Below are 144,179 nucleotides of genomic sequence, written 5' to 3' on the forward strand. Positions count from 1 at the left end.
GCCAACGTATGGTGCCACTGGAAGGGCTGGTCCTTCACCTCCTGTACCTTTGTGATTTGGTTCCAGATGAAGCCTGAAAGTCCTTTTATTGGTGATTGATGGCTTCAGCGTGTAATGAGACAGTGGGACATACCCAGGGTACCTGCAGAGCAGTGATCACATTTCCATTGGTATTCACTGAGAGAGAAAGTGAGGAGTGAAAGCATCAGGACAGATCTCACCTCTAATACTGCTCAAGCTGAAATCCCCAGACAGGGGCATGGGATGGTCCCAAATTAGCTCAGATCAGCCTTGGAGACCAACTGCCCTGGAGCAGTGATCCAGCATCTCTCAGCTCCAAACCCCTTAACCCACCTCAGTGTTCAACCACAAAACAAAGAGCCAGTTCTGGATCAGAGACACGCTGGGCATCCATGGGAAGGAGGCAGCTCAGGGGTTAAGGCTCTTGGCAGCATTTCACTTGTACAATGCAATAAAATATTTTATGACATTTTTACAATATTGTGCAATGGGATCTTGAGACCTCAAAAGAAAACACTATGTAAAAGTAAGATGCAGCAGAGCGGAGCAAGCCCAGCAGGTACGAGTTTATCTCTGTTCCTCCATTCTCTTGCTGCCCACACTGCAGACAGGAGCGCTTGCTCCCCACACCATGGTTCAGCTCAGTTTCCCTGGTGCTTCCCAGCACATCTGGGCCGGTTTTATGTGCGTGCCACATACTTCCATAGTGAGCACACATTACATGTTGCTACAAACAGCCCCAATAAATGTGGGAGCCAAGTGTGCCTAAATATTACAACATATTAAACACCTCTTGGCCTGATCCATAACCTTGTAATTGGTTTAAAAATAACAAGACTCATCTTTAAATGGGATTCCACGGTTGCCATTGTCCATCAGGTTGTTTCTGAGACAGAGATCATTGAGGCTGTGAGAGCATCCTGGTGAAGTGCCATTGTCCCAGGGACAGGACACTGGACTAGCTCAGTTGGTCAGGACCAGAAGGGTCCTTTTGATGAACTTCTGTTATCACTCCAGAACTGAGAGTCCTCTTTGAATGCATCAGATAGGTAGAAAATCTCTGCAAATCTGTCTGCAAGCCCAAGGTAAATTTGATCAGGACTGCTCCTAACACTTGGAGACCAGAAATCACTACTTAAAACATCCAGGAGCTTCAACACTAACCCCCAAAGTTGCACGGTGGAAGAGGAATCTTTAGCTCCCTCGTATATGATCTTTCTTCCCCATTTCAACCCTTCTGGTAACAATGTGGGACAGGAATGTAGTTTTATAACAGAGGCAGTGATGAGGTTCTTCTCTAATCACTTTATTCCAGGAACTGACACTAAGAAAAATCCCAAATATCACAAGACTTGGCATAAAATTGTACAAATTGGCAACACTACATTCGGAGTGAGGCAAGCTAAGAAAAGCCTAATCCAATCTTATGCTTTCCAGTACCAGCATAGCAGCAGCAGATTGCCTAGGGTGGTTGGGATAGAAACGCTTGTTCCTGCATGGGACATGCTCAGGCTCTCAGCAGAGCAGAGAGGGGGTTTCAGAAGAAGCCCCAGCATTTGAACTTCTGCAGGCAGAGACATCCAACGTCACGGCTTATTTAGCTGATCAAACAGAGCAAATCCCTCTCTCTGATCCTGCTGATGGCTCTAAATTGCTTTAACCGTTGTGAAATGAACCACACGATATATTTTCCATGTAAGCAATCTTTTCCCCCTTTCCTTTTTAACAGCTCTTTGGCCTGAACTTCAGTTCAGCTCCCTTGGGAGCTACTGCTGAGAAACCGGTGTAGGTGAAGACGCACCTGAACCGGTTTTGCTCTTTTGTTTCCTCCTGTTGACTGTTAACGTGCTTTTTATTACCTGGCTCAAAGCTTCCTTGCTGTTCACACTCACATGAAGGCACCTCTGTTTGGAAGTGTGTAATGACAGCAAAAGGGACCTTCCTGGGGTCAACCACCAAGCTGAGGATGAACATGAGCTGTCTTGCTCCCTACAGGTGGGAAGCCCCTGGCTCTTCCCAAGACAGGGTCCCCCTTGGCTGCCCTATAGGAAGTGCACTGGAAAAGCTGTCACCCGTCCTGTAAATCCTGATTGTGTCAGCTCCTGCATCTCTGCAGCACCACTTCTTGGTGCCCAAGAAACTCCATGGGTAGAAATAACAAGTTGTACGTTGAATTGCACTAAAACGCCATCACATTTGCTGCTCTATTACTCAAAGAGTTTTCCTCGCTCCTTCCAGCTTTGAGGGTCTCCTCTCCCCTCAGACTTCATATTTTTTCGCAGTACTTCTGGAACTGGGTCAAACCTGGTAAAAGATTTTGATACAAAAACCTTGAGCAAAACTCACCTGTGACACTGCTCGTCAATCACAGCAAAGCTTTTGCTACTGGGAAAGCTGTTATTTGAAAGCCCCAAATTTCCTCACAGTGTGACTTTTCCAGCCAGATGGTTCCAAATCAATTCTAATTTGTCACCAAATCTCAAGCCCCAAAACCGACAGGGGAAAAAAAGAAAGAAATCCTAGCCATACCTTAGCCATATCTAGCTACGTCTCCCTCAAAACGCTACATTACTCTGCTTTTCGTGTCAAGGTTGTAGCAAGTATCTCTATTTATGAGTTTGCCTTAGAGATGTTTTTGGCATTACAAGACTTGCTCCTGGAGTCTGTGTGCAAAATCCCGGCGGGATTTTCTGCTGGAAAACACCGTCCTCCCTGGCAGAGGTACTTCCTGAAGGCATACCTTAAGCTGTGACTCCTCACATGCCAAAGAAGCACTTCTCTGGGGAGCTGCTGTTGGACTGATGTTGTTTTACTGGGGAACTTGGGCATTATCCTGCTCACACATGTATATCCTGGCTATCTGTGGGAATGGGTGACCTACTGAGTAGCGTATCTTAGTGTTCATCCATCCTTGGCACAATCTGCCTATGACCTTGGTATCAGCCGTCTTGCAGCAGGAAAGGCTCTTGGAGTCATTAAGAGGTTTGGGTGGAGAGTGAAGCCCTGCACAGCCAAAGTCCAGCTGCATCAGAGTGTGGGACGCTGTTGGGTGATGACGGTGACAAATGTTCTTACTATGAAGGGAGCTCTTCATTGGGCTGCTTCTCCCCTGCCTTCAAATCTCTGTCAAATCACAAACCTCAACACCTTAAAAACCTTAAAGGAAACAAGGAAAAGCTTTGGTTTGGAGAAAACAAAGGGGTTTTACCTATGTATTTATCCAAGTCCCCCTCCAGCATCTCACAGGGTGCTCACCGTCACTTCTTGGTAGCTTTTCCCACTCCAGGCTTTGGAGATGCATGAGGCTCTTGGTGCCTTGGGTTGGGCTCCCAAAGCACCTGCAGATCATCCAGAGCAATTCTTCTTCCAGGGATCCTTGCAAAGCATCTGGTGGTGGCAGCGGCTCTCCCAGGGGAGCTCAGAGCGTGCCTGGACACCTCCCTTGGGGTACCCTGGCTCCTGGGCCAGCTGCTGTTGATGGCATCAGAACTTGGATTACATCGATCCCTCTGACATTGCCCAACTGAAACCCTGCTCCCCAAGGGAGGCTCAGCTTAATTGACTGTGGTTATTAATATTGTATTATCAGCAGCCAGATGGTCCAGAGACAGGCGGGTTTCATACATTTTACTGATGTCCTTCAGTGGAAAATTATTTCCACTTATCTTTCATCCTCGTATACTTCAGGTAGGACAAAGTTTAAACAGCACCCTCCACTGTGAGCAAAGTCACCACAAGGCTGAGAGAGCAGAGGTGAAAAGGTGCCTGTGCAATAGGGGTAGGTTCTTCCTGCCAAGCCTGGAAAATGCCCAGAGTGACTTTACTGGAAAGGTTCTCTTTTTATTTCACTTTTCCTGACTTTATGACTGATACCCAAAGAGATTGCAGTGTTGGGTGTGAAAACACAAAAGTCCCCAGAGGCATCACCAAAGGCTTCCCAGGTAAAGCCTCCACATGCAGACAGACAAGATCTGCACAAGTCCCTGCACCCATAAAAGCCTAAAACTTATAACAGATAAATAGAGCTCAAGTGAGAGGAAGAACATTTTTAACAGCATCGTGCTGAGTGACCGTGGAGAGAGATGCTTCTGGTAGGTCTTTAACCGAGAGGTTTCCTGGCTCTTGGAGTAGATTCAATCCAAGGGATAGCCAGATGTGTACCACTTCATAGGTCATTTCACTTGATCCTGGTTCCAGCATCGTCCATTTGCTCCTTCTACACTTAAGATGCAATTTTTGGTTGAGATAAACAGAAATAACACCCTGGACTTTATATTCCCAGCGGAATTGCCCTGCATCACTCCACATGCCCCACCTGAAGTCTCCAGCATTGAGCTCTGACACCAGCTCACCCCATGGCCCATGGCATGTCCCTGCAGCACCTTGGTGCCCATATTGGTACCCCAGCACCACCCCTACCTCATGCAGCATCACAGGGTCTGCTAGGGTTTGTCCCACAGCAAAGCATCTCTCCAAGGCATGATGGTGACAGAGTGAGGTGTCACCAGCATGTCAGGTTGGGAACGCAGACCCCTGTGTTAACTCCCTTCCTAATGAGAATTGAGGCTGACAGCTCCAGTGTGATCCCAGGGAAGGTTTGAGGGTGGGCTGGAGGCTTGAGGAATTTGGATGGGGTCTCAGCAGAAAGTGCCAGTGATATCAAGAGCTCTGGGGAAATGAGTTGCACCCAGACTCCTGATGGGATATAAATACAAACACCCTCCTGTTCCTGTGCAAATCACAGCTTCAGCCCAGCCCCTGTTTTATCCCTGCAGTAGGAAGGGTATAATCTGGGGGGGTTGCTGTACTTTCACCCAACCATGTGCCCAGGCAGGGTGTTGGGCAGGCAGGACCATGGAGCAAACCTGACTGCACAGCTCTGGCCCATGCTGCCAGTCATCTCGTGATGGAAAGGCCACCAAAGAATAGGTAGGATACCTCTGTATATCTAACAACATTGATAAACTACATGACAAGCTGTTGATCCTACTAAGTATTGCAGGGTTTTATTGTACCCTGGGGAAGTTGCGGGGGTCACAGCTCCCCCAAAAGGAAACAGGCATTGCTAGAGTGTTGGTCTTATCTCAGGCATGGATTTAGGGGCAAACTAGGCATGGATATTGGATTCTAGAGGAAGGCTGTATCAATAAATAGCTATTTAGGGGTCTCAGTGAAGTGCTTGAACTGAGGTAAGCTGAATCCTCTCTCAGTGACAGTGCTCAATCAAGCACAATGACATTTTGGGGGCACTGGATGGTTCAGGGCATTTTGTGATTTGCTACAGAGACTTCTGCTCTGTGATTTGGAATTGCTACAAGGTGATTGGGATGAGCTCCGTGGAGGTGCAGCATCTCCACAGTTGCTCCTTGCTCAGCCCATGCTGTACCAGCCCCAGTGATGGGTCCAGTTTCTGTGGGCACACGTGGACCAACCACCCCTTTCCCCATGCCTGGACCACTGTCCATGGGAACACGGGACACAGACTTGTGCTGGTAGTGTACCTCTCATTCCCAACCCAAAAGCTTTGGTAGCCTGAAGTAGCTCATCCTTCAAGTATTTGCTTCTTAAAGGTTCCCTTCCTCCTATGACCATGATGGAGCAGCTAAGCCCTGGTTTAGTTCTTCCCACTGATCCATCAGCAAGGGCTCATCAATGCCCGTGCTGCCAGGACTGGTGTGTGCTCCCCAGCCCAGCCTTTCGCTGGGAACATCACCAGCAGAGCAGCAAGCAGATGTCATCCAAGATCATTCATACATATTTCATAGCACCCCATGAGCTGCCCGGTGAGAGACAGAGACCTCAGTGCTGGCTCAGAGTGTATTACTGAGCACCGACAAATGCTTCTAATTGGGTTGGTGGCAAGGACAATAGTATTGACAGCAACAAAGAGAATAACCCACTGCAGTTTATTTGCTTTGCTGTGGGTACCCATGCTAATAAAATGTAAATTGAGGGTGATGGATGGGACTTTGCGGAGAGCTTCTTCGCCGTCTTATTAGGTTAACATAGAAACCTAAGCAAAGAGGGAGACGTTAGGGAATGAGCTGAAGTCGGCAGCGATGAGCACTGCTCTGAGGTGCACGCAGCAGTGCAGAGGGATGAACTTGCCATTAAGGCATTTGGTGCTTTCAGCCAGCTGCACCCAACCAGGAGTCATGGAGTGGGGAGGGCAGAGGGGTGTTTTCCAGGAATCCAACCCATCTGCTCTTGGATTGCACAACAGTCACCTTGCTTATCATGGACACTGAGAACCGGGTGCTATCCTAAAGGGGTTCTGCTGCAATAAGAGCAAAAATCCCATTTTTCTCCACCGTCACCCACTGACAGAGATCCCAGAAAATGGGAGAAATGAAATGAACTGGGAGATGGTGCAGGACTCAGGAAGACTTCTGGCTTCTGTTCCCAGTCCTGCTGTGTATTCACCCCACAGATCTCCCAGGGGCTGCAGTGGTGTCCCCGTGTCACCAGGGATGATGTGACCCTTGATTTGTTGCTGTTTGCAGAGCATTTTGAGGCCTTTGCTTGAAAGGAGCTTTTATTAAAGTTCCTGCATGCTAAGAACTGCCTAGGACTAATAAACATGGTTTAAGAGAAGTAATTTGGGGACATGACAGCAGCTTGGTTCTGTGTGCTTTTGGGCGTGTAATCACATGTGTGTGCGCGTACGAGTGCATGTAGTTCACAAATTCTCCTTCCATTTAGGGACAGAAGACTCCCATATGAGCGCAAGTGTTGGTATGGCAATATTTTATATGCAAGGATTAATCCTCTTTTCAAGCAGCCCGTTTATTAAAACCCGTTGAGTTTCAATTTTTGAAGCTGGTTCCTTGTGCTGTCATTATCCTCCTGCTGCAGCAGATTAGCGGATTGCTAGGAGGATGCAATTTGAGCTCAATTAATTCTGCTTCAAGTCCCAATTCAGTGTTGCTAAATAGCTCTCAAAACCTCTCATCAGGCTACACAGCACTCGGCTGCCTGGGGACTGCATGGTGTGGTCCTGCCTGGCTCTGCCCATCGCTGTCCCTGGCAGGCACAGGTCACGTTTGCACCATTACTCCTGCTTTGCTAAAGGGCTTCTACATGATTTTGTACTCGGTTACTCTAAGCTATCTCGTGTCCAGGGAGCAAACACTGAGCTGGTCTTGCAAGATACCAACCCCAGCATCCAATTTTTCTTCCCTTCTGTATCACTGCTGTTAAAGCAGTGGAGCAATCATACTCATGTCTGCTCGAATACAGCAACGAGAGGGAATGGCAGAGCAAAGCAGATGAAATATAAAGCAGTGGAATAAAAATAGTCTGTTCACAAGCCAGGGTTGGGCTTTTTTAGGGTTTTTCCTTGGGTAAGACTTGCCTTGACTGTCATAAGAAGGATTAAACCAGAGCCTTGACTTAACCTGCCGAGCCCAGAGCCTGCAGATCCTTACTCATGTGGTTTGGTTTACATGGGTGGAAATGGGGCTCCCGGCGTGTGTAAAGTGCACACTGTGTAACTCCCCACCGGAGCAGAGCCATCGGCTGCTCCTTCCTCCAGGCAGGAGTTGTCTGTTCTTCATCAGCCTCTGCAAAACCTGCAGTATGGGGCCCGGAGCCAGGACTATCCAAACCATTATTAATCTTGACCTAGTTTACAAACAGGTACCAAGTCCATTTCCTTCATTCCTGTCCTTCCTTTCTCTTCCTTCCTTGCTCTCCCTCTTGTGCTCACAAGTATATACTGCACGTTCTCTTCCAGCCAGCATCACTCACAATGAACCTCCCTTATTTTGTTAGCAGAAATACAGACCTTATCACACTATCCAGCAACCTCACAGTCTGCTGCGTCCACTCTCACTGGATGCTCAAGAGAGGGGGGTTTAGGTACCAGGAGGCCATCTAAGGCACCACCATCAGCATGAATATGGAGTAGATGACTCTTGCAGCTGCTTCTACTACTTTCATTTTAAGACAGGGAGGACTTCCAAAATGCAGACCTTCTGAAAGAGAAAGGACTAGGGCAGGTGGGAGCATGGAGCTGTTTTCTTCGCAACGGAGATGCAACACACAGTGTTTCCAGCACCTGTGCAGAGGGAGATAAAGATGTGTGAGAGACTCATCACCCACAGCCCCCTCTCTCCAAATGCCCAAGCTTCACCATTGCAAAACCCACTCTGAATGGCCAGGTAGGACCATAGAGCCCTAAGCTCTAAGACACTAGTGGAAACGCCCATGCTGCTGTCTTCTTGTTCATGCTCTTCTACATGTCTCAGGGGCTCATTTCTGTGTTGCCATGCACCTCCCCATACCCTTTTCAGCATCACCCCAGGGCAGCTACACTGAGAAAGTTAAGTCCTATAACATCACTGCAAGAGGCAAAATGGACCAGACACTGACTCTCCTATTCCCTGAGCTTTATGCTGTCATTTATGCCCAAGTAAGTGTGCACACAATCCTTTGGAGCTGGCGATGTTTTGCACATGAGCCGAGGACTGTCCAAGGCACTGGCAGTGCAGATGAGCCTTTATGAACACCTCTCTCTAATGAAAGGCAGAAAACACAGCTCGCTGAGAAATGTCAGCTTCAAAGGGATTCCCTGTGTGCATTCCAGACTCTTGGCCCATCAGGCAGTAGCCTGAAATAATACTTGGTCCCTAAAGGTCAGCATCCATCACCGCGGTGGCCCAGCTGGGAGTGAAGGGCACAGCTGAAGGATGTGCAGGGAAGGTCCTGCCACTGGACACAGGTGCCACACACCAGCAATTCCCTCCCAAAACACATCTGCTGCCTCGGCGTGCTCTGTTTTCATGCCCCTTTGCATTCAAGCTGGGACAGAAAGCCCTGCCCGTGCTGCGAATCCCCATCTGACAGGGGTACCCAGCCTGCGGAGCAGAGCGGGCTTCAAGTGCTGATGGCACTGAGACCTTCCTCCTGTGATGGGTGGGGAAACCTTGGGAGAGATGCCACCACCTCCATGGTTGGTGTTTGAGGGCTCTGGACAGGCTTACCTGAACCCTATGGGGGGGACCATGGCAGCATGGGGACAGCCAGTACCTTCTGCATTCAGTGAGCCCTGGCTGTGACCTGCATCCCTGCACTGTCCCCTCTCACTTACACAGCCAGCAACTTATGCTCTCTTCCAAAATTCTCTCCATCCCTGCTATAAAGCTTGTGGTGTCAATGCTAATGGAGCTCTTGCGTGTCACACAACTTGCACTTGAACATGTGGGTGTCCTGCTTGGCTTTCCTGATGCTGTCCTTCATACATGGTGATATTAAAGTGTAGGACATCCTCAGGGATTTGCTCTTTGCCCTACAGAGACGACATCCAAGCAGGGAAACCTGCACCCTCTCCATGTCCTGCAGCACAAGCCTTGGCTCTGGTGGGGCTGCACTGGGACAGGCAGCTCTGCATGGTGGCAGAGAAGCCAGGGCTGAAGCAGGGCTGAGGCTGACCCAGGGGCTTGTGGCACCTTATAGCTCGCGGGGCTTTGCTACCGCTCTAATGCAGCTGCACCACAATGCAGCCCACCCTCAGCGATGTTCATCAGCCCCTTCTGCTTGCAAGGACCTTGCCACAGCTGTGGGTGGTTTGCAGCTATTGACTGCAGGAAGCTGGATCGATACACAATCTGTATTGCCTTTGTGGCTGGGAAACCTCCAAAGCACAGTTAAATGATTGGACAGGCCCAAAGAAGGATGTTGCAGCTGGGGATCATGACCCCAACAGATGTCTGCTCCCAAGCGGCCACCCTGCCCTTCCCTAATATCCCCATGGGGTGATTCCCAGCTCATGGGAACGACTGTGAACTGCACACACGGGGTTCGGATGCCAACACATGGATATCAGCTTACCATCCTGAGGCAGGACAGCCGCCTGCCTAGTCCCAGTGGGCTGTACCCAACAACTGCCACCTGGAATAATCTTCACTTGAGCATGAATCCAACCTGGAAGCCTTTCAGATGCACGAGGATCCCAGCCGAGCTGAAAGCACCAAGACATCCAACATCGCCAGTGCAAAGTCTGAGCTGCCCTTGCTGGGGCTGTACAGAGCTGCTTGGAAGCCAGAACCACAGCCTTTAACCCAAAGGGCTCTGCGGACCCCAATGCCTTAAAAACTTCTCTTTACACATTGATTTTCCTGGGAGAACCCCAGGGCTTGGGGAGTTAATAAGAGCTGAACGTGGAGGGAGATGGATGGTGTGGAGGAGCTTCAGTGCTAGAATTTCCAAGGCGTTTTTGCCAGCTTACGTCAACAGCTTAAGTCTTTCATCCGCTGCTGCGTCAGTCAAGCAGCAGCTCATAATGCCCAGCCCGTCTGGAAAGAGAACAGACAGCTCCCAAAAATCACAGCCCCGAGTCTGCACACCAGCTCTAGCGCTGGAGGGAGCTGAGCAGGCCTGGAGAAGAGGCAGGGGATGCAGGGGAAGAGCTGGCAGGGAGGAAGATAACTTTGGGCAAACAGAGAAAAGAGCAGATTAGTGGAGATTTCGGTATCGTTCTAAATGGGAGCTCCCTGTGAAGCACTTTTCAAGGACCTTTCCCAGTGGTGCCATATCACTAGAGATGATCTACCATTAAAATTGCCATTACTGGTGCATGAAACCCCCCTTCAGCCTGGCTGAGGCAACACCTTCCCTTGGTGACGGTGCTGGAAAACTAGGATGCTGACACCAGACCCTTTAAACAGGAGGCTCACAAGGGTTGACCCAAGGGTGAGGATCATCTCCACAGCACCATCCAGAAAGAAAAACCCCGATGTATCTCTAGAGCAATTAGATCCCAAAGAGGGTGATTTGTTAAGGCCATGGGTCCGTCCCTTTTGTGCGGAGCCCAGACATCTGGCAGAAGCATGAGGGGCCAGTGGTGGCCGTCTCCATCCCCATTGCTGCGCTCATTGAAACACTGACCGTGATTCTCATGCAAATGGCTGGACGGTGAGAACAGATGTGAAACATTTGGTTCTGTTCTTGCTGGCTTGTAAAGAAATAATGCGACTGGAAGGGGGGAAAAGAGGGGCCAAGCAGGGTGCGGGGGGAAAAAGTTTATAACAATGGCTCTCCCTTGGTGGCCCGAAGCGATGGAGTTTATGTCAGGCTGTGCCAAATCCATATCTCTGAGTGAATGGGACTAGCCCTGTCAAGCTTTGAGGTAGGGGCAATACAGAGATATTATAAATAGAGGGAAGTGTAGGAGCTGTGTCATGTCCAGTGTGGAGCCATCAATCATCTCCTTCCCGTCCTGAGTTTATAGAGTGGTTTCTGACGGTACTTACTTTACGCCGGCTGCGTGGACCGGCTGGAAAAGCTGACTGCATGCTCCAAGTATGTGGCATTAGCTCCCGGGGAGCTCTGGTGATGAGGTGCCCTGGCAGGTCCTGTTGATGTTAGCAGACAGAATGAACAAAATCCACCAAATCCACCGGCACAAAGAAACAGGGAAGTTGAAAACACAGCCTGGAAGGAGCATGGGATGTCCCTCACCTCCCTTCGCATGCACTTGTTCAGCACATGGGATGGGGAAACAGGGCTGGTAGGAGAAGAAATCTGACAGTGATACAGATGTATGATGATGCTCTGTCCTCTCTGCTGGTTTGGCTCTGTAACCAGAGTTAGTGCTGTCTGTCAGCATGGGACACCCATCTACACATAGATGTGTCTTCAATAACACATATGAAGCCCTTCTGTGAACATCCACGCAGAGAAACCTGTGAAGAAACATATCCTGAGTGACAGTTATGCGTGACATGCAGATGCATAGAGTTTGTACATTGCACATATGCAGATGCCCCCCACAACCACACGCATGCTCACACCTCCACTATCCTGTGCATGCATTCAAGGCAAATGCTTGTAGACAGACAAGAGCACCCCTTTGCATGCACACACACTGGGTCCTGAGCTTGATTTTTCCTTCTTCATCTCTCTGGATACCTTAATCCAGGAAAAAAGAAGGGGAATCCCAAGGCTGAGCTTTTCCCACCTTCAGCAGTGACTGAGCCCTCCCAGCATCTTGCTGCAGATGACAGGTCCCAGGAGAGAAGGCAGGGCTCATGGGTGAACATGGAGGTCAAAAAGGGAGTAGAGAAAGTGGGAAGGAGGATCCTGAGGTCTGGGAGGCTGAGAAATGACCTCTCTGGTTAGTGCATGCCAGATATGGAAGCCAAGAAGAGCCTTTGCTGGCGATCAGCATGTGCAGACTAACCTGACCTTGTCTCAGCCTTCTTCCCTATGTAGAAGAGGTGACCATGTTTCCTTGGGTACTTCCAGCTGGAGCTGGTTGGGAGGACCTGCCTCCATCCAAGCCCTCCACTTCTCTTAGCCGAACCTCACATGCAGCTGCACTAGGGAAAGGTCTGTGCTTATGTTTTCTGAAGCACTAGAGACCATGTTTTGAAACAGCCGAGCTGACGACTGCCTGCGCAGCTCAGTAATTACACACTCGGCGCCGTGCTCTACATGCAAATTAGGCCTAAAATGACACTGGGATGCTGTGCTCCCAACTTGTCAAAAGCTCAGTCCTGGGATTGCTTCCAAAGCTCTCCAGTGCCTGGGATGCACTTGCTGGCTGGGGGAAAGCTATCAGGTCATGAGTCGCATCCCGCTCCGGTTGTATCCAGTGGGGCAATGGGCTTATCCATGAGCGGGTGTGAATCCCAGTAAACACCGCAGCAGGTGGGTGCAGATAGGCTGCCAAACACGTAACAAGGCAGATTTCCCCCATCCCAGGATTTTCCTGGTGGGTTTAGCGCAGCCGCTGCCGCTGCTCAGCCATCATCCAGCCCCATCCCGAAGCCCCAGCGAGTTATCCAGGCGTGACTTCATCCACTGCTGAAGCACAACTGCCTCGGAGCTGGCAGTGGGTCTTAGCATCGCCTAGCAGGAGCGCGGGCTGTCTGAGGATGGGATGCTAAGAATACAGTATTCAGCCCAAACTCCTGGGGTGATGCAAGCAGGCCAGATTTCCCATACAAGGCAGGAATGCGCATCTCCCGATCCCTGTTCCAGCAGGAACTAATGATGTGTTACTGCTTTGCTTCCTTTTAAAGTGCTCCCTTCAGCCCAGCAAAGCCAGTACGCGGAGCTGTCAGCAGCTTGGCTCAGCCAGGATGGAGAGGGAGCAGCAGTGCAGGGTATCCCGGGAAGGGGGGCAGAGCCTGTACCCTTCCCCTTGGCAGCCCCCCAGGATCTGCTGGCTTGCAGGGGTGCACCATCGCCCTTCTCTGCCTGTTGGTTACACCACAGGGCTCAGTGTTTTGCACCATGGGGCTCTGGGCTCAGGTCCTGTCACTGGACCAGCTGTTTCCAGCTGTGGTTTCAGCCCTCCTGGGTGGAGGTGGGATGTTCCAAAGGGATCTTACGGAAAGAGCAAGCCATGAGGCTCAGATTGGTGCCTACACTTTCAACACCCACTTGTGCTGTTGCTGTACAAAGGAGAAGTTATCCCTTGCTGTGAAGGGAGGAGCTCATGAACTTTACACCCAGCCCTTTGTCAGTGGGTCTGGCTCTTCTGTCCAGCACTTTGACCTGTCCCAGCCCTTTGGGAACCCAATTCAGTCCACGATGCTCTCCAGGCATTGCTTGATATCCAGTGAAGTCAGTTAAAAGACTGGCCTTAACTTCAGAGCTGCTTGGTTGAGCCTTTGCAGAGAGCAGAGGCTTTGTACACTATCATCTCATGAGGAGCAAAGTGAACCAGGATGTGAGCATGGGCAGCTCCCATCTCCACTTAGGGTGCACCTTGTCCCCCAGTCTGGTCCTTGGGGTTGTTTGATATGACCATCCTGGACTGAGAAAACCTCACCCAGAATAGATACACTATAGATGTATAGATGTAGATAGATAGACAGATAGATAGAAGCGAAACCTTTCTCCACAAAACACACCTATTTCCCCAAAAGCACATTTTTAACAGAAAGAAGTTCTACACAGTTCAAACCAGCCCTTCCCTGGGTATTTAATACAGAACCATAAATGCAGATTTAGGGTTTAATTTTCCCTGTATTGTTTTCATTGTCTGGCTTGGCACTTCTTTAAAAGTGAAGAATAATATTAACAAGCAGAAAAGGCCCACAAGGTATTTACTGTTGTTCCACCCCGTAGCCAGTCACAACTGTATCAAACCCAGCACAATGAAGCACACAGCACACAAATAAAACGAGACACAAACAGAGGTAATAAAAGAGACAAGTATCTGTTTCAAAAGCACTGGGAGAGCAGCAGGAGTGTAACTACTTCATGTTCCAGCTAATATAGCTGTCTGGAGTGATCCTCAGAAAGCTATAGCAGGGAGCAGTTTATGGCTTTCCCTTGGAGAGCTCTTGTAAATATTTGCCTGCAGTGGCTGAGGACCATTGGGAATGCTGGGGAGGTGTTCATCATCCCTGTTTGCCAGCCCAGCTAATGAACCTGCTGTTTGGGATGTCCGCACAGCACACCCAGCACTGTGGGCATGGATGTAGACAGGGCATCACATTATTCTCAGGATGTGCCTGATGCTGGGTTACTCCGAGAGTGATTTTTCCATGGGTAACAATGCATAAGCACTCTTTGGGAGGAACAGCTTGCTTCAGGTGTGCCTCTTTCCTGTGTATGGATTTGGGTTGAGCGTGGTGCATCCCCCTCTCTACTGCTTGTCCTCTCCAGATGGAAACCCATTGCTTTCCACAGCCTCTTGCCACCTGGGAAGGGGGGGATGCCATTCCAGCCAATGCAGAATGACCTGATTCCTTTCTCCATCTGATAAAAGCCAAGATGAGAGCTGGCCTCGTCATTCAGTTCCCTCAGTGTGCCACCCCACAAGGTAGCTCCATGCATTTGCTCTTCAGACTCACAGCCTTTTGCAGCCAAGTGACTCTCACTCTGCCACCCTGGTACCAGCCTGCCTGATGTAAAGGGGTTCTTTGCCTGCTCTTGGGGTGCACCTGGGGGGCTGCAGCCATTATCATGGTGCAAGCAGCTTCCTTCCTGCAGACAGGATGGGTGGCTGCTTGCCCCTGGGGTACATTGCTCATGACTGCAACATATCCCATGCGCCTTGTGTGGTTTAGATGACTGAGGAGTCCATCAGATGTGGTGCCAGTGCAGACACCAAGCTGACCATCCCAGTGAAGCACCAACGCTGCTGTATTCGCCCTGCATGGCTCCACTGCCTCCCAGCCTGTCCCACCAGCACAGCACCCTGAAGCAGTGGTAGGTCACCAGAACCACAACTGGGAGCTGTGTCTGCCCTGAACGGTGTCCCGCTGGCCCTGGAGGGTCCTTAGCCCATTCCAGTCTTAGGGATACACTGATGCAGCTGCTTTTATGGGAGGCTGAGCACTAACAAGCTGCAGGGCCCTCCAGATAAATCATCAGCCCATATATCTTGGGGCAGGACAAACAGGGATCATTGAAAATCAGCCCTTTTGCCCCCAGATGATATTGTGCATGACAAAGCGCTGTGCTCCAGGCTGTGCTCTCCCCTCCTTTATGGCAGAGGCATCACCCTGCATGTGCTGGCCACGCTGGGAAGGGCAGCTCCAGAAATCAGGCCCCTGCCTGCATCAGCCACGGCTGGCGGCTCCGTCGGGGCTTTGGATCCCATTCAGTCTCCTCCTCTTACCGCTTCTTATTAATTCATGCTCCCGATCCGAGGCTTCCCAGATGTCCTCACATCTTGTGCCAGCTCTCTAATCAAGTTGGCCCATTCTCCATCCCCGCTGGGCAGGAGGTATCAGGTACAAGGTGGTCAGAGTGCCATGGCCTGACATCAGGCACAGGGATACATTGCCTCCTGCCTCAGCCAAAGCAGGACTAAGATTTCATCCTCTTCCTGCTCACAGGTCTGTTTGCATCTGGGGAGCAGGCATTGTGTATTCTGCTGCAGGCCAAGTCATTTTGTCAGGTTGAGTGAGTGCAGGCCGAATATACTGCCTCAAAACTTCTTCTATAGGCTCTACATGACATTTCCTGTGGATATTCTCATTCTCCAAATATCTTTCTATATATTAAAACCAAAAGAAAAATCCAGTCCCTACATTTCTAATGTCTATGGCTCAGTGTTTTCAGGAGGGCTTTTAACAAAACTCCCAGCACTGGAGATGCTGCTCAGCTCTCCAGCACACCTCCAGCACTCACCTCTACCTGCTCAGCCCTCTCCATGGGGATGCAGCTCCCATTCCCAGTGCTCATATGGCTCCACTACTGCCCTGTGCACCCTCAGCGCATGCTGCATCTGATGAGGGCTCTGCAGATCCCGTCAGGGAAAGATCACAATCTCTTTATTAATAATATGGGAGTATCTGGCTGGGACCTCGCTGTGCCAGGCTCTGTGCATCCATGTGCTCTGCCCCATAAGTGGATCCAGAACCCACCTGGGAGCCAGAGAGCACCAGGACAAGGCCACCATCCACCCCAGGGCTGCCCAGGTGACAGCAGGGGCTCATCCCTGGCTCCGCACTGGAGCACTCCCCTTCATCCTGCCCCACACCACACCTCACTGGCTGCCCATCCCAATGGCTCTTCAGGACAATGCATGTCCCTACAGTCTGAAGGCATAAAGTCCTTGAACTTCCTGTGTGATTTCAAGGGGGGGAAAGCCCAGGAGATTACCGAGATCAATAGAGGATTTGGGTAAAACAGGACCCGCCATTGACTCCTCCCTCTACTCCGGGCTCTCAGATCCTGGTTGCTGCTGGCCTGTCCCCATTAGCTATTGTTCCTATTCATTTTAGATGAAGGGGCTTTTGTTGTAGGAACCCAAGCAGGGTCACATCGCCCCTCGGTTATCAATCTGTTTCTCTCTCCCCTGTCCCATACTCCATCTCCCCGGTACAATGGGATGTTTTCTTTGGCAGCAGCTTCCTGACAGGCAGCGGTTCCCTTTGCCTTATAATCACTTGTTAAGCTGTGCTAGCCTCGGGCTCCCCAGTCCCTTTTCCACCATACTCCCAGTTTAACCCCTGATCCCATCTGTGCTACGGGTCACTGGGAAAAGGGAAAAACTGCAGCGGTCCCAGTGGGACTGGCGCAGGCTGAGCATGCAGGAGGCATCCAAACTGGAAGCCTTCCCTTTTCCTAATTGTACAGGAGCACCTGGAAATATCAGATGGTGGAAGCAAAGTCTTCAGCTCTTGTTTGCGAAAGGGACAGCATCTGGGTTGCTGATTTTAAGCTTTTGCAGGCTCAATTGCCAAAGGGCTCTCCTGCTGTGCAGATCTGTCTCCTTGGTGTCCCATGCAGGGATCCCAAAAGAAGGGAATCCCACAGTAGCCCATTTGAAATACAAAACCTTGCTTGGCTTCAAACTTAAACAGAGGAGATTTAAGCTAGGTATAAGGAAGGAGTTCTTCACTAGGAGGGTGCTGGCACAGGGTGCCCAGAGAAGCTGTGGCTGCCCCATCCCTGGCAGTGTTCAAGGCCAGGTTGGACACGGGCTTGGAGCAAGCTGCTCTAGTGGAAGGTGTCCCTGCCTGTGGCAGGGATGACCTTCAGGTCCTTTCCACCCCAAACCATTCTATGATTCTATTCTATGATTCTAATAGGCTGCTGGTGGTGGTGGAGGTGAATTTTGGCACTACTGTGCTGGGAGAAGAGCCCCACTTGCTATTGGAAGTAGCCCCAGGAATGACTTGTGCAGCAGAACATTCCTCGGGGGGAGGCAGGAGGGGAGCAAGCACTGAAACAATAAATAGATAAAAGGAGAAAAGAACAGCCAAGGAAGGTAAGGAACAAGAGCAAACAGGACCACGGAGGAGAGCCTGCCAGGACCATCCCCGTGAGCCCATGCCAGCAGTGGGGCTGGTGCCAGGGAGCTGAGAGTCACGGGCACAATGCACAGCCCTGCAAGCTGGGATGGATGCACACACCATTGCCCGTCAGCCCACAGGGAGGGTCATTGCAGGCCCACAGTGGAGCATCTCTGGGTCCTCAGGATCCCACCACCCCACTGCTGCCAGGGGATGCTGATGTCTGTGATGGGGTATAGGAAATGCTTTGGGAGAGGTAGATCGATCAACACAGTGGGGAAAGGAGGCTGCACTCAAAACGTTAAGTCAGAGGTGTAAGAGGCTGAGTGAAATGGAAAGCAACTTTTGCTCCAAGCCTTTAAGTCATTATAAACCCCCTCCACGTTACCCCTAAAACAGGTAAGAGGTGTAAATCCCCAGAACTGGATGTCATGACATCAGCCACCCAATTTTTCTGGCTTTATAGTACAGCGCTCACCAAACACTCTTTGTACAGAAACTCACCTAAAACCAAGGACAAAACCAGTCTGCTCATGGAATCTCATGTTTGGAGCTGTACTGGCAGAGCCCACAGCAACACAGGGCACGTAGGGTTGAAACTATTCACTATTTTATTGCCCTTTCTCCCAGGTAAGACACCTTCCTTCCGGAGAGCTGCTCCTGGCTGCTGGAGCCACCGGTGCCTTCAGCCCCAGCAGGCAGAAACAATGAGTCAGGTTCTGAAACAAATCACAGCATTGCCTTAAATATCATGGGGTTGTTTTAAATACAGCTATATTTAGCTTTACTGCTTTCTAGACACCAAAACTTTTTAAATAGACTCTGGTCATATTTTCCCTAGGCAACTAGTGACTTTTTAAAGGAAAACTGAGATTCTCACCAGGATTTCCAGGAAAAGAAGGCAGCGAACGTGAGTGCTGCGATGCAATCGCAGCAGTTCCACACACATCATTCCCCTGCAGCCTTTCACACTGATTTCACTTCTCTTTTCTTGTTTTCTCTGCTTGAAACGACCATTTATTCAAACAGAAAATGCAGCATTGTTCTAAGTGTCTAGGAAAAAAAGTATCATAATAAGCAGCATAAAGAAGTCAAAGCACTTTGCATTGATCGTGCTCCTTCTACAGGGCCCACTCCAAAGCCCATTGATGTCAGCAAAGTCTTTTCATTGCCTTCAATGAGCTGCGGATCAGAGCACAGATTTATAAAGGCATTTAGGCTCCTAATGATGTAAGTAGTTGCCTAGAGGTGTTAGGGGCCTAACCTGCTTATAGCCTTTTGTAAACCACACCAGGCATCTACTTACATGTTGAAGCATTGAAATACCTGCAATGCTACAGTATCTTGAAGTCACCAAACACACCGAGCTGGAATTACACTCATCAATGTGAGATAAAGTGATCTGGCAGCGTTGCAGCTGGGGTGGGTATGGATTTGGAAATCCATCCATTCCAGATAAGTTGCTATGCTTAGAGAAGAAAAATGTCATAAAGTTGGGAGAAGATCTAATAGAATAATTCACTGCACATAACATTTGTTATTAATTTTGGCCTGTTTACTATTTGGAAACACATTTTTATTAGCCAGCCAGCTCTGCAGATGGCTGATTATTATTCACTGCAATCCCCCCCCCCCCCCCTTGCATTGAATAATTTGTGGCTACATCAGCTTTATTCCCAAGTAGTGGAAGTTTAATTCCTCAGCTTGGTCCACACCAAACAGCAGGGAGAAAAAAGAGACCGAAGTCAAGTGTTTCATGTGGAAGTTTGCTTAAAGATTCTATGTTCTATGACAAACATTTCAAATTAAAAGGACATTCCCACAGGCAATGAAATAATGAAGCCCTGAGAACGGGGCAGCAGAGGCATGAATCTGATAGTGATTTCCACGTTTTATGTACTCTCAAAGGAGGAGAGCAAATTGTGAGAGCAATATCCTGTTGTGTTTGTAGATATTTCCTACCAACTGTGGGCCGGATTCTGCAGCCAGCCATGGGGTAATGTGTTCAAGTCAGTGGGGAAAAGTCCTGTTTCGGGGCTTTCTGTGCTGTATTAAGTACTGTGCTTGGTGCAACTGTTGGCTGTAACACTGCAAGTGCATTTAACACCCGTGTCAGTGGTTGTGCTGGTTTTTAGGGGGACTGCTCTGTGTGAAGGTGTGGATTTACCATCAGGTAAATCAGGAACTGGTGTTCAGGTACCAGAGGGATGGGGGATGGTGGTGGTTCACAAATGTGTGGATGGACAGAAAGGTGGGCAGAGGGTGCTCAGATGGACACTGAGGTCTCATCACCCTGCACGGGCTTCACAGCAAAGTCCGGTGAGCCTGGAAAGTCAGGCATCATCTAGAGAGAAGCTGTAGAGAGCTGAGATCTCCCCTCTGCCCCAGGGGACAGCCCCGCACCGCTCTAACCCCCTGGAACAGCCTCCGGACATCCCCGCATCCTTCTACCCCCCAGGACAGCCTCAGGGTACCCCTGTGCCCTGCACACCGGCTCCGGGACATCCCCTCGGACAGCTCCACATCCCTCTATCCCCCGGAACAGCCTCCGGGGCACCGCCGGACACCCCAGGACAGCTCAGCGCCCCTCTATGCCCCCAAAACAACCCCGGGGCATCTCTCGATCCCCTCGGACAGCCTATGGGTACCCCTTAATCTCGGCGGCACACCTCCATCCCTCCATCCCCTTCAATTCCCCGGTACAGCCCCCGGATCCCCCTTAACCCCCCGGTACAGCCTCCAGGACATCCCCGCACCCCGCTCCGACCGCAGCGCCCGGGCAGCGGCTCCCAGAGGGGCCGCCCCCCCCCACCCCCTCCCCTCCGCCCCCGGCTCTGCCCCCGCCCCGGTCCCGCCCCGCTCCCGGCGATGTCTCCGCCGAAGTTTGCCGCGGCGGCCGGCACGTGGGAGCCCCGCACCGAGGGCAGCGGCTCCCCCCCGGTCCCTTCTCTCCCCCCCACACACACACGGGGGATGCCCCCCTGAAGCAGCGCCGCCGCGTGTCCCCCGCGCTGGGGATGCGGCAGCGCGCAGCCCCCCGCCACCGCGGAGCGCTGCGCGGAGGGGCCGCGCCGGGGGGCGGCCGCGGAGCATGGCCAGGGCGCCCGGCCGCCGCCTCGGGGTAGCATGGCCGTGAGCGCGGCGGCTGCCCCCGCCGCCGAGCCGCTGCCCCGCAGCATCTTCAAGAAGTTCCTGGTGATGCTCTGCTCCCTCCTCATGTCCCTCTACGTGTTCTACTGCTTGGCCGACCGCTGCCAGACCCTGCCCGGACCCATCATCGCCGCCGGTGCCGCCTCGGAGGAAGAGGAAGGCGGCGGCGGAGGGTACCTGGGGGGCTCGGCCGAGCTGCCCCCCTGGCAGGCGGCGGCGGCGCGGCGGAAGCGGCTTCTGCAGCGGCTCAAGCAGCAGCAGCGGCGGCGGCGGCAGGAGGCGGCGCCGGGCGAGGAGGTGCCGGCCGGGGGCGGCGGGAGCCGGGCGGGCGGCTCGGGCGGCGGCGGGGGCAGCAGCGCGGTGGGCACGGGCGGCTCCTTGACGCTGCTGCTGGGCGAGGGCTCCAAGCGGCTGCCGCAGGCCATCATCATCGGCGTGAAGAAGGGGGGCACGCGGGCGCTGCTGGAGTTCCTGCGGGTGCACCCCGACGTCCGCGCCGTCGGCGCCGAGCCCCACTTCTTCGACCGCAACTACGAGCGGGGACTCGCCTGGTACAGGTACGGGACGGGACGGGCTGGGCCGGGCGGCGGCGGCTCCGCGGCGGGGCCGGGCTGGGGCTATGGCCGAGCCGGCAGTGCCCCCCGCTGGCCGCGGGGACCCTCCGCTACCGGTCCGCGGCTCCCTGACCCACAGCCCCGCTACCCCAAATCCTCCTCTCCCCCGTCCCATCGCTGCGCCCCGAAGCCTCGTCCCTGCTCCCCAACACGCCCCCCCCCCCCCCCGACGGTCCTACCTCACTCCCCAGCCTCGCTTATCCCAGTCCCCGTCTCTGCTTCCCAGATCCTCGTTCCCCAGGCGCTCTTCCCCCAGCCCCTCTCTCCACCGCTTCTCCCGTCCCTGATCCCATATTCTCCAGCCCCCCTTTCCACCCCACGCACCCTGCTCCCCGCCACCCCATCCTCTAATCCCAGCCCCGTTCCCCCAGAGCCCTCCTGCTTTGGGGGTGCCCCCCTGCAGCCCTAGGTGCTCCCTGCATGGGGGGAGGGAACCGGGCAAGGGGAAGAGCAGTGGGTGCCCCATCACCCTGGGGACTGCATGGAGATGCTGAGGCAGAGCTAAATCCCCCCGCCCCCCCCCAGCGTCTTGCTGCTCCATAGCTTTTCTCAGGGATGGGGCTTTGCAAAGCCTGTGGCTCATCCTGACTCCCCTTGCAAAGCATCTTCTCATTGCCTCCTGCAGCCCCCAGCCCGGTTGCAGCACCTTTCCCATATTCAGTGTGAAGAAAACCCCTATTCCCCATGCAAATGTTCCAGCAGCCCCAGTAATGAGTAACCAAAAGCAGTTCCAGGAGGCCAACCTTGCCTAAGCAATGAGCAAAGAGGTAGATAGGGTGGTTCTTTCAATGAATTAGTGTTTCATTAAACCAAATGAAAGGTATCCCCTTTAATACAAGATGGTAAACGTTAAAGCCAAGGGGCAGGATTCTCATTCGTATTGTTTAGACGTTTTCCTTGTGTGTGTTAAAGTTAATAGAGGAGCAGATTCCGATGGAAAGGATTGGTTAGGGTGGGGGCAGAGCTGCCTTTTTCTGTGTTTGTGGCTTTCTTGAATGAACAGGCAAAAAAGGAGAGGATTTGGGTACTCCCGGAGCTTGTTTTACTCTTGCGTTAAGCCCAGCTATTAGGGCTGATTTTGGCTCAGTATTAGAATGCGGAGTAGGATAGTACTGATGGTCCGAGTGTTTATGTAAAAGGCTTAACACGTGGAAGCAAATGAGCTTCCTTGTGTACCCGGCAGTGTCAGGAACACGCCGGGATTTTGCAGGCAGCAGTGTGGGCTCTTTGAGAGGGAAAGCTTTCCTTTCGTGTGGGCTGAAGCTGTCTACAGAGCGGTATTTTTAGTGCGCGCCTCTCCCGTTTACCACGCGCTGACCCTGTATAGGGGAGGAAACGTCTCAAACCGGAGCTGAGAAACCTCAGGGACTTTAATCAAGCCTCGGCTTTGAAAAATAAATGCGCGGCTTTGGGGTGGCATCGGCTGAAATGGGTGGTGGGGATGAGGAAAAGCTCATTTATCAAAGATGCTCTGCAAGCCTTGAGGAGCAGATGGCAGTGGGATAGACCCGCTTCTGGGAGCTGCCTGAGCGGGGAGCGCAGACACAGACAGAGGAGGAGCCACAGGCGTTTAGGGCATAGTAATGGGGTAGGGGATTCAAGTTTTCCAGGGGTTTGGTCTGGATCTTGCTGTTCTTACTCATTCAATGTGCTGCGCTGCGCGCTGTTTGGGTAATCGTTATGCCTTAGCGTGCGGTGCATGAGCTCTCCCATTAATTGCCGCAGTTTGTTTGCTCTGGTATTTGATGTACTGAATTTCATCACTTTATTTGAGTTTTATTAGCCCTGTGGAGCCTGAGGTACAGTGAATTCTTTGTATGGGCTTATTCCTTTGAGACCTAATCTTGCTGGCTTTGCTTGTATGAGTAATCTTTACTAACACAGAGAGTCCCAGCGCGATGGCAGTGCTGTGGTGTCAGCCCACTGGTAACCAGTTACCAGCCTGTTAGAAATACTCATTTCTGTGTCTCTCCATGGGTTTACTGCAATCTTTGAGGGTTCAGTGGCGGGGAAATGGCCAGATGTTTGCCAGGGGTCCTGACTTCTTATCTTTGACATCATCAGAGGCTTAGGTTTCACGTGCAGTTCTGTTTCCCAGCAGTCAGACTAAACAGCATCATTACAAGGTATAAACACTTGGGTTTGCTTTCAGCGCCCGCAGGAAGCCGGCGCAGGCAGTGAGCACCCTGTCCCAGGGAACAAAAAGCTCCTGGCTGTTTGCAGTGATGTGGGATGCAGATGGAGAAGAGCCAGCCAGCCTTCACAGGCAACGCTCAATGCCGTTGTCACCATGGGCTGTCACAGGGATGCTGCATCAGGACTATAGCAGGGTGGGCATGAGGGGGACCCCGGCTCCTCCTGGAAACAAAGAGCAGCTCCAGTAACAACTACTTGTCCTATGGTGTGAGGGTGGAATGGGGCTGAGCTGTGGCCGCAGCAGCAGGATGATGCTCCTGGAGCGGCTGGTTTGATGTGGTACCTATAGGGCAGTGGCTCAAAGGCACTCACGTGGAGGTCCTGTCACCTACTGGTGTGCCACAAGGCACAAAACCACTCTGTTGAATCAAGTAGTGTAATTGCTCGGCTCTTACAGCCTGAGCTATGCCTGGGTGAGGAGGCAGTTGTCCTGCAGAGCCTGAGTTTATGAAACCCCAAGCTGAGTGATTGAATATGGTACGCGCGACACCTCCGGGCATGGGTTTGGGTATCAAGGGAAGTTGTGTGCCAAAAGCTGCTTTCCCACTTTCAGGCTTGCAAGTCCTCTCTTCATACAGGGACAAAAAGAGGGAGGGAGCAGCCCACAATGCTCGCATTGACTTCCCAGCACAGAAACCTCTGCTCCAGCCCTGAACAAGGCTATTGAGCTAACAGGGTTCAATAGCAGGTGAGCATGGCTTTTAATAGAGTTCAACTGCCATCCCCCACCCCAATACGGCTATATACGGCCTGAGGAAAACTCCCAAGAACAGGGGCTAAGCCAATCAAGTAGAAGAAATGTCTGGATTAAAACCAGAATCTGTATTTGCAAGCGATATTGCGAGCCTGGCTGGTTCCCTCTGATCCTTTGTTAGTCTCGCACTGATTGAGCTGCCTGTTGGAATGTCATTATCCTGTCAGTCACCCCAGGAACATTTATTTCATATGGTTTAATCTCCCTGGCTCTGTAGCACCGATGCCAATTTCACTAGAGCGAAGCCAAGCTAATGTCATTAGATTACACCCCATCCAGGGGAAGATGAAAGATGATTCAAAGTTACTCCGTCAGGTTGGGAGTTTAAGTCTCGCTCCTCCCTGATGCTTCCAGAGCTGGGGAGTTCTGTCTCCTAATTACTGTCCTCCTGGGAGTTCGCTCCAAGGCTTTTTCTTTCTAATCCAGGCAGCCACTGATGTTTCTGAGTCAAAGGGAACAGAGAACATCTCGGTTGCTGAAGAGATAGGATGGGAGAGAAGGGGGTTTGTTTAGGGATGTGCTTACAGCAGCTGTTAGCAGCTGTATCCCATCCTCTGTGCCTCAAATCAGGGTGAAATCAGAGCCTTGGGGATGGAGGAGTCGGGCTGCTCCGGTCCCGGGGTTTTGTGGTCACTAATTCAGCAGCACAGTCTGTGAGTGCTTTGTGAGCATAGAAGTGAGGCTGGGAGCATAGGTGTAGGGATGATGCCAGGAGAGACTTCAATGGAGCGAGCACCATTCCTGAAAGGTGGAGCAGGACTGGATGGCCATCAGGAGGAAAGACCTTGTTGCAAACCCCTCTGTGTGAGGGAGATGCTGTAGCAGTAGTTACCTTGATTTGATCTTCTCCCTGGCCTTTCTTCAGCCATCCTTGCAGCCACTGCAAGAAACAGCAGGGCTTTGGCTACGTGTGCCCAACCCAGAACATGGATTGTGCCTTTGGACATGGAGTTGAGCTGGTCTGGGTTTTCTGCTCCCTGCTGTGTGCACGTCTGCTTGTAGGAAGGTCTGGTTTAGCAGCGCCTGCCTGCTCCTCATCTCCTAAACACATCTGAATTACAAACAGCATCAAGCACAGCCTGCAACAGTTTCTTGGGAAATTGCAGCCTTGGACAGCCACATGCTGAAGAGGATCAAGGTCCTTGTTTATTTATTAGCTGTGTAATCAGATACCTCCCATACTGAGCTCATGGTGCCAGGTGCTGTATAAAAAGGGAACAAAAGATGGTCTTGGCCCCAAAGCACAGGTAATTCACTGTAAACAAGAGGTGGAGATGGGCACAAAGACAGGGGAGTGTGTGTCAATTGGTTGGGGAGCATGGGTCTTCTGGCCAAGGAGTTACTGGGGATGGAGGATGAGGTGGGTTTATGGGTGGTTGAATGGACCTTTCCTTCCTGGGGAAGAGCAAGGATGAGGAGGAGGTCATTGAAAATGCTGTTGCAATCAGGGCTGGGGTCATCAAGTCTGTTATAAAGACAGTGACTGATTCTGGTGCTCATGTGCCCTGCTGCTGCCTTTGTGCATGATCTGGACTCTGCTACTCCAAGGTGTTATGACAAAGATGCCTTAGTGTGCCTGTTCACCCATCAGTGAAGTGGGAGAGGAGTCACTGCCCCGTGCTGCAGGGATGTAACAGCAGGGATGTGACTCTGGCACCTCTCTCCAGCCCAGACATGAGGAGATGTATGGAGTCTGAGCTTGCCAGGCTATGCTGTGGGGTAAATAACACCCATAGCAGGTGAACCCCATCAGAGCTGCTGGCAGAGGTCCTGCAGCCTTGGCACAGCCTTGGCTTGCTGTCCTCTTGTGGAGTGCTGTCCGGTGTGCACACCTAATGGATGGCACTGCCCAGGCATGTCCAGCAATATCTAACTGCAAAGAGCTTCGTCTGGGCTCCTTCCCCTCCTTAAATAAACCCCAAAGGGTTATTACTTTTGGTGATTCCTTTAAGCACTTTCCATCTATATGTATCACTTCTGTTTTCTGTTAATGCAGGAGTTCATATCCTTATGATGGGGTAAGCTCCTGAGTTGGTGTATAAGCAGATGTCTACCCTGCTTCTAATAGAAAGCATCAAAACTTAGATGTATATTGGACACTTCTCTTAACAGATCCTCTGGTCTGCACAGGGATATACCGGGGTGGTTCAGAAGTCAATAGACCACATCCTCCTCTTCAGTACTGCTTCATGCCCCGGTCCTTGGGGCCCAGGAGGCTGGAGAGGATCAGCACCTTCCTCATCCACCCCATGGCTCTGCCTGGCTCTGGGGTGCTGGGAAACGGGGCTCTGCCTGCTGGTGCTGAGCAATGTTGAAAATATGGCCTCGACTGTCCAAGATTTTATCAGTTGAATTGAGAGCCAGGTCCCATGAAAAGCAGCACAAAGCTCCAGCTGCTGAGAGCCCATTTATGGCAAAGATTATGATACTCTTCAGAGCAGCAGCAGATTCACCCCGCTTAAACCACTGGTCCCACTTTAAGGTTGGACCATACAGATCCCCACCTATGCATGCAGCCTGTCCTGCCATCGGCCCTGCTGCCTTCAGGGAGCAATTCCATCGGGCCTGGGGGCTGAGGCCATGCTCTGCCCACACCATCACCACCACCGTGTCTGTTCACTGCAGCTGAGCTAGGGTTTCACCCGACCTTTTGAAGTCTATAATAAGAGCAGTTAGGTCTGGGGAGGGGGAAGGGAGTTGGTGCCTTTCCAATGTGTTCAGAACAAGCAACAAGTGATCAGACAACCTGAGAATAGCCCCCTGCGAGCCCCCTCCCTGGAGCAGGCATTAAAGCTCCTGAGCTGCTAATGATGCTTTTCCCCTGGAGAATATGGAGGTAACCCAAACTGCTTTCACAGGCAAACAGCAGAGACTGGTGAGGGGGAGCAGGGGAGGTTGTTGTGGCCATAAATCCTGGCAAATTCTCATTACTTGGGGGTATTATGGAAGGGAAGTGGATTAGGTTGCAGGTAAAGTTGTGTTGCTGGAGCTGGGTACCGGGGTCTTACCCCATTACAAAGCCCTGTGTGGTCAGTGGGGCTGTGCATGCAAAGTCTGTAGGATTGGGACCATCCTGGGAACAGTGACAGTGTCCCAGTGTCTCTGCCTGTCTCCTGTGTAACCAACCTCCTAGGAAATCCAGTTTTCCATGGTTTGGAATTCAACATGTTTACCTCCAGCCTGTGTCCTTATGACTCCCTGGGGGGGGGCTATGTGAATAGAACAGTGCCTTCAGTGGGAATATGAGTAGAGTTGCTCAAGGAAGTGAATTATTCCTGGTGTTTCTTTCATCGAATGAAGTGACTCTGCAGAAGGGGATCTCTGAGCAGAAGAAATCACTAGTTCCCTTCGTGCATGGCAAGAGCATCATCCCTCTTGCTTCCTGGAAGTGAGGAGACTCGTAACATGCTCTTTCTGCTGCAGCACCATCTGTTGCAGATACGGGAAGAACCCTGCTCAAACCCCCCAAGCTCCAGCCTGCTGCTGGGTGCATCTCCATTGGGAGACAGAGACGCTTCCCATCGCTGCCCTGGGGGAGCATTGGAAACCTCATGGGGTTGTTTTCCCCACAGTTGAACAGCCATGTCCAACCACTACACATGAAAATCCTGCTCCAAGCTTCCAGACACCTTTCTTGCACGAACCCATGCAGATTGCGGATGCCAACACAGCAGCTTCAGCTGGATCCTGCTGTGTTCTTCAGGCTTTAAGCACAGCATCCCGATGGGAAGCTGGCTATTTATTTATTTATATCTCTCTGGAGGTTTTCTTTTGTGCTGGAAGTTTCAAGGAGCCAGGCTGATCCGTTCTGACATCGCCCCTTGGAAAAGGGCTCCCTCCTGCAGCCCATGCTCTCTGGGGAAGCCTTTTATGGGGAAAACATCAAATCCAATTGTTTTGACTTGTGTGTTTGTGTGATGGTTTGTGTGTGTGTGTGCTCACGTGTGCATCTCTGGGCTCTTGTGTTGCGCTTTGTTGTTAGCATTGCAATTCTGCTTTCGTGGTGTTGTATTGCAAGGTTGAGTACCACATCCCAGCATCTTTTGACGTTATTTAAGCGCTTTGCACTGTCTGAAGTGGTCTGTTTGGGAAGCCTCTTTTGGGGAGAAATTCCCAAGTGTTGGCATGTTCCAGCTCAAAGTAAAACAAGTGAGGATACTTGGATTTCCCACCTGGGGAAAGCTCTGTGTCTTGATCCCATTGGCACAGGGTTAGTAAGTGGAAGGCCAGGAGATGTGATGGTGTGCAGAGAGCCTGAGGAGGTGGCCTGGCTCAGCTGAGAGCCCCCAAAAGCACACTCCAGGATCAGTGATCCCCCAGTGCTGGTGTGCTCTGAGTCCCTGTAATGTGCCAGCTGGAGATGGTGCTTTCCCCATTTTGCATCTGGACTTTGTTGGCTCTGGAGTCCTTCTTCCATCTGGAAATTTGCTTCTTAAATCCCTTTGGTCTCAAACACTGCTGGACCCCAGGTTGTGCCTTGCCAAATTTTGCTTTAAGCCTCAATATAAAGGTGCTTGGGAGGGCCCTGGGTCTCCCGGTGCAGCTAGGTATGGCGTTTCCCTGCTCCTGCTTGGCCTGTGCCCATGGCAGGGATCCCAGCCCTGGATGGGAGGAGCACAGGGTTACTCTGGTTGCAATTAGTATTGTGCCATTGACTTTCTGTGTTTTGTGTAGGTAAAAGTGGTGATGGCAGGAGGAGGCTGTATGATGTGCCAAAGCCAAAAGTGGGGGAGATCCCTCTCCTCTGGGACACAAACACTGTGTCAGTGGCCTCAGCTGTGGTGTTTCTCACTTTCCAAAATGGTGCTGTTAGGAGGTGTTCCAACCATGGCAGGGGGTGGGAACTGGATGATCTTAAGGTCCTTTCCAACCCAAACCATTCTATGTATTTATAGCTGTCTGTTTGGGTCTGACAGATGGTCCCTGAGTTAGTGCAGGGCTATGGTAGCACTGGTAGAATGGAGGATGCTCCACCAGCAGAAAAGCACCTAGACCAAGGCTTAGCACATGGGACCTCTTGGCATCTAGTTCCACACTGTTGCTGATCCTCTCTAACAGTGGTAGGAAGGAGGTTGTCTGGTGCAAGCATCAGCAGTGGGTGTTTGGTGTGTGCTGAGCTTCCCTTGCCGTCAGCCACATCCCACCTGGTGCTGCTCTGCTCCTCTGAAGGTCACAGAAAGTTCCCCTGACTGCTCTCACAAGGATGGAGGTGCTAATCCCAGTGCCTGGGCTGGCTTCCAGCTCAGGTAATTCTAGTCTCTGCCCCTAAAAATTAACTGCAGTTTCAGCTGGCTCCAGTTGCCTTTGTTCCCCATCCATGGACCTGCTGGGCACCGTGCTGCTGGCAGAGACCCACCATGTGGCTTGGGGCAGTTGGTTTTTAATGCCTGGGAAGTGGTGTTTCTTCTGGTCTGTACAATGGCTTGGGCTTTTCTGTATGCAAAAGTTGCATGTCACAGCCAGGGGTGAAGCTCATGTGCAGTCATTCTGCCCTCTTGCACTGCTGAGCTGTACTCTGTCTGCAAGTCCACTTGGTTGCATCTCTTATCTCTCCTTGGGTCCTCACTGTCTGTGTTATGTTTCCTCCTCTGTACTCGTGCTGTATTATCCAGTGGCCACGCACTATAAAAGGAGCTCATGGGCTCTGCTAAAGATTTCATGGGGTGGTTGAGAAGGCACAGCCATCCCTCTCGTGTCTCCATCCATACTTTCAGCAACAGGTTGGAAAGCAGCAGAAATAGGGACTTTTTCAGACAGTGGGAGATTCAGTTGTGAAACTGGCTGCCATGGGAGGCTTTTGTCTAAAGGGCTCTAGAAGTGCTTAGCAAAGAAGGATGCACCCAGAGCTGTTAAGCATGAGGGACCTGCTGATAGAGTCCCCAAGCCTTGGCTGGGGGGGGACCATGGGTTTGTGCCTGCTGCTGGCCCAGGAATGAGCTCATGGGTCAGGGGGCTGATGGGTTATCTTCCATAACTGTTACTGGGATAATATCATTGGTGTTATTTGATTGGAAATGTAATTCCTGGAAGGGAAGTTGCCAGTTGGCACTGAATGGCCAGTGGTGGGTGGTGAAGAAGGGAGCACTGCAGTTTGCACTCATGGTCTGGGTAGTGTCAGTGCAAGTGACCATCAAACACTTCCACCCCATCAGCTCTTGTGCTGCAGAGCCTGGATGTGTGTGTGTAACTGTTAGTCCATACCAGACACAAAGGACAAAAGACACCTCTTACACTTCCAGCCTACTGAGAGCTGGGTAAGCACAGCTGGACTTCCTAGAGCATCCCTTCAGGTTTATGTGCTCCTGTGGTACCTGAGGCTGCTCCTCGTGTGCAGCAACAGGAGGCAGGAGCTGGCAGTGACCCAGCCCCATGGGCTGAGCTGCTGCAGCCCTGCAGGGACCGATGTGTGCTTTGCAAACATGTGGAGTGGTTTAAGGTCAGGCTTCTCATTTCTGCTCATCTGCTGGAGGGTTTTGCTGCCCGAATGGAGAGTGTGAGTCCTGCTGCTCTGCCCTGTGTGAACCTGCCCGAGTTTAAAGGGCTGCTGGAGGTTTCTGAGCAAGCACATACAATTACAGCCCATCCATGGGTGTGAGTGCCTGGAGGGTGGTATGTGCCCCAGGAGAGATGCAGGGAGGATGGCTGCACTGCCTGGTCCTGCGTTCTGGGGCAGGAGGTCATTGCAAACTGGGAAGTGTCTTGGGGAGCTGGAGTGGGGCAGGCTGGAGATTGGAGCACAGAGCTGGTTGGAGAACTTGCTGCCAACACTTGCCTTTCCAAGGAGACAGCAATGCCAGATTGCCAGGAGCAATCTCTCCATTTCAAAGAGGTGAAGGTACAGATGTGTGGACATTCAATGCCTTGCACCAAACACCAAGTTGTTTCTTGTTCAGATGCTCCTCGTTTGACGTGGCCAGTTCTCACCTCACTGTTCCCAAGTGTAGCACGGTCTGGTGCGGGCTGGACCCTCCTTAGGGCAGGAGATGGGATTTTGTTGTGCTCCTGGGGTGAGAGCTGAGCTCCTGGGGACTCAGCCTGGCTGAGTGGTGGTGAGCAAGGGCCTGTTCTGTCCTGTGCCTCAGTTTCCCCATCTGTGAAATGGGGTCATGCTGATGAGCTCACTTGCAAAATACTAAGGTCATTGCTGAAGGTGCATCTGGGGGTGCTGGGACTTGGCTTTCCTGCAGTTGGTGATGACCAGGATCCCTCCAGCATCGCCCTCCCGGGGTTGCGTTTGCCCTGACCACAGGCAGATGCAGAGGGTCGGGCACAGAATCACATCAGTGTTTCCCTATGCACGGGGTGTGATCCCTGCTCAGCCCCAGGGCTGCCTTCATAGCGAGTCGTGATGCTGCTCCTCCTGCTCCTGCCTCTGCCGCCCTCCCTCCCAGCAGCAGTAAATCCTTTGGAAGAGCCTCAGAAAGGAAGACTTCAGCAGGACACGCAAGCAGTTATGCCGGGAGCCTCCGAAGGGGCCGGGGCAGGGGAAGGACCGCACGGCCTGACCCAGATGCTGTGCACAGCCTTTAATTGAGTTTGACCGGCTCCAGTGCCTCGGGTCAGGGTCAGCCCCAGCAGCGAAGCCCGATGAGGTGCTGGAGCTGCTTCTTTTGGCACTTGGGCAGGTTGAGCTCTGCCCTGCCTGCGTGGGGGTTTGGGTCCTCTGTCACATCATGGGGACCTGCTGCCTCCCTGGCACGATGCAGCGGGGTCAGTGAGCTGTGGGATTCAGGGGGGCTGCACACTGGAGGTTTACAGCTTTATCTGCTCCTTGCTTCCTAATTGCAGTTGAGTTGTTTGGCCGAGTGACAGCAAACTGCTGGCTCGCAGCTGATGCCTGGATGTGTCCCTGATTCTGTTGCGCCCCTCCCTGCAGCCGCTGTTCAGGGGGGTTAGGACAGTGGAACCCAGCGTTCATTGCCCTCCCTTCCAGCCTGCCCCAAAACAGAGGTGGGAGGAAGAAATCAGTGCTTCTCTGTCACTGCCTGCCTCTGCCAGGCCGTGCTCTCTCAGCTCTCACCCCAGAGCAATGCCCCACCGGTCAATTTGGTCGTTATGGAGCAAGCCCTGCTCTCACTTGGAAGCTGCCTGGGCTCTGTCTCATGATAGCCCTGGGGAGGTGGATGGGAAAGGCATCAGGGTGGTGACTGCAGAGGTGAGGAAGGAATTTGGGTGTGTTCCCTCTGGAGTAAATCCGGCTTAAAATTATGAGCGACTCTGGGTTTTATTGAAGCCCTGAAAGCAGTGCTTGGGTTTATTGGCCAAATCAAGCAGCACTGTAAAAGCTGGTTTAAACCCACACCTAGGTGAAGGAGCTGAAGCCTGGGTGACCTGCACAACCAAACTCAACCCTGGCTGCTCCCAGGGACTCTCTTGGCCATCACCCCCATAGGGACATCCAGAGGTGAGCGGGATAGAAGAGACCAGACCCAGATTGGAGCCTGTTGGGTGTTTCAGGATGGAGAGTGCATCCTCCTCTTCTCTATTCCTGGGAGCTTCTGCTGAATAGCCCATCGTCAGCCCAGTGTGGGTACCCTGCTGTGGTCTGGCCTCTGCTCATGGTCATCTTGGTTGCTGGGAGCCAGCTCTTCCTGGAGCCTCCCCTTTTCCTTGTACATCCCCAGTATAAAGCCATATCTATCAGACCAGTGAGGTTTTTACCAGCAGCTGGTCATGCTCGTGTGGGAGTTTGTCTGACTGGGCTCTACTCTTGGCTGCTGGGGTTGTCCAGCATCCCTGGATCCACAGGTGGCTCTGCCCAGTGTGAGGAATGCATTTAGGAGTTGGTGGCTTCCCAAAGATGCATCTGCAAAGGGGTCCAGAGGAGCTGTGTCTTGGCTGCTCTCTAAAGCCAGGCATTAAATGCATGGCATACCCTAGGAAAGGGCTTGGAATGAAAGTCCATCGCACTGAAAGCCACCCTATCCCTGCACTGTCTTTAGGGAGGGGCCCTTACCATACCTGCTTTCTTAGTGGTGGAGCCCTGAGATGCTCCTGCCCTCACCAACCTTTCCCAGCCCACTCCACACCCTCGGGTCCCCTGATCCATAAATGAATTCCAACAGGATCCTGGGGGTGAGGAGAAGGGAGAGACCCAGGTGCTCTCCTTCCCTCCTGTCCTATAGGCACCCCTGGCAGACCATCAGCAGGCAGAGCTGCAGCCAGGAGGCACATCCCTTCCTGGGGGCTGTGGGCCATGGGGCTCCGGGAGGAAAGAGTCAGGAGGGAGCTTTAAGGAATGATTAACGGCCTCAGCCACAGCAGGGCCATGGGTCAAAGAGGTCCAGTTATTCCCTGTGATATTCCTACCGGAGGGGGAGATAATCCAACAGGGCCAATACAGATCCATCTGGACCTCTGGCTTTGGAGCAAAGCGAGGACAGGGGCAATCGGGACAACTCTTGAGCCCTGTTCATGCTCTCTCTCTGCAGAAGGACTTTCAGACACAAGCCTGTGGGTCACCCTGACATTGCTGACTCAGGCATGGTCTCCCCACTCAGCACAGATTTCCAGCAATGCCGTCCTTAATGTCTCCCGCTAGGCAAATCACAGCCATCATATGTTTAGGGGAAAAATTGGATTTGCCTTGTAATCTAATCAATGTTAAATAACAGTAATTCTAACTCCGAGGCTCTGTGTTTAAAGTGCTGTTGGTCTCCGGGGATCATCGGAGTTATTTAATCTAATGAAATCACCATTACTGTCTCACGAGGGTGCACCACGGGGATGGCTTTGCAGGGAAGGAAAGCAATGGTTAAATAATTGGCAGTCAGGGCCAAATAGTGGTGGTAAATGAGTGCAGTTGAAGGTTTTGCTTAGTGAGAACCCAGAGCTCTCTGGCTGCATCTTTCTGATGGTGACTGTTACTGCTTGATGGTGATGTGCATGTACCCAGGTTCCTTCTGTCACCTCCCTGCGCTGGCTGGACCACACCAGTGCCACCTTTTCCCAGCCCACGCAGGAGCTGTGCTGTTAAAGCCACCACATTACTCCACCCTGCATCACAACTTGCTGTGCTACTCCCAGTGTTGCTCCTTGCGAGGGTGCAGGCTGTGTTGTCTGCTGGTTTTAAGCTGTTTTCCCCCAGACCTGCTGTACTTTCTTCATTTTTATTAAGCATTTTTTTCCCTTATCCCCTTTTTAGAGGGAGACAGGACCGGCTCCAGTGCACATTTCCCTTGCTGGCTTCACATTAATCTCTTAACCACAGTCAATTCGCTCATTACAGAGCAAGCTGAGCCCTATTGAGCCGGTTGCTTTCCTATGCGCTGAACTGATTGTATTCAAACACATCGGAGCTCTGTGAGCAGCAGGCAGGGAGGGACTGTGCTGCTGTCAAACACCAGCACAGCTGTATCCTGTGTAACGGGGGAGTGTTCCTTCCCTGGAGCGTGTGCTCTAGTTTCCCATTATTATTTCTTTAATAAGACTGATACTTACTGTACATCGCTCATTTGCTGCTAAAATTGGAGCCATTAGAGCAATAAGTGGCAATTACCTTCTGAGCGGTGTGGTGTGTGGAGGCAGTGAGGAGGAGGCTGGAGCCTGCCTTTCGGGAGCAAACACCCTGGAGCAGCAGCAAAATGCTGGAGTGGCTTTGTAGGGACAGTTGGGATGGTGCCCAGCATCCTCCGGAGGCAGGATTGCACCCATGGGTGCTGAGAGAGGATGCATCTGGTTTGATGTCAGTGCATGATGGGGATGAGGAGGGGTTGTGGCTCTGTTATCTTGGGACGTGTTATCCATGCTTTGAGCAGCCTGTCCCCAAGGAGCGGCTTCTCCCCTGAAAAACAATCCCCATGTTGAAAACAGATGAAAAAGGAACATGTCTGGTAATTTAATCATATTGAGTGATTCTAAAACCACCTTTGGGCTGCACAGCAGCGTGCCAGAGGCCTCTGGAGGAGCACATGCAGCAGGACCAGGGAGGATTAGGGTTAGATCTCTGGAGGAGGGAGGGTAAGATGTGCCAGCAGGTCTGAGAGCCCCATCCTCAGTGACCACAGCCTGGGCAGCAATGCAGGGACCCTTGTCCCCATAGTGACAGCGCTGTGCCCTTAACACCAGTGTGGATGAGGCATGGCACGGGTCCCAGGCCAGGTGTGGGAGCACAGGCAATGCCCTGTGTGCTAACGAGGGGGTCTGGGAGCTGCTGTTGGCGAGGCCGGTCCCTGTGGGCAGCTCCTCAGCGACAGCCGGGATGTCTGTGTTCATTATGCACATCCCTTTCATGCTGCCTTCATTATTCGCGTGCTATCTACTGTCATTAAGATATCAAGTTCATTTAGGTACATCCACATTGGCAGTTTAATTATGTCTGGGTACCACTCTGTATTTTATTCATGGGCTATCTGGGGGCGGTTGTCAGACACAAGACCAGGAGATAAAGGTTTGGTGGCTGCAGAATGCTAATGTCCTGCTGGTTCCCTTTTGACAAATACACATGCCAGTTATTACCAAACTGATTATTTCATTCATTAACACCACATACATCAACTCCCTTCACCCAGTATTATTGTATACATTCATCTCTTCATAAACAATTACCTGACAAGGTTGGGAAAGGCAAGTCCTGGGGAATTAATGCTCTGATGGGAAGTTCCTGGCGTGGCTTAGTGGCAAGGTGCTGGGGTGGGGGTTTGGTGTGTGGAATGCCCCGTTAGCGTGATGGCTTCATTAATCAAATTAGGGACAATAGCACGTCACATGTGTTTCCCAACAATACCAAACCCGTTTGCATTGTGCCGGGGGCTCAGCGGATGGGGCTCCCTGTTCGGTTTGTGGTGGTGGAGGGGACGAAATGAAAGCCAGGCAGCCCTGCAGGAAGGCTTGGGAAGCATTCACTGCGGCCAGACCGTGGTGTGCATTTCTCATCTGCCCTTCTTCTTTAACTATTATTATTATCCTTATTGTCGTGAGGAACATTTGCATGAGAACAGGTTCTTTGTTTATTGCTTGTGCCTTTTTTCCGGCTTCCTCATGTTGCTTTGCTGGAGCTGTAAACCCTCCACGATAGCATTAGCAGCGGTGGTGGGAATGATTAAGACACTACGAGCATGCAACCATCTGGGGAACAAACCCCCCTGGGTCTTCTTTTCTAACTGAAAAAGGCTGGTGATGGAGGAAATAAAACATACAGGGAGACACAACAGTGAGGAATAACCAAACTCGTAAGTGATTCCTGCAGCTCTCTTGGAGATGGTGGTGAACCCCATTGGAGAGGATTCATGATGCTGCTCGCCCAGCTGGAGGTCACTCTCACAGTCTGGACCTGCCATAAGGAGCATCTTCCAGCACATTATGACCAGCATTAACCCCTGTGGAAGCAATCAGAGCTGGAGCTGCTCTCAGCGATTCCCCTTGAACCCATGTGGTTTCCGTGTGTTGGTGGTGCCTTATTTATTTCTTTAAGTACATTGTACCCTCAACTGTTTCCACCACGGCGCAGGAGCAGCTGCAGGAGGCCACCAACACAGCCAGAATCAATTCAGGTTTTCCCTCAAGCAGACACGCTCGGAAAGTACTGCTTCAGGGGTCACACTTCTGCACTACTCCAGCGCAGGATTTGCAAGCTGAATAAAGGATCCAAGTGAGGTTTGAGTGCCTAACTCCCTTAGGCCCCTTTGCAAAAAGCCCCACTGGAATAACTAAGAAGCATTCGCTGTGCATTTGCAGCAGCATTAATTCCTGCTATCTCTCTGAGTCTCTTTGATCACACTTCAAAATCTTCATCTCCAGGGGTCCTTTCTGGGCTTTCCAATGTGGTTTAAGAGCAGATGTCCCCGTGCTTTTTGGGGAGACCTGGTCTCCCAGGACACAGAACCACTTTTCAAAGCCTTGCCATGGTCTCTGTATTGGAATGGAAAGATCACCCCATGCTGAAGGCCCTGCAAGGTCGGACCCCATGTCCCAACCATGGGGTGATGCCCGACTGTTGCGGTGGGCCTTGGTGCCAGTGTGGATTTGAAATCCCTGCTGCTGTTGGAGTATCAGTGTGGGCTTAGCTAGATTTTGCTGCGTTTTCTTCAGTGAAAGAGGGAGCACACTCGGGGTTTTCTTCTCTTCCTGGATGCTGAGAAATGAAGAGGGGAGGAGAGTGGGTTTTGCCAAGCAGAGCATCCCTGGATAATGAGAGGCTGGGGGTCGTAGAATCATAGAACAGTTTGGGTTGGAAAGGACTTTAAGATCATCCAGTTCCAACCCTCTTGCCATGGGCAGGGACACCTCACACTAAACCACATCACCCAAGGCTTTGTCCAACCTGGCCTCTTTAGGAGATGATCTGAAACCCCCATCCCATGCGAGTTTGGTGCTGAGTGAGAAAGATGAGGGTTTATTGGCCTGGACCCAAATGTCTCAGGTTGACTTAGGAAGCTGAGGTCACTAATTGTTTAGGTTTTTTCCATCCATTCATATTCTGGAGAGCACTTTTCTCTCTTTTCTTTCTTCCATTAATGATCTGGGTTCACTCTTAGAGACCTTGATGTTATTCTAATGCCCAAGGAACAGCCTCTGCAGTGCAGTGATGTGAAGCTGAGCATGGTACAAAGCAATGGAGGAGCCGGACCTGAGCTAGATGTGCTCAATTTACTCATGAAATTTAGATCTGCTATCAACTGAAACGTCCTGAAATACATCAGATGACTCTGACACCAGGTTAGACAATGATTCATTCCCTGGGAGGAGGTGGAATAGCTGAGCACAGAAAAGAGCTCTTGATGTGCCAACACTGTGAGCTGTGGCTAAAAGCCCTTCATAGCCTGCAGGGCTGGAGGAGGCCGGGGTGGGATTGCTCAGTGAGGTTCCTTCTGCATTGGCCCCTGCCTTGCCCAGAGCTTGCAAATTAGGTTAGGAAGGATCTTTTGAAGCTTTCCATTTTCTGGAGGCTTTTGCCCTCTTTTGCACTTGGCTGCTTTGCTCCAGGAATGGAAGCAGGGAGCCCTTCCCTGCCATTAAAGTTTCGTTTAGCAAAAGGACAAAGAATTGGCACAGGAAGGATGAAGAACGACTGCAAGGGTAAACTTGTGTGATTCCATATATTTCAGATCATAGCCAGAGGTCAGGCTCTCTTTTTTGTAATACAGATAGAGGCTTTTTTGGCCTGGCAGCAGGAGGAAATGAGTAGTGATATATAAAGAAGTCACTTCTCAGCATAATTTAAGAAACAACCTCTGTTCTCAAAAGCAGGGTCCTTTGAGGTGGCTGGCTCTTTCATAAAGCTCTCACGCACACATACACACACAGATACACACGCAGCATCTCCAGCAGTGTAGGGCATGTCACAGTATTTCCCAGAACTTAATAATCCCTGTTGAATTGTTGAGGACTCCACAACAATATCTTGGATCCCTTTATCTCTGCAGAGAAGGGAGAAAGCCCATCTCCTCACTCCCAACAAACCCTGTAGGCAGACGGTCCCTCAACCTGCAGGGATACAGGAGCATCTTTGTGCCCTGAGTGCCTCTCATTCTGCTGCACCCACTGCCCATTTCCAATATCTTTCCCCTTCAGCTGCTTTAATTTAGCTCCTTTACTTCCTGCACTGACTGCATCCTGATTTTTGGTCTCTGAGATGTAGTGGGATTTCTCCCCAGGAGGGATGGAGGAACACCTTTTTTTTTCCCTGAATCACCTTTATTCAGCGGTTTTCTGTGTCCTTCCCATTTCCAGACAACATTTTCTTCCCCTTCTCTCCAGCTTCATTTCTCATCCTTGCTCCTCTCCCATCCTTTTCCTCTTCTTCCATGGGAAGAACGCGTGCATTGCGGTGCGTTTGCGTGGCTGACGGTGCACCTGTGCTTGTGCCTAAGAAAAATGAGGCAGACATGGAAAACAAGCAAATCACATTATATATTGCAGGCAATAATGTAGCTCCCAGGGGACAGAGATAATATAGTGAGAGACAAAGGAACAATAGACTTAGCTGGCACTTGATTGCGGCTCTTCTGGAATTATTCTTGACTTTCTCTGCATGAGTAGAGCATTCGGCCTTGGAGCTGATAAGAGATCAGGGTGTGATCCAGGGACTGTGGCTGGGATGAGCATCATTTTGAGCAGGAGCCCTTGCTGTACATGGTGTTCTTAGAGGGAGCCTCTTGCTCTTCACAGGAGCCGCACAGCACAAGGGATGGGGAATGTTTTAAAGCTGGCTCTGATTTGTGTGGTTTGGGAAAGCACACTCTTGTCTGAGGGACTTTGTGTGGAGAACTGTGGTGATTTGTGTTCCCATTCGGTGGTGGATGCTGTGGGGCAGGTGTGCCATTAGCAGTAGGGGAGGGAGCAGTGGAGATTCCCTGAGTTTTGGATGCAGAAAGAGGCAGCAGGATAAAGCCTCTGGCATCAGCCACGGAGAGAAGCTCTCCCATGTCACATCTGGGGCTTGGGGTGCTTGGAGGACATAACGGGGCTGGTCATCCTCAGCCTTCAAGGTGGCTGAGTGTGGGGCACAAGGCTCGGTTAAGGTAGAGGCTGTTGGGGTGCATGAGAGGGATGGCTTTGCTCACCAGCCTGGGTGGTGAGGAGCCTTCCAGACCAAAGCACTGCTGGCTATTGGGAAAATCCTGGCTGGGATGCTCTCCTGGGGCTTCCCAAAGTTCCCTCTACAGAGGCAGACGATGCTTTGAGATGTGCTTCAGACTTTCCTTCTTCTTTCCTGCTCATTTCCTTCTTTTCTTCCTTTTTCCCTTCTTTTTCCTTTTTTCCTTCTCCTTCCTTCTCTCTTTTCTTTCTCTTCTCTTTTTTCACCCTTTTTTTTTTTGTGTTCATCTCTTCTTTCTTTTCCTTTCTGTCTTCTCTTTATTTCTCTCTTCTGCTTTTTCCCTCCGTCTGTCTTTCCACCTTTCTTAGACCTCAGCAAATTCCAGGAAGGCATCAGTTGTCTTTAACACCCAAAGGAAAAATCGAAGGGAAGGGTTCAATTACTTGCATGAAAAATGAGTCTCCTAACCAAGGTCTATCCATTTGCTAGTTGTGCTTGTTTTAAAACTGAATTATAGAGACGGCACATTTTTCTGGAGACAAATGCATTAATTTCTCTCAAAACAGACAAGAGGGAAGCAGAGGGAAAATAAGATAATAAGAGTTTCCACAGTGATTTATATGCCTTTGTGAAAAATAATGGGGGCAGACGGCAGCACGCACCAGCAGCCCATGGGGGAAGGGGCAGGGGGTGGCAGGGATGACTGCAAGGAAAACTGCCAGAAGTCCAACTATGATTGTTGGTTTTAGATGATATAGGATCACTTTATGTCTCTGACTGGCTTGAAGAATCTCTGTCTCTCTCTCTCTCTGTACACACATAAAATATATACCATATGATGCACTTAAAGTCAGCGCGGGCTATACTGTTTATACAGGAAAGGATTGTGTTTCTCTCCGACCTCTCCCCAGCCCTCCTTCTTCTGCCGAAGGATAAACTGGGACCTTTAGAAAACAAAGTGGTGGCTACAGTTTTTAACAGATTTGCTCTTGCATATATTTATATAGGGCAGGAGAGCCCTTCCCTAGGGCTCGCCTGTGCTCTTGGGCAAAAACCGAAGGGGGGTGGTGAGTTTATTTTTCTTTATCTCTTCACTTTGGCTTGATTTATATGCTAAAAGAGATATTTTTATTATGGTGCATAGTAAATTGGGTTTCTTTATGGCTCATGAGAGCTGTTTTCCAAAATTGGACTATTTCTATAGTACACTGATTGCGATGTATTTCCGATCTTAATGTCTAAATCAAATCAAATACACCCAATCGTATTTGGTTTTAAGCTCTTTGGAAACAGGATGAAATGGGCTGCTTTTTCTCGAGGAGATGTTGTGTCACTCAGGAAATCATCTCAGTTTAGCAAATAAAGGCTTTTGGTGGGAACTGGAGATTCTGGGAAGTTTTGAAGCCTTTTTGTGGTGGTGCCATCCATGGGAAGCACGTCCAGGAGGCCAGAGGCCACCGGGGCTTTAGTACCTACGTTGAGGTTTCTCTCCAGTTACTTATAGGAATGAGTCAGTGAACTTATCCCCTGTTGGTTTCCGAGTAGAAAATCCTGCGGCGTTCAGATGGATCCGGGAGCAGAGGGAGGCTGGAAGTGATGCTGTAAAGCAAAACCTAAATCTGTTCCAGGGCAGATGGTTAATTGCGTGGTTCCATTTATTTGCCTAATGCAAATCACGTCCAGTTTGCCCATGGCGCTGGGGGAGCTGGATTCCTGTTTGTTTTGCTAGAAACTGGGCTGAGATCTCATTGCATCTTCTGCAGCTCCCCCCCCGCAGCTTTGTGATCCTCAGTGGAGGACCTTTGTATCTCGAGGGCTGGGGGAGAGGAGAAGCATCAGCTCCCACAGAGAATGGGATGGGGATAAACTGCCAGCCCTGTTCGTTGCAGCATTCAACTTCCCATCTTCATAGCTCCAGGGCAGTGAAGATGCTTTAGTGGATGGCAACAGCCCCTTCTCCCATCCCAAAGCCACACACTGGCCAGTATCTGTGGGTTTGGACACCCTCGATCCTCTCCAGCCTTAGATCAGGAGGGTGTTTCGGAGGGTTCCCAACTTCCCAAATGGGCCTAATTGAAGCCTTAAAGAGATTTTTCACAGATTCATGGCTTTTCAAAGGAGAAATTTGCATATTAATAAGAAGCTGTTCAGACTGATTGGCTTAATGTGTTTGGGGTAAGTATAATTAAATGTCAAGGGAAATATATCATGAAGTAATGAAGCTGAAGCTGATTTATCAAAAAATGAATCCTAAAGAGGGAGACATTTCCAATAACAAACAGTTCTTTAACCTTCCTCTTTAAGATGATTTGCTTAGTCAGGGCTGAAATGTGCAGTCTTGAAGATCCTCACGTGAGAGAGACATGAGATGGTTATTGGTCAGAATTAACCCCTCTGTCCTGGGACCCCAAGGCTGAGCCCATCAAGAGGGTTGGGGAAGGCCCAGGTTGGAGAAGTGTGGCTCTGGTTCCTCCGAGGCAGCATTTGGGATGCTGTTTTGGGGGATGTACATGTGTAACACTTCAGGGGTGCCCTTAGGGAAGAAGAACTGGGTTGAGGTGTAATTGTATCAGATGCTGGGTCCCTTATGCCCTTTTTATCCCCATCCCTCCCTCAGTCTTTTCTCTTTGTAAGCTTTTCAGAGCATGTGCCATGTCTCGTTCTGTCACATACAAGCTGGGGATAAAGATCAGCCCATACAGGCTGTTTAATAAGAACAAAAAATGCACTGCACATTCAGAACTGTGATGCAGGTCCCCAAGCTGGGTATTTTAACATAGGACTGAGGAGGATGAGGTCCAGGTTGAAGTCTATGCCAGTTGCTATGAGGGCTGTGGCTCCTCCTTGTCCTTCTGTGTGATGGAAGGGGGTTGTGAGCTCCCTGTGCAGAGGGCAAACAGGGCATGCATTTCTCAGCAAACCCTTGCTTTGGGTTCATGGGATTCATTCCCAGCCATGCACTGACTGTACCCTGCCAGCATTCCATCAGTGACTTGCTCCCATGCATGGTGGGAGTGGGATTGGGAGCTCTTGATCTGTGCTTTGTGCACTTGCAAAGGAGAAAAGGAGGGTGCAGAGCTGTGAAAGGATCCTGCCCATTGTCTCAGCTGGAAATCCTTGTGGCATAATACGGAATAGAGGGGAATCAGCAGGTTGCAGAATAATAGAGGCATCTGTAGGAGAGAGCAGAAGTAGTGTCTATTTTCATTAAGAGGCATCACAGTTACAATAAAAACCAGCGCCAAAGAGCCAACAGAACCATCCAGCAGAAGTCTGAATTTACCCAAGCAAATCCATCCGGGAAATGAGGAATCACTTTTCATTTGGGAGTTGCATTGGAAATATGATGAACTCGCTGTGGGCCTGATTTGTTCCCTCACAAGAATTAGCTGGTGCTGCAGGGATCTGGCAAACAGCTCATGCCTTATGCTTGGAGGCCCGACCAAGCTGGGGTTAAGTTCTTGCTGGGGAAGGTGCCTGGTGCTGGAGAAGCCACTGAGATGTAAAAACAGGGGGGTCAAAAATGCATGTGGCCACTGCTGGGGGTGCTGAGCACTGGGTCCAGGTCTGATGGGGAAGTAAAGGGGTTTTGGTCCCCAGTGCATGGCACACCCCAGAAGTGCACTCACTAAAGCTGCTGGGGTGCCTTTATGGGAGCTCTAGGGCTGGGATAAAGAGCAGGCTCATGGCCAGGCTGGGGGAGGAAGCACTGCAAGACTCCTCAGCAGCAGAGGCGGCTGATGAACCCACCTCAACCCCAGCAGAGAAAGTAGATGGTGCCTGGTGGTGTCTCAAAGGATGGAGATGTGGTAAAAGGGGTCTGTGGCCAAGCGCTCTGGAGCAGTTCATCTGCTTCTAATAGTCAGACAGCAGGGATTTACCAGCAATGCAGGACCCAGCATCCTCCCAGACGGATGCAGAAATGCTCCAGGATGACTTGGCATTTTAGCCACTGGAAAGGAAACAAACAGCTACAAACCTCCCCATCCCAAAGGGCCAGCTGGTCAGCCTGGAGGAAGCAGCGGTGCCACCCGCGATTGCCGCAGCCCCAGTGAGTTTCTTGTTCCAGCAAAGAAAATCAATGGCTTGCATGGCTAATGGCATCAGAGAGTTTCTGCCTGTCAACAGCACTTAGGCACTGGCCGTCTCCAGGAGATGCCCAGGTGTGCTTCCCAGAAGAGCTCCTTTTTGGGAGCCTGCCAGCAGGGTTCCTTCTCCCAGACCAGTTGCGTGATGCTGGGGCAGCAGCATCACCTCTCATCATTAGCATCACCTTCCATAGGAACCAGGAGACTCAGGGCTCCCCACTTACCTGCTGCCCTCAGAGCAGCAGCTCTGCTTGGTGACAGTTAATCAGAGCAATTAGGGTGAGGGCTGTAATTAGCTCTCCTAGGGCAGCTGGTTAGCAAAGACCCCTTTGCAGCCCCTCTGCCCCTTCAGATCACCCCCAACCCCATCACTCCAATGTGAAGTTACACATGTGCCTACTCATAGGGGTGTCTCTCAGGGGCAGAACAAGCCCCTTATCTTGGGGACACTGCCTCTTCCTGCTGGGTCTCATCAGCATGTGGTTGGTGGGGCTCAGCTGCACTGCCCTTGGCCAGGATTGTTCCTGTGCTTCCGGAACAGGTCACGTTCCCGAGATGCAGGAAGAAAGCATCCACCTGCAGTTATCAGCAACAACCCACTTTCTCTGCAGCATTCCTTTGATGGGTTTTCCAGCCCTTGGGAAGGGGGAGGCTTCCTGGCTGCAGCCTCAGGGTGGGGTGACAGCGGTCATTGCCCCCATGAACTGGAGTTTAGTGTCCAAATGCCTCTTTTGGAAGCAGGGAGGTTAAACCCACAAAGGAGCAGAGCTGCAGCCAGGGTGCAGTTGGAGGGGGTTCTGCTGGGGACCCCCCATGAGCCTGGCATAGCCTTTGGGTGGACTCACAGATGTCTGTGACAGGATGGGCACAGCATGGATGCCCAGATGTGCACAGCTGCCGGCCTCATCCTTCTGTCTCACCCTGCTGGACAGACCCTGCTTTGGGGCTTTGGTTGCTGCAGGGGTTTGGATGGGGACAGGGCAACCTGGGGGTGTCTGCGGGCTGCAGTTTAGGTGGAGGTTTGCACCACGGGTGCTGGTGTCAGGCTGTCAGCCGTCTCCTAAACTTGAGAGGGAGCTGAACTGGAAGGAGAGGAGGGAAGGATGGGAAGGCAGCTCCACTGATAAGATGCTGCTTGACAGATACAGCGTGGAAACAGATGCTACCGGCTGCAGATGTAATGAGATACATAAATACCAGACTTGCTCAAATAAACGCCAGCATCCGCTGTAAGGACGAGCTCGGGAGCTCCCGGTGCTGCTGACTGGGTGCCAGCAGCGAGCACAGCGCGGTTGGATTTGGAGGGAGGAGGAGAGGAGAGATGCTCTGTGACAGGAGAAGGTGGGAAGATGTGGAGGGGTGCCACGTTAACACTGTGCCACGTTTATCCCCTGAGTGATGCCTGTGGCCAGGGCTGTGCTGCAGCACCCAGCAGGGACCGTCCCTGCAGCCCATGCTTTAGGCTGTGCCCGCTGCCAGGGCTGGGTTTTGGGGTGTTTTCTGTGTGCCTAAAAGTAACGACGCACCCCATGTGCTTTGAGAGCTGCCCGTTCATGCCAGCACTGTTCTCATGTATGCTTTGATTTCTTAACCCCTCCTGGAGTGCTGGGATAGGAAAAACCCTGTGTCCTGAGGGGGGGATCCTGCTGAGCTGGGGACACAGGGAGCACACCAAAGTGACAGGAGGCTCCTCAGCACATCTGGGAGCAAATAACCCAGGGACCACTGCGGCACAATGGTAGGAATGGGAGAGGCCCATGGGTTGTCCTCTCCCAGGGCTATTCCTGCCTCTTACTTCACTCCAACCTCAGCCCAATCCATCCTCTATAAACCCAATGGCAACACTGTCCTTTAGCATCAGCTGGATTTGATTTTACAGCCAGCAAAACAATGAGCGATTTTCCTTTCTCCTTCCAGACCCCTCTGATCTTTTGCCACTCTCCCTGCAGCTCCCTCAGTCCCACAGCTTTGCTTGGAGGTTTTTTTCTGTGCACTTTTCCCCCGTTTCCTGACGTGCATCTTTCCATTTAATGCTTTCACCCGACATCTAAAGCAAGGCAAAGCAGGAGGTTCAACTAACTCCAGCATGCCCTCACAGCTCATCAAAGCAAAGGCAGAGCTGCCAGGGCAGCACACCCTCTGGGCTCTGAGACACTGGTGTCACAGGACAGACGCACTCGTCTCTTTAGGCAGCATATTCTAATCCATACATGCAAACACACCACTGGTTGCATCAAGTTATCACTTTTGCCAGAGCATCTTTCGTTCCAAGTATCTCCTGCGCACAGTGTAATGGCAGTTCTGGGAGTGTGGGCTCAAGAGTGGGGGACAGGCGAGTGCTGTGATTGCAGGTTTTGATCTTTACTACCTATTTCTGTTGCAGAATCACTGCTTTAAGTGATTTGGAAGAAAAAGAGAAACACGGGGGGAGGAGAAGCCAACTTGCCGGTGGCTGCAGGGAGCAATGCACATTGCTCTGAGGGCATGAGGCTGCATCATCACAGTGCTTGCTGTGCCTCAGTTTCCCCATAGCTTTTTGTTTCCCCCCAGGACTGCTGCATTCTATGCCTGTCACCGTCTGGCTCTTTCCTGGAGATGGAAACTCTGTCAGCATTGCTATAGAGAAGTGAGAGGTGAAATAAGCCCCCTCAGTTCATTTTCCCTCTGTGCTCTGCTCACCCAGCCCTGCCATAGCATCCAGCATCGTGCCAGTCACTTAGTACTTGACACACAGAAGGCAGAACACGAATGAGGGGCAGAACATGCTGACAAGTGGTTGTGAAGGGTAGTGCCACTTGGTTTGTCGGGTGGTTGATGGAGGGGGTTTCACTCCAGCCTTGGATACTGCTGGCTCCCAGAGATGTATTTCCTCTCTTCTTCTCCCTCCCATACACAAAGCCCAGATAACTTGTTAACCTTTAACCACGCCATCATGTCATGGTGCAACGGCAGGATGAGGGATGGGTGTTTGCTGGTGGGAGAGGGTCCGATCCTCCCCTGATCCATGTTACAGGCTCTTCCATGGGACCCAGGGTCCCGCAGCTGATCGCAGAGCTCAGTTGTGGGGCTCTCTCAGAAGGAGCAGCGTTGTTGTTGATAGAGTTTTTCCTGTGATGACGGCACTTCCTTCAAAACAGCACTTGCCACCACAAGAGACTTCCTTTCCCACCGCTGCTGCTCCAGATCCCAGCCATTGGATGAGGGGCAAAACCAAACTGCGGTTAGGTTAAGCTGAGCAGGGCAAAAAGTAACGGAGGGCAGGGTTTTGGTCTCTGAAGCTTGCTCTAAGGTGTTTGTTACCAGTCATTAATGTGATGTTAATGGATATCACACTAATTAAAGGAGCCTCTGTGTTCCCATCTTGAGCCATGGCTCCTTGGATGCTCCCAATATCTGCCTGGGGGTTTTCCTTCTCCACCATTGCTTTGTGTATATCCCATTGCTTGACACTGCTCAGGTTAGTGGCAAAGATGGAAGCAGGAGCTGGAGGCTGCAACAAGGGCCCCACAGCCCCGGCTGTGCAGGGAATGTGTTTGGGATGCATGGAGGGAAGCAATGTCCTTCTGCTCCTGCCGTGTGCCATCACCCCACTGCAACTTGCAGGCTGTGTAATGGAACAACCCTGATAGCTGAAGTCAGCAGCACCTTCGGGAAAGCCCAGCTCTGTGTAAACAGGCTGTGCGAAACCCCGGCTTCGCGTTCCTGCTTCATTCCCATCCTTTATCCAGCAGATAGCTCCCAGCCTGCCTGCCCCTTCGGGGCTGTGGCCAGGTCAGTGGGAACATGGCCAAAGACAAGGGTAAACATCAGTGTGCTGGGGAAGGGAGCAGCGGCAGCTCCTCCTTCACCGCCTCTGCTGCTGCTGCAGATGGGTGGGAGAGCACCAAGATGAACCAGCAGCGTGTGGAAGGGGTCCAGGGACACAAACAGCATCCCCAGGTTGCCACTGCCACGCACATGGCCCATGTGTGTGTTTTCCTCCATCTCAGCACTTGGTTGATGGTGTTTTGCACTTTCAGGCTGTTTGCTGGGATCTTTCTTTGTCCTTCACTGTTCATTCACCCTGGGTTGTGTTGCTGCACGCTGCAAACCCCAGTGCTGGTCGAAACCCATTCTCTGCATCCTCCTCCTCCTCAGTTGTATGGCAATTGCCACTTCAGGCAGTGCACAAACTTGCTGCTGCAGGTGAGCTCAAGGTAGACCTGGGCATGTACTCAAGCAGAGAAGGGTGAGCAAGACCCCACAGCTGAGATTCTTCTTCAACACAGCACAGTGCTCACCCTGGGCTGACACTTCTCCATGGCATCAACCTTGGCAGCCCTTGTTCTGGATGATCATTTCAATCCATCCAGCCTGGATACCTGGGCTCTGGTGGGGAAGTCATAGTAGGACTGGTGGAAAGAAGGAACTCACATCCTGGGGCTAAGAGGAGACAAATGCTGCCCTTAGCACACAATAGGGGAAGGTTTAACCAGAGGCCAGAGAGCACGTGGGGCTGATCACTGTAATCACAGCAGCTTTATTTATCGCTCTGGGTTGCGATGGCACGAGGGCTGCTAAAGGGCTGCCCTTATCTGCCGACGTCAGGCTCCCTTCCAGAGAGATCTGGACTAGATTTATGTGGGAAAGGTTTGCAGCAAGTCCATCCACAGCTGCTTTTAATGCCTCACATTCTGCCAAGGAGCCCAGGAGGTCGTGGGCAGGACATGGTTTGGTCCAGCTGGGAGCAAAGCAGCAGATGGACTTCAAACAGCAAACTTACCTCCAATGTTCTGGATCCAATGACCTCTATGGGAAACAGCAGCACGGGGCTGCTCCTCCTGCATGAAGCAGGCTGTCCCCTCCCCAAAATCTAATTCATGGAACAACCAGTGCTTGTTTTCTTGTCAAGCACCAGCCTTCCTTTCTGCTTTGAGTTGGTGGGACAGCAGCACAGGTCAGCTGAGGCCAACCAGCTGGTTTAACCCATTTCCTGGCCCCGATGAAGCTGAGGTGGGTATGCTATGGGTCACACAGCATTGCATCTGTTCCTCCAAGCTGTATTTCCAGAAGCACAGGGTGCTCAGGCTTGTAAGGGAGGAAACCCGCTTTGTTACTCTGGTTCTGTGACAGAAAGTGATGCTTCTTCCCCAGCATTGTTAACAAGAGGGACTCGAGATCAGGTGCTGTCTCTTGGACTCTGGTCTCCAGGGCAGGGCTCAAACTCACACCCTGCTTGTTCTGGGAAACTTAAAGTCAAGCTTTTTAAAGGCATCATTACAGTCCATAAAGAGATCCAAAAGCCATAATAAAGGTCAGTTCCCACACCAGGAGTGTCTGAGCGTTGGGAGCGTCTTACTGGGATGTCCTGAGGTGCTGATGTCAAGGACGGGCATCAGCGCAGCTCCATGTGCATCACTGCTCCTGTATCCCAGTGCCCAGCCCTAGCACAGCATCACCCCAGCCCATCCCTCCAGCGCCGCAGCTGCACCTCTCCCACCGGTGCTGGAGGATTTGTGCAGCCGCTCCAAGGGAACACAAATCCAACTGTTCCATTACCAGAGTGAAGGCCTGTGAAGCCCAATGGGGTGGGGAAGGGGCCACAACCCCTCAGTGAGCAGCAGCCCCATGAACTACCTCCAGGGGCTTTGGCCAGACACGGGAATGACCATTTCAGACACCGCTGCTGGGAAGTATGGACGTGGAAAAGGCCAACTATGAATATGCACACACAGCCGAAACGCTCCCTTTGAGGAAAGTCTTCCTCCCCTATTAAGTAATTAAATAAAGCTCCGAGCTCTACTAAAATTAAAATAACAGAATGCATTTATTCTGGCAGGGCTCGCTGGTGGCTGCTCTTGCCAAAAACATTTTTGTGGTTCTTGTCTTTTCAAGTGGCTTTTTTGCAATAAAACCCAGATGCCATCAGTCCGAGGAGGCCTCCAGGCAACTGTTTGTGTCCATGAAAGATGCCCTTTGTAATTAATTAATCTCCCAAAAGCTGTGGTAGCACATTCCCTGTGGCTCCTGGCATGTCCCTGCCCGCCAGCCCTGGCAGAGGAGCTGCGTGCTCATTCCTGGGCGCTGAAGAAAGCTTTTGTGTTGCAGCTCTGCCACGAAAGGGGTTAATCTCCTCCATGGGAAGACACAGTGGAGATTTCAACACTTATCACAGCACAAACAGCAGTCAGCTGGAGGGGCTCGGGGACTCTCACATTTCATTGCCTCCAATTTATTTCATCCACCACGGAGCTGCCCAGTCTGTTTCTGAACCATTTCTACATTTGGAAGCATCAGGTGATGGCAAATTCCACCATAGAGTAGTGTGTCTGCTCAGCAAAGGCTGCCCTTAGTGTCAGCAGTGATTGCCTTTATGTCTTCACATCCTCCAGGATGCACGAGCGCTATCTTATACCCCTGAGTTCACTCCTTCTCCAGCCTGAATGTCCCAAATCCATGGAGTTTCCCCCAGAAAGCCTCATCAAAGATCCATGTCTTTGCTCTGCCTCTCCCTAATGCGGTTGCAAATAGAATTGCTTTAGGACGGGTCAGTCCTCGCTGCCTCATTTGTAACGTAACGACTCAGCCTGGGGTTTGGTTGTTATTGGTGTTTTTTAGCCCTTGTTGGCTTTTCATTGTTGCTTTGTTTGATAGATGAGTTTAATTTTGCTGGCATATTGCACAGGTTTGCAAACCAGATGTTGCTGCTGCAGGACGGCAACAATGAGGCAGGCAAGGAGCCGTTCATCACGCACACGGTGCTGCAACCACAGCGGGGTCAAAGACACGGGGTCAGGGCATGGGGGGGATGCAGGTCCCTGCTCCCTAGGACTCAGTTGCCATGAGAACTGCTGGTGGCACCGTGGTGAACCTGCAGCCACCTCCCATCCATCTCCCATTCCCCCCCATTGGAAGGAGGCTGAGCTGCAGAGAGGGAAACCGCTGAGAGCATGGAAGGAGGGATGAAGGGTTTGTGTATAACCAAATGATGATGGTGTGGATCAGTGTAGGTGCTGGCTCCTGTCTGGGAGCGATACATGGGGTAGTGGGAACGTGAGGGGATGGGATATGGAGTGGCAGGCAAGGACTGGAGCTGGGAGCACCCAGGAGGAGCAGCAAACAGCTGCTCCTGTGGGTCCTATACCTTCCTGGCTTGCCTTGTTTAACATGGAGGAGCTCAGGTTATCCTGTGTCCAAATCCTACGGTCCTTTAGCAAACCATACCCAACGCCTGGCCCAGCAGGGCTCTGAACTATCAAGGAGACCAGGGAGCAGGATGGAACCTGACCTGAGCCCCAAACCCCTTCCCAGCTCGAGAGCTTCCCAAAGTGTAGGATTACTTTGGGTGGAAGAAGGAAATCGCTGAGGTCAGGGGGCTGATCCTGCACATTTTTATGTGACATCAGCTTGCTGCCACCTTGAAAATACCAAAAGATAGAGTCTCTCGTCCTGGCCCATGAAAATCCCTCGTGCCCTGCAGGAAGGGAGTGTTGTTACTCCAGAAATTCACTGTTATTCCAGGGAATTTAAGCCAATGTGCAGGAAACCCCAATGTGCGCAGGGAGGAATTTAAAGGGATAGGGCATTAGGATTGCAGACATGTACTGTGTTCTTACAGTGCCACTGCAAGAAGGGAGATGGGATCACCCTCAGAAAGCCCCTTAGAGGACTTGAATAGGCAAAAGGGATTTAGGTCTAATTCACAGGCAGTTAAAGGACGTGGGGAGTCAGGAGTGTGTTTAGATGCTTTCCTGAATGAGAGCAGTATGGGTCTCCGGACAATGCACATAAAGAGGAAGGAAAGCTGGGCTCTGGGCTGGAGGTGTCAGGCTTGGGAGCATCCTGCCCTTGGTACCCAGGGCATCGTGGAGCACTGCATGCAGCAGCACCCCCCAGGGGCATTTAGCACTAACGTGTCCTTCTCTGTCCCTCTCTCAGGGACCTCATGCCCAGGACCCTGGAGGGGCAGATCACCATGGAGAAGACCCCCAGCTACTTCGTCACCAAGGAGGCCCCGGCGCGCATCTCCTCCATGTCCAAGGGCACGAAGCTCATCGTGGTGGTGCGGGACCCCGTGACCAGAGCCATCTCGGACTACACGCAGACGCTCTCCAAGAAGCCCGACATCCCCACCTTTGAGAGCCTGACCTTCAAAAACAGGACTACGGGCCTGATCGACACCTCGTGGAGCGCCATCCAGATCGGCATCTACGCCAAGCACCTGGAGAACTGGCTCCTCTACTTCCCCATCGGGCAGATCCTCTTTGTGAGCGGGGAGAGGCTCATCAGCGACCCGCGGGGGAGCTGGGCCGGGTCCAGGACTTTCTGGGCCTCAAGAGGATCATCACCGACAAACACTTCTACTTCAACAAAACCAAGGGCTTCCCGTGCCTGAAGAAGGCGGAAGGCAGCAGCAAACCCCACTGCCTGGGCAAGACGAAAGGCAGGACCCACCCCGACATAGACCAGGAGGTGGTGCAGAGATTGCGGGACTTCTACCGGCCCTTCAACATGAAGTTCTACCAGATGACGGGGCAGGACTTCGGCTGGGACTGAGGCTGAAACAAATAATTTAAGAAAAGGAAAATATAATATATATTTTTTTTACATATCAGTAGAGGGAGGGAAAAATACAAAAAAAAACCAACTAGTTGTGCTGAAACATGATTTGTTCTATTTTTTTCTTTTGGCATTGCTTTGTTTTCTTTCTTCTCTCAGCACTGGGGTGATGTGTCCATCCGCAAAGGGAGGCTGTGAGCAGCAGCCTGGTCCTGTCGACGTCTCCTGCTCCCTTCAATGGGCCCCAGGTTCAGCCCTGTTTCTGCAAGGCAAAAAGCAGGTGTAAAGCTTTCAGATGTCCTCAGGAAGTGACAGGGGGGCTTGGGGAGCTCAGAGCCTTACTGGAAGGGCAGCCACATTTTGGCTTGCAAATCCCATTCGAGACCAGACCTCATCACTTTTGACAGTGAAACAAAGGAGGCTTAATACCTAATTTGGCTTTCAAAACCTTACCTTAGGGGTTTTTTTTTATTGCATGAAACCTTTGGTGAATTTCTGTTTCATTTATCCCAATTTTTTGTTTGACTTTTGCCCCCCACTAAATCAAGCTCTTTTCATCAACCAAACTTATTTTTCACCTTTACAGAAGCCAAAACCAATAATCCTTTGTTTTGTTTTGAGACAAAACAATTTTGGTAGCCAAAAGTGAAAGAAAACAAATGATTCTTTTGACTCTATGATGAAAATTGCCAGGTAGTCAAAAGCCTCATTCATAGGCACTGGCTCTAAACCAGTTTTCCCCATTGCCAGCAACGTGCACCCCTTTTACACTGATGGCAGAGCACAGGGGGCCCATCTGAAGGGATCTGGGTGCTGGGCAAGGAAGGTACATACTGAGCTGATGCTTGTGGTACCCTTGTTTCGAAGGCGATGGGGAATCCACCACTCTCTGACTCGTAGGCAGGAAACAAGCTCACAGTGTGTGGCAGATGCTATTTAAGCCATAATGAGGAATGTTTTAAGTTGGGGCAGTCCTAAAAGAAAAACACTGGGAAAAGGGTTGTTCGGGAAAGAATGAACAAAAATCACGTCCGGGAAGGGGAGAGAATGAGGGGAAGATGATCAAGTTTCCTTGCCCTTTCCTAAAGGAGAACCAAGGGGGAAGCAGGACAAGAGCATTGGCTGTGCAGGGCTTTAAAAATGGTCAGGCAAATCAAACCACTTTATCCCCTTTTTGGCTGGTAGAAATGTCTCAGCATCAGAAATCTGTTAGTGAAGCACAATCTTGTATTACCATGGGCTCATTTAGGTGCTGCCTCCTTAACTCCAGCATTTTCTGGACTGTGGGAGCACCTACTTATCGCTTGGTGCTGTATAAACACAAGATGATGCTCCCTCTCCTGAGTCTAACGTCAAAAATCCCCTGATGGAATAAAACAAATCTGGGGATCACCTGGCTATCTGGTTAGGAAGGAGCCTGGGGACCAAGCTCACTGCACAAGGGCTGACTAAGTCACAGCAGAGCACAGATTTCAGGAGTCCAAAGAGAATTGTATCTGAACTTACAATTTAACCTAAGAGAGTCATTTCCACCTTGGGTTGTCCTGTTTGACAGCTAGGAAGACAGCTTGGGTCCTGCTAAACTTTATGGCACCAAGTTCCACTGCTGGTGTGGAGCCACATCCCCTCCAGTGTGACCCTACTGTCTTCTTCCTACCTGTCCCTACACACTCCCTCCATTCTCGAGGATGCTGTTCCCTGAAGACACAAACCCACATGGATTTGCATGCAAGGACCATTTCCCAAGGTAATTAAAATAACTTCATTAGTGTTGTGAGGCCCCAGGACCTTCTCTCCCTGTTGTCATTCACTTCTGCAGCTCAGTGCTGGAGCTCAAAGCTCCCAATTCAGAGAAGTTGGAAGAGTGTTGGGCTCTCAGTAATGGTCTTTCCAAAGTGTCACTGGAGACAAGGGGAGAAATCTACTTTCTGCCATGTCAGCCAGACCAAGGGGGAAGGGGTTAAGATGTAGCCAAAAGGATGGGGGTTGATGACTGGCAAAACCTTTCTAACACCAAGGTTTGTTGGGGCAGGAGTGGGAGATGGCACCATCCCTCCCACTCCATCCATGTGCAAGAGCCAAGCTGGCAGCAAGAACAAGACCAGCACAATCAAGCAGTGCCAGCACTACTGAGGCACAAAATCTGAGGTCTGAGCTGAAAAGAAGATTTAAGAATGCTGTTTCTTTGGTATTTCAAGGAGACTTAAGGTTGGGCTAATGTGTAGATGCCTGTGGCAAGTTGTCATGGTTCAACCCCAGCCGGTAACTAAACCCCACGCAGCCACTCACTCACTGCCTCCCCAGTGGGATGGGGGAGAATGGGAAGAGGATGAGAAAACTCATGGGTTGAGATGAATACAGTTTAATAGGTAAAGCAAAAGCTACACACAGCAGCAAAACAAGGAATTCATTCACCACTTCCCATGATCAGCCACCTCCAAGAAAGCAGGGCTCCATCACATGCAATGGTGACTTGGGAAGACAAATAAACAAACACCATCACTCCCAAAGTCCCCTTTTCCTTCCCCCCCCCCAGCTTTGTATGCTGAGGATAATGTTACATGGTCTGGAATACCCCTTGGGTCAGTTGTCCCAGCTGTGTCCCCTTCCAGCTCCTTGTGCACCCGCAGACTAGGAGCAGAAGACTTGACTGTATAAGCACTGCTCAGCAGTAATGAAAACATCCTTGTATTACCAACACTGTTCCCAGCACAGATCCAAACACCGCCTCCTAACAGCTACTATAAAGACAACTAATTCTACCTCAGCCCAAACCAAGTACCCAAGTATAAATACTATAAAACATTCTATGACTCTATGAAACTTTGCTTCAGCATATGATTCAAAAAATCAATCTTTATTGCTATTGTCTCTTACACAGTCACATTTAGACTAATATAAAGCAGCTTTATAGTGCTACAGATTGTTCTTCCCATATTAAACTAGCTGTAGCAATACCAACCACCTTCATACAAATGAGTTGCCACAACTGCCACCAAATCACTGCCATCAACTACAGCTTTGGTGTGTACACAAGCCTATCATATGCGCCTCTAAAACTCTCCCCAGCACACTGAACTAGGCTACATGATCATACTTTCCCCTAAATGCTTGACTATTTCACTTCCTCTGCTTCCTGAGGGTTTGAATCCCTTGCTGCACACCCAGTAAAACTATTTTGGGATCTGAGACTGGAATTGATTTTTTTAGCTGGGCCGTAAGTATCTTTGAAAATCCCTCCATGTATGAACAACGGCTTTTAACAGAGGTCATGCAATCAAATTGCCTTGAACTCTAATAACAGTTAAGCCTCTCAACTCTTTAGGCTTATTTGAAAATCCAACCATGAAGTTTAGATTATTTTAACCTAAGAAGAATTGGAAGTAAACTATTGAAAACCACACCCCTCCTAGGCCTACAGTATTGAGTGCAGATATTAATAGGAGAGGAAAGCAAAAGGAGCTATAAATGAAGAAGTGACCTATAAGGTTTGATTACTTTTTTATTAAGCAGAAAAATCAATACATTAACAATGAGAAACTAATTAGGTGTATTAAAATTTTTCAGGTTTCAATAATCAAATATGCCATTAGGCACTGATGAAGCATAGGCTTATACACCATGCAACATTTAGATTTTACAACATTTGTTTAAAGAGGAAAAGAAACACTTTCTAAAGCATCCTGTCAAGAGCCAAATTCATCATAAGGAAGAAATCTTTTATGATGAGGGACGTGAGGCGCTGGCACAGGGTGCCCAGAGAAGCTGTGGCTGCCCCATCCCTGGCAGTGTTCAAGGCCAGGTTGGACACAGGGGCTTGGAGCAAGCTGCTCTAGTGGAAGGGGTCCCTGTCCATGGCAGGGGTTGGAACCGGATGAGCTTTAAGGTCCTTTCCAACCCAAACCAGTCTGGGATTCAGTGCTGTCTGAGCAGACAGACACCCCTCCTCTACACTTGCTCAGCCAGCAGCAGGTCTCTGGGTTTGCAGGGCATCCATCGTAGCCTCACAAACGAGGTACCACAGCTCTTGTGCATAGAAACCATCTGGAGCTTTAGAGTAGGGGTGCTGAACATAACTATTTCCTCCAAAGACTTCAAAAACCTGGGTTCTTCTCCACTGATGGTGACATGCTTTGGCACAGGCTTGTAGAGCCCTATTCAAAAAGGAAGCTGAACATGAGACCTCCCTCTAGCCCACTGCAGCGGCAGCTTCCAGCCAAACCTGAACTGAAGGAAGGCTCTTTGCACTGTGTTTCTACTGGCCACACCTGGAATGTTTCAGAGAAATGGGCTTTTCTTTACCAGAGCAGTTTTGGCAGGACAAAACCTGGCCCCTCCGCTGCTGGGATTCGCATCGCTACCACTTCTGCAAGAGCAAGGGCCAAGATGCTGCGTCCGCGTTGTAGTTGGCGCTGATTTCACGCAGTACAGAACTGAATCGACTCCTAAGGAAATGCTGCCACCCAGTAATTCACACAGTTAAAAGGAATATAAACACCAGCGTGCCATGGAGGCTCCTCTGTGTGGCATTCAGGGAGATCTTTGGGGTGCAGCAGTAAGAAGTCACATTTCCAGCAGTGATTTGGCCATGCCTACCCTGCGCTGAGTGATTCTGACTAACACCGATCCTGAGCCTCCTCGGTTCTCCCCACAGCCACACTGGAATACACAAGGTTAGGGCTCCAAAATGAAGGAAAACACCTAAAATTGCCCATTTCCTTACCCATTAAAAAAATTCTTGTTCCCATACAACGGTTTCTGGGTTTTCTCTCCTCCCTCCTCTTTGCCTGGAGATACTGTCATCCTTCTCCCTTTGGTGCTATTTCCGTATGAAACAGACTGATTTTAATTTAATTGAAGAATGAAAAAGCACACATTTAATAAAGTTTACGGGTACTGAGAGGCTGTGCTCTCTTTTTGCTGGCGGCAGCAACCTGGAAAGAGGGGGCAGGTTTATGAAGAAAGGGGAAAACACAGAATTACCCACTTGTGTCTGATTTTAGGTTTCTAAACCTAAAGGCATTCCATGGAGGGGGGGCTCTGCCCACTGAACTCCTCAGTGCCATTGCTGGTGTCATTTCTATGAACTCTTACCTTCCACTCCATGTTTCTCCAGCAAGGAATACCGTCATATTCCTTTCTTTAGGTTGCAAAAAGCCTTGCAAAGCCAGGTCTTCACAGCTCCCCCCACCAGCCACCCCTCAGCCCTGCTACGTCCACAGCATTTTGCCACGGTGTTTGATGAATTCCTGCTTTCCCTTGACCTGGTAGGAGAGGAATGGACCCACTGCATGAAACCTGAGGTGGAAGCAATTCACCAAGAAATATATACAGAGGAGCAGCACCCCCCGTATCGGGTTTTCTGTGTGGTCAAGTAAAGTGATATTCTATTTACTTTTTTAGATGTATAAACAGATTAAGTCCCAGGGAAAATATACTCCCAAACTTCATCTATTTTATTAAACCACCAAAGTTTAATATAATCTTTTGGCTTCCAGGGAAAAATTTTCCATTTCTTTTCTGAGCACCTTTGATTTTATTTTCTTTTAATTACCACTATCCGGAGTTAACAGTGTGGGTTTTGCACTCCACCCAGGCAGGACTATCCAGATTAGGAGCAGGGAATTTTGCTGAAATACAGGAATATCGATGTGGTGGTGAGAAGTCAGCGACGCCTGGGCGGAAAGCTCGGGAGAAGCCAATGTGCAGAATGAATTCCCCTCCGCCAGGCAGTAACAAGGCTGCATTCCTCAATTCACTGCATTTATTACCTAAGACATTGGCCAGCCATGGCTTTGGAATGATACCTCCTCCATCTTATGCTTGTCCACACCGCTGCACGGAGGCAGCACAGCTCATTGCTCCATAGGGAAGGCTCTCATTGATTCAGGTCCAATGTTGCCCTTGGGCTCAGGACTGTGTGAAGGCAGCTTTGGATGCATCATCTACATGGGTGTGAAGTTCCTAGTGAAGGCCAACGCTGTGCTGAGCCTTGAGCACACCACTTGGCCTAGGATCTTCCAAATCTGATGACCAAGAAATGCCCTATGGACGGCCCAGCTCATGGTGAAAGCTGCTGGGAGGCAGCAGAGCTCTTCAAGACTCAGGACCTGCATTTCAGCACGGTTAAATATGACTAATAATGTTAATCAGCATCTCATAGTTCTTAAGATGACTGTGTAACTTCTGGAGGCCAAATTCACTGGTGTGAGTGTTACCTGAGGTACTCAGCACAGCAGAGAGACTTCAAACACAGCTTATCCACCACACATACATCTCCCTTGCCAAACCTCTTTGCTGCTTCCTCTCCTGCAAACCCAGAACAGTCCTGGTAACGGAGGCTCCTTCTTCCCAGATGAACCAGCATCGGGCCTCTGTGAGTTCCTCCATTAACACTGGGGCAATGGTGATGTTGCAGACAGGATTAGACCTGCTCAGCCACAGCTTCTCCAGCTCATTTCTTTTGTTCCTTCACCAACAGCTGGGGTTAAGGGCATGTGAGCAACATCTAAAGGAAATGACTGAGAGGTGTTGGCTGGGGAGCACTTACTGTCCCTTGTACAGGGCTTATGGAACAGAATCAATAGATTCTCTATACTGCTCACTGCTGGAGACCTGGGCACAGAAGAAATGGCAATGGAGTGAGAAAATTCTCCTGAGAAGGACAAGTTTAAGAGCAGAGGAAAGCAGCTGAACGCATCCTATGAATCTATCATGATTCTAATTACCTGCCTCCCTGCATGCTGCCTGTCTGCAGCAATCCAGGGCTCTCCCAGTGCCTCAGCAGCTTCCCGGGACCCATACATTCAGGGGGTGCAGAAGAGTGTGTGCTTTGCCCTCCAAGCACTTCATCAATGCAGCAGCATCACAGGATTTGCTGGACTGCCAGCAGCCATCTCCTCCTGGTGGTTTAAATCACCTCTTCTGAACAAGAGGTGATTTTCTGGCTCTGATTAAGCTCAGATGGGGTCTGCTGTTCCAAGTGAAGCCACAGTCCAAAGATTCAGGGGCATATTCAACCCTATAGATGCATCTCTACCGCCTGCCATACAAATTATAAAGACATAGACAATGATATCAGTACACCATGATCTAGAACAACCCTCACTGTAGTTGCCTGGAACTCAAACCCAGTACTGACCTGAGCCCAAACTCCTCCATTTTCCACAATGAGAAGATTCCAGGTTAAATGAAGAAACTATACGCATGGCTGCCCACATGAGTTGCTCAGGGCTCAGAGCATGGCCAGCTCTGCCTGTATAAACTGGATATTGCCCCTGTATGTTTTGGTGAGTAAGAGGTGCCACATGAGCTCTGCCTGGTCTGCAGTTACCCCAGCTGGCACAAGCTGTGTCGTCCAAAGCAGATACTCATGTAAGAGGTGTCTGGAAGATGCTGCTGGTGTAGGAATGCACATACACCCCATCACATCCACCATCAGGATCCCATCTGGGCTTTCACTGCCTGCTTATTAATGGAAGGGTTGACCAGTCCCCGGTCAGAGCCCAACCCTGGCCACAGCACCTGATCCTAGTGTGGATCCTTCCTCCATCAATCAGAATCCATGGCTTGTTTTCCAGGCAGTGCAGGAATGTCCATCCGAAGTTGGAATCTCACATTTCAACCACCTAAAGCCCTGTTAGACACAACACACCGCAAAGCCGGGGAGCTCACAGGGAGAGCATGGACATCCTGGTGCATATTAGACCCTTCGCATTGGCATTCCAGAGGGAAATGCTGCAAAGGAGCCTGCCTGGACACAACCACTGCCCAGTGGGAGAATTCATCCTGGTTTGACACTCCGTGTTTTACCAGCTTTCCTAAAGAGAAAATTATCATATGCTTCTGCTTTTTGAGGAGCTGAAGCTGTCCTTTAGACAGCAGCTGCCAGCGTAAATATACATGAGGAACAGGTCTGGAGCTCCTGAAAAATGCCTAAAAGTTGTGAACAATTTCCAAGTCATACGGGGATAAACATCAGAGTTTCAATATCGGTTAGAGCTGAAAGGAACAACAGCCGTTGGAGCTCAGGCAAGCCAAGGGGCTGGGACATATAGTGTTTAAACATTTGGTTTCAATTCTCCCAAACCTTCGGCAAAGAAGCCCCATTCATGCTATACTTCGCTTACAATTCAAACCGAAAAGTATTATGGCCTAGCAAACCGGACGTTTCTATTTCAAAAGAAGAAATGGTCTCAGATGGGGCCACCTTGGAAGCCCCTTTCAGAAAGCAAAACCTTTTAAAACCACTCACTCAAGAAGTAAACCCAGGCTCCTCCTCTGCTTCACGTTTGAGTTGGGTTGGATCAGTTGTTTGCTTTGCCTAACAAACAAGAACACTCTGACAAACTAAAACCCCGACGAGTCCCATCTGTCAGGCTGGGAGCAGGAACGCTCCTCTTTGGTGCAGTCCTCCTCCCGTCAGCACACAGCACAGCACAGACAGAGCCCAAAACAGAGCTCTTTAATTTCCTCTTCGCATTAGAGCTCATTAGGAACAATCCAGAGGCCCCTTCATTGAGCAAACGTCTGCATTTGCATGTCTTCTGTGGATGTTTAAGTTCGACTTTGCTGTAGGGTTTGTTTGCTTCTTGTGTCTTCCCTGCACCACTGACACTGGCCTCCTCCTCTGCTCACAATTAACTTCTTAAATCAATTGTTTTCACTTCTGTCCCTGTCTCGCAGCTGGATGGTCCACAGGAACATCATTTTCTAGCTCAGCTGTTCAGAAACCACCTATTTCAGCTATTTGTTGGTATTAGTGATTACTCTGTCAAGTTTCATGGCAGTACTCCCATTCCCAGGCTGGATAAGGCATCTCTCAGGAAGAAAGGAGGATAAAATACTCACTAACAAACCTTACTCGGGTGCATTTTGGATGCTTCACTGCTCCTCCTAAGATGTATCAGATCTGACTGTTTCTTGAAGCAGTATTTATTGCTAACAGCTTCAATCACCAAATTCCACTTTGTGACTGCATTCATTAAATATCTGCAGGTCTGGACTTTGAAAGTTCAGCCAACTCTTCTATCACTAAACCAGCTTTTGGTCAAAAAAATAAGAGTTAAACCCCTTCTTCAAGCTTGTGGCTGCTATTAAGGTACTTGATTTCCAACACAGAACAAATGGGAACTAAATCCCTTTTTTGCTGCTATATATTGCCCTAAATGCCCCATTATGGGAATGGGGTTCTATAGGCTCAGGAACCCAATGTCTCTATTCTTGACCATGATGGCCAACTCTGTTGCCTAAACATGCTCTTGATTTCCAGCCTGCCTTGGCTTTTTCCTTCCTAACCCAAAGACTCTGCTTTCCCATTTGCTTCCCAGCAGCACCCTGCTTCCCTGCCCGAGTTCTGGCTATGAGGAAGGTTTTGGCTTGCCTCTGTCCCTACAAGGCCCTCAGTGAAACAAACACCAGGGAAAACCACCTCAAACAAGCTGTTAGACTGCACAGCCCCTCAGCGATGCTCCTTGTTCCAGCCCTGAAGATTCCCACCCCTTGCAAAGCTGTCCACTGCCTGAGACCATCCGGGATGCAGATGGGATAGCAAATTAACGGCAGTCCGTGGGGCATCACCGATGAACAGCAAGGGAGGCCAATTCCCTTTTGCCTGGATGTGTTTCCTTCTCGCAGGAGTATTTTGGCTCATCTTCCTCTTATCTGCTAGCTGAGTTTTAGGCTCCTAGGGGAGGATGCAGGAGAAGGAGAAGAAGAGAGAAGGACAAGATCTCCAAATCAGTCATCCCCAGCCTGTTCTGCCCAGGGGCACCAGCACTAAAGCTGAACAACAAACCGAACAGAACAGCCTACTACTTGTTCTCCTACAAAGGACCTCAGGGCCTCAGAGGCAACATACTGCTTCAGAATATAGTTGTCCTCTGATCCAGGTTTCCTAGACAGACACGGACCTGCTTTTGGGTGTTTGTGTGCGAGGCTGGAGCGTTCTGAGCGTTGGCGAGCTCTCCACGCACATCAGGGAGTTACTGCTCTGAAATACAGGGGAGGCAACAGAAAAAAAGACTCCCAGATGTTGCACTTGACTTTCTATCAAGCTCTTTGCTACCTGTGTGGCCCTGGCAGAGCACCGGGGCTTCTTGGATGTGAGTTCCTGTGCTCCTGTTGGATCCATCCTGAGATAGGGAGCTGGCTGGTGGTCAGAGAGGAGAAGCCAAGCTGCAACTATTCCCTCCCAACCCGTGGGCTGTGCTCCAGTATCTCTGCGGAGAGAAGGAAAGATGTTTTTTATTAATCAAGTGAAATACACATTGAAGAGATGAAAGGGAAGGTTCAAGGGAGCTGCAGGTGGGAGACACCGAGTTTGGTAAGGCTCGCTTTTGCAGGAGTGCTATTTGTCCTTCACGTTCCTCTGCTCCATCCCCAGCTTGGCCTTGGAGCAATGTGGCTTTTCCACCCCATCCTTCCTCCCAGCCTTCTTTCCCCCAAGCACACCCACAGTGTCTCTGGGCACTGGCAAGCACCAACCATCATGCTCCACATACTGCCTGTTCAGAGCTGCCCGCACACAATGCTCAGTACAGAAAAAGGAGTAATTCTATCAGATGGGGTGCTGGGGATTTCCTTGCCCAGCCCTTGGCCACCATCCTTTCCTGTACCAACCTCCCAAACCCAGAATGAAGCAAATGAATGAGCTTCAGAGCATGAGAATGACTCTCTGCCTTTGTAATCCCAGTTCAAATTCATCAATATAAAACCTATTCGTTTCCTTTGGCTAATCCTTGCTGGAAACTCCTTTTCCAAGCTCTCTTTCCTCTCCAGCACCCCCACACCCATCTCCAACCAGAAATGACACCAAGAAGTCCTGCAGCCATCCATACACCCAGGGTGTAGCTCCATCCTCAGGCTTCGATTTAAGCACTTTGCACCATGGTCAATTGGAAGCAGAGACATTCAATCATCCTCCTTTTCTTTTTAGCCTCCAGCCCACAAGCACTGAAAAGCAGCCAAGTTTGGAAGGTGTTGGTACTTTGGTGGACAGCTGATCTCTGTGAGAGGATATGCAAGCCAGCTCAGGAGGATATTGCATTCCCAGGCAACTGAAGCATATTTCTGCTTTTACATCAAATTCTCTGCTACCTTTTGGCAGAAGGCTCTCTATGCATCAGGTCTTGTTTGAAGATTCATGCACTTGGCATCCTCATGCTCAGTTTAGGTGCCGCAGAACACCAAGTCTGCACCACCCACATCAACTCACATCAAGCACAGCGAGGTCCTGATCACTTCTGACCTTCTCCATGCCACCAAGCAAGAGCTGACCTAGTGTTCTGCAGCTGCTGGGTCCAGCCAGCCCTTTAGCAGTCACTGTAGCAGGTTCAAACTGCAAGGTTCAGTCTCCAAAGAGCCAGAGGATGTGGATGGAGGTGGCTGGGACTCAGAAGGCAGGGGAACCTCTCCTGGTTCAGTGCAGCCCTGCACTGCATTTCCATGTTGGGTCAGTTGTAATGGGAAATGACAGCTGATGAAAGCTGCTATTCATGGCCCTCTAAACAGTTTGTTACCCCCTCCTCATCCCAGCCCCTCACTGAGATTCCCTCTGGCTTCAATCCAAGGCCAGGAGATCCTACTCCAAATACATTGCCGGTGCTGCTGATAGCGTGCTTCAAGTGAGACACCGACACAAACCGAAGCCCTATTTGTTCATCTCTGTAGGTTTCTTTGGTACTTAAGTACCTCCCAAAATCGCTCCAGATGTGTACACATCTGGGGACACACACACAGAGCAGGCACATTTACTGCTCTGCTGTTTATCTGTATTCAGCCCCTTTTGTCCCTCCAGGACACACACTGATGATTTGCTATAGGAGTGCCATACCACTTCAAACCTGAAATTCCTTCTCCAAGCCATGGGGCTCCAAGACATCTTTGCCAGCTCTCAAAGGCCACTAGCCAGCAGTGGTTTTCTAACCATTACCCACTGGGGTGGCTTCCTGCACAAGGTATCCAGAATTTAGGCTGGATCCTGGAAGGTGCTAGGCAGCTCCACAGCATGAGGTGTAGGCTGAAAAGCTGGAGGAGGACTCAGAGAAGACCCATGAGAATGGCTGAAGTCCTGGAAAGCCCTGGAAATCCTGCCATGAGTGATGGAGCCAAGCAAAATCTATCTGGCTTAACAGCAACCCTTTCTCAGTCTGTAAGAGAAGAGATCCAAGACCTACAATGATCTGAGCTTGGACCATTTAGGTGCCTAAGTTTGATCATCTAAGTCTGGATTTAATCATCCTCTGCTGGCCAGCTGTGCTATGGAGTATGAATGAATTCTACCTCGTAGTTCAGAGACTTAATGGATGTAAATGATTTTAACACACTGTAGGGGTACCAGGAGAATAACTCCTACCCACGGCCCTAAGACTGCAAGAGAGGCAGCCAAATAAAGGGTAAATACAGCTTTCTGAAAAGAAAGCTCAAAAAAACCCAACTCTTGCCTCGAAAACTGTGGATCATTTTACAAGTAAGGGATTCCTATATGGGATACTTAAAGGCAGACATTTCAGCAAGGATAACTTGGTGGATAATGGGATAGCAGCAGTGGCCAGGGCCAGCCACTGGTGCTTTTCCTCATAGAGTCCCCCAGTGGTGCCACAACTGCAATCAGTGGGGATGGGCAGAATTCCTTCAGCATAATCTATTCCTCCTGGGCTCATCCATCCACTGGAACAACCCCTCTTCTCCTTGCCTTTGCATGCATTGAAAATACTGTCCAGGAATATAGTCACCAAAGCTTTGGAGTTGAGGTCCATGCCATGGATCACTAACGGGGTGCTCTCTGTGGGAACACTTGTGCTCCATCAACTGTAAAAGCAAGCGGATGACCTGAGAAGGATGTATCGAATCAGTGCCATGAGCCTCCTAAAGCCAAGTGCCAAAACTTTGCCAGCCCCAACCTGAGAAGAAGCAGAAGCATTTAAAGGCTCCTGGGGATAACAGTCCCAAAGCAGCACCTATTCACTGCCCAAGTCTCTGGGAACCCAGCAAAGCTTCTTTATGTGACTGGTTGTGGAAGAAGCTAAATCCAACACTTCTGGTACACAGCAACAGTCTGTCCCCCACTATAGGATAGGGGGAAAAGGAAGGGAGTTCCAAGCAACCATCACTAGTATATTAAGCCAAATACTTCTCGTTGTTCTCACATCCACCTCCCACCCATCTTCCATTTAGCTTTCTGAGGATAAGGACCGACAGAAACTGGAACTTAGCCATCACTCTTCATACTTCACAGCAGAAACCTTCATGCCCAGAGGAGCTCAGCGTTCAACAGCTCCATAGGAGCGGGATATGGGGCAGCTGGGATTTTCAGAGGGGCTGGTAGGGCTGTGAGCTGCTGCTATTGACTGTGAAGAGGAAGGACCAGGGGATCTGTGCCTCCCTGGAAGGATTTCCATTTCCACAGCAGGCTTTCAAAACATTAGCAGCCACCACCTAAGCAGCAAAATGTCTATTTGTGGGTAATAAACCCAGACAGATGCCTCCTGCACGCAGCCAGTGCCTCTGAGACAAGAGGCTCTAAATAAATAATCAACAACTCCTAGAGCTGAATGCACAGTTGCTATTTGCATCATAAATAAATGAGGAGGCTTTTATTTACTCATTCTGGGGGCAGAGCACGTAACAGAGGAGCTCCTCAGAGCTCCTACACCAGAGATTGTCACTACTCCAGCACAACTACTCGGTTCCCACCAGCTGTTCGCTCCTGTGCTGCTCCTCAGGAGATGCACAGCTCCCCAGTGAGAAGGGAGAACACGAGGTCTCCATCACCAAGGAGGGCTCAGCTCCCTGCTGACCCCCCTTACCGTGGCACTGGCAAGGTGGGAAGGACAGGGACACAGCTGAGCCAGGGAGGTGGAGGTTGGAGGCTCCATCACATCAGGAAGGTTTCTAGATCCACCGATAGACAGCCACATTTATCAACGTCAGATCTCACCTGATGGTAAACCATCCTCCTCCCACAGCTCCATGGGAGCAGTCGCACAAGAAACTTGTAGGTCCTTCTCTCTACTGAAGCTGGAGGACATCACAGAATCACAGAATTGTTCGGGCTTGAAAGAACCTTAAGATCATCCAGTTCCAACCCCCTGCCTTGGGCAGGGATGCTTCACACTAGACCATGTCACCCAAGGCTCTGTCCAATCTGGCCTGAGATTTTTTTCCCTTAATACCCCAAAACCAGGGAAAACAGTGCCATTTCCAAGGAGGAAAGCCACCTTTTCACCCACAAAACATATCCTGGAGAGCCAGCAAACTGGGGTCAGGATGATTTTATTTAGTTACATATCAAGTGTTATTAATCCATTTGCTTCAAGCAAACCAGCGAGCAGTGAAACCTTTTCTCTCTGTCCTGTAAACTATGGGTTTTCCTCTTTGGGCTTGGGGATGACAAACAGAGCTCACAGAGGCTCACAGCATGCACACCCACCCTGACCCCATCCATCCGCTGCAACAGCATCCTGAGCCTGCAGCCCTCTTTTGGCTTATTAATAAAACAGGGAGGATGCAGAGAGGTCTGACCCTGGACACCATGGTGGATCCAAGAACACCAACGCAGGGGCATGAGAAACTGTAGCCTAGAGCAGGGAACTGGATTCAAGCCTTGCATCTGAAACTCAAGGTCACCTTTCCCCATAATCCCTGTCCTGCAACTCCACACGCATCTTTGGTGACAGGAGGTGGCCAGTCTTGAGCAGATCCAACACAACATCATGTGGAAGCCCAAACCAGACTATTTAGGAGCAATTTAGCTCCAAATGAGATTTGTTTTCTAATCCCATCACTAACCCAGCTGCCTATTCACACTTTTCTATCAGTCATCTGATAGCCAAAGTACAGCCCTAAGCCTGGATGATTCACTGCAGGATTTGCATTCCTAATACAGCTTTGAGAAGACCATGGCTTTGTGCTCTGATCCCACTGAGATGGTCTCCTTCCCTGCCACCACACAGGGAGGACCTTGGTCCACAGGGTCCCAAGCAAGGAAGGCCCATTGCCAGCCTCAGACTCGGGGCTAGGATTTATACCTCTTTCCTACAGGAATGTGGGCTGCTCCTGCACTCGTGGGGCTGGCAGAAAAAAATGTGTCATAGAATTTATTTTGCACAGGAAAAGCCATTTTTAGTTTAGTTTTTTTCTTCTAAAGCAAGTTATTTCCTCTTCCCTGGCTCCATCCTCCTGCACCCCACTGAAATCATGTCTCATCTTGCAGAGGGGAAAAAAAAAAGCAGCCAAACAACCCTCAGTGAATTATCTTGGCATGAAACCAATTGGTTCCAACTCCAGCACATTGCCACAACACCTCCAGCACTGAGTATCCCCAACCAGCTACCATGGGGATGGGTGGCAGCACAGCCAAAGCAAACTGGTTTGGTTTTCCAGTAAAACATGCCTCTTTCCAGCTCAGTAAAAGGTTGGTTTACCTTATTGTACATGCACATTAGTGTACAGCCTCTCGCTACAGAAGCAGGGGAGGTCTCCTATGGGACTTGGTGGGTTGCTTATTGCCAGGGGTGAGCAGATAAGTCCATATAGACTGGTTAAGAGAAGATGCTGCTGGCTCTATGGGATGAGGCCCTGCCCCTCCCATGGCATCTTAGCCCTGCCTTCACCCTTGTATATCTCAGTGCATCTCCTGCTGACTGACAGGGGTGGTGGGGTCCTATAAGGAAAGCAGCATGTAATCAGGTATTAAACCCCATACCTGTATGTGCAGCATGGCCCAAGAGAGGGCTGCTCAGGCAGGAGGAATGCTGGCTTGAACTCCTCCAGGGTGTAAGACTTCGCAGCTTTATTGATTGCTATTTTTAACAGAGCTGGGGGTTCTGCAACTTCCAGGATCACAACAAATCCAAGGAAAAGCAGAATTTCACCCGCTGGCACTACCTGTGCAGTGGAGGGCACGTGGGTGACGCATTTCAACCTCAAAGATTAAAGTTTTGCAGCCCCGTGAACAACTGTAAAGAAGCTCTGATAATGGGAAATGTCAGGAAACTTAATAACAAGAGAGATTAGCACCCTGCCTATAGCACATCACTGCTGCATTCTGCCAGCCTTTTATATATGATGTCAACAGCTACATACAAGCTGTGAATAGTTTCCTATCTCCTCCAGCCCTGAGTCTCCGGGAACTTGACTGACTTCCCTAGAACTGTTTTGGATTTACACTGGGCTCTGCTCAAATCAGAACTGAAGAGCCAAAGCAGACAGAGGCAAGCCAGCCCCACTGCTCCCAAACCAGAGGAGAGGGAGGATGGAGGAAATGCACTCTGGAACTCTCTCCTTCCTTGGCAGGAATACGCATCCCTCTTCCAGCTCAAGTAGAGCTGTGATTTACAGTGGTGGGGCACCAGGTCCTCTGCTTGCAGCTATGTGGGACAATGGAGATAGTGCAGATAGCAGAGACCTACCCCATTTCTAACCTCGGCAAGGATCAACTGCCCAGTTCCAGCAGGAGCAATGGGCAGGTTTTTCCTAACTGGATGGAAGGTGAGCACACCACAGGGAAGCAGCATCCTCATGGATGGGGTAGACATCCCTCCAGCCCCACAGTCCCCACTCCTAATGCTGGTCTGTGAAAGCACATCACAAGCAGCATTGCTGACTCTTCCATTCACCTTCCCACTGCCGTAACACATCCCAGCCTTTGGCTCCAGAGCCCAGCTTTCCCCATAATGCCTGAGGCACCTCAGCACATTCCTTAAACTTCTGCTAATGGATGGGATTTTGAGAGGGACGACCTTGAAAGTCTTCCCTGCTCTCCAAATAATCTTCTGTGGTGTTTAGGATTGCTCCTTTGCATACGATAGCTGTAAAAATACACAAAGAAACAAAAGAAATCCACTCCCCAAACTTTTTGACCCCCCCAAAAAATAAATGGTGTGATTAATTATTCTGGAAAAGGCTGTTTATAGTTTGGACTCCATAAAAAAGCAGAATGCCTGATTTTATACACTACCCGAGAATGTGCTGGTTTTCATTTCAGCACAATCAAGACCTAAATCTGTGTCTCCCTCTCCCTCATCTGAGCTGGAAATGGTTTTATATTCCATCTTGCTTTAAATTATACACATCAAGTTTCTAATGGGACACGGTCTATTTTGTTGCCAAAACCTGCTCTGTAAGATCATCTATTAAACTGTATTTATTTTTTATGACAAACAAGAAAAATGACAAAACAGCTACCGAGTGCCTGCTAACGAGGACCAAATGCCTCCCCAGGCACCATTCCCATTCCAGGCATCCACACAGGAGCTCTGTTAACGTCCTCCCACCCGCCAGTGATGGCCAAAGGAAGACACGGGGCTTTATAAACCCCACTGTCAGCCCCTGGGGGATTATGGCTCTCGCTGTCTGCACTTGGGTATGAGATCTGGGGTCAGGAGTTTTATCCCTGTGTCTCCTATGGAGCCAGGCTGAGAGATGGGATTGTTCAGCCTGGAGAAGAGAAGGATCCAAGGAGACCTTAGAGCAGCTCCAGTGCCTAAAGGGGCTGCAGGAAACCTGGAGAGGGGCTTGGGACAAGGGCCTGTAGGGCCAGGCCAAGGGGAATGACTTTAACCTGCCAGAGGGGAGACTGAGCTGAGCTCTTAGGCAGAAGCTCTTCCCTGTGAGGGTGCTGAGGCACTGGCACAGGGTGCCCAGAGAAGCTGTGGCTGCCCCATCCCTGGCAGTGCTCAAGGCCAGGTTGGACACAGGGGCTTGGAGCAAGCTGCTCTAGTGGAAGGTGTCCCTGCCTGTGGCACAGGCTGGAACTGGGTGAGCTTTAAGGTCCTGTCCTGCAGCAAGGGGACACAACACCATTGGGAGCCCATCTGAGCGAGGAGAGTGGTGCAGAGGGCTCTGATAAGACATTCTAAACCAGCAGGATTTGGGGTTTTGTCAACATTCCAAAGCTTTTCCTGGAGGCTACCAGAGCAATGCAGGACCGGAAGGACCATCTCAGGACTCACCATTTCCTCCAACTCACAGTATTATACCTTCTCTTCATTCATCAGAGCAGATGTAAAGTGGTCCCTCTCCATCTTCCTGCTCCTCCTCCACGCCAGCTCCTCACTGCCCCAGCCCCATAGCAGCTTTGCATGCATCCATCCTTCCTCTCTCTTAGCTTTTGCATGGCAAATGAGGGACACACAGGTGAATGCAAAGGCAGTGCTCCATCACCATGCTCCTTTGCATGTCACCAGCACTGAGGATGTTGCTCTGACACAACCATCCTTGATCCCGGGTCTGAAACCAGCCTGGGCATAACAGCAGACTCATGCACATCCATTTCTAATGCCCATGTTTTACTCCTGGAGATGATAGCAGCAAGACCACCCTCCAACCACTGGTGCAAACAGGCCTCCAGTAGTGTGGGGTGCATTATGTATGTGCCAAGCTTTGCAGTTTTGAATGGGCAAAGGAAATGTTGTCTGGAGAGTGGAAGACCTCTTGGAGTAATCCCTTCAGCCTGGTGTTTCATCTGCTCTGCCAGACACCAAAACAGCTCTGGGATTTTCCTTGTGAGCATTGGCTGTGGAGGCTTCCCTTAGCTCAATGATTGCTTATTATGGCACTAAGCAACTGTCCTACCTGGCTCTTCACCAGAACCATGGTGGTGGCCACATACTGCAATGCTTTGGGTTCTCCCATCAGAGGAGAGCAAACCTGCCCATGTTTCCTTGGCAGTAAAGCAGGCTATGACATGAGATCTGTGGCTAAAATGCACCATAAACCTAATGCTATTTCGTTTCAAATTACAGCTCCATTTATACTACAGTGGTAATATAGAAAGTCCTTCCCCTACCATCCTATTTGTTGACTTTTGCCATGCTGGTTGCTAGCGAGCACAACAGCAAGTTAATACTAGGCATGGCAACCCAACCCATCCCGTTCCAATAAACCCCTTCTGTCTTGTACAAATAGCTGGGCACACGAATAATCCAACCATGGTTTACTCAACGTTAAACTAATAGTTTCACCAAGACCAACTATATCATCTTTCCCTAACAGAATTACAGGCCAAGGCTCTGGTTTCACTGCACAGAACACACATGTCCTCAGCATTTCTCCACGGCACCACTGAGGTGAAGGCTGGAGCACGTCAGATATCCCTTCTCCTGCTCCACCCAAAAGGCTTTTTACATCCTTTCTGCTGGAACCACAGAGCACGTTGGATGTGATGGAAAGGAGGTCATGGAAGCAAAGCTGCTGTGCCAGGTTTGCACACGTGTGCTGAATCCCATGTGCGGACTGGGAACGTCATCCAGCTGCAGCAGGCAGAACAAGAGAAGAACCAAGGCAGGAGCTTGGTGTAACTGTGCTGCAAAGATGGAAATACCATGGCAAAGGCATGGAAAAGGCAAGGAAAAGGGACAGAGTAACTCAGCCAGCGGGTGAACAGGGCACAGCCACTTAGGCAAAGCAGAGAGCACCGCCTTGAGTGACCACATGCAGAAGGCAGGAAAATCACAGCCTGGTGCAATCCCCCAGGCAGTGGGGGAGACCTGATGAGCCAAATGCAGAAAGGATCATCTATGAACAACCCATAGCTAGGATCATCCATGAACATCTGCTGGCCTCCAGAATGGACCAGAGAACCAGAGTCCTCTTGCTCTCTATAGGAGCCCTCAGAGACCAGCAGGGACTGGACTCGGTGCCAGGTCAGGAGACGCCCATCTGAAGTGCTGCTGTGATGGGCCACAGGAAGGATGGTTTGGGTGCTCGCTCTGCACTCCCCAGCCACATTGTCTGGGATGCAGAAGGGCCCTTTCATGAAGACAGGCCAGTGGTGCTCACCAGGGAACATTTCTGACCTAAGGCAGGACACCTGACCTGGGATAGCACCCATGAAAACCTGCAATATCCCAGGTTTCCATTTACAGGGAACAAAAACTCACCAGAGAAAATACAGCCAAAAGAAACATCTTTTACATCCATAGTGGAGCACGCGTGTCCCACACCTCACATTGCCAACAGCAGGGAAAGCAGCTTCTGACATCCAGCTCGCCCAACAAGCATCAGCCTCTTCAGCAGTTGCGTTTCTCAAGAGCTGATGAGATTTTTGAAGGAGGGGAAAAAATTCACTAGTTACAAGCTCAAATCCAATGACAGCCAATTGAATCCTCCCTCTCTGGACCTTTGAAGACACTTCCTCAAGCCCCTGTGAAGCCTTACACCTCACCCTGCCCATGTCCTCTGATTTATTAACTGTTATAGGAGTTGATGGCTGTGACTGCAGTCGGAGCTCACTGGGAACTCTCAGCCCGCGCTGCTGGCTCGGAGCTGTACATTTGTTCCTCTCCAAACTTCACAGCCACACTGATTTGATTCCAAGCAGCCTGGGCATCCTGCAGTCCAAATGGTTCATTATCTCTGGCTTGCTTTAAAAGGTCAAGAAACGCTCTCCGCTTGGCAGATGGACTAGTGCAGGAGCCGCGAAATCTCAGGGTTTTAACATACCCAGGTTATTAAATAGTGACCTCTATCCTGAGCACACCAGAAGTTGGTCTGAAGTTTTTAAACAAAGAAAAGAGGGGATATTTTGAGAAAATGATTTTTCAGCCCCATTTCCTTACCGAAACCAAACCAAAAAACATCAGAGAAAATGAAGAAGTTGGATCTCAAAGCAAGTAACTACTCCCCAAGTAACTCCTTTTCTCACTCTTCCTGTACTTGTTTTCTAACCCAATGCCTCCAGGCCCTTCCTCCCTGTTCTTAAACTCATTTTTTAACACTGCAGCTACTGGAGGAAAGAAGGAAAAGACAAGAGCAGGAACATCCTCCCCAAGTAAAGCACCAATTCAGCAGCTCTTTAGTTCCCATTGCCTTCATGTTATATTGCAATTCAAAGCTCACAAGCATCATACCGCAAACACAGGCAGCGGCTCCCTGTGCACCAAGCGAGCACCTTTGGGGCCATGGCTATATTGGGCTGGGTGGGTGCAGGTCAGCTGTGCTCACATCCCACCTGGGCACCGGGAATGGGATCAGGGCTGACAGAGTGGCATTGAAAATCCATCACCCCCTCTTCGTCTCCAGAGCGCTTTGCTGCCAAGTCTTGCTGACCTTTAAAGCTCGAAGAGCTCCAATGAAGACAAATGCACCCAGCAGCTCATCATAAAAATGAGCCCCCAGAATAGAAAGCCTCTGGGAGTTTGCAGTGCTTTTGCAAAACACGGATCAGATCGTTGTAGAGTCCTGTGCCAGCAATCAAACTCCTTGGCTGGCACCAGGACTGGTTGTGCCCTTTTGGCTCTGAGTTTCATGTGAACTGGGATGCTCCTTGTTACCCTTTGCATCCCACAGCTCTCCATGGAGTATCGGACAGGAATTGTGAATGCCAGCCCCAGATTCCCAGCCTGGCAACACTCTATAGAACCCAGACTTCAAGCTCTGCAGACCTTTATGGAGCCCAAGCTGAGTTTTATTTATTCCAATAGCTGCCTAGACAAAGCATCCTTTATAAACTCCATTAAGCTTCTGCTTTTAGCAAATACTTTCTCTCTCCACACTGTAATTATCTGCCAATGAAGCAGAAACCAGCAGATTGACAGGATCCACTCCCAGGATTATAATGCCAGTTCCTCTGTCACAGGTACATGTGTCACAGCAGCAGAACCAGCTTATTTCTGAAGTCATAAGAGGTGGTGCAGAGAAGAATGCAGGAGGAGCTGGAGTAAGAGGAGCAGGGGAGGAGATGCTCTCTGGGGTGATGTTCCCCACTCTGCTCTGGGATTTCTCTGTGCTACACCCAGTTTGCCCAGAGCATCAGCTCTGCCTGCTGCTGGAGCAGCTCAAAGGGTGAAGACAATGGCTGCAGATCTCAAAGTGCTGCTGCCAGGCAGCGGAAGGAATAGGTGGGTTTGCCAGCCTGGGTGGAAACTGCAGCGTGCAGTTGTGAGGGCATCAGCAGCCCTACGCCTGTCTGCAAAGGACACACATGCCATGGGCCCAGCTGCAATCTCAGCTTGGTAATTCAGTCTCAGGCTTCCAGTTCCCAAAATGATGAGAACTGGTCAGAAACAGCAACCAGGACCAGGAACCTGCCAAGCTCCAGGGCACATGGGGCTTTGAGTGGTTCCAGGAAGAGAAGCTCCCTCTTGGACCGAGTAGTGATGCTCCTTAGCATGCCCGAAAGCATCCCTGAGCCCGGCTGTTCTGCCTCACATCTGAGCTCTTCACATTCCCATGAGACAAACTTACACCCACGGACGATGGGTCCACCCGAGGCTGCTGTCCCGATGACCCTGTCCCGTTTTGTGTCCCTCCCCAAAAGGCACCTGAACACCCGGTACAGCTCAGCCCAACAAACCAAACCATTGTAGCTTTAAGGCACCGCTCCAGAAAGAAAAGGCCTTTCAGTGCAGGGAATAGCATCGCTTTTCCTCCACGCACCATCTGTTTGCCAAGATGAAGAGCTCCGGGCTGGCGAGGCTTAGTCATTCGGACAAGAATAGGTCCCACTGTACTTACACTTCCCAGCTCCCAAAATAAAAACCACAGCAAGTCACTGACTTCACTTACCCTATAGCAAACACGGAGCTGGCACGAGGAAACACCCGACTCTGCTATCCCCTAATGCAGAGCCAAAAGATGGACACAGCCTCAGGACCCCCCAGTCAATGGCCCCTTCAAACAGCTTCATCAAGTCCTGTTGTTTTTTCAGAGGGAGAAAGGGAATTGCTGCTTCAGAACATCCGTACAACACATAGGGCCATTATCATCCCATTCTGCAGGGTAAAAAATACAGATCCCAGAAGCCAAGACTCAGCATGTGCTGGAGCACCCAGAGGTGCCAGCAGATCCCTCCAGGCTTCATGTGTCCCTGGGGCTCCAACTCTAACCACGTGCCCAAATTTCAGCATCTGGCTTCCCTTCTCAGCTGGCTCAGGAGATGGTTTTAAACAGCTTGTGGGTCTCTGAGCCAGGATAATTGAGGAGACAGAGGTGGGTTTGCCTTCTGTAACTTGAAACCTCAGATGTCTCTTCTATCCCAAACTCGGTGCTGTCCTTAAGGTTGTAGGGTTGCCCAAGGGCACAGTGCTATTCCTATGGGCAGACTGAACCACCTCCCCAGTGCCACCTCTCCAGCATCAGAGCAAACCAGGCATCTGTGCAGCCCTGAAACCTGCTTCACTACACAAAGGTCCACTGTTACTCACCCCTCCAGTCTTGCCAGCCAGGAGGAAGAGGCAGCGGATGCAGGGATGCAATTCATTTCCCACGTGGAAACTGGTTTTCCCTGAATATCCCCTTGGGCAGCTCCTCACAGCCCCGTTTCTCTTGCTCTGCACCTCCACCTCTGTGTGGTACCTGCTGGAAGCGCTGCCTCATGGAGCAGATGGAGCCATTTGAACAAAACTGGGAACAGGTACTTAGCATCCCAAGGGGAAGCATTTGGAACTGCTGGGTAAATAAGTCTCTGCAGGCCAAATTCAGCTCTCCATCAGTGCTACGGGGAGCAGTGACAGCACAGCTTGTGCCTCAGTGCTGCTCACCAGGAGCCAGACCCACTGCCTGGTGTCAACACCACCACTACCACTACAGGGGCTTTTGCAGAGGTGCCAGAGCCCCCCCCCCCCCCAAGCAGTGGGGTGACCCCCTGCTGCCCAGGTACTGCCTGGGCTGGGCTCAGCATCAGTTAACCCAGCAGCAGCAACTGAAATTCCCCCTCCATTCCTATCACATCCTTTAGGGACATCAGCAGAGCACATCCCCTCTTCAAGCTCAGATGTCCATCCTTCCTCTGCCCAAATCCTGGGGGAAATTTGGTCTCAAGCTCTCCATCACCTCTAAAAAGCCACACAGCCCTGTTATTCACTGCCATGCCCAGGATACACGGCGACACTGCCTGAATCCTCCCCAGTAAATAGTTTATAGGTGGCAGAAATACCTTGTCCCTGGAACCCTGATGTCCTTCTGATAACTCACTTGTCCCTGTGACTCCATAAGTCCATATTTGCTACTCAGGTCCCCTGGACTTCCCCCCAGTGCCCAGCAGTCTCCAGCCCTGGCTGTTCCCGTACTGTAAGGCTGCTGGCTCAGGTGGGGATGCAGCTATACACCCCCAACCCTGAATCAAATCCACTTGTGCCCTTTGCCATGCATTGCACTGGTTATTCCCCAGGATGGGTGTCTGTGCTCCCCATCAGCTGGGAGAAAACCAACCCAGTGAGGACTGGATGAAGCACAGAAGCAGCCCAGGGAGCAGCTGACCTTGCTTGGGGTTTCCTGGCTTCTTTTACTTACAGGCCAACCTAACCAGTATTTAAATATCATCTTGTTCCCCCACCCTTTCTTTTTGTCACCTGCAAATTTAGATTAACAAGGAGGTTTGACAAAGTGCTACTGTATATGTTAATAAACCCATTAGTGTCGGCCCGCCTGACATATAACCTGCAGAGCCTCCAGTGTTTACTAATACGATTGTCAAAGCAGGGGAACATTACTTTTTAATGACATTTCATATCACTTCAGTTGAAGTAATATCCCGGGACATGATAATCAGAAAGCCATTTAGCTGCAAAACTATGTGCTGAATAGAGCCTGGTGCATGAAAGATGCTCATTTTGTCAGAATTAAAACATTTGTGTGTGCTTCATAAGTTGTAAGTGCATTTGTGGAGGAGAAACCTGTGAAATATTTACTGGGAGCAGGTCGCTTCAGGTAAATGTGGCTTCAAAATGAAATGCTGGGAAAGGGTATTATTATATTTGCTGTATCTTTTGCATGTAATACATCAATTGGCAACCCATACGTATGATAGGCTTAATAAAGCAATGAGATTTTAGAACTTCTCTTTAAAGAATATCTCTGAAGTAGCCCTTACCAGCCCAGCTGAATTTATTGCTGCTTTCCGAGCAGAGGAATGGCTGCAAGACAGACTGAGATGGACTCTGACTTTTGTAGAGCACCTCTCATGTTCCAGGTGACTCCAAAGAGCTTTGTAAAGCGATGAGCACAGTACAGAGACAGCAGTGGCACAGTAGCTACAGACAGTCCTGCTGCCCTTATTAACAGTTCTCTCCCCAGCTTGGACGTCTAGGGCCATCTCAGAGCTTCACACTGCACCTAATCACAGCAGACCAAGGAGAAGAGGATGCTCAGCCAGGGGAGAGGGAAGTGGGGAACTCCCTGACACGTTCTCCAATGCCTCAGAGCTGCACTGGGGTCACTGAATAAAACAAAGATATCATCGTGGGTCAGATAAAGATGCAGAAATTAAGAATAAATTCATATTTTCTCCTTTTTTAAAAGGAAGAACCAGGGGGATCCCTCCATCAATCTGTCAGAACAACCTTTCGGATAGAAACTAGCAATTGATTTAGCTGGAGTCTCCTGCCGGATGGTGGATAGAGCTGATTAAAGCTGTGCATGCACTATTAATAGGAGCAGGATGCCTCGCTGTCATTATTATTAATTACACTGCTGTGATTACTATCTGTTCATCCATCCACCCATCCTCCCTTCTCTAATCCCAGCACTGGCCAAGTATGACCAAACACAAACCCTTCCTTTTTTTTTGTTCCCAGTTTTCCAGGACGGGGGTGGGGAAAGACCAAAAAACTTCATTTACAGGATTTCTTATTAGTATGTGTGAGAGTGTGAGCGTGCCTTGTGTGTGAGAAAGGGAGTGCTGGGAGATGAGTAGGTGTGAGGCACGTGGGAGCATCGGGCTGTGAAAAACGCACAAAGGGAAAGTTAAAGCCAAAGAAAGAGACTTTGCATTTCATGTTGAACCCACTGGATTCCTGCTCCATCCTCCCCTTCCATAGGAGCAGTCCCACGGATGGGCTCTGACCCCCTTAGAAAGCCCTCTCCCACGCTCACAAGCACAGCCCCACCTGGGAGCCAGGTTCTCCTAAAACCACAGACACTGGTCCCAAGAAAGTCCAAGATTTTCCTTTACCAAATAATGAGACTGTGATAAGGGGAAACAAATGGGCCCTTGGAGCAGGGAGGGCTGCAATAAGAGATGAATTATTAGTCCAAGATGGAAATCTCTTTTGATAAATGACTGGCCCCAAGCAAGGAAGGATTCAGCAAAGCACAACAACGTCCTTGTTGTGACACGAGGAAGGGGAAGGAACAACCTTATAAGGGGCAACAAAGGCTCTGCGCTACCACCTTGACCAATTGGTTAATCAAGTGTATCCCACGACATCAGTGCAGTTCCCTCTTTGCATTAGTTACAGCATCTGAATGTGGTGGACAGCGATGATGTGTTCAGTCCAGGTCCTGGTTTGAAACCACCACCAGGAAAGAGGGTAGAGCAAAGCCTGCTGATGGGTCCCAGTGTCAAAAGCCCCTCGATCCGCACAGTGCTTCAAAGCTAAGACAGACCCAAAAAGACAAGGAGAGAGAACCAGGTTTTCCCCTTTCTCCCCTCCTGCGAGGAGCTTGGCTCAGCAGGATGGGGTGATGCTTCATAGGCCAAGTGAAAGAACTGCTGTTTATTAACACTGGCCCAATTCTTGGTATTTTTAAAGCCTAGTTCATTGAGGGGAGAATATCCATTGGCATCACTGGAAATAAACCTGACAATGAGGCACTGGGCAAGGCACTGGAATTAGCAAGCTTTAGCATCACAGCTCCTCCTGGATTTTGATGGGGGGGTTCTGTATGTCTAACTCCAAACAAGGTACAAGGACCTCTGTGGATTAGTACCCAGCCATGAGCAATGACACTATTGGAGTTTCTAAGTCCCTATAGCCTAGAATGCCGTTATCCCTGGGGACTGGTAACTGAAGCCTCTGGCACCACTATTTTTAGTGGGCGATTTAAGCAGAAACAGTGAGCAGAAGCACACATATATATCTCTGTGTATGCTATGTATACACATATATACATGCTGCTAAAAAACACGACTGAAATGGCTTGAGCTCAACTTGCTAAACGTATTTCTGCCTTTCTCCTCCCCCAGAAATCTCTACCAAAACATACCTCTCCATCTAATGAGATTAGCAAGGTACCATGCTAGATCTTTATTAGTTAAAGCTGACCATAGTGCAAAACTTGGCTGGAATCGTCAATGAGCTGACTGCCAGAGTGAGGAGTGCAGCCAGCAAGCAGATTTATTCCAAATGGGTCTCTGCTGTTTGCCTTGGGGAATATGCTTCCTTCTATTTAACTCCCTGAAAACTGGTAGCCAAAATTCAGCTCTCTTTATGCTCCCTGAACCCAAAGGTACCACCACTCCCACTGGCCTTACGCAGGCTGAATTCCACTGGCCGCAGTGATTTATATGAATACAAGGTAAAAGAAAAACGAACCTATTTACTCCGATGGCTCACAGTAGGATTTAGCACTGAGGACATTTATATATGGCAATCCCTGCCTTCTCTGACTGGCAGCTTGAAGAGACCAAAGTCCCAAATATTAACAGCAGAGCCCTGGGTGTTTATATCAGCAGTGCTTATCTTTACAGTCATCTTCTGCCCTCAGAAGAGTTCGTTTGGCTCCCAGCATTCCTCTTTTGTAAAATATGGGCAGGGAGGAACAAGTGAGAAAGATCATTTCTATTATAAAATGCCTGGTGCTGGCCTCCCCTGGCATGCAGTCGCTGATAGGAAACCTTTCACGCGATCTGCACATTCCTTTCGTGGGTCACACCCAGAACCTCCTTTTAAAGGTCTCAGGAGGACCAGCACATGCCTTAGGGGAAGGAACAGAGGCCAAAGCATGGCCATGTATGAGCGTTTCACTGCAAACAAGTTTCTTGCTTTGGAGTAGAAACGGGATGCATACGCAGAACAGATCTGGTTTCCATCAGCCCGTTATTTATAGCATTGGTTTCACACCATGGATTATACACACTCATGCTTGTTCTCTCAGGCTCTCAGTGCTTTGCCACGCTTCCTTCTCACCTGAGCAATGAATCTGGGTGTTTTACCCTGCCGTGATCAGGCTGTTCATGTCCCATTTAGTTGTGCGTTCACTGAATACGCTCCACAGAGCTTGGCTGCTCATGAAATGAGAGCTTGCAAGCAGAGTTCCTCCAAAACATCCTCCCGAGCCTTGGGCCAAGGTGGTGAAGGATCAGTTTATCAACAGTGCACAAAGGAGGCATCTCCTGAAGCCCTCAATTCACAGCCCCCAAACGGATCCCTAAGGTTGGATCAACTGAAAACACCTTTGGTACAGAGAAGAATATGGTCCCATGAAACAAGTTACTCTGCTCTGCTGCTGCACTCTAACAGCTGCATGGTGGCAAAGACTCGATAGGAAGCCCCATGGTGGCCACCTCACCAGAAACTGCATCAAAGACCTCCTGTATTAAACAGCAGAGGCCTGAAAGAAGCTCCTACACAGCACAGTGCACAAGGAATTCTGCAGCCCATCACTTGCTGATCATTCATATAGAGCAGAATGGGATGGTAGGTTCCATCTGGTATGCCTGGAGTCATCAACGTTGTTCTAAGTAGTGAGGTTAAACAATGGGTATTTGGTCCCTGCTGTTGCTTGAATGAGATCTGTTGTCCATAATAAAACTCCTGGCACATGATCAGTCACTGTCTATAAACCCAAATTACACTAAGAAAAGCCAGCATACTGTTAAACAGTTTTAAACCATCATTAAAGAACACCATCTCCAGTCAGCACATTCTGAAGAGCCACGAGGAAAGCATTCTTCAGGTGTCCCTCAGACAGACATAACAGTGCAGAACACGGCTGATGGCTCTTCTTCAAAGTTCCCTGCCAACATCTGCATCCCAACACAAAGACTAGGCCAAGTTCTAAGATACCTGGAACCAAACAACAGTGTTCTCTGTCCCTGAGGTCACAATAATCAGCAACAACACCCTAACTCTGCTAAATGTTACTGGCAAAGCAGGGCACGGGTCTCCATCATGAGCTTGCCAAGCTGTCCTCCAGGAGGACCTCAAGCCAGACCATGGGCAGCAGAACAGGCACCTTATGCCAGAGTCACCTTCTGGGCAACTGCAGCTTAGTGAGTGTTGGCTGAGTTACCAGAAAGCCACATAAGCACTTGGACTAAGCAAGGTGTACTCCAGAGACTAGGTGACAGGTTTGGTCTACTGCTAAACCTGTGGGTGGCTCAAGTTTGGGGAGATGGATTTTACCCCCTTCTTCTGGAATCGGAGGGCTCGATTCAGGCGCCTAAACACAGATACCTGCACCTAGCGCCTCTGCAGATGGGTCAGTTCCACCCAGACGTCTCAAACTGCATCATGGGGTTACCAAGCAACCAAAGGTACCCAAGTAGGACTTCAGGAGGGAACTGCAAGTACAGTTGGAGAACTGTGGGATGGAGAGGAGCTGCTTACACTGAGATACTTGTTAAGGTGCTTAATAATTTAGCTTACCAAAAAGAAGATGAAGAAGTATCTTATTAACAATAAAGAACACTTACTAAAGAGATCTCTTACAGCAGAACTCTCTTTAATCTAACAGACAAAGCCATATCAACATCCAATGGCTGGAAGCCAGAACTAGACAAATTCAAACTGCAAGGAAGGTGCCAGTTTGTAATTGGAAGAGTAATGAGCCATTGGAATTAGTCACCCCGGGCTGTGATGGATCCTCCACCATCTGAGTGGATGCCATTCTAAAAAGCGCCACATTGCAGGCACATATTTCTGTGTTTGGGAATTACTGGGAAAGGCTTTCCAGCCTGCAGGAGTTGTTTGTGCTCTGAAAAACAAACAAAAGAAGCGTTACGCTGCTCAGTTAACAATGGAGAAGGGAGGTAGAGGGACATTCAGCAGACAGCCTGTGACACTACCAGAACAGGATGCAGGTCACATATTACCATTTCCCAGCCACATTTTTACTCTCTGGAGCAGTCCAGAGCCCCAGAGCAGCCTTTTTGGGGCAGTAATCTCAGCTTGGTGACATCAAGCTCGGGCACAAGGCCAGGTCCAGATAAGACACAGGGAATGGACCGTATCAGCCAAGCAATCCTGCTGGAAACACCTCCAAATCTGCTTCTTACAAGAAGTCTGGGAAGAACAGGACATGTAGATGAAGCATGGTGGCTCTTGCCGCATTTCCAATGAGAGCCATCCCCAGGACTCAGCTCTCTCCATGCCTTTGTCCAACACAACTGTGCCCAGAGCCCTCTGAGCACCCATCAGTGTACTACAGATGGGTGCTCTGCAGCTGACCTGCTTGCTTTCCTCCTCTTCCCAAGGAGCATTCCCATCTCTTGCATACGATACAGGACAAAGTACACAAGAGGCACGTTTCCATCTTATCTCCAGCAGGCAGGAAAAAGGGAAAACCACAGGGGAAACAGTCTTATGCCAAGACAGAGCTGTTCTGGACCCATTGTATGGGAATGCCTGCTGCCAGTTATCATGGAAGAGCAATAAACACCCAGGTTCACATGAGAAAGTCTGCACTGATGACTTCAAGAGTATGCAATGAAAATCAGCAGGAAGGGCACACACAGGTAAAGGCACTGAAGGCCACACTGGGAAAGAGGGAAGCCCCAGAACTAAGTGAATGAATGATTCCTTTGCTTCTCTGGTACCCAACGTCAGGTTGCCCTGAACAAAAAGGCACAGATATCACTTCACCCCACTCCAAATAAAAGCAAGTTTTAAAGATGCGTAGACATCAAATCAAATATTTCATCAGGTTTGTCTAGTTTCATCTGGGGGCTGTGAAAAAGGCTTTTGAGACATTAAATGTGGGTAAGTGGCTAAGGCACCTGTTCTGAAATACCCAAGAGAAGTAAGACAGCTTGGTAAAGACAGAATGAAGCCTTCTGAGGTAGAACCTTTTGAGATAGTCTTTCTTGGCTGAAAAAGTGCAATAAATTTGGGGATGGTTTTATGAAACCCCTGCAGGTGCACTGCTGAGATTTCACATAGACCATAACCAGGAAGGACTCAGCAACACACCGGCTTGGAACAGCCCAAACAGAGAAACTCTGTTCCTCCTCCTTTCCCCAGCCTTTGCCTGCAAACACATCACTACAGTTAGCACACAAAACACCATTCATTATAGTTAGAACCCAGGAGCACAAAGTTAGCTCTTACACTGGGGCTGGGATCAAAACGTAACACAAATCTTTAAAAGCAAGGATGAAATACTGAGCCCTCTGAAAGTTCAAGCAGAAAGAAATGTGACTGGTTCTCAGGCAAATGGGAAAACCCTATAAAAGGATCTTTAGCTTTATTCATCTGAGTTCATTCATTCACACCCACTGAAGGTGCTCCAGATTTACACATGGTACGGGGACTCAGGGCACTTAGTGGCAATACTTTGGTTTCACACCACCGCTGTGTACCCAACTGCCTGGGCTCAAAGTACCCAGCACTGCTCAACACTGACCCTCGTTCTGCCTCCTATTATGGGCAGCAAGTCTTTGGTTCAAGGGCTGTGCTACTCGAGGTTTTATGGGGGTCCTGAATGTCTAAGGAGCTCCTAGAAGTCCTCCATGATCTCAGTATAATTTGCCAGGAACAGTTATGGCTCCAAGTAAACAGGTTCTTAATGACTCAGAAGCTACTGGAAATGTCCAGACCTTTGTTGAGAAATTACATAGCTAAGAATTACCCAGGGTGCTGTGGACATGACGGGGACTGTTATTACAGTAAGATCATTTTTCAGGTGGGAACCTAACCACAGAGATACTGAAGCAACCCATGCAAAGGCACACAGGGTATAACACATCCTGAGAAGGGTGAAACAATCAAACCAGATCTGGCCAAGGCCAGCCCAGTGACTGGCTCTTCCTTCTGATGGTTAACAGTAAATTTCAGCAAGTGACACGGGGATGAATAATTCGGCTGGATGGGCCTGAGAAGTGGCACATGGAGGCTGAACTTTAGGGAGAACCCCCCCAGTGCAAGCCTGGTTCCGAGTCCTCCCAAAGGAACCATCTGACTTAGAGCATCTTCCTTGGACTGAGTGAAACCCCACAAAATACACCCTGTGCAGCCCTTTGCACAGGGCAGCAGATGGACCCCATCAGTTCATGGGATGAGCAGGTATTCTCCACGTCTCACTATGAACCTTTGGTGTCTCTGCAGTGCAAGTGCAACACCCTCCTTTGGCTTTTTCAGTCCAATGGGTCTGGCCTAGCTATAGAGGCTGTGGTCTTCATTAGCAGAACTGCCATAGGACCTCTTCTGATACCACTCTGCAGAAACAGCTGGTTTCATAGAATCACAGAATGGTTTGGGTTGGAAAGGACCTTTAGATCATCTAGTTCCAGCCCCCCTGCCATGGGCAGGGACACCTAACGCTAAATCAGGCCTCGTCCAACCTGGTCTTGAGCACTGCCAGGGATGGAGCATTCACAACCTCTCTGGGCAACCCATTCCAGTGCCTCACCACCCTAACAGGAAAGAATTTCCTCCTTATATCCAATCTAAACTTCCCCTGTTTAATTTTTAACCCGTTACGCCTTGTCCTTTCACTACAGTCTCTAACGAAGAGTCCCCCTCCAGCATCCCTATAGGCTCATGAAATCAGCCCTGGATCTCTTCTGACAAGACTTATTTTGGTTCCTCTGGTAAGAGCAATGACACCAAGAACTGCCTCCTGAACAGGAACAATCTGGGATTCAGACAGGAACAAAAGAAAATGGGAGGTAATAATCACTGGACTATGCATCCACCCTGCTCCCAAAGGTTCCCTGTTTTCTGAAATGACTGTCCAGGTCTGAATCCACTCAGGGGTCCCAGGAACACCCACAGCTACAGACACCCCTTCCCTTGGATCAACGAGTACGACACTGCCTGAATGACAGCAGAAGTGGGATGGATGAGGAAATCTTCCCTCACAGGGGGAAATCCAGCAGTCAGGATACCAAGAGGGTGGTCTGCCTGTTAATTCAGGAGACAGAATTCAAACTGAAAGCTCCATGTGGAGCAAATTAGCAGAAACTAATTCTAATCCGTCCCACGCTGGCACAGAGGCACGTCAGCCCTGCTTAAAATTGCACCTCCCTTTAGATCTAGGCTGCCCCTTGTCCTACGTGGAGAGAAAAAAGGATGGGGAGAGGCTGCATCACACTCTGCGTGCAGATGGTCCGTATTATTGAACCTCTGTGGAGTATCAGCCACTTGCCCCTGTGCCCCATGATAAATCACAGTCTCCTTCAATGGAGAACATTGAAGGGGAAGAGCAACGCTCTGTGGGACTCTGATTGGGTTTAAAGTCAGACTAGTTAAGGAGATGTAAATACTGAGCCCCTATCAGCCTGTAATTGTCATCATCATCCTGTTTAGGGAACTACTCACATCTTTGAGCAGTTACTCCGTGTCTCCTCCAGCCCAGGAGAAGGTCTGGAGCCCATTTCCGGCAGCCGGCAGAGAGCTGCTTTTCTTTAGTTGACACAAACAGAGTTTGTCAGCTTGTGCATCTTTGGTTTCTGCTTGGTTTAAAGCTGCTGCAGAGTCCTTGGGAGCAGCGTAGCAGCTGGAAACAGAGAACTCACAACCCGCACCACAAAGGTGCCCATTCAGCAGCCACCGGTCCCCCAGGTCCTGTCCAACAAGAGCATCCTCTGTGCGGTGGCCTTTGGGACAGCACCCTCGGGCCCTGCTGAGAGGGGGGAAGTGACACTTCCAGTGGCTCTCGTGGAAGGCAGAGCTAAAACGTGTGCATTCACTTTCTTCTGCAGACAGAAAACTGAAGAAACACCCCAGCAGGCCAAAATAAATACATTTGGCATCTTTCCTGCATCTGCACCGGCACGTTCGTGGCACTGAAACTGAAAACAGGCCTGAACCTTATTTACACTAAAGTCTCTTTCCATCACTTTGGCAGTAGGAAAGGGCTTAGTCTCGGTACATATTATATTTTCTTTTCAACATGTGTAAATGAGGATCAAGCTTTTACATTGCTTAAAATAGATGTAAATGACCCTTTATGCTGTCAGAATGGTGTCGAGAAGCCTTCCTGCAATAAAAAAAATCAGCTCCATTATGCTTTCATATCATGCTCCATTCATTCAGTTTTAGTTTCCCAAACTCAGGCAATTCCCCTTGACCTTGGCAATCTGTGCTGAGATTTTACACAGCTGGGACTAAACCCAGGGTTTGAGGAAGGTGCATGAGCCCAGAGAGAAACACACCAAAACCTTCAATCTAAACTGGACTTGAAGACCCACCTGGAAGACCCCCCCCATCCCCAACAGGCTCTAGGCCATCTGTGATAGATTTATTCTATTAGTTGCTTTGAAGACTTTGTATATTCCAGTCCTCTTTACAAAACCATGAAAGGGAGCAAAGAGAGGCAGTGAGAGAATAACAAGACACGCTGAGCTGCCATCAGGGTTTTGATGCCTCACAGATGGACTTGCCATGCCTCCTGCTCAGGCCCAGGGGAAGCCACCACCATGAATCCCTGTTCAAGCCACTGGTTTGGCTCAATTACCAGTTTGCTCTGTGCACATGGAAGGAGACCCTGCCAAGAGAGGAAGTGGCCTTCCTTGGATCTCTACTATTGAATGCACTCATTTTCCTTGAAGAGATAGTCTCTGAGCACACAGGCTCAGATCGAAGGGCTGTATGAGCTACCCAGGTTATCGGTGGTGAAGGTCAGTGATGTGATCCCCATCCCTTCTGCCTGATTAATGCAGACAAGAGTTGACCAAGGAGCAGGCTCAGTCCAGACAATCTGGCAGCCCAGCAGGGCTAAGGCAGCCCATGTCCTTAGGCTCAGTGCTGCAGGAAGTGTCTCCAGGTACCTCAGGGATGCAGAGCCTTGCTTTCCCACCTCTCTGTGGCTCTGTATGGTAAGTAAATTACTACAGCCCTTAGAATAAGGTGATATATTTCCACATTGCTGTCTTTTGCCAGTGAGTAAGCTCCAGAGCCAAGAAGGGGTTGGCTGTTACCCTGATTAATTACTGCCGGTGCTCCTTGCTGCCCACACTGCCTTCTCCCCTTTCAGCTCCTACTTGTGCTGTGGACTACTGGAAGAGGAGGGCTTTCATTCCAGCTTCTGGACTATTAAATCCAGATCCCATCCATGCTACTGCAGCCCCAACCTCTCTTGCTCCAACAAATAAGCAAAGGAACTGCACCCTTCCTTTGGAGCCATCATCACATGTGGAGACATCCTGACAGCTCATCAATACGTTCCATCCTGAAGAGCTGGAGCAAGTGGTACTCAACCCAAGTGCAAAGTGAGTTCCTGGAATATGCTGAGGCTGTGTCTGCCCACCCCATCCCCAGGGCGCCTCTGCAGGCACTGCCTGGCCCGGCATGGGATAACCCAGCCGAAGGGCAGAACATTTCCAGTAACCATCATTTTCCTTACAGAAGAATGCACGAGGGATTGACAACACTTTCCTTACTCTCCTCCTCCTCTTTTCCTCTGTAAAATAACCCTCTCTGCAGCATCGCCAGCTGAATGCCACTTCCCAGCTCTTCTCCAGGAGCAGCTGTAGTTGGAAGCACCCAGAGAAACCCAAGGGTTTATAAGGAACAGCTCAGAGGCACCCTGAAAACTGCAGCATGCTACCGAGAGTGCTGCAGTGTATTATCCCTTTTCTTAATTTCTGTATAGTTCTGGGTAAGGTTTTAATTGGGCATTGTATTTCAAAGCCAGGCAGTAGGACCTATGCAAAGCACTGGATAGTTTCTGCATTAATTGACCATCAAATCCTTCCCCTTTGCATCTGTATTCTATTATTAGAGAATGTAAAGCAGTTTATAGGGCTTTTAACCTCTTCAGGCAAACACTCAGTGGAAGTTATACCGCTGCAGGGACCATATTAGCTTTACAGACTTGGTTTCTAATCCAAGGAGAGGAGAAAAAATGGACACGAGACAGAGCAAATGAATGATTTTGGGTGTAAATCAGCACACCACCATTAACTTTGGTGGAGTTCTGCTGATTTATGCCAGCAAAAGATCAGACATTTGATCTGCAATCAGGTCCTTGCTCCCAGAGGACCAAAACGGTACCAGACAAATCTTCACAGACCATTTATCAGCCTTTCCCACTACATTCTTCCCTGCTGCCTGGAAAAGCCCTGATCCGATGCCAGGAGCCATCTGGCAAACCGGGCACCGTGATCTGCACGTACACTGTGTGCTCAGTCACTTGGAGGAAAATCACCTTCCAGCAAGTCACTTTGATGACCTCTGTGACCACCCAAGGCTCTCATGATGCTGGTGTCAGAGCAAGAACCACGCTGGGGACTGGGAACCTAAATTGGGTCCTGCAGACTCTAACTAAAGCTGCTGGGCTCTTTCTTCAGGGTCTCATGGGAGTAAGCACCGTTCCCAGACCAAGAGAACTGAGATGGAGGCAACACAAGCTGTCATGGGATCCTGTGTGCAAGGATGATGTGGATGCCGTGTGTTATCACCAAGGTAGGCAAACAAGCATGAAGAAGTATTGTGGTGGCCAGGGCTGATAGCTCCTCCTGTGCATTGGGTGCTGGTTTCAAGCAGCATCAGACAAGCCTGTGCATCTTGTGGGACCTGCAGAAATGTACCTGATGGGTGGGTTCACCCAGGTAGCCACAGCTTCCAGTCCTAGTAACGTGAGTGCTCACTATCTCACCCTCTTCCAGGATAACAGCCAACATGCACCATTTCCACTCAACCTAACATCGGAAGGATGACCAAACTGTCACACCAAAGCTCCACCTACCTCACTGTCCTGTCTTCAACCCAAAAAAGAGCAGATGCCTAGAGAAAACAACATCAACACATGCCATGTTTGGTACTTTCCATCCAAAGAGCTGGATTCCCCTAACAGAGGAGTTTGACACCCTCAGACCTGAACAACTGTTGCAGAAAGAGCAGGAAGCAAGCCCTGGTGCCATCCTACCCACGGCAGGAGAGAAAAGAGCTCGTAGTGTGTCCTTCAGAAGAGTCATCTGAAGGGACAAGATGAAACCTATCCTCACAAAACCAGATGAGACGAGCGATGTTTGATGTCCTGTCTCTGTGCAGCAGGATGAGAAGGAAACTCCTCACCTCACTTGCCTTCTTTAGCCTGTTTTCCTCACACAGTTGCTCCACCGCCCCACAGCAAGTGGGATTCTCATTCTGCAAATCCCTACACTATTTCTTTGTTCCACAGTAACCCCAAATGTCACCAGATAGAGCCCAGAACAGTGATCATGGGCGTGCAAACGACGGTGTAAGGGCCAGTGTAATGACCTTGTTCCTAAGCACTCGACAACGCTTCCAAGTATCTTTGTATTTAGTTACTTGGTTAAGGTCCCGAACGTCTGACTCTCAGGCACTGTGTTTTTATTGCTACAGAATGAGCCAGAAACCATTCAAAACCTTTAAAAAGTCTTTTTAAATAGTCAGAATGAGGTTACAGTGTTGGCTGCCTGGCAAACACAACAGGCATTTCAAGTGGGAAGGAACAGTCCCTTATTGCATCTGCTGCTGGCATTTAGGGCACGCTGATCACTAACAATTCCCCAGCTCCAATGCTCAGCATCCTGCAGGCTGGGCAGAACCATAGGGAGCAAGGGGAGAGGAGAAAGGGGCTAGGTGAAAGGAAAGCCTGGGTTGAGAGTTAGCTGGAAATTTTCATTACAATTCATCAGAAAATGCTCATTTTTCACTTAAAGAGTCACAGAAATGCCCTGGTTTCCAACACCTGCCAGTGAAACATAAGCTGGGCTCCACCAGCAAACCCTGCCCAGATCTGCCTGTGTTCCACCTCACCTCAGGTGTCCAGGTCTGGCACCCTGGACTTTATAGAAACCAGAGCTTTTGACAAACTGCTCTGGAATTGCCTTCTGAAAGTGCTGGTGTCCTTGGGACAGACCTTAAACCCAGTGCAACCCTCCCTCCACCCAAGGTCATGGCTATTGATACCCCATCCCAGCCACTCCTTGGCACCACCACCATCACCAACCCAGCTGCTGGCAGGAAGCCTCAAGCAGCATGGTAGAAGGGAGGAATTCAGACTAGATACTTCTGGTGTTCTGGGGCCTTTACTTCCCCATTCTGGGCAATAGAAGGCCCATCACTTCTCCACCAGCTGGTAAGGGCTGCTTAGGGAAAATGCATAAATATCAGAGCCAAGCTCCCTGTCCTTCCTTGGCATAACTTCTAGAAGCTGCAAGTTTCCTCAGGACACTGAAGGAAGGCAAAGAGCAAAGATGATGGTCAGGAAAGCACTGTAGAAAGGCTGAATAGAATAATTTAAAGGTATTATTAATAATGATGGCAATTACAGTACTAGAAAGCTCAGTGGTTTTTCATACAGGGCTGAAAAGGGAAGAGGAACAAACCCAAGCAACTTCCACAAGAACACAAGAGAAGCAGTAACGCGCTGTGGAAACCAAACAAGATCAGTGTCCAGAAGCAGCAAGCCAAATCCTCTTCTTCACTAAACCAGCACGGGTCTCCTGGAGCTCAGGGGCTGGAGGAGAACCAAGGCTACCTCCCTCTGACCAGGGCAGAGGATATTAAAGCCGAGCTTTCCAAACACCTTTTGAGAAGTCAGCTCAAAATCACTGCAATTAAATAAGCCAAGGCATTCCCCCGAGGCTGTGCAAGAATCTGTGCTCTGTTCTGCTGAGCTGCTCTCCCAAGAGCCACCGAAACAAGTGTCACCCACCTATCACACCCCTACGTGTGTTCGCACTTCCCTACGCGCCATCAAGCCATCGGCTTGGGTCGCTTCTTGAGGACCATGCAAAGGCCGTCAAAACCCCACCAGTCATTAATTCCCAGGAAGCAGGCACTGCCTCATTGGTAATTACTTAAATAAACTTCCCTTTCGTGGTGTCTGAGCCACGGCCTTTCCTTCTGACACGTCCCAGGAAAGCTTTCTTTAAGGTAAGATAACACAAGGGTTGTGGACACGAGCTGGGCTGCACCTGACTAAACACTGAGCCCATGGGTGATGGCCGCATGGCTTGAGTGGGATTTCACTGCCTTGCTCCCCAGTCCAGCACAGCCCCTTCCAGCTCACAGCAGAACAGCCCGAGTAGGATTTCCCCTTATATATGCAGCGTGTATCCTTCATGCAAATCTGTCTCATAAATCACTGCATCCCAGGTGCACCACAGAGTAATTTGTTAGGAAAATACTGTTCCAACCAAAGGATCCAGCATAGCACAGTGGCCATTAATTAGGAGGGGCAATAACCAGGATAGGGGTGACTTGGAAACCTGACAGCCTCTGAAAATGATTCATCCTGCCTGACCTTAAATCTTAGATCCTGACTATTGCAGACGGAGCCGCCTTCGCAGGCAGGAAGCATCAGTCATGGCCATGTTCATATCCCCTCTCCCTGCCCATGGCTACAGGACACATGAGGACCCCCAGCTTAAAGAACTTGGGATTTGGGTTATTAGCTAACCCAAAATAACCGAAACAAGGGGCACTGTACACAGAACCACTCTGCTTTCTGCAACTTCACTAACAAACAGCTGCAGCCTGTGCTTATCTCACCTTCACGGCTATGAGAAAGATCTTACTGGTCTCAGTGATTTATGCTTCTATCAGCTGAGATCCTGATCTCAAAACTCCAAGAATATCTTAACTTCTGCTGTGCCATATGATCACGCTATCTCTGATACAGAATTCTACCCAGACATCTCAGTTTGCTGCAGCTAATCCAACAATAACCCAAGCAGCTCCAGTTCTCACATGTTTCCACAGTATTTAGAATACTCCCAAACTGCTTATTCTTATCTACAGATGTCAGGAATACACTTTGCCAACCAGACCTTTGACCCACTTCCATGTAAAGATAATGTGAAGTTGCATGCAAGCACAGGACTCGTTTCCAGAGGAGGCAGCATGAAGTTACCAAAGTAAAGATCCATTTAAGTTAAAAGTTGAACAGTTTTGCTGTGGCAAGAGAAAAAAATCTCAGGATCTCAGAGAGTGCAGGGAGGAATATTGCACCGAGCTGAGGAAATGGACAAGCAGTCAGGCACAAAAACCTTCTACAGCTCTGACAAAGAAGCAATGAACTCAAGCTCTTGTAGAGCTTAGCTTAAACCAAATGGATAGAAAAAGGAGACAAATATGGAATTAAGATATTTCCCCTCTAATTGTATTAACTATAGTAATGGGGTGACATATAATGGCAAAAGAAATCTTAATGTGCGTAAGAAAATACAAACTAGAACACCACATAGGTTGAGCACTTCAACAGCATCCTAGAAATAGACATTTTAGACCATTTAGACCACATCACAGGTATTCAAGACTTTATCCATGTTCACCACAGCCAATACTTGCTGTCAGGCAACTGCAGAAGACATAGAATGGTTTGGGTTAGAAGGGACCTTAAAGCTCATCCAGTTCCAACCCCTGCCACAGGCAGGGACACCTTCCACTAGAGCAGCTTGCTCCAAGCCCCTGTGTCCAACCTGGCCTTGAACACTGCCAGGGATGGGGCAGCCACAGCTTCTCTGGGCACCCTGTGCCAGCGCCTCAGCACCCTCACAGGGAAGAGCTTCTGCCTAAGAGCTCATCTCAGTCTCCCCTCTGGCAGGTTAAAGCCGTTCCCCTTGGCCTTTCACTATGTGCTAGTCCTTCTCCAGGTTTCTTGTAGCCCCTTTAGGCACTGGGAGCTGCTCTAAGGTGCTCTCCCCTCCAGGCTGAACAACCCCAGCTCTCAGCCTCCTCTGGGCTCACTTGAGCCGATCCACGTCCTTATATTGGGGACCTAGAGCTGAATGCAATAAAAAACTCCATAAACAGCCATGGTAAAAATGCATCAGGAGCTCAGAGTAGCTCTTGGTGGGTTTCTGGCCCTACAGTGCTGGATTTTAGCACTGCCCATACACATTTATAGCCCTGAGGTGGTTGAAAAGGACTGACCAGAAGCAGAGACAAAGGGCAACATGGCACTGCTCAAACACAGCCACCTACCAACTGCTTTACACAGATGAAGCATGGCAACAAGCATCCTCCCAAGCAGCCCATGGCTGGCACGGACTGCCAGACAGAAGGATTTCTGCCCTTTGGTCTGTTCAATACAGCACTTATCAACACTCTGGGCCAGCTGATGTCCACCAGACACCACTTTTGGTGCTGGCATTCCCCGGGGAGTTCTTGGTGCACTCCTAGGTTCCTTGTTAGGTCCAGACAGGCACAAAACGCTCAACCCAGAGTCCAGGAGGGAGCAGATTTGCCCAAAGACACGCCGAGGACAGGGCTCCCTGCCATTACTAAAGTGCTTTGACCCCTGCCCTCCTGGAATGAAACCAGCCCCTCAAAGCTCCCAGTGTGAGGAAGAGAAAACTGCAACCGGGATGGAAAACTCGGAGTTCAACGCTCACAAGCCAAGGCTGCTAATCTTCTTGTCATGGGAGCAGACTCACCCGGCAGAGGGGAATTCCTGCCTTTGACTGGACTAATTAAAGGCATCGAACTCTGCACCCGTTATGGCTTGATGTGCCTTAATCCGATGTGACATTCGCCATACGCGAGGAGCGCCGGCGCGCACATACGGTTCTCATTGCTGAGCGGGGTCTGGCACCCGCGGGGTGCCCCAGCTGCAGCACGCTTCCTCCCCTCGCTGGGCTGAGCTGTGTGGGGTGGCAAAGTGGGCGATCATCCCACCTCAGAGCCACTAAGGTCCTGGTTAGGGGAGAGGAGTGTGGTCTGCCCCAGCGCTGAAAGGTCATTTGAGAAGGCGGGGATGGGATTGGGATTCAAAGCTTTCCTCCAGTGCAATGGAAGTGGAAGGTGCTGAATGAGCAGTACCTGTTTCTCTCCTGTGCAGGCACAGGAACTGTATCTCAGGAGTGCAGAATATTCCCAAGCATTTCAAGGCCAGGTTGGACAGAGCCTTGGGGTGGCATGGTGTAGGGTGAGGCGTCCCTGCCTATGGCAGGGGGTTGGAACTGGATGATCTTAAGGCCCTTTCCAACCCAAACCATTCCATGATTCTATGATGGTACACAAGATTGTAAAGATCTCACATTAGAGAAGTTTCAAGATGCAAGATGGGTGCTTGGATAGAGTGATGTGAACCATAGATAACACTTGTATTACTCACCTCCTGTCCAGGACTGGCCTCTTGAAGCCCAGGGATATGTCACCACACTCAACCATGCTCAACAGAATCCTGAACCAGCCCTGGGAAGAAAGCTTGGGCATGGGAGGGCAGTCAGTAGCGGATGAGTTGGGATGTCTGTGCCACAGGAGAACCTGGCTCTGAAGACCTGGGTTGAGACGCAGACCCTGAAAAACAATAAAGCTTTCTCAGTGGCACTGCAAGAAATCAACTTTCCTCTTCATTTATTGAGTGTTCTGTAAAAGATTAGAGTCCCACACCACTATTACTTGCACTGTCAATTAAAAGTGTTGGTCTGCTAGGTCGGATGGCAGCAGGCAGCCTGTTTATATCTGCAGGTCCCAAGTTCATTTCCAGTTAATGATCCATAAAAGGGACTGCAGCATTTCTCCTAGGAAGATTGCTTGGAAGCAACTGATAGACTGCTTAGGCTATGGGAGAAAAAAAGCACTGAAATACTGTCATGAGTTATAAATCAGGCAAAGTCAGCGATGCTCTGTAAGGAGCAGTAACGTTTGGTGCATGCTGGTACCAACGGCTGGTCAGTATAAGCTGCTTCAGAGTAAAACCAAAAAGAGGGTGATTTCAGTACAACTGAAATGCAGAACATGTTCAAATTCATATCTAATAAAGCAATTCTTGTTTATTATTGAAGTACCAATTGATTATTAAAAACACATTTATTGAGGCTGGACCACAAGGTAACAGATCTGTACCTCTGGCATAGTTGCGAAACCTCTGTAAACAGCGATTATTAGAAACAGATTTATTGAGGCCTAACGATAGCATAAGCTGCGTATCAGTTACAGAGCTCTTAAAACCTGATCAGTGTGTTCTTAAGCCCTTTTTACTGAGGGTTTACAGCTCAGCAGTAGGGCTACACGTCTTCATTTGGTGTTGTTAAGCCACACAGAATACCATCTTAATGCTCATTTGATACTTCATTAAGGTAGTGTTTGCAGGGAAAAGACTTCCCCAGTGAGAACCAGGAAACAACAATCATCTTCCTTCTTCCAACAACACAGATCACAGTCACTATTAGACCTGTTGGTGAATCTTCTCATTGATCGCTGAACCCCTCTTTCAGTGGAGCATGCGGATCAAGGGTGATCTGAGGGTACGACATGCAACAGGCAGGGTTGCATCCACCCCGGTGCCCGATGCTGGGAACACAGTGAGTCCTCCTGCCTACAGCCATGCAGCTCAAACCTCTGCTGGGCTTTGACCAACTCAACAAGCCCTGGTGCTCCACTCTTGCTGTAAATTGACTGCAGTCAGAACTGCAACAACACTAAAACTCAACAGAGACCAAATGCCGCCCAGGAGAAGGGAGCTGAGCATGGTGAAACCAGCACTAGCCACAGCCCGGTGAGCAGCAGGCAGAGGGTACCCCAGATGTGTCGTCCTTGTTTACTCACAGAGAACAAGTCCCATCCCATTGCTCCCTTCATAAATGATTGAAGACTTGCCTGGTGAAGCCACTTTTCCTCCTGTCCACCATTGCCAGTACCCATGGCTCCTGCTGCAGCCACCACATCTGGTACCTCCATCCTGCACACAGAGTACCAGACTACAGCACAGCCACCGGAGACTCCCCAGCACCCAGTGAGCCTTTCCCATATCTTGGGATATCTGAAGGGGACTACAAGGATGCTGGAGAGGGACTCTTTATCAGGGACTGTAGCAATAGGACAAGGGGTGATGGGTTTAAACTTAAACAGGGGAAGTTCAGGTTAGATATAAGGCAGAAGTTCTTTACTGCGAGGATGCTGAGGCACTGGCACAGGTTGCCCAAAAAATTGGTGAATGCTCCATCCCTGGCAGTGTTCAAGGCCAGGCTGGACGGAGCCTTGGGCAACATGGTCTAGTGTGAGGTGTCTCTGGCACGGAATTGAAACTAGATCATTTTAAGGTCCTTTCCAACCTGAACCATTCCATGAGTCCAACAGATCATATCCCAAATGCACAACCAGCCAAACAAAGAGGCAGCAGAGAAACTGCAGCCGGAGCAAAGGCAGCGATTTTGCCCAGATCATGCAGAACAGCTGGGGCAAAGCCCAGGGGAGAAGAGAGCTCTGCTCCTTTTCCTTTGCCATGCCTTCAGACCTCCCAGCCTCCACCAGAGGAGGAGGGGAGAAAAGAGCTCCAGATTACTGCAGAACTCCCCTAGCTCCAGTCTCCTCTGTTCCAATGTATATATTCCACTACAGGTGACATCATGATTGCTGGAGTCTGACAGGTGATGCTGTAAAATGCATGAAACCATAAAAATTTCAACAGCAGCAAGCTCCATTGCCGCTACATCTGACAGCACTTAGCTGCCCAGCTAACACAAATATTATAAAAGCACTCGGGAAAGAAATCCAACCTGCCTGACCTCAGTTTTGGACTAATAAACAGTACAGCACGACCAGATTTCACCCACATATCATAAACAGACAGCTTTTAAAGAAACCAAAGCAGGGTGCTGGTAGGTGTAAAGAACTAAGGCAAGAGATGAGTTGGAAGCGGGCAGTCGTTGGTGAAGCCGCAGGGTTTTCTGCCACTCCATCTCCCTACCAGGAGGGGATCTGTCTTAGGAACTGCATAACTACAGCTGCAAAAAAATGCTTGCTGGTGCTACGCAGCCAGAGCAGGGGTGCCTAAATCATGTCAGAACACCTGATGTTCATTTCTGCCCCATCCACAGGGAAAAAGTGAGTAATCTTGTCTCCGAAAGCTGGACAGTAAGTGAATCCAAGAGAATTATTGCCCTTTCTGTCATCACCCTCAGCACTACATTTGAAAAGGCCAAGGATCCGTTTCCTGTTTCTTTCTGCTGTGAGTCCCTCTCGTCTCCCTGGAGGAGGGGAGCACCTTGCCTTTGCTCTGTGGAAAGCTCCCTCTGAAGGAGGCGAAGGAGGATGCCCACGTGGGCAACAGCCTCCCATCCCCACCAAGGTGAGCCAGGCAGATGTGGGTTGGTGGCTCCAGCCAGGGCAGGGGTTTTCAAACCAGACATGATGAAATGGATCTTCAGTTTCCCCAGGAAGAACTGATTTCCATGGGTTATCTGGGAATAGTCCGATACACGGATGGGCAGAAGGAGCCTGTCACCTCCCACCCCAAAAGCTTTCTAAGCAGATGCTGGGAACTGATCCTGGCTGTTCTTAAGTCACCTCTCAGAGACACACAAGGTCCAATTTCCAACCCACCCTGCATCCATGCATGAGAATCCCCAAGCATACCTTAGCCCTGGGACTGTCCCAGCACCCAGGGCCACCAGAGCCTGTGCCCAGCAACAGGCACCAACCCACTGGGCATCAGCGCCAATAAGTGCAGCTGGAATCCGATTTGTTGTTAGACATAGTGACAGTGTTGAGACAGGCAAGCAACAGAAGTTACTATAAATACACATATAGCTCCATTAAACCCCCTTTATTCCAACGATTGGAGAACTGTCTCTTATGGATGCATACACCAGAGTGGGAGCGAGCAGAGCAGCAGGCACCAATGGGGCTGCCAGCTCTGGAGCTCTGTTACCAGGCAAAGGAACAGCAGCATCAAACCCACACTGTTCACCCAGTGATGGGAATCAGCAACAGTGGTCAAACCTTCTAAATGTGGCTTTTGATAGTAAAGGTAGAACTATTTAAACGTCACTTTTTCAACCATTTCAACTACTGCAAAATTCTATCCAGCCTTTTTAATCACAGGTTTCACCGAGCACTTCAGCGGAGAGCGAACAACGATCATGTTCTCACTAAATCAGCACTGTTCTTTCACCATTACACCCTTTGTGTTGAACTAACTAGCAACAGATCAGCAGATTTTGCAGTTTTTCGTTACTGGAACAATATGCATAATGAAAAACATGAAAAGTGCATTCACTGGACCGAGTCGAAATCTTTTTCACGTAAATGGGTCCCTATTTTGCAGTCAGATTTGTCAGAATTGACAGCAGCTGATAGAAATGTGATGGCTGCAGTGATTGAAAGCAGCTGATTCAGACCAATACAGGACAGCAACTCCTTGGTGAGGAACATTGACTCTTACCTACTGGGGGGGCAGGACAAGCTGTTACGTGGTAGGTCTTCACCTTTTCTGCTCCTGTTCTTCTAAGTCTCCAGTTCAGCAGCCAGGTCCAGCTACAAACAAACCCAAATCACAGACTTTTACAAATACAAGCAGACATTGAGATGATTTAAGCGTGTCCTTTGCAGTCACCTTCATTCAGAGCCAAGAAGATATTTAGGCACCTAATTTTGGATAAACTAAAGTGGATGTCATCCCCATGGGAAGTTTCCTGCCTAATCCTTCCCTGGATCACATCCCATGCCTCCCTGCTGCTTCTCCACTGCAAAATACAGTGGAAAATGCTAACAGGACTTCCCAATCGTACCACTTCCAACTTGGGTTACTCAAGGGCTCAGCTACTCAAATTCAGAGAAAGGCAACGAGCTCTCCCCAGCCAGCACAGGAGAGCAGCTCTGGATTAAGTGCTCCCATCTCCTGCTCCAGCCTCCCTGGATCATTCCCAGGGCTCCAGCCTAAAGGGAGCGGAAGCAGCTGCTTGGGGCTCCCTACAGATGATACGGAGCTGCAGGAGTCCCAGTTAATTCGTATCAAGCCAGGAGATGGCACTCCACAACATGCAGAGTAACGCTTTGCATGCCCCAAAACCCTCCCTTTTGTGCCTGCCAAGCAATTCCTTCCACCCATCAGCATCTCTGAGCGCAGCAGGTTGTACCAGGCCCCGGGGAGATGATGGGGAGGTGATGCAGCCACCACCACAGTCCTGCTGCTGTACAGCCCTACACCTGCAGCAGTCCTCAGTGGCTCCCAGCAGCTCTGGTTTGCAAACTCAGAGTCTCTTTCATGCAAACCCCTTCTTTTTTTTTATAGAATAAGCAAAAAAGTAATAATAACTGATCATAAAAAAATCAAAACCGTTTACCTTTCAGGAGGCAACTCAGCACAGGCTATTACAGGGTAATTTGGTACATCATAAACTTTTCTATTAGAACAGAAAACAGGGCTGCTTGCATGAGCTGCCAATTGGAAATAAAATAGTGGTGGGGTCGTGTTCATTAGCACCACTTTTTCTATTAGCTTTGCTTTCCAATGGGGTGGGGAGAGGAGGGGGATTAAGATGCAGGTGATGGTAGATAAGACAGGAGAGACAGAGGGCAGCTCCTTATGGAGAGTCTCTTCTTGCCCCCACTGCACTGACAGAGGAGAGCCCCACAGGGTGGTGATGGGCACAGGATGATCCCCAGACCACAGCGGGGTGTCCAGCCTCCCAAAGTACACAACACCACAGCAACAGCAGAAGCAAGAGAAGCTTAGGAGAGTGGCAGCTCATTTGTGCTACCCAGGGACACAGCATATGTACTGCAAAGTAAATAAATACATACTGAAATAGGGCTAAAACCAGGCCAGGAGAGAGCGAGCTGACCTGTTACTGCAACAGACCACTTGTGAATAATGGCCCCAAAGTGCTGGCATTCACATGCATTGCTCAGCACATTTCCCTGCGCTGTTGGCAATCTCTGACATTGATCCTGTGCCTGTTCACTTCTCCAGTTACCAGTTATACCACAAAATGGATGCAAAGCATCCAGTGAAGCCGGGTCTCCCACCAGCTGCGTTAGAATTGCCAGAAAGAACTTCCCTGGGCTCCTCTGTGCATGGCACACCAAAACCACATCACAGCAGTGAAGTGATATGACCAAGACCACAGGGGAAAGCGGTAGCAGAGGCAGGAATGATGTCTGCACCCTTGAGACTGCCCTCCCTAGGATATCCTGAGTTCTCCTGGAGCCATCATCCCTGAAGAGAGTGGCACAAAGTAAGGCTGAAGCATTTTGGTTCAGAAAAACAGCAACAGAGCTGAAAGCAGCATAAATGATGTTTTTATTTCTGTGAAGGAGCATAAAAGCCTCATTCCTCTGTTCGGAGTTTCCTTTCGCTGATGTTCACACTAATGGTGTGCTTCCCTGGGTGACTGCTTGGTGAGATGGAGGGACCTGCTCACCTCCATGCTGCGGCACAGCAATGGATCCCATCACATAAACCACAGACACCGTAACTGGTTCGCAGAGACCAGAGGGCATCAGCCTCCTCCATCCCCTGGTACTCCGTAAACTGGCACCTTGCAGGAGCATCCTGGTGCTTGTGACTGCTTGGACATGGGAAACACACCCAGACACACACTGAGTGTTTCCAGCAAGCAAAGCACCATGAAAATAAGCAAGTTACATGGCAAGATTTTTGGCAGCTTCCTATCAGGATAACACGTAGATTCATTGACAAGGACTTCTGCTGCCCTACAGCTACACTACTCTGACCAAGACATGAGAAAACCCACCCCATGCCAACAATCCACACAGCCCAAAGGCTGAAAAGCCCCAGGTTCCCAACACATCTGCTCTCCCTTGCCTTTGCAGCCCCCGTTAGATGATCACAGAAGCAAAGTACTGGGAAGCATCATGTAAAACTGCTCATCTTGCAGCCGGAGAGCTGGGCTGGCTGTGCTCCTCCTGCACACACACATACACATTGCTCTGCAAGCCGAAAGCGGATCCGCTCCCCAAACACCAGCTGGATGTGACACTCAGATGGGCTGATCTGCTGATACCGAAGCCAGAAAGGTCAGCACAGAGGTTGAGCATTGAGGTGAGTGTTTGATTAAAGCGGGTGGGTGAGGGTTTTGCAGGGATCTGTTGGGGATGGAAGTGAAAGCTTTATGGAGTGCCGGTGGGTGCTCCTGACAGCGCTGGAGACAACACGGATTTGGCAGTGGCTGCAGCAGCCTTCTTCCCTCGCCATCTGATTTCCAAGCTCCAAGGGCCTTGAGGTGACTGATGAAACTTTGCTACGCAACATTCTTAGGTTTTATGTTCCATTGTATCGCAACGAGCCTCAAATCCTGTTCCACGCAAGGGGCTGTTCACGCTTATTCTTTATATTATTCTAAGAGATGCTGCTCCCACCAATTCACCCCCACCTTCACAGATCTGACAGCTCATAACTGTTATTAACCAACAGCAGGTACCCCGTGATGCAACTTTCAGTCATAGCTGTCTTTTATGACCAGGACTCTTAAACCTTTTCTTTTCCTCCTACCTTGCTTCGATTTGGGCTTTTCTTATTAATTAAATGGCAAGTTTCAATAGCCCAAGATTGAATTATAAAGGTTGTTTAGAGCAAGGAGAATGATCAGAGCAAAGGGTGGAAGCTATATATGTAATATATATATATATATACTTAAGATATAGAACTATGCTTCCAGACGTTTGGAACAAATTAAATAGAGGATCAAATTAACTAGTGATTGAATTAAGTGGAAAGCATCTCATTACCTAAAAGACGGAAACATGTGTCATTTTAAAACAGCTAAAAATAAAGCAAGAATGGGTAGAAATGAAAAGCAGGAACCTTGCAAATGTCAGCCAAATCTGGGCTCTGTTGAGCCCTCCACATGGGAAGGCTGTAAATAAGGTGGGTTTTGCTGCATAGGGGGAGCTGCTGGGAAATGATGTGCTTGGAAAACAGATGTTGCAAAAGGGAGCAGCTACACATCACATTTCATACATCTGGGATCAAAGAAACATGTGCAGGGTGAAAAGAGGTCTCATCCACGGACCACAGTTTAGCAGGAAGGGTTGGGATGCCCAGGACATTGTCTTCTCCCACAGGCAGGCACTCTGAGCTTTGGACCTGTTACTTGGTTGAAAATCCAGAGTAACTCCACTCGCTCTGTCAGGTGGATGAACAGTTCACTGTCAGTCAAAGACTTTGATTTGCTCTTGCTGCTCAAGGCCCAGAGAGTTACTCAATCACACTGGATTTCAAGTATTTCACAAAGAGGAGCAGACCTTGTAGCACAAATCTATCTTTTTAACCCAAGATTAACACATCTTGTTGCTTTCCTAATTCAGCACCTTTCTTCAAGGGCTCACTCTCCTCTTTTCCAGACATTTAATTTCCCTTGAAATAGATGTGAAAACCAGAGCACGCGTTCACATCCAGCCTTTTATGAAAGAACTAAGATCATTTCACGTGTTTCTCCCCTCCTGTGACATTGATGCTCATCTTCCTTCCTGCTCATCCGGACCTTACAAATCCCAGTCACTTCTCTTCCTGACACAACATTTCCCTTAGTGATGCATCAGATGGCAATTGTACTGCGCTGCCACGGAGGGCAGGAAATCAGTTTTTCACTCCACCAAACTCCAGTCCCAAATTCGGGATGAAGAACAAGGGATAGCCCTTTCCTATCTAATGATGCATTTTTCCTTTTGTTTCCTTCACATATATCACATTTTGACAAATGCACGTGGAACTTCTCCAAGATAAATAACATTATCTTTGCAGAACCCTACGGCACCCCATGGCAACTCATTATTTGCCAATTAAATTTACTGTTCATTGGCAGTTGCTCTGCTTTCATTTTCTGCCATTTGTTTACTGAAGAACAAAATGCATAACACAAAGCCCCATAAAAGTCAGCCTAAGTTAATTAAATGTGAAACCAGGAAGCCCAACTTTGCCTCCAGAGCAACTTTATCATGAGATCTCCTTAAAAATGTCACTTTTTTTCAGGGATTTATTTAAGATGCATGCAAACGCTATTAATTAAATGTGTGGTCCCTTCACTTAACAGTATTTTGTACCCACTGACTGTAGAAGCACAAGTTCACAAGATTCACAAAGCAGATGAAGAAAGTATTTTTCACTCAGGCCAATACTTTTACAGCCCTTAGATGTTTCCGAGTTATTCTGGCTGAATGCAGGATACCCAAACACCACTTTGGAAGCGATGCACCATATTCTTCTCCTTTTATTGTCAAGAAGACCTGATTTGTCTTGGTAGAACCATGGATTGATTGATTGATTGATTGCAAAGCTGAGGTATCCATAGGTTTTATCAGCCACTTTACATACTAACATACTAACTGAGTGAGGTGTCCAGCACAAACCCACCACCCAGACACCTGTAACAACCATGGAAACATGCACCTCCATCCAACCCTAACCCCAGAGAGGTGGACGTAAATCAGGTGAGATGAACCACCACTTGGAAGTGCTAATTTCCCATCATTGTTCACAGCAACAGCCTATTCAACTTCCTTAGGTAAGTCATCAAGTTTTAGGTTGAAAGCTGGAGGCGACTTATTCCAGTATCAGAGTAGAATTTGACATGTCAGAAACAGCTTCCCAGTGCTAAAAGATTCCCAGCTTGGAAACTCCAGGTTTATTTCTAAAGCTATCGATTGTCCTGACAAGTAAAAGAAAAGAAAAACCTTTCCTGAGACACACAAATTAGAAACAACACAAATAATGAACAGAGGACCATGAAACAGGACAAAAGTCTCCACTGAGGTACCCAAAAGCTGCTTTGAATAAAACCGAAGCCAAGGCTTCAGTATTTTGTTGGGACAAATCACTTTGAAAGGGAGATGCACTGATTACACCTATAAAGGTTCTTACTGCAGGAATCACCCACCCAAACTCCAGCTCAATGGGAGGAAGGTTTGCCCCGGTAGGAGCAGCACACAGAGGTCTGGCCGGAGCACATCACACAGCGCTTCATCTCTGCTACTGATCTCCTGGGAGGCAAAAAGTGGTGCCTGAGACAGCAGCACCTTGAGGCAGGTGCAAGTGAAAGGCAGTGCGATGGTGTTGAGGTGAGCTTTACATCCTGTGCAAGGTGAGAGAAGCGCAGTGTCAGCAGCTAATAAGTTTATAATGGGGTTTCTTCCTCAAGCCAAATTCAGCCCAGATTTATAACTCCCCCCATAGCACTCTGAACTTCCCGACGCTCCTCCTGAAACATTTCACTAATGCTCAATTACTGTCAGGTTCTCTTAAGGACCTGAAGCGGGGGAGAAGGTCTCCATTTGGAGACCAGATGTCATTTCCATAGATACTCACAAACCCGTGCAATAAATAACCCATTCACCCTTCCGAAACAGGCTTTGAGGATATGATAAGTTTGAAGGAAGAAAAGAAAGTGAAACCTGTGACATGCTCTATGTGTAATGGAGACTAACCAGAAACTAAGACGTTAAATTGGTGGCGGGGCACCTCTGCCTTGTAGCGGGGCCAGACTGTCTGTCTGACTCGGAGGCAATGAAAGCAGAGCTCCTCCAAAGCCTCAGCACAGCACTGATGCAAGGCACCTATATTGGGATTGCATGGCAAGGTTTTGGTGGCTGTGAGGGGTACAGGGGTGGCTTCTGTGAGAAGCTGCCAGAAGCTTCCTCCATGTCTGATGGAGCCAGTGCCAGATGGCTGCAAAATGGACTCACTGCTGGCAAAGGCTGAGCCCATCAGCAACAGTGGCAGCACCTCTGGGATAACGTATTTAAGAAGAGGGGAAAAGTTAGTGCACTACAGCAACTGCAGCCACAGAGAGGAGTGAGATGTGGGAGAAACGGCCCCGCAGACCCCAAGGCCGGTAAGGAAGGAGGTGAAGAGGTGCTCCAGACACGGGAGCGGAGATTCTCCCGCAGCCTGTGGTACAGACCATGGTGAGAGGCAGGCTGTGCAGCCATGGAGATCCACTGTGGAGCAGCCTGCTCCTGAAGGACTGCACCCTGGGGAAGGGCCCCATGCTGGAGCATTTAACTGCAGCCCATATGAAGGACTCACATTGAAGAATCCCATGGAGGACTGTCTCCTATGCAGGAGACCCTATGCTGGAGAAGGGGAATAGCGTGGGGAGTCCTCCTCTGAGGAGGAAGGAGCAGCAGAGACAACCTGTGATGAACTGACCATAACCCCATTCCCCAGATTTGCTGGGGAGAGGAGGTAGAGAAATAGGGAGTGAAGTTGAGACCGGGAGGAAGGGAGGGGTGGGGAAAGGTGTTCGTAAGATTTGCTTTTATTTCTCATTATCCTACTCTGATTTAATTAGTAATCAAATAAATCAGTTTCCTCCCAAGTCAAGCCTGTTTGCCTGTGATGGTAACTGATGAGTGATCTTGCCCTGCCCTGTCTTCACCTACGAGCATGTCACTATATGCAGAAGGTTAACAGTGAGAGCATGAGCCTGAGCCCACTCTCCGGGACACACCATCTACACAAACAGAGACTCAGCATCCACCTAAGCTGAGCTCTGGAAATAGAGACACCAAGTACTTCTTAGATCTACAAGCAGGTCTGACCTCTTGCTCATGAGGTGTGGGCAGACTGGACCTCAAGCACTGCAGCCCATTCCAACCCTGGATGTCTTCACTTCAGTATCCTTATCCAGAAGACACACAGTTCACACATCCTACTGGGCTTAAACCCCACCTTTGAGCTAGGTCTCTGCCTTAAGATTTGTGAATCAACCAACAGCTCTCATGCATTCATTGGACAGACACTTCCACAGCACATTATCATCCAAAACCTTCTTTCTGCGTTGATACTTGTAACAAGTGTCTGTTTGTACATATGGAAACCACATTATATATTCCAGATGGAAATCCGTACTCTATTTCAGAGAAGGAAACAAGAGCTATTTCATACTAGATGCATAATTTGTTGTGTGAATATGAAATACGTGACTGCCTCACATGTTATGTTGTGAGCTAATCATAAAAAAATATAATGAAAAAGGTCCCATCTGTCTCTAAATCCTATAATCCAACTGTTCTCAGCAACTCCAGCTCTGCCAGTGCCTGGTATACATAGAGCAAGGGGAGGGTTCTGTGCCAGGGAAATACTGGAAACCAGAAGAGCATGTACAGAGCTGCAGCTAAGGTTTCATCCGAGGCAGTGAGAAAATGCCTTGGAGAGAATAGAGACCTTCTGACACCTCTACAGCTGACTGCAGTCATCCCCCAACTCTTCAAATTGTTCTTGACCTGCCTTTCTATCCAGGCTAGCCTGTAATTACCTTCTTAACATCATTTCCCTGCAGTTCCCTCAAAAGCCTTAATGGGATCACTGGGAAAGATCCAGCTGCGCATTAGAAAGCGTGGGGGGCAAAGTGCTGTCTGCAAAAGACAACGGGGATCTCGCCACTCACATCTGGGAGGCTGAGACTGCAAAACAGAGGCTGATGGCTGCAGGATGCTCTGCCATGGTGGGTAGATCTGTGGCAGGCAGCAGGAGGTGGGGCTGACATGCTCTGCCTCTTCTGTCCTGTTCTCTTCTCCTTGGGGATTTATCACCCCATCGCCTTTGTCCAACCTGGGTTTTACCTGCACAGCATTTACACCATCTCTTTAGAAGGTCCCAAATGAAGTTACTTCAAGGCTCAAAGCAGAGCCTACCACAGTCAATTAATGACTTGGGTACACTCTAGATCTGACCTTTTAGGATCTTTTTTAGTTACAAACCATGCCAATGTTTTAATCAAGGTTATGCACTAGTGAATTAAAAATTACCCCGTAAGCACCCTGGCCAACCAGACCACATGGATGCGTCTGACAGGATCTGTCTTCCATCACAGCAGTGCCTGGCACCCAGGAGTTTTGCCATCTCTGTTGAGAGAAAGGCAAATTAACAACCAAGTTAACTTACACCAGCCTCAGCTCCCAGAGGTCTCTCCAAGCCCATTTGCCTTATGATTCCTATGCCTCCTCACCTGGAAATCTCCCTATATGGGAATGTGCCTGCTTACTACTGACGGCAAAAATGGTGTAAGAAAGCACCCAGACCAACACATAACATGGAAAGGAAGGGGAAGGGGGTGGTGAAGGTGCAGGACTGGCCTGAGGTGAACACACCTTTGGGAAATGGGTCAACTCTGGTCTTGAGGTTTAGCTCGGTTTTGGAGATCCCCAGAGGAAACCTGCTGTGTGCTCTCCAAGCCTCCCCCCCAGTTGCACCAGTGCTCAGGTAGAGCCATCTCACACCAGCAATAGGAGTGTTTGCTCGGGTTGGCCTTACTTCTGCTCTGTCACCTTGACTTGGTTGTAAATCCCTCCAGGATCCTTTCTAACACAAGAGGCAGGGAGAGGGAAGAATCCCTCAGGTTAACACAAAGCATCAGATTCAAGAGCAGTTCTTTGTCTTTGGAGGCAAACACTGACTTTTACAAACAGCAGACAACATCCTGGGGATTTTAGGGGACTGCTGCAGTGTTTTCTAGCTGGGCAGTTAACAGCCAGGTAACCACGGACACTGTCTCCACACAGGGTTTGAGGTTCCTCTCCTTCTCCCTGGGCACCATAAGCCATGATCCCACTAGAGAAACAAATAATTCATCATAGCAGGGGTGCCTCATTTAGATTTATCACAAACCCTTGTGTTAGCCCAGGAAAACTGCTCCCAGGAGTCATCCAGCATACCAGAACTAACAAGACAGCCCCTTAGATGGAACGATGCTATCCAAATCCCCTTTACCTGCAGCCCAGGAACACTGAGACAGCCACAGCAGCTGCCCCACATTAACAGAGATCTGCAACTTCTAGCAACAATCAGGCACAGAGCTGTTCCAAACCCCAGCTATAAAACTGATGAACTGAGAGGAGTATCACAAAGAGGGAAAACGCAGCAACAGACCATAGCTATTTGATTGTGATTTATGCCCCATTCCACCTTGCCTTATCATAGCTAAGGCCTTCAGGAGAAAAACACTACACAAGCTGTATAGAAATGGCTTTTGGTCCTGGGTGTGCAGCTTTGCTGCCTCATACAACTGCAATGGGGCTGTGGACAGACCTGTCACACAAACCCAACATTTGTTCCCATCAAACACGTGTGTATACAACTGTTGGATGCACTGATAGCCCCTGCATTGCCCCCCAGCACTGCCCACACTCAGAAGCTACAGAGCTTCACTACAGCCTTGACAAGCATGCAATATAAACCATGGCATCGATCCCCTTGAGAGCATCACTGCCTTGGCTGCACTGAGGTCTTCAGCAGCAGCTATAAGCAGACTGCAACACAAAGACAGATGGGGGAAAGAGAAGGTGATGCCTGGCACAGAGCTGACAAACAGGTCATTTTGCCAATTTTCAGAGCCAGACTTTTCACTGTTTTGTTTCAAAGTGGTATTTTTGTTTGCTTGTCTAAAACCCAATCATGGTTTAAAGAAAAATGGTTGAACACACGAGTCAGAAATAACCCTGGCCTTGAACACTGCCAGGGATGGGGCAGCCACAGCTTCTCTGGGCAACCAGTGCCAGTGTCTTACCACCCTCACAGTACACACATATCTGTGTTTCCCCCACCTATCCCCATCATGTGGGAGAGAGGCCAAATGTCTCTACTTATAGCATCAACCTCAAGTGCTCTGAATTGTTCGTGTGACAGAAACCAGCCCTCTCCATTCAAGGAGCACAGACCCAGCCCTCTGCATTGTCATTAAAGTAACTAAAAAGGTGCAGAGCCCAGAGCAGCTCCTGCCTTCCAATGGTGAAATGACTCAGGTGAAACGGGCCCAGGAACACAAGGGAAAGCTGCCCAGTGGGTGAGCAGATCCAGGACACCACTCTTCACTTTGTTTCTCCCATCAGTGTATAACGTTACCCAGCTCACACACAGCTGAACTAGAGTATTCCTTCCATTCAAGGTGAAGCATTCAAGCTAGAATGAATTTCCCCCTTGCCTTGGTCAGCTGCTCCACTGGGTAATCACCATGCTGCTCCCCACTTGTCTTATTTCTGACCTAACTTCAACATCCATCCACTGGATCTTCTTATATATATGTTTCACATCAGAAATCTACTCTTGGTGCAGGGAATCACCTACCATGATCACAGTGCCTCCAAACTTTCTCTTCAGCAAGAGAAGACCAAGATATAGACCAAGCTCTTTAAGACTGCCTCTCATTCCAGATCTTGCCTCACCCCATTACAGTTGAGGTATCCTCCAACATGTATCCAAGGGGAGAACAAAAGCCACCATGCCCTTTGTAGGGTCATAAACTGTGCTTTGCCATTGAGCATTACCCACTGAAACTGCCCCAGATGCGAACTGACCTGGTAGAAACTGGGTGTTTCATAAGGAAGGAAACCACAGCTCCAGGGCTCCTCAAAGGCTTCTGCAAGCAGTCAGTGGTGAACATTTCCTGATGTCACTCATCCATCAGCTCACGAGTATCTGGCAATCTCTCCTCAGTGCACTCTGGAGTCTGTTCTTTGCCATGGTGCTGTGCAATGTCCGTGACACTTGCGTGTGCTGTTTGAGATGGTTTCACTCAAAGTGGCACCAGCCCATGGGGAAGACAACAGCTCTGCAAACAAATGGCTCTTTATTTCAGCACTTGCACGGGAGGTTTTCATCAACAGAAATCTCTCTGGGTACCACTGACAGCCAGAGCTTCCAGTCAAGGCACGCTGAGGTGAAACTCCGTTCCTTCTCCGAGCTGATTCCTCGGCTGTCAAACCACCATCCAAAGAAAACACATTAAAATCAATGCCCTTCGAAATGACAAGCTCTGAAAACACACACTCTGCAAACAGAGATGGTCGATGCAAAGCTGCTCAGCAGCCAGCCCCCAGCTGCCTCTCACAACATTCACCCCCAGTTTTTCCCCAGCGCATTATGGCCCACCTTGCTGGAGCCAGCGGGCTGCTGCTGCTGCTTGCTCAGGCAGCGTGGAACAGGATGCACCTCGTATTTGCTCAGTCCAGAGAAAGGCAAATGTACCCATTGACTCACACAGTCACTGCAGAAAGCACATCCTGATGCAGGGGGGGTTCAGTGTTTCCCCACGGGCTACACTGGTGGTCTCCCAAACCATGCCTTGCTGTCTCAGCAGCAGCTGTAGTTATGGACCCAAGGAAGCAGATAAACATGGAGCTGAATGATGCTATGAGTCAATTCAGGGCTTGTGATAACAAAGACAGAAAAGGGCTGCAGCCAGGCAAGGCAAGGGGAAACACTGTAGTTTCAAATCAAGTTTGACCAAGGCAACCCAGCAGGAACCTGCTGAGTCAGTCCTGATGCTGTGCACAGCTGAAGCAGAGAGCAGAGCTCCAGCAATGCCCCAGGGACCTCATCCAGCTCTGCTGACACCCCTGCAACTCCCCATGACAGCAGCACTGGTTCTGGCCTGAGCCCTCACTGAGCCGCCAATAAACCCCAAACTTAAAGGGTTTATTGGTGGCTCTAAAAGGGACTTCTGACAAGGGCCTGTAGGGACAGGCCAAGGGGAATGGCTTTAACCTGCCAGAGGGGAGACTGAGATGAGCTCTTAGGCAGAAGCTCTTCCCTGTGAGGCTGCTGAGGCGCTGGCACAGGGTGCCCAGAGAAGCTGTGGCTGCCCCATCCCTGGCAGTGTTCAAGGCCAGGTTGGACACAGGGGCTTGGAGCAAGCTGCTCTAGTGGAAGGTGTTGGAACTGGATGATCTTTAAGGTTCCTTCCAACACAAACCAGTCGGGGGCTCTATGATTCTGCCGCTCAAAACATGGTCATACTGCTGAGACCTGAACCTTACACCTCAGGCTTCCTACATATCATCCCCTGTACTCAAACCATCTCCCTCCTAACCTACAGCAAGCTTCCAGCTTAGTGCTGACCTTCATGACTCCAGGCTGCAAGCTACAGTGAACCATGGATCAGATCCATGACAGGAGCAGCAGGGATAATTACTGCTTTAAACGGAGAGGCAGTCTTGCCACCAAAAGAAGCTGTTAAGGGAAATGGTGGATTACCCACCACATGGTCTATTCAGGCCAAGAGCAGAAGAGATGTTTTAGCCAGAAATGAGTTAGTGGGCTCAGTGGTGAGGTTAATGGACAACATTTTATAGTCTGCTATTCAGCAGGTCAGGCTAGATAAGGCTTTAGATGTTTCCAGCACTCTCATGTCTATACCTCTAAACAAATGGATGAGGGAATAATAAAGAGTCTCTTCCATAAGTTCTCCACTCATAAGTTCAATTATGGGGAAGTTGGGGAAAGTTCATAAAACTTTAAGGAACTGCATTTACTTACTTGCATTTTCCCTTGTGTTTGACACGGAGGGAAGCCAGCACCGATCTCTATGTCCAACATCCTGTACCACATTTCAGTTCTCTCTGGATGAGGTTTCCAGCACTGACCTTCCAGTCTCATTCATGCCGCTCAAAACTGTCCATCAAGCACATCCATCCTCACTTGGGAGCAATGGCTTGAGCCCAGGCTGTCCTCAGAGGTCCCAGCATGACCAAAGGAAACACTGGCAGCGGAGAGTGTGTTATGTTGGTGTGAGGAAATAGCTGCTCCTTGAGCCAATGAAGTCCCCTGGGGGCAGTGCTCTGGGCAGGCAGCAGCAGCTCCATCACCAGCAGCAGTTTCTGCAGCAGTAACAGAAACTACACAAAGCTTGTGGAGAATCAGCATCTTCCAACACCATCTTCTGGGCACTGAGGGCTCCTGTTTCAGCAGCACTGCTCCAATACCTATAAAGTAATTAGCAACAGCTCTTACCAGTGTCCCCTAATGGAAGATGGCCTTATTAATTACATTACACTGAGTCAGCTTAACATGCTCAGGAATAATTAAAACACCGTTAGCCCTCCCTCCAAAATAAGCAGCAAACTTGTATTTCGCAGACACACAAAGATCCCGTGATGAAAACACACCTTGTGTTTGAATGTTTTCCATCATGCTTTGGACTACCTCAGTCTCTAAATATTTCCTGCAAGGATCAGCTCACCCACTCCTGAACTGCCTGCACCAGACAAAACCCTATGTGGGATTTTAGGGTATCCATCAGAAATAGCAAAACGGATCTGCTTAAGAGGGTGGCATGAACCTGCTTGAATTTTAATGAAACATTGGCATTAATACATACCTGTATCACCTTAAAAGCATCAAAAGCCTCAACAGGCTTACCATATTCCACACTATGACCTCTCCTATCCCCATCCAAGGTCGCTGGTACAACTCCTCTGCTGACTCATCAACTTCATCTAAATGAATGTGGTTGTTAATATCAACTAATCTACATACTGTTCTTGATGCTAATGCCTTTAACTCATGAACCCCACTGTCACCCAATGCCTCCGCTGTACAACGCAATACATTTACACCCTAAACATGCAAGGGAGCCTGTTTAACACTTTACAAGTCAGGCTGCACTTAACGGAGTACATCCGCAGGCCCAGGCTCGTCTCCTTTGACCTTAAATACATGACAGAACATCATTCAGAAGAGTTACCCTATGGTTTTTAGAGAAATGCAGAAGGACTGAACCACCTTCCAGAGGCATCTTTTTCCTGCTGAATTTTTAGGGACCTGCAGTAACGATGGATGGGAACCATCCCATGGGTAAACTACTACATGCTAAGAAAGAAGCCATAACTTCTCTAAGGGAGAAAAAACGGGCATATCTGGGAAGAGAATAAAATGTTTTTACTTCGTGTTTAAATTTTTCCTTCCTGAGTACATTTGTTTCCAAAAATCATCAGCATTTCATTTTTAAAGAGGGATTTAAATGGTTCCAGAGCACGCAGCTGAAGCAAAATGAATCAAGCTAAGGGTTAGGGTCTCCTATCCATTTTGCTGAACAATCTTCCTCTTAGTGTGATCAGAAAGAAACTCAGCAACATTTTTTAATTTAACAACCAAAAGGAAAAGGAAAAAAAAGAATCAATTACTCAGAGTTCTACTTCTGAGCTGGTTTGCTTGAGATCATTTAAAGATATTGAGAAATACAACGATGTGCACAGAATTAAAGGCAGCATCAAAATCTTAGATGCAAACTAAAGGCTTTCGAGCAAATCTCCATAAAAATCAGCCAGAACATTTGACAATTATTTATATTTCCAATAAAACAGGTGATTTTTCAAATCAACCGGAGATAAAAATCTTTCTCAAAAGTAATGAAAATGCAAATAGGCAGTACTAGATAAATTAGGCTGGGAAACTGCATGTGGACTGAAAATAGGTCATGTTGCACACAGGAAGAGGCAGGGAAAAGTGGAAAATTAAAAGGCAAATTGAACTCAAGTTCTTGTTTCTCAACAGCATCCTTTTAAAAAACCCACCCCTTACGTTTTCTTTCCAAACACTGAAACAACAAGGAAAAAGGCACTGGGGTCTGACCTGCCTTTAAGAATACACTGGGAGTTTTTCCTTCGGAGGGAAAAACATTTGGTAAGAGGAAAGACAAATAATCCCAACTAGATTAATAAATTTGTTAACAGAGGGCTGGAAAAGGGGGTACCACCAAGGAGGACACAGCCTCTGCTTTTATTTTAGCACCTTTTTAAAAAGAAGAAATGCATAAAATAATATTTGGAATACCACGGGGTGTCAGGGAAAACAGAGCCTACCCTGAGCTGCCAGGAGGAGCTGACAAATGAAGCCCTGAAAAGGCAGAGATGCAATGGAAAGAAACCCCACTCCCCTCCTTTCACTCTTTGTTTCCACTCCTGTCTCAGAGATCAGTTAATTTAATTAACCAAGTGGTGTCTCCCAGTACTGTGAGGCTGATCCTGCTCTTGGCATCCCACAGGAGAAGGCTTTCAATGGCATTTCAATGGTGTTGAAACCACGGTGCATTCGTCCAAATCCTGCTTTCTGGCAGGGATGGGAACGAGTTAAAACCAGTTCAAATCAAGGTTTCAGATAACCTGGAAAGCATTAGGGAGGGAAAAGCATAGGTCAAAAAAGGTCCTGGCTGTCTGATACGTTAGATATCCCTAACACGGGGTCCTTTGGGAAGCGCGTGCCAGAACCCCAAGCTGTACACACTGTCTCAGTGTGAACAGGGCATACTAGTGCTCTGTACCCTGCAACAGTCAGAACTTCCCTTGAGTGCCTACAACGTTAAAACTTCACACTAACAGTTAGGAGATGGACTGTCTCCCAGCAGCAGATCACTCCTCAGAGAGGGCTTCTGCCCCCAAAGTCCATCCTGAGATAAGCAAAAGCAAGAGAAGAATCAAATCCTCCAAGCCCAAGGAAAAAGATTTAGCCCCTGACATGAAGCACCCTCTTTGAACCAGGCTCCAAGGGACAAAGTTACACCCTGGTCCCAGAATAGCTGATCCTGAAGGCTGAATCATCTTTGCCTTGACATCCCCTTTTCCCTAATATTCTATTCATTTTGTACATCTGCCCATCTTGTGCTTGAAAACTAAAAAATCCCCAAACAACCAAAATGCAGAAACAATTCTTGCTAAAATTCTGTTCATTATTATTGTGTGAATAACAATCCAGCTAAAAGAGTGATATAAATCTCCTTTAATAACTCACTCGCCAGATTTCCTCCCTTGCCTTTCAGACCTCAGCATCAGTAGTGTTCCTTCTCCTACCCATCAATTGATACTTAAATAATGCATAACACTGTCTTATTAAATGCATGTTGAATATTTATTTGGAAGCTCATCACAAGTTGAAAGATAACCTTCATTTTCAATTCCCTTTGGGATAATCAGTTAATTGGGTATCAGCAGAAGCTCAGCCTCTTCAGTCTGCTGCTAGTCAGCCTTAGAGCCCTGTCTAACAGTGGCTTCAACACACACCAAGAGGCTCAGGCCTTCATGCTGCTTTGTCTACCCCGAGCTAATCCACAAGATGGACATAAAAAGAAAGATGATAAAAGTGGTCGCAGTCACCCAATTCTTCTTCAGTCTCATTTGTGCTTTGGATTTGGTCCAGAGAGGCAGGAAAGAGCCAACCGCTTCCTTGAGATAACTGCTTAAACCAAGTCCTGGCAGCTGTGGCTTTCACATAAATTCAGGAGCTATATGGGACCTCCTGGCAGCAGTGCAGCAAGACCTTGGCCTTGCTTGTCCCTAATACACTTTGCATTAAAGCATCTTCCAATAAATTCAGTGATACATACAGTGATACAGCCTGGACCGTATCTGACTCCGACTGGCAGAGTCGTTTCCTGTTCATCACTACCAGGTAGTTAATGAAGTCAGTTAACTAACCATGCCACAAAGGCAGAAACCAGCTTGACTTTCAGCTGAAGAATCCTCTTTCCTCTTCTAAGAGTCCACTGGCTCCATTACAGAGGGCTGCTCCAGGCCCCCAGCATGTAACAGCTCAACACTGGAAGGCTGTTGGTAAATTGTCATTTATTCTGTGCTGTTGTTTCCCTTATAAAGAAACACAACTGCAAAAATGAATTAGGGGTGGGGGGAGGTGTATTATATCAACCTGGTAAAAAAAACCACAACGGACTCGTCAGCCCAGGCCCACCTCATTTCTCAGAGCATTACATTAAAGCTCACTGATGGCACAGGAGCCACTGCAGATGGGCAGCTGCCAGTGCCTGATGTGTTCTGCAGTACAAGACCTGACAAACCAGCACATGGAAGAAATTTACCCATGTCCAGAGCTTGTCAGGTCTCTGGCAGCTGCTGCAAAGAGCTGCAGAGGGAGCAAACAGAAGCACTTGTGTGTAATAGTGTCTCCCAGGCTTGCCAAATTCACTTTCAAGAGGAAACTCGGCCAAACAACGTTTATATGGTGAAATCCTACTAATTTCCATACACTTGATTATAATGCTGTTTCCTTTCCTTCTTCTCCCATCACTGTTCACACTGAGCACCGCTCCACCAGTACACAGCAAAGCATTCCACAGGATACAGGAATTGTGTTACTCAGCACAAACAGCTTCTACCTTTGGGAAGTATTTTCCATCACATCCCAGTTCTCCCTGAAAACCTGCATCAGTTTCAGCTGGATAATTCTTACCTGGGATCTGCAAGGAAATACAGAAAGAGGTCCAGAACCTCCTAATAAATGTAGCCTCAGATTTGCACCCGCTATGGGTTTCCTCCTGCATAGAAAGCAATAGCATGCATGGAAATCCCAGCATGTGTTCCTCAGGCTTACCAAGTTGTAAAGCACAGCATAGATCTCCTAAGAATGTGAAGTGACAAACTGGTTTGTGATTTAAAGCTATTTGGCAGCCAGGTCCTGTAAGAAAGATCTAATCTGTGGTGGGTTTGTCCAAATTAAGTCTAATAATGACAAATGAGAGGGTTTAAGCACTTCTGGAATGAGACCTGAGCAGTGCGCAGGGGGCAGCCAAGGACTCAGCCTGCCCCAAAACTGAACCTCGTGGTACAACCCATGGAGGACAAAATCAACACACAGGGTAGCTGCCCACAGACACAGCCTGGGAGGAAAAAGGAGACAAAAACCAGGCACTTTTAGAGCTAATATCTCCTTGCTCCAGGCAATACCTTAGGAGGTAAAGAACCACATGGACAGCTGGGGCATCTACATTTAGGTGAGTGAGAAAAGATCCTTTCAGCCCTCATCACTCCACTCTATTCCGCTCTCCACATTTCACTGCACAGGAGGATTCCCCCATCTCAAAGGAAAAGGCAGGTTGTTTTGCCAATCCACACGTGCCCATCAAGACGGGGCTGCCCAGTGATGAGGTGAAGGGTCCATGTGTGTCTCAGTGCTGGGACCCAAACCAGAGTGGTTCACATGAAGCGAGAGGAGCTGCCTCTCTTCACACAGCAGCTCTTCCCTTCTCCGCACCCCAAGGACACAGACATCCACTGATACGGATAAATGATGCCACGGAGCTAAAGGTCCCTTCTTGCCTCTCTTTTATTCATCCTTGCAAGGATGAATAAAGGCTCTCCCTGGAACCTTAAATATTTTCACAATCCATCCTCTATACATTAACATCCAACACGTGCGGGTGACAGACCAATGATGCTTGTGCTGAGAAAGCTGACACTACAGCTGGCTCTCTCCCATGAAAAAGCCATGAGGAAACACATCTCCAAGGTGCATCCGATACCCAAATGAGGCTCCTCATTGCGTTCATAGGGTCTCTCCACCACATCCACTGCCAGGAAAGCACAGGTTCTCGGGGACTGTTTGGATCCAGGCTGCAAAGGCTGCACACAAAGAAGTCCTCAGTTTTCCAGATGTTTTGGATTTTCTGTATATATGGAAAAAATAAAACGACTCTTTAATACTGAGAATAGGTAGAGATGTTGGATTTGGACTGTGCATGTGGGGACCAGCCAAACTGAAACGCATGGTGGATCTTTCACCGGGGTTTTACACGTGCAGAGAGAGAATAAAGAACTGTGGCAATTGTTGGTTTCGTGGGATATTGAATTCCTCCAACTAATTTTGCATGAAACTGGCTCTAGTTTTCATTTCCCCCTTCTTTTCTGTTCTGGTTTGGGTTTTTTCAAGTCTTCCCCAGCTTTCCTTCCCTCTTGGAAAAAGGGGGAAAAATGAGAAATTAAAACCTCTCCCTTCTCCATACTTGAACATTTTTAAGCTACTCTCAATCCATAATCAACCTTTTCTCCAGGTAGACCCTGCACAGCCTTTGACATGTTTTAAAACCCCGATGCCTATAGTAAGGTTCCTATTTCCATACTTCCAGCACCAAAAGCGTGAACTGGTTTTAAATAATGCTGAGCAGGCAGCAACTCCCAGTAAATTTCACACCCCTGCAGAAGTCCTTTTGTCAGGATTGGGTTTATCCTTTCATTTGCAGGTTGCCTTCATTACTTCCTTCCCTTGGGTCAGGAAAAGGCTGCTCGTGACATCTCCCATTTACAGCGGTATAAACTGACAGTAACTCCACTAAACTTCATGTGCTTAATGAAGATACTCTGGATTTGAGTTGCTGTAAATGAGATCAGAATTTGTCCCAGCCACAGGAGCCAGACGGAGGTCAAATGCTTTACATACATTACCTCTGCTTCAGCATGTTAATGATGTGCAGTTTTCAAATGCTTCTCCCCGGACTGGGTAGTTCCAGGAATGGCACTAAAAGCACTAAAAGGATACAGGGCAGACATCACCACAGGGGCAGGCATACAACCAGCAAAGCCACCAGCCTGACTGCAGCAAATCTTGGTTTTGTGAGTTGAGAGAGGAAAAGATGTGCAGTATTCAAAAGACATCAACAAACCCAACCCTGCTGATGCTGCTCTCACAGACTCACAGACTGATTTGGCTTAGAAGGGTCTTTTAAAGGTCATCTCGTCCAACGCCCTGCAATGAGCAGGGACATAGAGAATCAGAAAATCACAGAATGGTTTGTGTTGGAAAGGACTTCAAAGCTCACCCAGTCCCAACCCCTGACACAGGCAGGGACCCCTTCCACTAGAGCAGCTTGCTTCAAGCCCCTGTGTCCAACCTGGCCTTGAACACTGCCAGGGATGGGGCAGCCACAGCTTCTCTGGGCACCCTGTGCCAGTGCCTCAGCACCCTCACAGGGAAGAGCTTCTGCCTAAGAGCTCATCTCAGTCTCCCTTCTGGCAGGTTAAAGCCATCCCCCTTGGCCTGTCACTATGTGCTCTTATAAAAAGCCCCTCTCCAGCTTTCCTGCAGCCCCTTCAGGCACTGGAGCTGCTCTCAGGTCTCCCCTTCAGGAGCCTTCTCTGCTCCAGGCAGACCCAGCCCAGCTCTCTCAGCCTGGCTCCAGAGCAGAGCTGCTCCAGCCCTCGCAGCATCTCTGTGGCCTCCTATGGACTTGCTCCAACAGTTCCAAGTAGTTCTTATGTTGGGGGCCCCAGAGCTGAACACAGTACAGCAGGTGGGGTCTCACATCTTCCATTAGACCAGGCTGCTCAGAGCCCTGTCCAACCTGACCTTTAATGTTTCCAGGAATGGGGCATCCAGCACCTCTCTGGGCTACCCCACTTAATGCCTTCTCCCTGCCCAGAAAAATCACTACCAGCCACTCCAGCAGTCAGAAGCCACACTGGCCATGAGCACTGTCCTCCCCCAGACAAGGACCTAAGCATGGTGAGAGGTCTGTGACCGCAGACACCAGGGGGACACGTTCCCATCCCCAGGGCACTGCCATCCCAGGGACACAGCCTTAAATCACAACCGCTGCTCTGGCTTCTGCTTTGCTTAAAGTGGACAAATGCCTCGCCTGATTGCCAGTTCAGCCATGTCCTGCCATCTGTTCATGGTTTTACCTGTGCAGCCCCAGCGTTTGAACACGGGCTGAAGCACATGTGGTTTTAAGCTGGATGTTAATTAGAAATGTTTAGTGCGTCAAACCTATGATTAATGCACAGACTCCCAACTGAAATGAACCAGAGTCCCACAGATCCGCTCTCCTTTCCTACTGCAAGACTTTGTGAGGGGAAAGAGCCTTTTTAAAGCAAAACAAGGTCAGAGGCTTGGCCAGTGTAGAGCAGCCTATTTATATTGGAGGTAATGAAGGTTATTTGCTCCATCTTAAAATCTGGCCCGAAAACTGTAGACTACATTAAAAACAATATGAAAAATGTCACAATACTCCTTTGCTTTGCTTTCTTATTAACAAACACAGCCACAAGGCATGATTAAGGGTGCTCATCATTCCCATTGTAATTATGAGGTATTATATGGAATACCGTTTTAAATTTGCCTCTCGGTAATCCACTGGAGAAAATGTGATTTCAGTTCACTTCATTGTTATGTTTTTGGTGTCAGAACAATACAGAACGGCTTTGTTTTGACCAATGGAACAGACCCAGTTTTCATGGGGGGAAAAAGAAGGATTGTAATGACTGGAAAAAACAGAGCAAGGAACAATGGAGTATTTGGGAATTCATTGGGTCCAATATTAACTTCATGGTTTGCTTTCACTGTAGAAGCAAAGCCTGTTCAGAGAGCAAAGCTGCCTCTCACCTCTGCTATTCCAAACTTCCAGGACTTCCCCAAAGCGTGCACGAAGTTTCTTCAGGTCAGTTTTGGGACAGCGTGGCTTTGGCAGTGATTCGCAGCGCTGCAGATCTCAGAGGTCCATACCAAATATGTTTTGAATTTTGCCCTCTATCTGGCTTATCACAGTCCTGATAAAGAGTCCCAAGATACTGCTGGCAGTGAACTATGGAGTGTTTCTCAGAAGCGGCATAAGCATCCAATAGCACATCCTTTACCCAGGCTGTTCACCTCTTACCACTGAATGCTTGACAATATCCTGATAGGGTATCTGAACAAAATAGTGGGTGAGCATGAAATGAAAGGCAATCTGATCTGCATTTACACAAGGCAGCAACTGAAATTCGGTCCTATTCTAATCATAAATTTCCTCAATAATCTTCCAAACTTGCGATTCTGATGCAATTGCCTCTGAGTCTTTGCAATAAACCATGGCGTTTTAAAGCTGCTGAACGCTTCTCACCCCCGCTTGTTTACACGACTTGGCCAAACTTTAATGATTTGAGATGAGATTTTACAGGTGAACAATCTGCCTCCACAATCTCTGCTCTTTAATTTCGCTCTCAAATGGCCTGCCCCTTTCTGGGATGAGGACAGAAGCAAAAATAACATTCTTCAGCTGAGTTAAACAGTTCAAGCAACCTTTTTTCCTTCGAAATTCCTCACCGCCTTTCCCGGTTTGGAGCAGGCGTTTTCCTGGGGATGTCCCTGTGGTTGCCCTTGAGAAAACGTGGGCAATTTACAAGCTTTTGTAAAGTCTGCGTTTGCACAAGCTCAGAAAAGCCTACGCCTGAGGAAACCTCAACCCATCCAAGGCACGTTCCAGCCCGGGGCACAGGAATGGAGTTGGCTTTTCCTCAGCCGCAGCTCCAGCAGAACAGGTCAGGGGGCTGCAGGAGGGTGGATGTGGTCTCCTGTTATGAACTCACTGTCCCTCAGTAGAGCACAAAAAGGTCTTTGCATCCTGCTACCGAGGATGGCTGAGTGGGAAACATTAGAGAGGTTTTGGGGAATAGGTGCTACTCTGAATAGCACTAAGATACAGTAAGGGCAAAGTCAATGCTGCACATCCCTGTTGGGACATGTAGAGGAAAGGTGTTTAAACCTCATGAATAAACCACATCAAACTAATCCTCATTGCTGCTGCTAATGAGAAAAGCCAGGACAATGATCCCCATTGAACTGGAATGAGGACCAGCAGCATGGAGCTTCCAGGCTCAGCAGACAGGAGCACCCCAACTCAGCACGTGCAGGCCAAGGTCTGTCCCATTTTGAGTGAGCCACTTGAATCATTCAGAGGGAGGATCAATAGCTCCAAGCCAGGCAAGGCCAGGCACTTCCCAAAAGTCAGCCCCATTGACTGCACAGGGAGCTTGGCACTAAAATAGTCAGAGTGCCTGGCTCGGAAACACGCAGCTCAGCATAGCCAAGAAGAACAGACTGACCCATTAAATCTTCTACAAACAGCACTGCAAGAGCCTTTAGATTCTCTGAACCTTTGGCAACCTTGAGCAAGCACTCAATTCAGACTGGTTTCTAGAAGCTGGCAAGGTTGTGGGGCCTCTTTTCTGCTTTAAACTGGCTTGTTTCCTCCAACTGTGCACACGCTTTAAAGAACCTCTCATGGTATCTCAGACTATGGCCCCTAAAAATAAAGCAGGCAACAGGAGCTAATGGACTGCTAAACTGTTCCGAGCTTGCTTGTGAAGGTATTGAAGCGTTTTATCTTTCTTCCTCTGCCTTCCTTCTGCTTTTTCCTTCCTCGGTTCTCTCTTTTCTTAACCCAAATCCCTTAATCTCAGTGCTGATAATTGTAATCATTCTAATATGTAGCCATCTGGGCAGCTCAGAAATGTCCATCATGGGCCAGTCCCTCTCATGGTGAGGAAGAATGAATATGAAAAGCATGTGGCCTTGTCCAGGAGCTTAATTTAAAACAAATATGGAGTCAAGTGAGGATTAATCACATTTCCACCGAAGAGGATATCAAAGGAGGAAAACGATGATGGGAGGCAGCAGTTGGAAGAGCTGATAGAGATGGGCTGGATTCTCTCCAGACACTACTGTTCTGACCCACAACCAGAACGATGGTTAACACAGCAGAGATGATTCCCTGCTTCAGCTTCTGGCTTTTGGCAAAATATCCAAGGATTGTAAGGGGTCAGCACAGAAACACATTGGCAAGGGCCTCGTCCAGGGAGAACTGGCCCTCAGGAGGCAGGCTGACTGTGAAAGGCGACAGTGAAAGCAGGGGTTGTGGCGTAGGAACTGCTTCCCAAATGCAGAATACACTTATTTTACAAGCAGCAGAGTGATGGTGGACCTTGGGGAGAGCTGATGGGCTCATTAATGCTTGCAGTGGGGTAAAAGCCTTCAAGGGGCAAGCTGGGATGGGAATTAGAAGGTATGATAACAATCTGAACTTGTACTGCTCTACACATCAGGTGCACAGGACATTGGTTTCCCAGTCATGTACCCAATTAGAGGTTGTAACTTTTCATGAAGTTCCTGAGCAGTTCTTGAAGGACCACAAATTTCCCTAGCAAGACAAATGGCTTATCACACAGGCCAGGATGCTTTCAACATAGTAAACATTGAGTGCTGGCTTCCTTTGCCTATCTCTACAGTGGTGGCTCTTAGTCCATCAAATATAGGATAAAATTAGAGAGGTTTGTCTACACATGTCACACCCACAAGTGAATCTGGTCCATGATGTAGCTGACTGTCTTTCAGGTGAGTGTATCGAGCCAGGAAAGCAGGCACCAGTGATCTCTCACAGTAGCCAAGACAAGGGGGAGGTTGCCATAAATCAGTGCCTCCCCTGGTGGGCTCTTCTGCATACAGTGGGGGGGGTATCTAGCCCCATGGGTCAAACCAAGAAGCAGGCCTGAGTACAAACAAATGCTCTAATCTGAAAAGTCAAAGCATAAGCAAATCTCTAGCCTAGGATGAGAATAAGGTGACACACTCCAAGTACAAGGTGACCTGGTCTTCTCCCCATTCCTGATGGTTCTGATCCTCCAAGTCCCCATGTGCTGTGAAATCCCTTTGAAACATCAGAGAGATTGTGCATCACACTAAAAGAGATTCTTCTACACACCCAGCCCCCTCACAGGCTAACAAAAGGCTCCCTGTTTCCCTGCTGCACCCATTTCACTACCCTTCGGCTCAACAGCTCAAGTACTTCATGGAAATCAAGCACACATTCGATTCCCTCAAAAATCCAAATCGAGATGCACACATTTATTTCCATCTATTTTCTTAAGCCCAAAGGGAAAAATAGGTTTATACACATAAATAAAGAAATAATAACCTGCCATTTAAATCCTGTTCAGGCAATTAGCTCAGTGCCTGGCTCTGTGCTAATGCGATCGCTGCCTTTGTTTGTTCCTATTTATACTGCTCTTTAAAGTTCATTAAAATCACTGCTGCTATCTCACACCGAACAACTGTTCAAAACATCAGTGTCACGCAGTCAGGAAATTCATGCTTTGAAGTTCTCTCCTTTATTCATCTTCATTGGGCTTTTTTTCTCCCTCTTTTTCTTTCTTTTTTCTTAATGACTAAACCAGTTTTATGCCCTTTCACAGTTAGTCCAAAATCTGTTCCTCCTGACACAGAGCTGATACATCATTCCTCGCTCATAACCCCTTTTTCTCATTTTCATCATTTCTCTCCTCGCTTGCTTTGGCTCTCTGCTAAGTCCATCACAGCTTTGTTTTTATATCCTCATCGCTGCATTTTTATAGCCCAGTAAAACCTAGAAAGCTGCTTCAGAAAACACACATGCCAGTCCTTTGATGTTTGCGTTTGTGTGGCAGCTTGCTGGAATGTGTCAGTGCTCGCACACAGAATCCCCACAAACCCAGACAAGGGGCAGGAACGATACAAGGGGAACCAGGGAACACTTTCCAATCCCAACTGAGATAAACTGCCTTTCTACCCTAGTCCCACACACCACTGCATCACTGCTGCTTGTGCAGTGTAAGAAGCCTCATAGACAGGGGACGGAAGGACATAGAAGGGGACAGAAGAGGTGTCCCCTCAAGGGGATGACTGTGAAAACACTTCTTGCCTTTGCTATGAGCTCGCTGCTCCCCCTGCACGCTGCTAAACAGCAGCAGGCAGCATCTATAGATAGGGAGCAGTGATGAAGGAAAACCAGTGCAGATCCTTCACGATGGCAGTCAGGCCCGGGAGCAGGTGGAGGATGCTCATAAAAGCAGAGATCTGTCTGAGAGCTGGCTGGAGAAGGACGAGAGGCAGCTTCCCTTTTCTGTGCCCTAAGGATTGTGTCTGACAGCTTTGCAGCAAAACACCTTTCTCATCCAGGAGGTCATGTCCTGCCCCTCTCCACCACACCTGCACTGAGCCGTAGGACAGTATCTCCCATGGCATCTACAGTTTGTCTCCACTGTGGCCAAGGACAACATATTCAGCTGCTATAAATCCATCCTAACAGAGCTTAGGGGAGCCCAGCCCAATGCTAAACCTTGCCTCAGTTCGGAGCAGGGTCCCCAGTGCCAGACCTGGGACAGAGAGGTGATGTCCAACATGCTTTTGTGTCTAAGCAGCCAACCCACAGGGTGAAAGGAGGAACAGCACTGCAGAGGAGTGTCTGAGCTAGGGCCCAAAAATACACGCGTTTCAATGAACATTAAAGAGAGAACTGTTTTCAGACTAGTGCTGTACCTGTCAGGTAACACTGCCTTGCTGGGTACCTGCACAAAGGCAGAGGACTGGGAGGAGAAGTGTGGATTGATGCTGGATGTGTCCATCAGTAAAGACCAAATCATTGACTACACCTGCTCTCTTCTGCTGGGGTTCAACAGATTCTGGATTTGACACAGAGGCTTATAAAGCCCAAACTACCTGTATGATTTATCTAGAGACAGAGATGATTTTAGTTGAATACTCACTTCATTTTGAATAAAACAGTTAAAAACACTCTGCAAGCCAAATACAGGTTAAATTCACTGTGTAGTTTTGTACCTGAAAAACAAAGTGGTATTTCCTCCTTACCCAGAAGAACTGGAGAAATGTATATGCTGAGAATGAGCAGAAGACCTCTGTCAGGAGCCAGAACTGGTTTTCAGCCTGCAGCAATTAACGAGTGCTGTAGACCATCACTTAATATGATACAAAGAGCACTGCCAAATCTCAGGATTATATCTGGAGCTTTACTCTCAAGTCCCTTGTGCCTGGAAACATGTGATTTTTAAGAAAATCTCTGCTTTAATTTCTTTAAATGCTCTTCTAAATTTTACGGCTGCAGAGGAAGGCTCAAACACATGAATAGTAAATGCTATCAACAGCAGAACAAAGAGCTCAGTATTAATGTCTGGGGTTTCTTCAACTACTTCTTCTAAGCTGTCCCTTGGCTTGAAGTCCTGACTCATGGTGTTTTGGCCACTAGCAGTTGGTGGGGCTTGATCTGTCATAGTAAATAATGGATGCGATGAGCCATCCCTTAAGTAGTCTTAAGAACAGTTCTGGCTCCCAGACAGGAAGGGTCAGTCAGCGGGTGGGATGTGCTCGTACCGAGGTGTTAGCACCTTGCACAGAGGAGACATCACCCCATCTCTTCCAGGGAAAGCATTTTCCTCCGCTAAAACATGAGTTACGCTCACTGTGAGGTTGTCTCCTTGGGCTTAGCTGAATGCAGCAGAGCTCAACAGTTGCCAGGTTCAGTCCACCTCGCTTTCAGCTCATCCACAAGTGAGAGTTTGAAGGGCAAACCTCCCTTTCTGGCGAGTCAAGGAAACCCTGCCCAGCACTGCATGGGCAGACACGTAACAGCGATGCCACGCTCGGCTCTCCCCATGGATCACCATCATCTCACTCTTCTGGTGACAGCTCAGGAGCAGTAGAGAAATCTAATTTCTCAGCATCAGATTTACAGCTGAAGTGGGGCTATCTGACAAGCGAAGGCAATGTGCTTATTCAAGCTGATCAAGAGCCTGAGAGCAATTTCTATGGAAAAACAGTCTGCTTTACCAGATAGATACTGAAAGTGAATTCACAAATTGCTTAGGGCTTCAGATGAACAAAGCACAAGAAGGGTGTGATTTCCAGCTGCTTCCCCTTCCTTTTTTCCCCAAACCCGCACAGCTCTCAACAGGGATGTGGTCCCTAAACAGTCCCTAAGCACCCATAAGGCTCTGTGCAGACCACTGTGCCCCTCATTTTCACACAACAGGGCAAGCTGCCAGCACCCACCCATGGTTTAATTGCCAGGGAACAGCAAACAGTCCAACACAATGCCCAATACAAACTCAATGACATCTATTCCACCCTTACCGCAACACACCACTGCAGCAAGAAGGCAGCAGGTTGTGAACCACATCTCCAGGATGCAGCACCCATCTGATCAGTGCTGGAGGCCAAGGGCATTCAGAAAACCCTACGGCACACGGTGTGATAAGCTCAGAGCTTGCCCCCAGTACAGCACACCAAGGGTTTAACATCCAAGTCCAACAAATGCACTAGCCATTTACACCAGTTTTACACTGCTGATTTGTCTGCCTTTCAAGATATTCTCATCTTGAACAAGAGCTTGAAATAGGGGGTGGATGAGACTGAGTGTGTGAGCAGGGCTTTACAGGGCCAAGTAAAGGGCCGTGGGCAGGCACTGTCCCCTTATAACCATGCAGAAGAAATTCTGGGTTGAAATGCCTAAACCAGGTCTGCCCTGCAATGGGATGGAAAGGTTTCTGCTCTGGTTATTGTCACCCTGAGTTGGGGTCCTCAGTGTTTACCTCATTGGGTGGAAGCCCAAGTTTCAGATTCCTCAGCGATGCAGGTGCTGATGGATATACAGAGAACTTCCAGACAGAGCTGGAATCCTGGCTCAGTGCAGCCCTGAGCTGTGCAATGCGCAGGGATAAATCCCAACCCTCCCTCTGCTCACAGCCTTACCCCTGTGTCTCACCAGAGGCACTGCCTCAAAACTTACAGACAAACCCCAAACTGATAGCACTGCTTTTCAGGTTTCCAATTGGAAAAGCCAATCCCAGCTCCCTGCCTCCTCCCACTCTCCACTTATTGGTGCAGAGTCAGGTGGTTTCTACAGCAAAAGTTGTCCTTTGGTGGACATTCATGGGCTCTCCCATGTCCTTCAAAGTCTTCTGAAAGACTCCCCCACCAGCACTCCTACCATGCCACGCCATACCATACACCATACCATACCATAACCATTACCACACCCATACCATTACCACACCCATACCATAACCATACCATACCCCAGAACATGAAGGGTTGCACCCAGTATCTACTGCCCCATCACCAGGTTAGACTCAGGCAGGCGAGCAGCTCAGAGCCTTTGGGAAGGAGCCTGCACGTGAAACATGTGATGGAAAATGAGTAACCACAGCTAATGCTGCGATAATATCTGAGCATAACCACGCACTGAGCTCCTACCATGTTGTTTATAAAGCCAGAACAGGCAGCAATCCAGATGGAGCCACACGGGAACAGCACAGGAATGAGCACACGAGGCCCCTCGCTTGCACAGACAGGACATAAAACAGAAACATGGAATGTATTCCACTCTACACTGGGCTGGACTGGCACATCTCCCTCTGCTCACCGGGTTAGCAGCCACTGACGATGCCTCCCAGCAGCTCTGGGGTTGGTCTCCAAGGAGTTGATGCTGGTTGTAACTTCTCATACCTGCTGATCGACCCTGGACATCCTCAGCTGCTCCAGAGCAGGGGTCAGGCTGAGCCACGTGCCACAAGGCTGAGTCTTCACCTCGCTGCCTGCCTGTCATCCCTGCGCTGCTCTTGAAGGCAATGCAAAGACAGCGATGGGGTTTGAATGCTCAGCTCCAGTGCTTTCTTTCTGTGGGAAGGAAAATCAGAGCATGTTGAATACAAGATCAGATGGCAAATCAGTGTCAGCTCATACAGAGGGCTCGCATGTGGCTACAGCCCTGCCTCGGGCACTTCAGAGGCCCCAGCTGCTCGGCTTTGCAGCTTGAAAGACCTTCCAAAGTCACCTTTGCAACCTCATGACTGCTTCCCGAGGCCATACGCTCCTTCTGCACAGCATAAAACTCCAGTGACCCTCTTTGTTAAACAACCAAACCAGCAAGGTAGCATTCAGAAGCAACCCTACAAAAACCAATAAGCAACCTGGGAAGAAGGTAGGATGTGGGCACAAGGGAAGGAATCACACAGTGGTGGCAAAGAGACTCCCGTTTCCAGCATAGAAAGGTTTCCTATGCACATAAACAAACCCTGTGGCCATGCCTTTTTGGTCATGCTGATAATGATTTCCTTAGCTCCCAAGCCCTCTTTCAGTACCTTTTCCATACAAAGCTCATCCCACCTCATACTTGAGGCTGCTCCTCAGCCACGGACCCGAAGTGACAGATACGAAGCCACACAGCTGTGTGATTTCTGATGGCAAAACCCCATGACACAAAGCCTGAATCTAGGCATTTTATGTCAGTCTGCAGAAAAGAGCCTCCAAACACTACTCCTAAAAGCAACATGAAGAACTGCACTTCAACATTCTTCTCCTATTGTTTCCCCCTTTCCCTTTTTACACACCAAAGAGTGAATGACTTCAGCGCCAATGGAAAAATGGAGAGAAGGACACCAGGAATTATTTACTTATTGCTGCTCCTTTTTTCATCGTGTTCCTTTAGGACATGTCCCTGGCTGGTTTCCCAAGCAAGAACTGGTTCATCCATCTCTATTTAAATTACTTCTGTACTGCACTGAATAATTGTGCCTCCGTCTTACTCCAGGGCTAAAGGTGACTGACTTAAAGGTGATTATCTTTTGTTAATAGCCTGCATTACTGAGCAAGATCTCGGAATTACCTTTGTAATCCTTCCCCACACTTTAATGTTGCTATTATTATTAATATTGCTCCTTAAAACATACTTTTCTCCTGTCATGTGGAGGCAGAGACTGCTGCTTCTCAGGGAGAAGGTGTAAAAGCTGCCTGCTAGTATCGAGCAGGAAGAATCAGGTGCATCACACTGCTTTCATCCTTAAAGGTGATGTGGCTTTGAGGCCAGCCATGGCTTCCACAGTCAGTGTGAAGAGCACAGATTTAGGAGCATATTTAACCTTTCTGCAGGATTTGTACACTATGTTTTACATAAACCAATTCCTACCCTGTTGTCCCACTGCAAGCCCTAGGTCTCAACGCGCTCTTGCACCAGTAGCCTTTCTTTCCCCAGCTCCAGAGCAGCATACCATCCCAAACCTGTGGATGCAAGTCCAACTTCAGCAGCTGCATCAGTGACTTTGGGCTCTTTTCCTCCTTGCCAGGATTTAGAGGAGCTCATCGACACTGCTCCAGGAAGGGCTTTAACCAAGCCAGCTCACACAGAGCTCCTCAAATACCCCATCAGGAAATCCCAGCACACCATAAATAATGGGTATTAGGTTTACATTTCTCATGGCCCAGACTTTCAGCAGTTTCTGCTCTAACAAATCACATTTGTCAAGCTTTCCCTGCATTGTCTGCTGAACACTGAGCACCAACATTCTCTGATGGGTGTCTGCTGAGCACTCAAAGGACGCGCTCTGAAGGGACTCTCTGCCCAGCATCACTGCTAGAGCTTCAATATACAGTATTTCACACATACTTGCACACTGTGTGCTACTTCCAATGTCTTCTATCTGTTCTGCCTTCTCTTCCTTTATTGTTTGCTGCCTCCCATGCAGAGAAAACTAGTTGAAGGCTTCTAGAGAAGTGTGTAATTTGGTTCAAGCCAGGCTAGCATTGTCTAACATCATCAGCGCTGCACTCAAGTATGTAATGTACAAACTCACCAGTGCATTGCAGGAAAAAGGTAAATGTCTTGCTATTAAAGATAAAATGTTATGAACTTTTAATGCTGCTATTATTAAGCAGTTAAACATACAGAAGAAATACCTTTCCCATACTGAACTTTAAGCTGTGAGATGCCTAAACACATGATTTATTTCCTTCACCTAAAATCTGTATTAGAATGCCATGATTAAGCTCAAAACAACAGGCATTTAAGGGTAAGGAAATAGCCACACCAATTTAGCAGTTAATCCCATAGCACTTTTCCCGTGGTGCCAACTGCTGTCTGTGTAACCCTCAAAGTTGAACACAGCAGCTCCACCAACCCATCTCCTTTGCTAGAATCACTGCTAGATGACCTTGGTACTCCAGAGAGGAGGATCTGTTTTGACAAAGACATCCAAATAGCATGTTTGGGAGAAATACGAGGCTGCACCTTCCCACTTGCATCAGACCTGGTGTGTACAGCTTGAATGCAACGATGGCAAAGAGACCCAACCAGGAACTGTCATCCACCAAACCCCACGGCAAGTTCCTCAGATCAAGCCCTTTTCCATGCAGAACAGTCTAATCCAACTGAACCCTTCTGCTAGGATAGCTGGCTGTCCATGGACCCAAAACTGGCAGTAGGTGACAAAATGCAGGAGAGCCAGAAGATGCCATATCTCCCTGCCCTCACGCTGCAATGCCATATAGAGGAGGATGGGTCTGATCCAGACCCACCTTCCAGTACAAGCAGAAACCTGCCACCTTACGCAGCTCAGGCTGGGATGTGAGACTGTGTGAGGCTACTGAAGTCACCTGGAAGTGCAGGTTCACTCCCTGCTCTGGGTTGGAAGCTAAACTGGAGAGCCACACATGTCCCCAGCCCACTGCGGCTTCTCCAGGGAAGGGAAAGCCCCACTGCAGGCTGGAAGCACCTTCCTATACCTGACAAGTTATGCAGTTGTTTAACAACTCGTCTCATTATGTACAGCCTTACACATAACCAGAACTTCCTATCTGGCTGTGCACATCGAGGCCACAGCCACCAGCAAATAAATGCCCATGGCTGGAGCCTTATTTTGTGCAGAAATTCCACCCTGGGACCCCATACAGAACATTTAAGGTTAATCACTGCACTTGTCAGATGATCCACTCAGCATTTGGTCTCTCATTTTGTCATAGATTAAAATCATCCAGGATTGCCCTGCCCGTAGCACTTTGTCATTCAGCAGAGGCCAGGCTCAGGTGGACAAAGCCCTGGTATACATCTCAGGCCTGAAAATAACCAAAACAACCTTTTCAATGGCTTCCACTGCAAACCTGTGGCTGCAATCAGTGCAGAGCACTATCCAGGATGGTTGCTTAGCTGGTCCAAAAAGAGGTGACAAAGCCTCATTTCCCATAGAATGGTTTTCAAGTAGAGTTAAGCAAGTCAAGGGAAATGGTCTGAGCAGCAAGAAGGAAGAAAAAGATATGACAAAAAGAAAGATGTAGATGTGTCTGAGGAAAGAGAACTTGGCTTCCGAGAATAAAAAGCTTACGAGTCAGAAAAGCCCTTCCCCAAAGCAGAAATTTTCCAGTGCTCCCATAAAAATGAAAGCCATAAAACAGGATTTTCAATTCCAAAACACACATATTTCCAACTGAAAAGCTTTCAAACGTAAATAGCTTTGTTCAGCCATGATGTTCTGGCTCCGAGTTACTGATAAAGCAGGGATGCTCTTGGAAAACAGCAGATACATTCCACAGAAATTTGTATTTAAATAAAATGTTTTATAAACCCCTTTTTTTTTCTTTGAATCAAAGAAAATATTTGGTAGGAAAATTACAGCAGGCTTAGCTGTGGTCAGGACTTCTGAATGTGGCCAGGACTGACCTAACTGTGTCCTTTTCCTTCACCAGGACATCGCCCTGTACCAGAGCAGAGACAAGGAGGGTTTCACCCACAAACCCAAATTTCATGCCTAACTATATTATTAGTGCCAGGAAGCCTCCAAGAAGTTTCCTAACTCAGCTCAGCATCTGCATTTTGATAACTTGCCTAAAGCTGCAAGATCTGGAAAGCAAGACTGAGTAATCCCACAAAGCCAGGCCCTCAGGAAATACTGTGTGTATCTTCCTCTGAAGCCTATAAGAAATCCACAAGAATAGCCTTTCCTCAAGGCATTTGGAAACCTCAGCTCCTTGTTGGACTGGAGAAGGGCAGAGGCAAGCGGAAATGAAAATCATCTGGGGATATGTTCACAAGGCTGCTTAAGACCTTGTGGAAGCCTCTGTCTGGATTTGGATGAAAGATGGAGACAAGGACAGCTTCAGGGAACAGAGGAGATTAGAGGCAAAGAGGCTGCCTGCGTTGTAGCAGGAAACTGCAGCAATGTGGAATCTCCAAATGGCTGAGGGAGGTGAAATCAGACCAGGCACTGTCCCACCAGCAGCTGAGATGCTCACAGTGGACAAGGCTCTAACAGTACCCGCGTTTAGAGGTGGATGAAGAACGAGACCCAACTCTATTTCTCAGTCTCACATCCGGTCTTGAACCCTCAGCACCACGAAGATGTTCTTGTCCACTAATTTCAAACTGAACAACTGAGCAAAATTATCTCTGAAAGGGGTGAAAAAGGTAATTTGAGGCTTTCTCCTCACTCAAATGGCTGCGTGCATGCAAATTACATGTAAATGAAGCCTGACTTACCCAATTAATCCATTCTCTGGCACCAGGAAGCTAAAAAGTCCACATGGTGTTTCCGAGGGCTCTGGCAGCTCCTCTCTGTGCTACTGATGGGTACCAACACCACCACCCCAAGCTTCCAGGGTGTCGTGCTCGGCTGACCAGCAGCCTGATGCCTGAAGATAACCTGAACTATGGGCCAAAAGTGCAGAGCCTTGGGTGACATTGTCTAGTGTGAGGTGTCCCTGCCCATGGCAAGGGTTGGAACTGGATGATCTTCAGGTCCTTTCCAACCCAAGCCACTCTATGATTCTATGAACTTCAACTCAGTTGCTTGCTCACAGGCAGTCAGCGGTGAGAACAGCCCCAGACCTTGCCACATACCTCCAAACACACATCCCCATTGCAGGAAGGACAGAGGACCAGCATCATTTCTCACGTCTCCCAATAATGATGGAAAGCAAAAGTTGCCCTCAGGCCGATAGACCATGGTCTCCCATGGAATGAAGTCGCTTTACATTGGGGCAGATCCAACTTTGCTCCTGCACAAGACAGCAAAGAAAAATACTAAAGCCTTGTTCATAAATCACTGTCAGCCTGTGACAAGGGTTATCCAAGCTACAGTGAGATTAATTGCTCAAGTCAGGATTCCTGCCCCGTTCCCTTCCCTGCCCGCTCCAGAAGTTGAGGATCTGGAAACCATAATCCAACAAACGTGGCTTTTCTTTCCCTTAACCTGATGGGATTTCAGAGGGATCAGCTGCAAAAACACTGCAAATCCATGCGCAACCTTTCAGAAAATCGGGAAAGGGCCGTGGGGCTCCCCAGGCAAACAAGTGCCTAATTATGCACTTGCAATGGGATCAGCAACTATCTGTTATGTGGCAGATGCCCCTCTCACATCCCTCCTGCTGCTTCCTTTTGTATATGCCTCTGTCTAGTCACCACGTGCAGCCTAAAACAGACCAGTGCGTATAAAACCCAGTGCTCTGGAGCAGCACTAAGACTCTCTCATCAAGGGAGGAACTCACCCTGAAAATGGAGAAAATAGCGGAGCAAGATAACCCCACTGCAATAACTAGGCTTTAAATTACTTAAAATACATCTTAACATTCTAAAAACACATCCAGTTGTTGCAATAAGGGCTGGTATTTCACCTGTGTTCACTACCACAGGCTCCTATTTACTGCTCTCCAGATGACAGCTAATAACCTGCACTGAACTGCATCTCTGACTGCCTCAAAACAATCAGTAAAGGACTAGAAAATGGATGCGACTCAAATCCACCGCAGTAGATGAGAGAGAATCTGATCTGGTTCAGGTCTGAGGTTTCTACCAACTTTGGGTAGAAACTAAGGTGAGGATATCAACTGCAGATTGTGCACCAGTGCTACTACAAACATACTAACCTGTGCACAGTGCCACAGTTACATGTCAGCTCCAGACCAGAGCCTTGCACCAGCTTGGATCCCATCTGTAATCCACGCTGGCCTGGCTGCAGCCACTACAAAACACTTACAGAGCATTTAAGGATGTAAGGTTTATTTAGCCTGTGAGCTTTTCAGCACAGATGATGTCTCTTCACTACCTGTATGCGCAGCATGAAGCACAATACGTCCCTCCTCCTGCTTGGAAACATTACACAAGTGATGCCAAGCTTTCCCATTCTCATGTCACTGCTTTCCCTAAGCTTCCAGCCTTTCCCCAGGCAGGAGGTGGCAGCGGGTCAGTGTGGCTCAGCACTTCCCTTGCTATTGACCTCTTCATCCACTGTGAACACAAAACCTCACCTCCTCCCATCTCCACACTTACTGGAGCCCCACTAACCTCACTCTGCAACCAGAGCCCTTCTGCAGGCTGTCAGCTCAGCCTTTGCTGCTCTCAGTGGGAACCACATCGCCTCCATCAATCATCTGCTCTCCAAGGCTCCAGCTTTGCGCTCCAGCATCCTGTCTTACACACCACTCCTGGGCTGCATCCAGGCCAGCCCCACACACCTCTGACACTGTTTATTAAGCAGCACCATTTACAGAGCTGTAACGTGCTGGGCTGCGCAGTATCTCTTTCCCTATCTAGATATAACTGTAGGAACAATCTAGATGAGATCATCTATAGAGGAAAATGACACTTCTTGCCCATGCTGAGGACCAAATGGCAGCACTGTACAGTGAGGTGCCACAAGGTCTGCCACTAGAAGCATCTCATACAACCAAAGGTCTGAAAAGCCCAGGTGCACACCAGCATGACTGGCTCCATCGCCCGTATCTGCTGTGTCAGCATCATTTACTGTCCTCCTAAAACAGAGGAAACAGCCACAAATTCTCTCCATTCAGGAAGGAGAATTGAGCTCCTCCAAGGCCCCAGGTTTGTGAATGGCACTTCACGGCTCCCCTGTATTTTCCACAGCACCAGGCAGGCAGAGAAACCACCAAACCCAACAGAAAACATGATCCTCTCTGGGGAAAATCTCAACTTTTCGGCCAGAACGAGCAAACTGTGTCCCAGAGTGCTTTGAACTTAATGAGGCGTGTTATTTTTAGCTTTTATAGATGAAAATGTCATTAAAAGCAAACATATTTCTGGTTTAAAAAAAGCCTTAATTCCCTGCAGTTTGGACTCGCTTGAAAGCCACCTCTACTTTCAACAGAAGATGATGGGTTATAATAGTAATAAAGTTAAACACATTGGGCACCTTTTCCCTTTCCACACAGGGCACTGCAGCGCTGCTCCTAAATAGATAACAATATAATTTCCTTCCAGTTAAAAATCCATTTGTTACTACCATGTAACTGAGAACCTGGGCTCCTCGTGCCAAGAACGACCATCTGAAGTCTGGCTGAAGAGGCAGCACGTGGAAACCTAACGCGAGGCAGATGGCTCTGTACCCGGTCAGGCACAATAACCATCAGTCAACTCCGTACTCGTAAATGGAGCTCAACGCAAAGCTCTGTATGGGCAAGGAAGCTATTTCATTTTGGGGTTATTTTGATTTGTTCTAAGGGCTACTGGCACACAGGAGAAGGAGGAGGGGAACCTGAAATCAATCTTGCTCAAAAGCCTTCATTCCAATGAAAACAGTCATGGGCAAAGTAGTTTGAAGACAACGATCATCTGGTGCCTGGGTTTGAATTATAAGAGCACAAAGTTAGGCTCTGACTCCATCTCTGGGCATTCAGGCACTCTGCACCAGAAGCACTTCCAATCTGAAGATGCAGTTTTTAAATATCAGGAGAGGCTTCTTTTAATACAGGACCTAAAACTGGATTTAGGAACCATACTGGGAACCGTGTTGTGAACGTTTTTGCTCCATCTGATAATCTCCCACCACTGTTCAAGCAGTATCTGCCGAAGCAGCAATGTAATGACATTACCCAGGTGGATCTTGCCACCTCCTTGCTCTCCCCAGCCCCTCGCACTGGTAAATGTGGCTCCTCAGCACCCACAATGTGAGGAATGCAGAATTTTCTTCAGCAAAAACACATCCATCTCCCAGGTCAGGACAATCTGACTCGGTTGTAACATTAACAAAGCCTCTCCTGGACAGACGTGAAGAAAGGGACATAATCAACATTCTTCCCTAGGTCTAATGTGCTGCTGCGCTGGTGCTGATCCCGGAATCATTGAATCATACCATAGAATAGTTTGGGTTGGAAGGGACCTTAAAGCCCATCCAATTCCAACCCCCTGCTGTGGGCAGGGACACCTTCCACTAGAGCAGCTTGCTCCAAGCCCCATCCCATCCACTCAAGCAACATCCTTACAGTGTCTCCAAAGAGGTGCACCTGGAGGAGGGTGAAAGGCTCTAACTCTGCTTTACAAACCTTTCACTACAGAGGCAAATGCCTGTGCCTAAACTCTGCACTTCCTAAAGCTTCCAGCTATAGCTTCCCCTCAGTCCCCATGTCACTGGGGTCACAGAGGTATCATTCAGGCTTTGATTTACTGGAGGATTAAAACCATCACTGGGAAACATTTAAACCAAGCACACATTTTATTCATGGTACTTACAGGTAAGGCCCCATGTTTTCTTCTTGCATCCTTTCTTGAAGAGCAACCTGTAACCACATCTGTGCTAGCACCCTGGCAGCTGGAAGACACAGCAACAGCCAAAGGATAGGTGGGAAAAGAGGAAAGGACTTAGGAAAGAGACCTTGGGTCTAGCAGCATCCTCTACCTGCACATGGGGCAGCAAGGACCACACTGCAGCAAGGAGGACACCTGGCCACCAGTCAACTAGTAACCAAAACAAGACTCTCAGTTTCTGTATCTTCAGGACCCAAACAGGATAAAACACATGGGAGGGCTGGAAGGATTACACAGCAATTCCAGAGCTGTGTATTAAATACAGCACCTGTACGCACGTGTGCTTAGAGAGCATGGAAGGCCTCAGAATGCTTTTGGCTTTCTTCTGCAAAAGACATCCAAAGAAGTCTTGCTCAATAATAGTTCAGGAAAATATAATTCCTGCCATGGGTGGGCTCCAAACCAGAGCTTTAATGCTATTGATGTTAATCTCTGCTTCTCTGGAGTAAGTCTTGATGGATTTATTCTAAGTACCATGTTAGATTCCCAAACAGTGCCAACCAGCTTTTCATGGAGGCCAGTGGAGCTCTGCCAATCTACACTCCCTCTGTATTTACAAGGATTTTTGATAGGTACAATTCAGAGATTTTGAGAGGTCTAGATTACAAACCAGCACTAAATCAGGAGGGTGGAAGAGGGGGCGATGGGCAGACAGATTTCAAGAGACCATTTATGAGCCTTTGCTTTAGAAGAACATGGGCCACAGCCAGAGCAAAACACACACATGGCCCCACAGCCTAATTCCAGGAAACCAGAGAGTGAAACGATACCTGCTTTATCACTGTCGTAAGTAGACGAAAATCCAGTGAATGCTTTAAGAGACAAACCCCTCTGATGATAAGAGTGAAACTGCCCTCAACTGCCACACTTTGGATTAGGGTTTTAAAAGTACTGAGTAAGGAGCAAACAGGTTGTCGGTTCAAGCAGCTTTGTGACCGTAGTTTAGGTGGGCAGCTATGAAAAATCCCTTCCTTCCCCAAAGTGTTACCAGGCAGCCAGTTCAGCCAGTGAAGAGCCCCACAGCACCCCAGCCATGCCCCTGCTGTACCTCGAGTCCTTTAAAAGCCACCACCTCCGCTGCAGCAAAGGGAAAGCCAGCTCTGCTCCTGAGCAGCCTTTTTTTGTCCATACAAATATGACACGGGAAATTTCACTCCCTAACTACCTTGCTAAATAGCTAGAAACAATTCAACACACTTTTCAGTCTGCATTAACTCACAAATCCTGTGCCTGAGCATCCCAGCACGTACCAAGCTTTACTCCAGAAGCAATATCAGCGTTTGCTCTATGTGTTTTTCCAGAATGGGGGGAGAAAGAGACATTTAAAGGGTGGCATTCTTTGTAAAAGGGGGTCAACAGTAGGTCAACAACACAAGAAAATAGGTCATGTCATCTTAATTGGGAATCCATGAATTTGGGGCTGTCCCCATCCTGGTAACACAGCAAGGATCTTTGTTCCAAGCATTAGGCAAAAGCCAGCACCGTTAGCCAAAATCACTTCTCAAGCAAGCTCTCATTGAATAAATCTTTTACACTGAAGGGAACATTTTTCAGTACTCTGTTTTTTAACACCATTAACTTTAACTGTCAAGCCTGACAAGTATGGAAAACTGTTTTCTTACAAAAGTTAACATAAAAAACATTTTCCACTCAAAGGAGTTTTGCCCAGTACACATTAACTCTCCATTTTGCCATTTAACTCTAATTGCTGTTTCTCTCCATTCCAAGTCCTTTTTCTTCTCCAAGATCTGGCCTTTAAAGAGTCCGAGTAGACAGGCGTTAACGCTTGTTTATAGAAGTTCTGCAACATGGATGTGTTGTAATGAACTAATTACATTCAAGAGAAGGCTCTGGGAATACCCATGACCCATTATTCACATTCATTCACGTGCTCCTATTCTTTTTCCCCACTGTTTCCAAGTGTCCAGGTGAATTCCTGAAAATATTCCCGAGTCTGACAACATTTGGGGACTTTCAGAGCCAGATCCACAACATGAATTAACAGCCACGTGGGGTGGAAAGGGAAGAGGAATGCTGGTCCATTAGGATAGGTGCTACCAATGGGGACAGGCTGGCTCAGTACATGTCTCATCAGGGCTCCATCCCTCCTGACTTCAAGTCTCAGGTGTCTCCTTGGTCAGTGGAAAGCATCAGTAAGTCCTGGTGACAGCGTGGGGTGACAAGGGACAGCCCTACACTGCTCAGGATGACATTAACCACCCAGTGGATGGCCTGTGGGAGTCCCCACTGCTCCCAGCACACTACAGCAATGGGCTGCATTACCAAAGGATAAACCCTCAAGTGACGTGTAACTTGATTTGAAATGTCCACATTGTGGGATTTGTGTTGATTTACCTCTGTATGCTTCCAAACCGAGTTAAGTGGCTGTACAAATGGTCCAGAGACTTCCCCTTAAATAGGCTCCCAGGAGATGCAGTGCCGAGAGCCACTGGTCTGCGTGGATGCGCTTTTCATCTCTGAGCAGGTGAAGGGATCAATATGGAGCTATGTGAATTCATCTGTATCTGGAACACTTTAATAAATAACAAGGTTTGCAGAAAATTCAGTCCCTGGTTCACTGGCTCCTCTGGAAAATCTCATCTAAGCTGGTAAGAAACAAATGAAACTCCTAATTCACTTCTAGACCAGCTTGTTTCTGTGAAACCACTTTGTGTGTTATACTGCGACACACAGGCAGCTGAGTTGGTAGCACACATAGTGCCAGGGGCCGCAGGATTAATTGATGGCAAAACCAGACGAGACTGCTGTGATTTTCACTTCTGACCCCCTGGATAACCCAAACCATAAGGACTTCCCAGAACTGATTCCTTCTAAAACTGGAGCAGATATTTTAGGAAAAGAAAAACATGTAAAACTTTCCAATGAAACAGAGAGCTTCGTGTTCCTTGGTGTGCTGTTGTGAGAGATTAACTGCTCTCACTGCTGAAAATGTGGTTTATGTCTAGGCTGAGTTCACCTACCTTTGGTATCTCTCGATTGGATTTTACTGCATGTTTGTTTGCTGGACCAAAGTCAACCTTTTTAGCGTATTTGTGTTTCTCTCCCCATCACCTTCCTCTGTTAGAGGATGCAAACCATCTCTTCCAGGCTCCAGCGGGTAGATGTGCTTCAGGGTAGATGTGCTTTCCCATCTACAACAATTTTTAACCCCTTTTTCTCTTTTCTCTCCAACCATCAGCATCTTCCTTAAGCTACCAAAAGTACAACTGGAAACTGCAGGAGGAGCACCTTCCTCCTCCTAAAGACAACACTTCCCCTCTTTGCCATTCTCCCATGTAGGGGTCTGTACTTGGCTGATGGCCCCACAGCTTCACACATCTTTTTCAGTTCCCAGGATACAGGCGAGCTCTATATGGGTCCTATTAAACCACATTCCTTGTTTTCATCCATGTTCCTAATAGGAAATCATTCTGCACTGGTGATCTGTCTCTTATTTCAGTTATCTCTTCTTCAGATATTGACCCCATCACAAAGATAGATCCCTGATAACCACAGTACTCCATTAGAAGCATGTCTACTGATTGATAAATTCCCATTTAAAAGTGGAGACTACAGCAGTTCCTTATCCATTTCACAGGTGCCTAATTGGTTTCCATCATTCCAGTCTTGTACAAGAAGTTATTCAGAACCAAAGGCAAAATTTCCACAGGACCACAGCATGCTCCAGGTTGGAAAGGGCTTCAGGGGCTTACCTAATCCAACCCGCTCCTCAAAGCAGGGTCAGCCATGAGATGGGACCAGGATTCTGAGGCCTTTCCACAAGTTCATCACATCACTACTATTACATTTATCAACACAATTTGTAATATTCCTCAAAAATCTAATTAGACAAGAATCATACTCTATAAGCCCGTGTTGACTGACACTACTTACATTAATCCCTTTAATTCTTTACTAATTACATGCCCTATCAGTAATTCCATTATTTTGTCTAGGATTAATGTCAGGCAGAAAAAAAATCTGGATTTCTATGAGCTGCCTTGTTTAGCCCTTAAAAAATAATGGCACAAAACTAAACTTCTTCCACCTTGTTGTAACTTGCTGGTATTTCTTATCTCTAAGTAAGAGCTCCTATACAATAGTCTTACAATAGAAAAGGTGGTTTATAAAGGATGTGATTGCACAGTTCTCCCTTTTCCCTGTAAGAAGCAGAAATACTTATTGGACTCTTCAAAACTCTGTCCAATATTACCAACAACACTATCATTTTTGTGTAGGGCTGATCTATTGCAAAGATAATTACATCACTCAAGAAAGAGAGCTGCATTTCTGTGGGGATTTCATTTGGAAAGCCATATGTTGGAGCCTGGCGCTGCAAACAGTAAAAAATGTGCTTGGAATCCCTAAAATTATCCTTGAAAATATCCAGACACAAAAACAATCGCATCTAACAGAGAAGAAATTCTATATTAGGCCTCATTTTTACAGATCAAGGGGAACTGATGACAGGATGTAAAAATATAGTAGCAGCTTAGGTACAAGAGACTGATTTGATTACATTTGTTATGTGCAAATAGAATAAAGTCCAAACGAGTAATGTATCTACTTGATGATTTAAAATGCCAGCTTAACAAAGCTGAAAATAATTACTAAGCAAAACAATGGGGAGAAGGAATTGGAGCAGGAATCTGTGAATGATAATTGGGAATTGTTCAAGACCATTTTACTCCCTATGCAGAAGAACCACAAGCCCATGGAATCAAAGAAGGCTGTGCTGGCTGAAAGCTGCTCTGGCTGGGAGGGCAAGTGAGAACCAAATCATAAAGTAATAAATAAATGGGAAGTGCTTTCCCCATGGAAGACAAGAAACTTTAATGGCAATGAATGTAGGTCAGCTGCAAGGAATTCCACAACATGGATAAGGAATGCCATTCACGGATGGGAGGAAAATAAAGATACTTTGGACAAAGGAGGGAATGAAGGTTTTGTCTTCTGCATGCAGGAGGTCAAAGATTCACATCAGTAAAGCAGCAAACACGCTGCAACAGGCAACACAAGGGAGACCTTCCGCTGGCACGCTCCATTCTGCTGCTGCTGGATCAGAAAGCCCCAGCAACCCTCTCCCGTGCTGGAGTCAGCCCTGTGTGTGACACAGATGTTATCTGCATACACAAAAGGAGTGGCACATTGCCCCAAATGGGTTGAAGGCCACGAGTTCCCTCAGCTGGACACTCTCCATGGCATGGGGAAGGTAAGAGGCTGGCAGGAACAGAGGCAGATCTGAAGGAAGAATGGGCCATCACAGGATGCTCTTCCAGACAGGCCACTTGTGGTGGCTGTGGCACACACTGGATGCCTCTGTATTGTTAGAAGCAGGACACTGGGGTAAGGTTTGGAACCTTCTAGAGTTAAAAACCACCACTGTTGTCTTCAGTACCTTCCGGCTAACCTTGACCTACGTCTGCACAAGTTCTGGGTAATAACACACAAGTCATTGCCCACCCAACCCATCTCCAGAAAAACAAAGGACCACAAGCAAGTGCCATGGAGCCCAAGGCTTCACAACAGCAGCACATAGAGCCAGCAAAGCCATTCCCAAACAATCATTCCAGGCAGCAAACACTTCACAGCACGTGAGTGTTCCAAAGCCCCCCTGACCACCATGTCTGCCAGATTTCCCCTACCCAAACACCAGCATACACAGCAACAAGAAGATCTCAATACTGAGTGTGTTGGATGGAAGGGAAGCAGCAAATACCTCTTTGAGATCAAAGGTAGCCACCAATGCCAGGAGTCAGTCCTGGAGAGACCCAAAATGTCCAAAGGTCCAATACAAAACACTTAAGTGCACATCTGCATGCAGTCAGTGTCCCCCAGCATCACATGTGGAGCCAGTCAGCTCCCAGCTAGGGAGGTCAGGAGAAAGCTCTCTGGGGCAGGTTGTCCCACCACTGCTGCTCTGCAGTACTTCTGCATTGACACTGGCTTAACCAAGCCCTAAAGCCTTGCCCAACAAAGGTACTATCGAACATAAACTGAGGAGCCATGGTCCTAGTGAGGCAAACCCACATGCTATGTTAACCTTCTGTCAGATGCTCCTCCAGAGCTAATGGTACTTCTGAGCACTGCAATAAGCAGATGACACAAAACAAAACAGTCACCAAGGCTGCTCAGGTTTGCATGACTGAGCCTAGAGAGGTCATGCAGAACTTCTCTGTATGTGCTCCATCCGACACAGAATACACAGGATGATCTGCTTTAACATGGTGAAGCAGGGGAGACAGAAACAGCTCTTACACAAAATCACATCAGCTGCTCTCTACAGACACAGCAAATAAGATGCCCATGGGTGCAGAGATGCTCCTGTGGCAATGACTTCTTTGCAAACCAAGGCTTTCAAGGGAAGGCCCTTAAGGGTTAAATTCCCCCCCCCCCCCCCTTCTCCACCCACCTCCCTCCTCCCTGCTCCAGCAAAGGATCCTTGTGAAGGAATCTGTATTCGATATGCACCAAGAGAGAGCTCTGGTCTGGGCTTTTTAATAAAGAGCAATTCCTTTGCATTCTCAGGTGTCCCTTCAAATGGAGCTCTGATATTTCTGCTGCATTATTACCATGGTCTGTAGATGTCTTCGGTCCCAGAAAAGCTATTTGCTCTGCAGGTATGCTTTGCCCCTGCAGTGCCAAACAGTTTCTCTCTGTTAAGAAAAGCCCTTATAGAGGAACTGGTACTTGGAGCCAATTAATGGACCTCTTCCACCTTTTGTCTTGCCAGTTTTTCTTGGCAACAGCATCCAATCCCTGGGGCTGGGACACCAGTCCTTACAACGTGCCATTCAAACCTGAAACTGGGGGAAGAGCGTGTGTAACCTCGCAGAAAGGAGGTGCCTGAAGCACTGCTGGCTTTACTGCTTCCTAACCTGAGCTCCGTTCCCAACGATGCTCTTCATGAGTCCGCTTCTCTGGTGCCACTGATTGAACTCCAGAGAGCTCAAGAGCTGCATGGCACAGAGATAAATTTAACTCTAAAGAGGAGCAAATGATTACAAGCAGGGGATGGGAAGTGCTCCCAAAGGTGCAACTGCTCAGCAACACCTCGGACCACCTCTAGATAACCACTTAAAACTGAGGCTTTAACAACCACCTGAGGTCTGGGCTGAGAAAGAGCCATTCCATACAGCCTGAAGTGAAGGCTCAGCTCTTCAGCTAAAATCCCCACAGACCTTCCTGGACTGAGAGCATTAAACTCCAAATTAATGCCTTACAAAATCCCTTCTATTTCCCTGAGCAGACATTCAGAGTGAAGGGGGGGGGGGGGGGAATTTAGGTCCAGATTAAGTTTAAATGCAGGGCTTGGAATCAAGGGATCATGTTTGGGTTCAGATTCACTGATTCTTATCTCTTCAGATACAACAGGCTGACCTCCTGCATCATCCAGGTCAGGCAAGTGCAATTAAAAGAAACCCCCAAAAGTCTGTATCGAGCCCCTTAAGTTCTGGTTGAGCCACGGATGATTTGTGAGGAAGACACGCATTCTTGATTTGAAGAGATCAAACCATGGCGAATCCATCACATAGCCCAGTAAACTGTTCCAGAGGTTAATTACTCTTTACTGTTAAGAATTTGTACCTTATTTCCAATTTGAATCTTTCTGGCTTCAGTTTCCAGCCATTGGACCTCGTCATGCC

General features: G+C 48.9%; 1 protein-coding gene and 2 long non-coding RNA genes across 5 annotated transcripts; 1 reads left to right on the plus strand and 2 right to left on the minus strand.

Moving 5' to 3' along the window:
- Window positions 1–18,319: 18,319 nt before the first annotated feature.
- Window positions 18,320–20,178, minus strand: LOC134174593 (uncharacterized). The gene is made up of 2 exons (XR_009968703.1): window positions 18,607–20,178; window positions 18,320–18,445 (listed from the first exon to the last, which is right to left on the minus strand). It is a non-coding gene; the product is annotated as an uncharacterized LOC134174593 (long non-coding RNA).
- Window positions 20,179–20,797: 619 nt separating this feature from the next.
- HS3ST3A1 (heparan sulfate-glucosamine 3-sulfotransferase 3A1) lies at window positions 20,798–52,630 on the plus strand. Its single transcript, XM_062639736.1, is given in 3 exon segments — window positions 20,798–21,433; window positions 51,924–52,279; window positions 52,282–52,630. Coding segments are annotated over 3 exon segments (1,197 nt in total). The 5' UTR covers window positions 20,798–20,852; the 3' UTR covers window positions 52,542–52,630.
- Window positions 52,631–60,337: 7,707 nt separating this feature from the next.
- Window positions 60,338–94,629, minus strand: LOC134174594 (uncharacterized). 3 transcript variants are annotated; one of them, XR_009968705.1, is made up of 6 exons: window positions 94,461–94,629; window positions 82,056–82,184; window positions 78,374–78,492; window positions 65,279–65,354; window positions 62,611–62,764; window positions 60,338–61,362 (listed from the first exon to the last, which is right to left on the minus strand). It is a non-coding gene; the product is annotated as an uncharacterized LOC134174594 (long non-coding RNA). The 3 variants fall into 3 exon arrangements; XR_009968704.1 differs by lacking the exon at window positions 60,338–61,362 and having other exon boundaries at window positions 62,030–62,764; XR_009968706.1 differs by lacking the exons at window positions 60,338–61,362; window positions 78,374–78,492 and having other exon boundaries at window positions 62,030–62,764; window positions 65,279–65,375.
- Between the last annotated feature and the right edge of the window lie 49,550 nt (window positions 94,630–144,179).

Source organism: Pezoporus occidentalis, unplaced genomic scaffold (genome assembly GCF_034315485.1).
Source record: "Pezoporus occidentalis ecotype Australia unplaced genomic scaffold, CSIRO_AGI_Poc_V1 ctg62, whole genome shotgun sequence".
Taxonomy (NCBI): domain Eukaryota; kingdom Metazoa; phylum Chordata; class Aves; order Psittaciformes; family Psittacidae; genus Pezoporus; species Pezoporus occidentalis.